A 144,179-nucleotide genomic window follows, 5' to 3' on the forward strand; every position below is an offset into this window, starting at 1 on the left:
GTTCTTCTTCTTCTTTCTTTCTTTCTGGCTTTCTTTCTTTCTTTTGTTATTTCGTTCTTTCTCTTCTTCTTTTTCTTTTATTTTTTCGTTCTTTCTTTCTTTCCTTCCTTCCTTCATTCCTTCTTTCTCTTAAGGAGCCTGAGAAATCCAGCCACTGCAACATCTTTTGTCACATGGTTGCACTCCTTGAATCATTAGTTCAATTTTACATTTTTAAAGAAATCATTCTGGTTCTGAGGGTAGCAGGAGAAACACATTACCAGGGAATACCCCACAAATATGGACTTTAATAAGTCCAAGTAAGGACTGTTTCTCTTATTTACATCTATTACAGCAATACTTGGGACAGGAAAAAGTTCCCCAGTACCAATAATTAGTCCAAATAGCACTGCTCAAATGCAAAGTTAATTACTATTTATTTTATGCTGCTGCTTTCCATTGGCTTGCATCCTGAATCCACTCCCTGATTCCGAGTTAAGAAAGCCAAAGCCAGTGTCCTGATGTAAATGGGTAGATTTTAACAAACAAAATATCCTCTCAAGGCATCCAAGAAAGGCAGCCTCTCTTTACTCCTGCCTTTGACTGAGTTTTTGACTCAAGAGAAGCTTTTGCCCAGTTGGTGACATGGTGTCATCTATTTGGAAAAGTTCTGAGTTTTACAACCTATGTCATCTTTTTCCCACCAAGTACCAGATAAACGTTTCTCTAAACACACTGTGATGAGGAGACCTTGAAAGTTTTCCTGGGTGTGATTAAAAGTCCTACATAAAGTTGGGCTGTAACAAAGCTGTAAATTCTTGATTGATAAAATTATCAGAGTTTATGCTATGACAGTTCATATAACAAATTTTTTCATTTGGTGCTTTTCAAGTGGAAATCACAAACTCTAATCCAGCAGAGCCCACAATGATGGATTGCTGCCTTGGACAGATGAGGCCACACGATGCAGAAGCTGGGCACAAGTTTGGTTTCATCAACCAAGCACAAGGACAAGCAGTGATAGGACAAAGGGGAAGGGGTTTGAGCTGAAAGAGGGTAGATTTGGATTGGGTGTTACAAAGAAATTCTTTCTGTGAGGGTGGTGGGGCCCTGGCACAGGCTGGCCAGAGGAGCTGTGGCTGCCCCATCTCTGGAGTGCCCAAGGCCAGGTTGGATGGGGCTCTGGTCTGGTGGAAGGCATCCCAGCCCATAGCATGGGTTTGGAACAAGACCTTTAAATCCTTCCCAACCCAACCCATTCTATAATTCTGTGACCATCCAAATCTTATTTGTCACCAGCAGAAATTATGAAGATTAACCCATTCCTCAATGGATGGTCAATCCATCAATGATGCTGCCATCAGCACCTCTGAAAGCACCTCTGCTTTCTTTCCACCTCAGTACTGTTCTATCTGTACACCTAAATCCTCAATTTCCACGTACCACTAATTGATTTAATTTCCCCGCTGCTTTTGCAAGTGTGTGTGTTATGTTCTTTCACTATTTCCTCTAAAAAATCTAATTTTCCCTTCTTCAGTTCTATGAATTTTTCCCATGCTAGTGGTTCTGAAAGGAAAACACTTGTTGCAGGCATTAGTTGATCTCAAGATTCATTAAGTCCCAGAGAACTTTCACCCAATACATTTATTCTAAAGGCATAATGGGGAAAATAAGCCTGAGATAACTGAAACATAAAAAGAATTTATAATCTCTTTGTATTTAAGAACATATCCCAGAGATTTTGCTTGTGCTTTCAGTGATATTTTAGGAAATGCTCAGTCTTCTAGTTCTTTGAAAGATACTTTTAAAATTATTTAGGAGATTGAATTTGTTTATTTCTGTGAGAATAGGTCCTTCTCTTTAACTACTTTCCTTAAATTTATCCATTTAAAAAAAACATTCAATATATCCATAAAGAAACATTTACCCTTCTCTAGCAACCATAAAAATAAAAAATGTTTAATAAGTGCAGGCATCTCCTCTTTTGTTTATGGCAGAGTTAACACAGACAAAACTTCCTTCTTAGTTCTGAAATTGCTGTGATTTGTATTTGAACACTGGTTCATCTTAAGGTCCCTTTATATCAGCTGTTCTTCAGCAAAATACACTGAATTATCAGGTTCCTTGGCCATGAGTGACAGTTCAGCTTTGCTTTGTAGGAGTCATAAGAACTTGAAGTAACCAGACACAATCTGCTCTGGCAATGAAATTTCAGCTCCCATTCCTGTTCTGTGTCACTCTGGCTTATCACACACACTTATTTTCTGCTGGCTTCAAACAAGAGTCAGAAATCTTCCTCCTCCTCAAATAGTTCTTGTGTTTCTTTAATTTTGATTCAGTAGTAGTGGTAGCTTGAACACAGCTTTGGGTGATGTCAGAATATTGAGTAACTGTGACTCTGGAAGGATATTTACCTATTCTGGATAAATATGCCCCAGAAATAACTCACTGCAAACACAACTCTATTCTCAGTGACACAGCCAGCTGACAATAAAGCCTCACAAAAAAAAAAAAAAAAAAAAAAAAAAAAAAAAAAAAAAGCCTCTCAATCCCAGGGATGCCCTTATGAGACACCAGCCCAGAAGAAAAGAGCAGGGTTTGGTTTTTTTCTGTTTGGTAAATTTCTGCTTCTTTTCAAATTTTCCAGCACTCATAACCCAGGAAAAAGTAGAAAAATAGTGTGTGTTGGGGAAACAAAAGGCAGTGATTATATGATAATGAGGATGCCAGCTTTGCTCTCCTGGGGTAATGCTGCTGTGCAGCACCTTGTGTATGAGATAAGATGGACATGCATGAGGCATTAGTGGATTTGACCATAAAAAAAATGTAATTTTGAAGCTTTGTCTGAGTTCATTGACTTCTGCAGGCTGTCAGGCTGAATAATTCCTTGTCCCAGGCACTCTGCTCCTCCTGGGTGAGAACTGCAGTATTCCTCCCCAGATGGAGACAGGCAGCCAGCAGGATATTCCCCAGCTGTGCTTGTCCTCGCTGCTGCAGCAATTCCTAAAGGAGATCTGTCCTTCAGAACAATGATAGCAGAAGATTGGAGTCACAGGAAACTTGTCCATCATCTCTGTTTTATCAAATGGAATGTTTCAGGAAGCCTGTTTCTTGTAAAACATTCATGCTCAATAAAGCACTCATGTGTTTCCACTTCCTACAAGTGGGGATGAACACAGTGACAGAATTCTGAGGCTCCAAGCTGACATGCACATAAATCCACACAGTCCTTCAAGTATCCATGCTAGGACACTAGCTAAAAGTGATATTTAACACACAAACTGAATCCATTGCTCCATCTTAATTTGTTTATCTGGCACTTCAGTGGTTCCCTTGGAAAGTTGCATATTTAATATCCCCTGCTTGATTCTACCCATACAGCAGAGAAAAACCTCTCACAGACACCAGCTTCAGCTCATCAGCTCTCACTAAGAAGACATGAGTTTTCCACCCTGGAGATTGTTTCTGCCACAGCTGCTCCATCTGTTCTCATTTCTCACCCTAAAAACAGCTGTGGAGCAACTGCCCTGCACAGCATCTCATTGGCACTGCCTTCCAGCATCTGAAAGGTTTTGGGAACAAAGGCAAATTCTGCTGGGTCCCTTTCTAAACTAAAATGTTTATAAACTCATGGTTGAGAACCACTGTCCCAGAGTAAATTCCCTGTCAGTGTCTTGCTTTATGGAAAAAATACCATCAGATTTTACATTTAGGAGAGAATTAATCTGCTGCCTGGATTGAGTGATAAAAGGAGACCCAAAGGGGAAGTTGCAATAGGCAATGATGACCATAAACCTTTTCTAAAGAATCTAGGCCTCCTCTGGATTATCTTTTGAGATGCAGATACAAAAAAAATGTCATTTTGGAGGTGGACAGTGCCTGCCTTATTGAGAAAAAGTAAGGAGGTCCCATCACTATAAAGTGCTTTTTCTGCTGCAAAACACCAGTGAGATGCCTGATGGCTTCATCTACTCAACCCACTAACCAAACAGTAAGATTTCTTCACCTGATTAGTGAAGCAAATTGTTTAGGCAAATAAATGCAGCAAGAAACTCCCCTCCTCCTGGTGCTGTACTTGTGTGGATAAATAGTTGCCTCTTTAGTGGAAGAAAGTATTTAAAGCAAAGAAAAGCAGTCATGAGATCACAGAAGAATACAATTGCTGAGGTGATTAAAAAAAGACCAACACACTAACTAACAAACTGATGAACGCATAACTAGACAATTAAGATTATAAGAAAGATGGAGAAAATCAGAGAGCTACAGCCTGAACACACTGCACAGGACATGTTTTTTTTTTTTATTTTTAAAGCAAAGCTTCTCTGTAGATTTTCAGTCCCCAACTCCAGTTTTCTGCTGGTGCTTGCTCAGTTCTGGAGAGGTTTCTGTGCTGTGTTTGCCACAAAAAAGCACTGATGACCCAAGGTTCACACCTTCCTTTAATTGTGTGGATCCTAAGCTTTAAAAACCCTCAGAACTCCCTCTGCAAGGTTCATCTCCACTGGCATTGGAGCTTCAGCTTCCAGCCATCACTGCCAGAGCCCTGTGTCCCTTTTGCTGAACAATCAGACCACAGGGTGCCAAGTGCTCTGGAAACATGAAAGGGAGAGATCTATGTGTCAATAAGAAGGCAAATGAGAAGATAAATTTGAGCAGGTAAATAGTGACAGGGATATGGCCCTGCCTAAGTGCACAGATTGAGATGGATTGATCTGTTAACTGTTGCCTCCACAGGAATGGATACTCATGTCCATAAAAAGGCTCTTTTATTAACTATCAACTGGCCATATTTTCCTTATCTTTTCATATATTTATCTTTCAACAACAGTGGAGGAGTAATTTGTAAATACAGCACCAATTTTGCCTTCTGTTTCCATCAAGCATCTGCAGCAATAACCCCAGTGATTAACCAGCATCACTACTAGCACTGTGCTGAATCAAAATGCCACCCAAAGTCATAGAACAAGCTAAAAACCTTTCATCAGTATTACTCTGATCAGCCTTTAATTAGATGGCCCTTGAGACTGGTCAGAACACAGTCTTTCCAATATTATGCAATGTCAGATATTGGATCTTGGCCTGGTTTCAATTAGAGAAATGACCTAATTGCTTAATGGATTAAAATTCTCCCAAACTGTCAGGGTTTGGATATTGGCATCTGATTTGAAGATTATTTGTGGTTATAAATTGCTCTAGGTGACCTCATGTCTGGGTTTTATTTGAATTCTTCCTCAGAAAAGTTGTCAAAAAGAGTAATGTAGATATCTGTCAGCCCATCAGATTTCATGTTCAGAATACAGGAGTTCCCATTTTCACAGGATTTTGTTCTTTGCATTTCCTGTTCTAGATGAGAGCTGAAAGCTGAATTCAGTGACCCAGTTTAATGTCCTTTTAACAACCCCACAAAATATGCATCTCTGACCCCTGGTTTCTCTAATACTCTGAGATTTGTCTCCATTGACTGCCTCTGACAAATGCACCTTCAGAGAGGAAAATTATCAGGAACAGACTGTAATGGACAAGAGGATAGATGACAGCCCTTCACCTTCATCTCTTCCCCATTCTCCAATGTTTTCTCTTCCCAATCCATCCTTCTTCTCTCTACCTTTGTGTCCTCACAGATAAACAACTCACCCTTAAGGGTTTCTTTTCTCTATTTGTCCCAGTTTGACTGCAGCCATACTCAAACTGGATATTTCTGAGACCATCACCTGTATAATCCCATCTTTGATATTACTGATATGGATATCTCTAGGCACTCTTGGCCTTGTAAGGTCCCAAAGATCTCCAGAATTCCCCTCTAATTTGTGCTGAAGTTTGTTTGTCCTTTACTTAACTCCACCTATGAAAGCTGCCCATTCATCATGATGCTCCCTGTAACATTAATAAGATTCTCACTCTGTCATATTTTACAATTTCTCATTGTGTCCAAATTTTCTAGTCTGTTCAGGTAGTGCCAGACTAGAGTTTAGTCATCTGCTTAAATACCTTAATATAAACCATCCTTATGGCTGCATCCATCAGAGAAATAAATTTTAAAATATTTAAAAAAAAAAAAAGAAGAAGAAATAAAAGAAAAATGTGGAAGTAAAGGAAAATATGAGTAAATCCTTGATAATAAAACTGAATGCAGTCCTGCTAAGGTGATAACATGGGGAAGAACAGGAATTGTTTCACACAAGATAAACTTCTGGGGATGTTTCCTGCTGCACCACACTCTGTGGGATGTACAGTCAGTAGTCCTGGATCAGACAATGAGTTTTAGAAGCAGAGATTTTAATGCCAGGAGCACACACAGACAACATAATCTAACCTCACATATCACTCAGTGCACAGCTATTTGCCAAGTTTCTCCCACAGAAAAGCAAGTGGGTGTTTAGCTGCAGCACTGCCTTGTAGGAAAGCTGCACACTTTTTGAAAAGATATCAAGAAATGGAAATTTTATTGATTTCTGTAGTGGTTTAACCACTGGAACAAATCCTCCTTGCTTTATAAAAAGAAGTGCATCACTCTGTTGAACCCATCTGATAAGAAAATTGTTTTTTCTCCATGGCTTAAGTATCCCTATTAAGCCTTTTGTTTTCTGCCCAGCACCATCAAGTCAGTTCTCACCAGCTTTGCAATAGCAAACTGGTATTTACAGGTATTAACTGGTACTCACCTTGAGAGAAACACCTTGTGACTCCTCCCTGCACTTTCTCCATGATTACACATCCTTTATGAGTGCCTGGCAACCCAGAAGTGTTGTGACATCCCAGCATCTGCAGTTTCATAGAACACAGGTAAAATCCTCTAAATCCTCTGTCTACCTCAGCTAAGCAGATTTTTTTGAATAAACCCATGGGTGATGTTATATTTTGACCATTATCTGATTTGGAACACATTTTGTTCCAAATAGCAGCTGATTGTTTTGTTTTGGTTTGGTATTTTTGGTTTTTTGTTTGTTTGTTTAATTGGTTGGTTGGGGTTTTTTTTGGTAAGGCTTTTTTCAGTGTTTTGTTGTTGCTACTTGGTTTGGGGTTTTTGTTTGTTTAGAAATACCATGTCCTGGTTTCAGCTGGGATGGAATTAATTTTCTTCCTAGTGATTAATACAGTGCTGTGGTTTGGATTTAGCATGAGAATAATGTTCAAGAGACACTGCTGGCTGTTGCTGAGCAGTGTTTACACCATGCCAAGGACTTCTCACACTCCTCTGCCAGGGAAAGACTGGGGGTGCACAGGAAAATTGGGAGGGAACAGAACTGGTTCTGCTGATCCCAAGTGAGCCAAGGGATACTCCAGACCATGTGATGACACATTAATCAATAAGACTGGCAGGACTTAGGTGGCAGACACTGCTCAGGAATTGGGCATCAACCAGCAGGTGATGAGCAATTGCATTATACATCACTTATTTTTTATATTCTTTCATCATTATTATAATTTCCTCTTCCTTCCCTGTCCTACTAAACTGTCTTTTTCTCCACCCACAAGTTTCACCCTTTTTTTCCCCACTTCTCTTCCTGTTCCCTCTGTGGGAGGGTGAGTGAGCAGCTCTGTGGTGTTTAGCTGTGTTCCAGATTAAACCACAGCAACCTGCTCCAGTCTCTCCTGGGAAATTGTACTGACCCCTGTGCATCCAGCTAAGATTGTATTTGTGCTGCCCACATGTAGGATTCAGCACTTGATGGTCTTAAATCACTTTTATATGTCCTCTACCTACCCATGGATCAAGACTACACAAGTGTCCTATCCTAATCTTTACTTTCCTCTTAGAAGTCTACTTTTTAAACTACTCACTTCATCAGCAATAGGTTTATAAAGTCTTGTGGAAGTCTACAGCCTTGCTGACACCAGTGTTAAAATAATCTATACAAAGACAATAAATAAATCCAAACATTGAATTAGATGTTCAGCTGTAAAACCATGCTGTGTACTCTTCTTGATTTTAACCTTGAATGGTCCATAAATCTCTCTGGAGACGTGGCTTTCCTTTCATTTTAAGATAGCAAACCATTCCATGTCCTGGGAATGCATATCCCTTTTCATTTGGCAATAAAATCCTGTCCTTGACTAATGGTACCCATGTTAGGAGATCCCATATCCTGTGAATAAAAAAATCTGCTGTTCTGCACCCCACCAATCCACACATCATGTCCAAACTATTATGAGGAGCAAGGTTTTAATTTACTAGCAGCACAAAATTAGGATGGCATTGGGTCAACAGCATTAGAAATCCAGTGGTAGTTGTAGGTCCAGATCCTGTTTTCTCAGCTAGGAGGCAAACTGGGAATCCACTGCCCATTTATTCACCAAGTAGTCTGAATGCCCTTATCATATTAGAATTGAAAATACTCTTACTTCCTCTCAAAAAAAAAAAAAAAAAAAAAAAATTCTTCTGCTTTATTTCTCAAAACCAGAAAGTTAAACCAACAAGTTCATCTCTCATCCATGGCAGGAATATTGGAATAAGATGATTTTTAAGATCCCTTCCAACCCAAACCATTCTGTGATTCTCTGATTCTAGGAATGCATTTGCATCTCACATTGGTCTGCACAGGCAAAGAGTCAAAGTGATTAGAACCCCATGGTTTCACCCTGATGCTATCCATGCACCAGAAAGGCTTCTCCATCTTTTTGTTTGTTTGTTTGTTTGTTTTTTTAACATTTCTCTTTAATCTAGGTGAGTATTAGTCCAGGCTAGCCAGGAATTAAAAAGAGGAATAGAGGCAGTTCATTAGCAGAGGAGTATCAAGTGAGGCTGAACCACTTTATTGCATGAGGCAAGATTTCCAGGTATGGTCAGAGCTTTAGTTTGGGCAGACAAAATCACATCACAGTAGGTATTAATCAGAATCATTTTGTGTGAAGCAAAGCAGTGAGAAGGATGAGCTGTTCTACCAGCATTATCAAGGGAGCTGTGAGCTTTGGCACAAACAGAAAAATTAAGTTCGGAAAAAGACTTTCAAGTTCAAGGTTTAACCAAATACCATAATGCCAGGAATTCCATGTCTAGTCATTTCTTTGAACACTTCTAGGGATGGTGACTCCACCATTTCCTTGGACAGCCTCTTCCAAGGCTTAACCACTCTTTTAGTATAGAAATTTTTCTTAATATCCAACCTGAACCTCTCCTGGCACAGCCTGAGGCCATTTCCTTATGTGTTGCTGCTAGTTACCTGGGAAAAGAGGCTGCACCTCACCTGGTTACAAGTCTTATCAGGGAGTTTTAGAGAAAACATGACCAAGATCCAGATCTGGCCCATGCAGACATGAACCTGAAATGCTGAAATGCTGCCACTCACTCACTGGGGTGATAGAATTCTTAAAATCTCCTTCTTCTGCAGAATTTTGTTCCAGTTCTTCACTTTTTGGAGGCCAGTGTCTCATGGCTTCCCCAGGCCCACATGGCAAAGGGGCAGAAGATTTGTATGGCAATGTTTTGAGGAGAGGTCATTGTCACATTGTGCAGAGAAAAGAAGAAATGAGATCTAAGTCAGCTCCTCTCACACAAGGGAAAGGTTCCATTTAATCCTCACTGTGGTGGTTTCTCCAGCTGGATGGTGGCAGAATTTAAGTAGGAAGTTGATGGGTGTCAGTCTCTTGTGACAGATAACAAGTGACAGAACGAGAGGACAACGCCTCATGTTGAGCCACAGGAGGTTTAAATTGGATATTTGAAAAAATTTCTTCATGGAAATTGTTATCAAGAACTGGAGCAGGCTGCCCAAGGAACAGGTGGAAAGTATTAAAAAACCATGTGGCACTTGAAGACATGGTTTAATGACTAATGTGGTGGTGGTGCTGTATTGATGGTTGGACTTGATGATCTTAAAGGTCTTTTCCAAATTTAATGATTCTATGAACGTTTTTATGAAGCTTCTGCTGCTGTCACTGCACATTGTCTCAGGAGTCAGCATCTCTCAGGACATGAAGTTCCACAATTTGCCCTCACTACAGTGGGACACAATGCACAAGTCTAATTCCACTCTAATGAGGGCTAAATAACAAAACACAGCTGGAGACAGGCAGGGGTGTAGAAATCCCTGTGCCTCAGAGAGCTGCAGGAAGATAAATCTGAGCAAGACCAGACATTCATAATACTCTCAGAAATAAATTTTTCTCCAACCAAGCCATTTCCTTGTCACTCCTTTCCCTCATCCCAGAGACAGATTTGTGGTGTGATAAGTTGGAATCGATGCCATGTTGCTTAGCATCACTCGTTGCCCTGCTCCTGCTCAGAAAAGTGTTATTTCTAGGCTATAAATATTTCTAATGAAGATATAATATTCTGGGTTTCTTCCATTTTCAGCCACTGAGGTCACTAAGAGCTACCCTATTTATCATTCATATTTCATCTGCCAACCCTTTTGTTTACTGACCTTGAAAGAATTTCCCATGAATTCATCAGGAAGGCATGTCCTTTGCTACTTTGGCATTTACTTGCTGTTAATAGGGCAAATGTGTGAAAAGTGCTTCAGAAGAACCCATCCCCTTTCATACATTTCTGGGTCATAATTTTGTTACAAGGCTCCCTGTTTAATCTGTGTTCTGTGTTTTCCATGGACAGAGGTCCTTCATCAAACCAGATAATTTTATTTGCTGAGAGATGCTTTTGTGCAAAACCTGATGCCTAATTTATGAGATAAGCTGGACTGACAACAAAATGACCTTCTCCCTCTATCTGGTTATTAAATTGTTTGTGATCTAATAAAATGCTGGTAATACACTCGGTTTCAGCAGGGCTTTAATTTCCTACCTGACATTTAGATTAAAAAGAGTGTGGATTCAGGGAACAAATTTGTCACAGTCTGAAACAGCCTTGACAAAAGCTGAGCTCTGCTACCCACCAAACACCTCAGAGGGAAGAATGGTGTGCAGCCCATGACTCTGAGAAGGTAAAAGACTCAGCAAGGCAGGATTTCCCTCCTCCTCCACACTCATTTAGCTGCTGGGTGAGTGAGCACAGTGGGGAGGCAGAGGGACACGTCACACAGGGATCTGCCCTGGTCCTGGCTGTCATCTCCACCACTGCTATTCATGAGAATGAATAAAAGCAAATCATATTTCTTCCTGTCACCCACACTAAAAGCAAGTACTCCTGCCTAGCTCTGGAGCAGGGCTTTGTTTGCCAGGCAGAGGACAGTGATGCATGAGCTCTCTCACCCTCCTGTCATTCTCTGGGTATCCTCAGAGATAGCATCATCCCATTATCCAGCCCCTCTGGCTCTGTCAGCACAGCCACACAGGGAAATGCCTGAGCCTGTTCTCCACTGCCTTCTTTGCTTGCTGCTCTCCAGACAAACATGGCTCAGGAATGGAATTAATCTGTTATCTCAGAGCAAGGCACATTTTCATGAAGGAGGAAAATAGGATGTGTCTCCATACCATGATTTTCTGTATAACACCAAGTCTTGCAATATCTCATCAAGTGTAGAAGTATCAGTTCACTACACTTCCCAATACACTGAGCAAGAATTCTCCCTGGAAAATCCAGATTTTCTTACAGAAGTAAAGGTCCAGAATGAACATAACTGGTATTTGAGGATTGTATTATCATGAAATATCATTTGCAGCAGACAGAGCTCTCCACCAGGAAACGGTTCCATGGATCTCTAGCTTATACTGAATCAAGAGATGTTGACATTCTAACAGTCTTAGCTTCTTAAGGAAGTTTAAAAATACAGCCTTTTAGTAAATGGAGAGGAAAATTGAGTGGGAAAAACTGAGAGGGAAGAAGGCTCACTAACACAAAAATACCATAATGTATCTCAATAACTGTGGAAACTTGCCTCAATGAAACCTTAAATTTCTCTGTCTCCTTCAGTCTTCACTCAGCTGTCTATTTTATGTCACTGAATTTGGCAGTGCTTTCTGACAGGAAACAAAATGGGAAAAAGTTTAGGAGCATGGGTGGCAAAGGTATTGTGTAGAAGAAAAGGAAAAGGAAAGGGTTTTCAGAAAGTTTATAAAGCCCTAATTACTGTGGGAACCCACAGTGACATAACTCAGCCAAGAGCTCTTTGAGGTTCATTTCTCATTACAAGATTCTTCTGCTGAGAAATCAGAAAAAAAGGAGGAAAAACCTTTCTAAGGTTTCAGTGCTGGCTTTTATACAGAGATCTTCTCCCTTAAAGTACTCTGGTACCATTTCTCAGGTCTGATTTGAGTGATTGCTATAACTGTATATTTTGCTTTTTGTTTTACATTAAACCTGCTTTCAATCTTGATTGCTTCCAGAATATCTCATTTGTTCAGTCTTATTTATCTGCCAGATCCTCTTATAACATTTTATTTCCCCACCTGCTTTTTGTATGTGACTTTAGCTCATTCAAAATAAAATAAAAAATAATTTTTAAAGGACAGTATGTAGCTGTGGTGGTGCATCCCACTCTCCTCAGACCAAAGTGATCTGAAATCCTCATTAGTCTTTGGCACTGACAAACAGCACCTGGGCTGAGCTTCTCTCAAGCTTATCAAAAACACAGACTGCTCCTAGGAACTTGTGCTGTCTAATGAGCTCTGCTTTTTAATGAACACCCTCAGAAACTTCTTTTTCTTGCCAGAATAACAACCTGAGTGGAACAACATTTTTTTCTTATGGAACTTTGAGAAGTTGCTGACCTGAATTATGGCCAGGATGGAAAATTGCTGTGGCTAAAGCCCCCTCTCTTGCAACCCTATAAACAGAGGTTCAGAGTGGGACCTTTGGAGCTCTCCTGGACCACAGAGGCTGTGGCCAGCATCTCCATCTAAGTGGCCACCTCTAAAGCCAGTGAATTCTTGAGTTTGCTGTATTGGAGGACCAGAGAATGATGATGGATCCTGAGCTGATCCCTCTCACTGCCCAACTCTTCACCCATTGAGAAGATGTAAAAGCAGGAGATGTGAGTCCTTCCCTGACTTTGAGAGGTATTATTCACAGGTTTATACCTTGTACATGCTCCTTTAGCTCTGTGTGCAGTCAGTGTGAATGTGCCACAGCAAATGTACAATGAATGTTGCTCTCATAGATTTCTTGAGCACATTAGATTTGTAAATCAGGCCTGTAAGTGAGTTACTGTTGGTCTTACAGTAAATTCTATAGAATCTTGTGTTAAATTGTTTGATTTAAGCCATCAATTAAGAGTTACTGAGTTTAAGTGCTGCTAAAACCTTTATGACTAAACCTTTAGTCTAAACCCAAGTCTGGGCTTAAGTTTGGCAAAAGAGTCCACTCTGAACCTTATAACTGAATTGGAAATTTTTCCTTATTTCTTTTCCTTGTTCCTTTTTGCCTTTAACCTACCACAAGTGCCAATATCCCCAAAAACATAAAAAACACTTGCTTTGTAGAAAAGTCAGATTTCCACTTTTGTTAGCTCCTGGGTCCCTTGCAATTTTCAAGCTGTCTTCACCAGCTCTCCCTCACACTAATAAGGTGATCAGGGTTATAATACAGATATATTCAGGTGGAAATGTACAGGTTTACAGTCTTTGGACTAGCAGAATTCACAATTTCAACACAGCACCTATGGTGATACTTCAGGATTTTACCTCCCTATTTGACTGGATTTTAATGATTTTTGTTTACCCATCCAAAAGTATTACCCCATCTTCAGGACAGATCTTGCCTGGGCATCTCTGCCAGAGAAAGGATCCACCCAGAAGTTGCCTGCAGTCTTGGGAGACCAGTTTGCCCAGCTGGCCCAGCCTTCAGCAGCATCTTATCCCCTTTTTGGGCTGATATGCACCAAAAGCTCAGTTCCCTCATCCCTGTAATTCAATAATGATGCATCCAGACAGTTCCTCCTGCAATTCCTACCTGGTTGTCTTATCTTAGGACAATCAGAGACTGAAAAGGAAGGGATGGTGTGTGTTTGAGGGCTGGGAGGAGGATGCATGGAAAGACCTGGCTGCCACCATCACACTGGTCTCCTGTCTTGTGCTTAAAATCAAACTTGATTCCACCCATCATGGTACCTATACAGTCATTCCACAGAAATACATCAGTTTGGGATGTGAGCATCCTGAATCTGGCAGGAGTCCACAGATGAATAAAGGAATAGTACCTGAAGCTAGAAAGACAAAGGGGGAAAAGGCTGATTAAAGAAGCGTGCTGAATCCCTTAAAAGCTGTTTTAAGCCTTTAGTTTGGAATTTTTTTTGGCAGTGTCCTTAATCTCAATGGGTCTGGAGGATGAATGGCCCTGCAGGAGGAGAGCCCTGGAGCCATGCAGGTGCTGATGTGCTGCCTCTGCATCTTTTATCAAAAAAGGGACTGAGATGTGCATTTCTGGTGAAGACAAAACATCTCTTGCTTTGTTGCTGCTCCCCTCTGTCTGCACACTGATACCTCTGCCAGGTAATGTGTGAAGCCAAGATTTTAAATGCTCTTATTTCATGTAAGATTGTTTAGGAAGTCTGCCCTTAAATAGAAAGGTATCAAAATAATCCCAAATCAGATCTTCCCAATGACAGAAACGTTCAATGCCTCATCATGATGATCAAAGGATTGCAAGTATAAACACATATAAACATTTTTACAGCTGCTTTTCCTGAATGTGAATTGACACTGTATTTATGCCTTTTATTCAGCTCATGTCAGCACTGGTTCAGCTGAGACAAGAATGATGGAAATATGAAGAATGTGTGTAAGGCTCATATTATGTCAACACAGTGTCTCACCTGCTTTGATAATGCAATAAAAATCAGAGATCAAGGAAACCTAATAGATGGTACAGTAGATGTCTGCAGCTTTATTGCCAGTAAAGGTGAGAAGCAATGGGGATGTTCTCCCCCTTCCCATGGTCAATTATTCCATGTAAGAATAATGAGTGTCCTCACTGTTAGGGCATTTACTGCATGATTCATCTCACCTAAGTTTAGATGCCTGCATTATTGAATCTCTTGCTGAGCTTGTCACCCTTGACTTCTTCTACAGTAAATGGACAGAAATAGGGGCTCTAAGGGTTCCATTCATCTGTCCTGTGACCTGTGTTAGACCTCAGGAAGACAGGACTCTCATCCTCAGCTCAAGGGATTATCTCCATTAGCACTTCCCTATCTGTCAGGAGAACTTGAGTTAATGGGGATGTCAGTATTTAATGATTTGAAGAATATTCTTTCCTAACCAGAGATGTTCTTTGTTCCTCTCTCCATATTGTTGTGACCTCAAGTCCATATCATACATAAAGAACACTGAATTTAGAGGAACAGATGGAGGGAAGGGGTGACCTTCCTTAGGACAAGAGTCACATCCTAGGACTGTCTGGCCCTTTTCCACCTTACAAATCTCCAGTTATTGAAAATGAAGGTACAAAGCCAACATGCTCAGTCTCCCTTGCTTCTTGACATTTTGGTTTTGTGTTGAGTTTTACCTTTAAAATACTTAAATATATAATTTTAGCTTGTTATGAGCACTGGAAGTCCTGCTTCATGTCTTGTGGCATTTGGGGGTTCACACAGTGACTTTTCTAGGACCCAACATTCATAGCAGGATTTCCATTGAGCAGAGGAGGTTGAACACAATAAGCAGCATAGTCCCCTGTGCTATTTTGGTGTGAATAAATTCAAATTTCAGCTCCTAAATTTTACAATTTTGTCCCAGGAACCTGCCAACCAAACTTTCCCAGGCCAGTGGTGCCAGCATTTGCTTGCCCACTTCTTATACTCAGCTCATAAAGTCTCACTGGAAAACATCTCCCCAGCCTTCTTCAAGCCAAGATATACAGCCCTACCAAGCCAAGCATGGCTATCTTTAAAGTCCCCCTATTCTGTGGTTTCTTTGAGGTCAATGAGGAGAACAGCATTATTTCCATAGGAGATGTATTTGGGTGTCAGAGTGCACCACGAATTTATTCTTCTGTCAGCTTTATTCCTTTCAGCCATTAAAGCCTAAGTGGTTTTCACAGGGTTATGGCATGTTTGGCAGTTTGGTGTACTATAAAATATCATTTATTTATGCCCATATTCCTTAAGCAATTCAGATTTATTTGTGTGTTTGCATTTTTCCAGTGGTGGCTACACATTCACAAAGCTGCTTCTTCCCTGGCTTAATCATCTCTTCTCCAAACATTTATTTTCTCTCTATTTTTCATTATTTAATTTATAGGCTTTTTTTGCTTTATTTTTTAATTTAAATTAATGCAATGCTGCTTAAAAGACCTGGGAGTGACAGCCCTGGAGGGAGAATGCTGCTGTTTGTCAGCAGCAAAGGTGCACTGCCAGGAGCTGCAGCCCAGTCTAATCTGGGAGGAACTGCAGAACACATGGAGATGCTCAGATTTAAGATCTGTTACCATTCAGCCATTCATCCCACTAACACCCCTGACAAGATGATTCATTGCTAATGCAATGCTTAAGTACTAATAATTAATGGTAATGATTATGATTTAGCTTCCAGTGACAGAAGAACTCGAGTTTTGTTTTCCTCAGCCTCATTTCTTTCCTTCTCTTTTACACATCAGAATATTTTTCAAGGGTTTTGAGGTTATGGAAATAAAGGTTTGGCCTCCTCACCCCCACAGAGCAGAACAATTTAATGGCTCAGTGGTTGTAGATGTCCAACACTTCTGTGACTGCTGAAGAGCCCTGTCTGTATGAGACCTTCACATTGGGCAGAAGGAATCACATAAAAAAATACAATTATTTCACAGACCAATGGTCCAGCTAGGCAGAATATTTTCAACAAAAGGCAGGAATGGCTGTTTTGATAAAACACACAGTAAACAGGCAAATAACAGGATAATTCTTACCTTCTGGCAGGTGACTCCTGCATGCAGAAGTCACATGGAGATTTCAGTGTTTAACAGCCAGTCACAGATTTATCCCTTATGAGTCTGTTCATTCCCCTTCAAAATGGTTTGAGGTTTTTCTGTATTTTACTGTATTCTGGGGGAAAGAGAGGAATAAAGTCACTGAATGCTGCTTCTCTTTGCTTGGTCTGATTGCTCCACTGCCCAGCCCCAAATTAGAATCACTGAATCATTAAGGTTGGAAAAGAGCTTAAAGGTCATCAGGTCCAACCTTTGACCAAACTCCACCATGCCCACCAAGCCATACCACAAAGAACCCCATCTGCTCAGTGTTTGGGAGTGTTTTGAACACTCCACCACTTGCAATGAGCAAGGCAGTGAATAATTATTTCCTGATATAACTCTTTCCATCCTTTGTAAGTTTATAAAACTTGGTCACATCATTCATTAATCGTGCACTTTCCAGTTGTCTCTTTTCAAATAAGAGGAAAAACCAAGATTCTAAACTTTTACATAATTTTCCATAGAAAAAAATGTCACCTGAGGACCTCCATTTGGGACATATTTTTGGGGATAGAACACTTCCCAGACATCCTAAGCAGCTCTGATGCCATTTGGGAGTGCTCACACTGTGTAATGCCAGTTGTGACACTATTACCAGGTGTCCTGAGAAAAAGAGGAATAAAAAGTCTGTATGCTTGAAGTGTTTCCATTACTGCTTGGGTCAACAAAACCCAGTACCACCAAGTTCAGATTTCTGTGTGTTAAGCTATTTCAAATAGTTGTGGCTTATTTTTTTATTTCTAAATGCAGGAAGACACATTCACATTGCAAGGGGATTTTTTTATACTGAAACATAATTTCCTCTCGGATGTTGAACTAAAACTTGAATTCTACCTCTCTTTTTCTCTTATAAACCTTGCCAGACAGGATCTTAATGTTGCCATTTATAAATTCAAAGATAAACACCTAGAGATTTATCAGGATGGATGTATTTAAGAGTGCAGATGATGAGAGTGAGTGGCATATTTAGCTCTGGTGATCAATCTGCTGGAGGACAGCAGCCTGTGAGCCAAAAAGCAGCTCTCTCAATCTTATGGCAGTGATGCAGTAAAGGCATCCAGGTTCAAATCCTGATGAAGATGCAAATCTGAGACCAGACATGCCTGAAAGGAATTGTTGCTGTCTGAAAAACTGCACAGCAGTTGGGAGGTTTCTGGAAAAGAGTCTCACAAATTTAAAACAGCAAGGAAATTAGTTTTCTCCCTCATGAAATGAATGACTTCCCATGACTTTTCCCTCCTGGCTGAAATGTCAATCCAAATCTCTGAGATGAGAAAACACATACCCAAGGTCTATAAAGAGAAGGTGGAAATCATATGCAAGATATCCTAGTATATTAAAAACCTAACAGGAAACATTTGCAATATCCTGTAGAGAATATCAGAATATAACATCAGTGTGTGTAGCCCAAGCTGCAAAGCCTCATGCAGGGGGCTGGCATCATATCTTCTTGCAGAAAATTCTCCTTTTTATCCCAGGGTTAGAACACAAATACAGGCATGTGGAGATGGAGACCATGCTCTTGAATATTTGCCATTTGAACTCTTAATTCCTGTTATTATGACTTCAAAGCCACCTGCCACCCTAAAGAGAACATGGAAAAATACAATGCACACAGGGTTTGTTTATTCCCTTGGTTTTGAACCATGATGGGTTTTGATTCAGGTTTGGAAACAGTTTAAAAGATGACCAAATTCTGTCTGCTTTAAGCAATCCCAGAGAGGACCTTGGTTTTTTCTATCCCTGTATCTCTCTGGTCCAGAGACTGACCCGATCCCTCCAATTTATCACATTGATGAACATGGTGATTTATTTGCAGCCCACAATATGGATTGCAACATGGAAATGCTTATGGACAGATAAGAGAGTGAGACTGAAAGGGACCTTCTCAGTGAAGCTCTAATTTGTGCAGTAACTGAAACATATCAGGAGTTGTTTGGTTCCTAAATTATAAAAAAGGCTGTGATTGAGTGTGTAATCCCCACATTGGCCAGGGAAGGATCACAGAGTTGCCAGGGCTTTGTTTTTCTGTGTCCAGGGTACCTCCATCAGCACATTTCCCATTTCCTCACCACAGGGACCTGTTTCACCCATCTCCCAGGCTGTAACCCTCACACTGCCCAGCCAGTATCCCCATTTCATCCTAGATTCACCCTCCTGAATCTGGGATGTGAACAGCTTCAACTCCTTAAAGATCAGTTTAACAGCAAATTTCCTGAGTCTTGGTTTTCTGTTTTCCTTTGTTTGTTTGTTTTTGCATACTCTATTCTCCCAAGTCTCTCTCCAGCAGCTCTGAGAATAAAAATCAAAGGGTTGCAGGGTTCAGCTTCCCAAAATTTCACCTTGAGCCAGCTCTTTTTGTCAGAGTACAGAAATGAGAGGCTATTGTGTGCACAAACCTTGGTGAACAGCATGAAACCTGGAGAGGTCTGTTTTGGATACCACTAGTGCAGATGATGTTGTGAAAATATTTTACAGTGCTGGCTGTTAAAAGATTTTCTGAGTGGGGGGTCTCAGCCTTAAGAAAGTGACAGCCAAGTGAAATCCTCAGGGCTTTTATTCCAACAGGGAATGGTGCCATGACCTGTTGTGAGAACTGGAAGAAAAGGATCTCATGGTCCTGAAAACACTTAATCTTTTTCTCCAAAATTCACAAAGACTGAATCTGTCATCATTTGCCCATATTTTGGCAGAATCTATAAAATCTTTCTCCCAGCCCAGCCCAAGCAGCTTTCTGAAATATGATGCTTCCCAATCTCCCAGTGCAGGCTCCATCTCAAGAACCTGAAATTCCTCTTGTTCATTTGCCTGCAAATGGGCAAATGGCTCACTTGGTGAAAAACTCCACAGATGTGGGGAAAATTTATCCAACAGATTTTCACAGTAATGATTTCCCCTCATCACAGAAACAAAGGCACAATTAAGGGACGGGAAACATCCGAATTATTTGCTGATGATGAAAAGAAGAAAATTGGACTCATGTTTTCCAACTTTGAATATGGGAAAATGATGCTGCCCTCCTTTCCCTGGGCCACAAATCTTGGCTGTTGTCATTAGTCTTTTCATTCCTTCTATTGTTCTCTCAAGAAGCTGCAAATTGTCTATTTTCATCAGTTACTGAAACCACAGCAGAGCTGTTGCACTTAGAATAACAAAGGGCTGGGACTATGAAAAGTTCAGCTTTTTTGAGGGGTTGCAGAATGGCACTGAAGTTTAGGGAAATTTCCTCTGGATTTAGCAGCATGGGAGACAAGGTAGTAGGGACTTCCTCCAGGAAAGAAAAAGGCAGGAAAAGCAGGAGAACTTTTCACAGGGACGTCCCCTTTAGAGTGTTTTTCAAATTGTGATTTGAATAAAGAAAATTTCAAGCTTTAGATTTGTCATTGGATTAAGAAGTGATATGCCTGGGCTCAAATTTTGTGTATAATCCATTAGGATCTACTGAAGACAGGAAAGTGAAAATCCAAACAGCATTCCGTCTCCTTTTCCCAAGGATATAAAGCTCTGCTTCTAGCTTTCCATGAAGAAAGCTAACCCAGAAAATCCAAGGATGTACTTTCTGAACCCCAGCACCAAAATACTGCCACTGTGGAGATTTATTCATCACCCATCTGGGATCAATAAACCAGCTGGGACAAAACCATGCCTGCAGAGATCAGACATGGCATTTCTTTGAAATGTTGCTCAGCTGCTCAGGACACAATAAGAAAGGTTCATCTGCCCCTAAATGTCAAGGTCTTGACCAAAGTTTGACATGGCAAATAGCAAGTGCAGTGGTGATTTTTCACTTCTAGTATAACAAATCCTTCCCACTGTTTGTGAGATTCGTGGATATAAGCTCATATCTTCTGCATATCAGAGAGCTTCCAGCAAGTGGAAGAGACCTTCATTGGAAGAGACACATCCATGTCCCCTGGTTCTGATGCCAGCTCTCTACATGGATCCTACAAATCTGAGAGGAACCAACTATTTTATCACTGGGGCAACCATAAGGCTCTTCTGGAAATCCTCTTAATTTGTGTTGCCAGCTGCATGTATTATCAAAACAGGGCCACTGAAATTCAGCACCCAAAAAATTAGAGGAAACATTTTCCTTTAATTATGCAAATCAGACATCTCTCTCTCCAGTTAGCATGGTCCCAGAAACAGAAACATTTTGAAAATTGGCTGTTGAGAATTTGAGAAAAGCTCATAAGACACAGCATTCAGCCTAAGAGAGGAGCCCAAGAAGGTATTTTTAGTTTTATCTCTAGAACAGGGTTGAGTAAGGTTCGAGGATAAACTGGGATAAACTTGCTGCAGTCACTGAACAGGAAAACAGAAACAACATATTGCCTGTCTTCTTCCTAAATTATCATTACATTCTGGGCACAAAATAAAGTAAGAATCTGAGGGTGAATGTGATTGCATAATTAAAGACGACCTCAAAGTGTGATCCCAGTCATGTGTTTTTCTTTGTTTGTTGTATTTGAGATTTTTATTATTTTTTCACACAGTTGTAAATACCTAAAGGCAAAAGTAAAAAAATTGAAAGACCTCAAAAAGTAACCTGGGAGATTTTTTGTCATCATTGGAGTAAGAATCTTATGGAAAATGACTGGAGACAAAGACAAATAGAAGGTGAAGTGATAAGGAGTGAAGACCATCAGGAGACTTTGTAGGGGTCCTTCAAAACCCCCATTAATGGGTTAGAAAACCAGAGCAATGAAGGATTGTAGGGTCTAAGGAAAGCTGACAGGGCAAAGTGCCACAAGGTTAGGTCAAAGAGAAGTAATTTAATGTGGTGGTGAAACTGTACCTTCATATCACAAGGAACTCCAAGACTGTGCCATCTGTCCTGGCTGGAGACCAGAATGTAAAAAGTACTGACAATATGGACAAAGTGAGGGGAGGAGGAGTGTGACCTGGAAATATGAAATCCTATCAGGAGACAAAGGCAGATCCATTTTGCTTTCATTTGGTCAAGAAACAAAAGAACCCTTTCTGATAATGCACTAATGTGCATTGGTCTCAATATGATATATAAATAGACCAGTACAATTATATCAAAAATAATATATAAATCATAATGATGGTAAGATCAGATTAATTCCTTCAACTTAGCAAAATTATAAGAAACAGTGAAATTATCTACTTGATTACTTTCAGGCTGAAAATTTAATTCCTCACAAAATAAAGTTCAGAAAAATGTGCATTTCCTAAACAGCAGGATTTTTTTCACTGAGATTTTTTTTGTAACGGGCAAGATGTTGCTAGGTGGGAAAACAAATGATGATACTTAGATACATAAGAAACGTTGCTCATGAAGGTGCAACAAAGGAAATAATTGTGAGGTTTTCATGTTTTTTTTCCTAGAACATCAGAACCAAAATAATTGATTTATTGTCTTGGATAACTACAACATCATTTTTTTTTATCAGTAGTGAAAGTGAAAAATATAATAAATCAAGGACTGAGATTGGTGATTTTAATGTGGTTGCTGGAAATTGAAAGGGAAATGTCAAGGATGGACAGGGCTAAGGATGTGTCAAACTGTGTGACAGAGTAGGGATGATCTTTTGAGTCACAAGCTTCAAATAATCCAAAAAAAAAAAGAGGTTCCTGTGACTGGGTATGGGAATGACCAAGGGAAGAGGAGCCTGTGAATTCATTTGGAGACTTGTAGAACCCCTGAAGAACAAAGGATGAGTCTATCAGAACCAAACCAGATAATTTTGAAGAGACTTGTGAGAAGGAATTACAAGACACAAAAGTGTCAGGATTTCATGGAGGAAGAGAAGGAATACTACCTCAGCAGCAAATGAATCAAAGAGTCTTTGTGTAAAATTTAGCCCTCATTCTTTGTACATTCCTCTTTTTTATTGTTGTTGTTGCAAAGAAAATAATCTTCCAGGAAGTCATTACATTGATTCTCTGTCACATTAACCCATGCTGGAAAATAACATCCTGCCAAGGGAGACAATAGAAATGAAAGATTTGATTTCTCTCTCTCTCTCTCTCCATTTTTTGATGGAAGCTATTCCAGTTCAGATGTCTTTGCATTATTAATTCCCCCTCATTTATTGGCTTCAGTGTTCTCCACCAAACTTGTTCATACAGATCACAGGATCCAAGGGGCACTAAGGTTGGGAAAGATCTCCAAGGGCATCAAACCCAACCATTAATCCAACATTGGCAGGTCCACCACAAAACCATGTCCCCAAGCACCATGTCTACACATTTTTTGAACACTTCCAGGGATGGTGACAATCTGTTCCAATGCCTGACCGCCCTTCCAGTGAAGAAACTTTTATTTTTTAATATCAAATCTTAATTTCCCCTGGTAATATTGAGGCTGTTTCCTCTTTTCTTTCACTTGTTACTAGGAATAGAGACTGACCCTCACCTGGCTGCAACTTCCTCTCAGGTTGGTTTAGAACCCCCTGAGCCTCCTTTTCTCTGGGCTGAGCCCCTCCAGCTCCCTCAGCCCCTCCTCACTAGACCTGTGCTCCAAATAATGTTGGTATTTTCTGTATTGTGGGCACAGAAACAAATCCTTGTGGTGCAAACACAGCTGTGATGCCTATACAATTCTTTAGAGGCTCTGGAATGAGGAAGATGCTCAGACTCTTGGCCTGTAGTAAGTGAGGTCATTGGAACAGGATATCCATCATGGGTCTTATCCTCAGGTATGGTGGTGCACATCTGCCTGAGGTCTGAACATCAAATCCTTCCCCCCGAGAAGCAACCATTGCTAATACAGACCCAGAAAAGATCTGTTTCTTCAACCAAGATGATAATATCAGCTGCTATTTTTATCTTTGGATGCATATCAGTCATGTCCTCCCTGAAAGTGTTTCCTTCGTGGATCCATTTGTTGTGCTGAATGTCATTTCTCCATCAATCCCCATGCACCTGAACCCAAATCCATGTCTTTGAGCAGCCTGCCCTGTTTCCTGCAGCTCTGCCTCTCCCACTTTCTCTCTGGTGGCTGCACATTACCTGAGGCTGTACTAGTTGAACTCTCTACCAGGAGTTTTCTGTCTGTTCTTTGCTATCAAGGGAACAGGCAATTTAGCAGTACAGCTGTTTGAAAATGCTGTGCTGGGAGAATTTTCAGCTCTAACAGCTCATTGCAGGGCTTGTTTGTTTTTGTTTTTTAATTACTTCTCATTTTGAAATGTGTGCTGCTCGTTATAATCTATCACATGTAAGGATATAATTTATCATGTTGCAAAGTTGAAATTGAAAAGAAAAGAAACCATAGAGTTTCAAAACTTTCTTTTTCCTTGTGGATTTATACTTCTTATTGTAAATATTCGTTGAAGTCTGGAATGATGTTTTTCCTCAAAACAAATCAGCATTCATCATACAAAGGATATTCTGAATTTTTCTCAGCTCTAATAAGTGAATTGAGAAGTCAGTGATGATTCTACGGTTTAAAGGAAGTGGGATGTTTTAATCAGGGGATGGTATTCCTTTGCCAAGCATCATCCTGAGCTGTATTTAGGTGCTGCTGTGAGAGAAAGAATGCTTTTTAAATTTCATTCACAGTCTGTTGCCATTGAAAATCCTGCAATGGAGTGGGCCACTGGATTTCTGCGTGTAACAGGTGACAATTGGTGACAATTTCACCTTTGAAAGAGTGTAAACCAATCTCAACCCATTTTCCTGCTTGGTTCTCTTGTCCTTCCAGGTCAATATCCTCTGTCTATCCTATTCCAGTGTGTATTCTCATTTATTCTTCATTACAAAGCTGGTGAAGGGTCTTGAGAGTAACTCCAATGAGGAGCAGCTGAGGGGTCTGGATTTGTTTAGCCCAGTGAAAAGAAGGCTCAGGGAAGGTCTGGCCACTCTCAAAACTCCCTGACAGGAGGTTGTAGCCAGGTGAGGCTTGGCCTCTTCTCCCAGGCAGCATGGAACAGGATGAGAGGATGTGGCCTCAGGTTTCTCCAGAAGGGGTCATTTTGGGCATCAAGGAGAATTTCTTCACAGAAAGGGTGGTCAGGCATTGGAAGGGGCTGTACAGGGAGGTGGTGGAGTCCCCATCCCTGGAAATGTTGAAGAAATGACTGGACATGGCTCTCACTGAGAAGTTGGAGATCCGACAAAAGTTGGACTCAATGACCCTGGAGGTCTTTTCCAACTTTAATTACTCTGTGATTGCCACTCTTTCCTCCCTTGGCTGGTCAGTGGTTTTCCCTGGATGTGAGCATAGCAAATGAACAGAGTCCTTTCCCTGGGAAGGCCACAGACAGTGACAAACAAGCCCTGGCAGCTCTTCCTGCAGCAGATTGGCACTTCTTTGCTCTGCCACCCTGCACCCAGAGCAGGGCTGACAATGAGCACAGGTTTGCAGTGCAACCCCCTGTCAGAGCCCATCCTCCAGCCTGCAGCCACTCAGAGAACACAAAGCAAAATCACCAGGTTTCACACTGGCACAGCATCCATCCTCCAGGCTGCCAGCCAGGGGACAGATCTGATCACAGGCTGGTGACTGACAGAGGTGACTTCTTAAACCACTGAGGCAAGATTATCCAGGGCTCCTTTGTCAGCTCCCTGCAGCTGCAAGCAGGGAACATTTTGGCAGGCAGCTGCCCTGACTGCTCACTCTGTCTGTCACACACAAACACACATTTGTGCACAAGTGAAGGAATCACTAAGCAGATGTACTCACAACAGCTCCTAAAACCTGTTTTTATCTTGCAGTCACAACAGTCAGCACCATGGAAATCAGGCATTGATCAAAATTATTGAACAATTAAGGCATGATAATGAGCATCTAATACAGCTGCTAATGTAATTACAGTGTCATATCACTTAAAGATGTGCTGCTGGGTGGTGAGGCAGGATGCTGGAATATTAAGGGAATCTTTCACTCCTGTGCTCATTCAATGTATTCCAAAAATGCAGTTAAGTGAACTTGGGGAGGAACAAAAGCAAAAATTGGAGATAAAATTATCACTGGCAGTGCCACCAATTGTCCACACAAGTAGCTTTCCAATGGATAGGTACCAATGTTTTGTTTTGATGCTTTATATCTGAAGAAGGGACAGAAAAAGGGGCAGAATTTTGCACCCAGAAAAAGAAGTTCAAGGGTGTGGGAACAAAAAGAGGAGGAAGCTGAAAATACAAGTCAGAATTTATCACGCATGTGGAGCACAGGAAACAATTTCATTCTTTCCACTGGCCATGATCCCTTGGCTGTGGATAAGGTTTGTAGGATAGTGACAATCCTCTTGTCTTACAAGTGTAAATACTGCTTGAGGGAATATCTGCTCTTGAAGAGGGATTCTCAGGTTTGTGTGCAAAGCATAAGGAAATTGGATTGGTTCTGCTAATCATGCTTGTGCAAAAGTCAGGCACATATGTAGGAGAACGAGCACGTTCAAAGGTGCCTGTGCTTCCTTTGCAAATGAAAAGTCTAACTTCTTTCCATATGTAACATGCCAAACTGAGGAGATAAAAAAAAAATCCCCAAAACTCTGCCTGTCTTGCACTTCCAATGCTGCAAAAGCTAAAAAAGTGTTGAATCTGTTTTTTCCAAATGTGGCTCTAAGTACCTTCAGCATCATCATTTCATGGAGTTGAAATGATGCAATGGAGGGTGACTCAGCATTCAAGCACAGCTCAAGATCATGACTTATTTCTTTTAAATTGTATTTCCATCTTCTCAAGGGAGAATCCCAGAGTTAAGACATGTGAATGGTCAGATTTATCAAGGGACTTTTTTAATAAGTTGATTGTGTCTAAAGTTTAGTCCTTAAATTTTAAAGTGTTTCACCATTCTTTAGTTGTGTAGCACTGCTGGTCCAGTCATGTATGTTGTGGGTGATCTCAACTAATTTTCAGTGTTTAAATCCACCTCAAGTGAAATCCATTTAACTGAAACTTAAGTGTTTACCTGCAGATATACATCAGTGCTTAAATGTTTGTTATACCCAGTGGAGAACTAATCAGTCAGAGCAGCCCATTGCAATCAATAATCTGGAAAAACACTAGGGACAATGTGTCTAAAATATGCATTTGAGGTGATTCCTTCCCTCTGGTCTGCTCTGGTGAGACCCCACCTGCAGTGCTGCAGCTGAAATGTTCTCCAGTACATGAAATGTTCTCCTCTGCATCACTGAGGGAGGTTCAGTGGTGTCAGCAGAAGTGACCTGGTGCTGTGTGAAATGCCCTGAGATTCATTTGGTGGATGTCTGAGGTATAAAAAACATCCACAGGAAATACCCCAGTTCCTGAAGCTTCTGTCCTTGTGGTGCCAGGCTAAAGAGATAAAGAAATACTTATATTCAGGGCAGTATCAGGTTCTTTGGAAGCTGTGATCTTGTGCATGTTTCAGATGCATAAACACAAGTTTTTAGTGCCATTTTTGATGTGTTAGGATATCCCTCCTGGATCCAGTTAGTAGTGCAGAGATCCTATGACAGATCTCCCAGTTTCCCATGGCAGTCTTAGTTGGCACCAGATATCTATGGTGATTAATAGAGTTAATTTAGAGGGAAATTCACCTGGCCAAATACAGGAATTTGCTTTAGGATGAGGTGAATTTGCCTTAAAATCCATTAACACTGCTAATTCTTTCCTCTTTAACCATAAAGGCATCCCATAGTGATCTCATCCCTGCAATCACCTATCCTAAGTGCTATTAATACCCACATTTAATTAAATTCATCATAACTAAACTAATAGGCCTCTCTTTTTTTGTAGACAATTTATTTTTTTTTCTGTTTTATTTTGGTAATCGCCTTGGTTTTGGGAAATGCAGGAATTTTTTTCCCTATAACTGCAGTCCTTACATCTTCTTGTTTCTGGGAATCACAGAGTACAGAAAAAGTAAATTACTTCCTTAGAAGAAGAGATCCGATTTTTTTTTTTTTTTTTTGACAGCTCTTTTCTCACCTCATTATTTCTCCATCACAATAACTAAAGCTGTCAGATTCCTGATGGAAAGCTGCAAGGGAAGCATGTTGCAAGCAGCTGGTCTTCACAGAGCTGTTGATTCCCTGCTCTCCCAACCCTGTTCCCAAAATGTAGAATGCACAAACAAAGCAAAGCAGAAAATACATTTTCTTCCACCAGTGCAGGTTTGCCAAAGTAACAGAATTTCACTGACATGCTCACAAATGTGGGACTAGAAATAAAAAAATAGGTAACTGGACAATGAAGAGTGTGAGAGGGTTTGTTGAGCTGGGATTTGTGTCATGGTTGGGTTATTCTCCTTCCCTCCCTTGGCTTCTGGACATCAGGGATTGCTGGATGTGCTTTGGGATCCACAGATGGAAAGCAGTGTATAGGATTTAGGAATTATGGGATCATTCCCTAGGAATTATGGCTGATGCTGGATCTAGAAAAAGAAGTTATCATAGTATCATGGAATGGCCTGGGTGGGAAGGGACCTGAAAGATCATTTCATTCCACCCCTCCTGCCCTGGGAAGGGATACCTTCCACTGCTGTGTTATAGGTGAGGCACACCCTAAGGCATGGAAAGGTGGTTTGGGAAGAATAAATGTGGGAAAATAGAGGTCTAAAGGGTGAGAAAGGGCAGGCCAATTGCCAATTGGGCTTTCACCTGTTTTCTGCAAAAGCTCTTTTTGTCTCCTTCCCTATGGACCTGGTCATTTTTCTCTAAAAAGCTTAGAGGGCTGGATTCATCACATTACCTGTTCAGTGTTTATATCAAGAAGCAGTAAACCAACACCTTTTAGATCAATTTTTCTTCTTTGAAGAGGAAAAAGAATCAAGGTTTGGTATTGACATGGGAAAAACCATGTAGCTATACAGCTGCTCCTGCTATATAAATTAACTCACTTTTCACACCACTCACTCTTAAGATAAATGATGATTACTTGTTGAGCTTTTTAGCCCCTCCCCTTTCTCCACAATAATATAATTATTACTGTCATTCCTGAAATGTCTTCATAGGAATTGCAGCTTTTACAAAAATAATCACTGAGGTTGTTGACAGTAATTTATATATGTTTAGGCTACCAATAAATCTTGGACTTAAAGGAAGCCTACAGCAAGGACAATCCCCATACCCTGGCAAGCAAAGAATTGATGGAAACCATTTGCATAATTAACATATTATAAGGTATCAGGACATCTCTCCTTGTTGATCTTGGTATTAGTCTGATGTCATTATCAAGGTAGGCATGACAAATAATATTTTATGTCTATGAATGATAATCAGCCCACTGCAGAGTGTGTATCTTTATTGATTTGATTAAAAGCTTTGATCTGGGAAATTACCAATTAATGCTATCTAAATTAGTCTCTGTGGGTTTGGACAGAGCAGCAGGAAAATAATTCTCTCATAAAGCCAGTGATTGGACACAAAAGCAATTTGTTTAATAGTGCTAAATCTGAAAAGAAAATATTCAATTTGGAGGTTTCCTGCAGGTCAGTCCTCAGTTCCTCATTAGTCATTAATGACTGCACTTCAGCCCCACTGTCTGAAATTGCATGTGGATTTTAGAGAGCCTTAATTTAAAAAAGACAGTGGAAAAAAAATTCTTCCTTAAACAGCTGAGAGTCTGTGACAACTGGATCTGCTTCAAAGAGTGAGAACAGAGCAGAGCAATTTTGGAAAGGAGCTTGCTGACCTGGCAAGAAGGAGTTTGAGCTCAGCTTGCTGGGCTAGGGACAGCAACACCCTGAGATAATCAGAAACCATGGATGAGAGAAAGCAAACAAAACACAGGGCAGAAGAGGATGATAATCTCTTTTCAGTACCTGAGCACACCCAGAACAACAACCAAACAGGAGGAATGAGGAGCCCAAGCACAGGTGCAGAGCTATGGCACTGGAATTACAGGGATTTGGAGGAAACTCACAGTGCTGGAGCGAGTGATGGACAGAGCATTTTGTAGGGAGAGGCAGGGAGGATGGCACAACAGGGTTGTTTCTCTCAGCTGGCTCTGCTTGGGAACAAGCTGCAGATGAGTCAGTAGAACATCCTTATGAGGAGAAGCTAAAAGAGCCTTTCAGAATCACAGAACATCTGAGTGAAAAGAGACCCATGGGGATCACTGAGTCCAGCTCCTGGCCCTGCACAGGACAACTCCAAGAGTCACACCAATGCCTGAGAGCATTTTCCAAACTCTTCTTGAACTCTGTCAGGCTTGGGGCTGTGATCACTTCCCTAGGGGTCCCATTCCACTGCTAACCATCCCTTGGGTGAAGAACTTTTTCATAATATCCAACCTAAACCACCTGGACACAACTTCAGGCCATTTCCTCGGGTCCTGTCACTGGTCACTGCACAGAAGAGATCAGTGCCTGCCCTCCTCTTCCCCTCACAGGGAAGCTGTTCCTGCAATGAGGTCTCCCCTCAGTCTCCTCCAGGGTGAACAGACCAAGTGTCCTCAGCTGCTCCTTGTGTGGTTTCACCTCCAGACCCTTCACCATCTTTGTTACCCTCCTTCAGACACACTAATAGCTGAATATTCTTCATATATAGTGATGCCTTTTTTATCTTTTGACCTGTTTAGCAAGAAGAGAAGGCTAAGAGGTAACTAAATCAAATCTCCCCAATATTTAGTGGTGTCAGAGCAAAGGCTCCTTTCAGAGGTGCCCTAGTAAAGGCAATGTTCACACATTTCAGCTGTTTGGAAAAAAAAAATTTAAAAATTCTTCATCACCTGAATGGTTATGTACATGTTTAGGGCTGGAGAGCCTGTGACATCTCAAATACTTTTAGATTTTGCTGCACAGCCAAGGGGAAGGAGGTTTACCTTGGAAATCAGCCCTGTCTTCAGCAGAAGTTTTAATTAGGGAACTCCTGGTACCCTTTCCAACCTAAGTGATTCTTTGATTCCTCACTGGCCTGCAGAGTAACTCAGCAAATAAACATTAGAGTTTGGCTCTTCATTCATAGCAGTTGCATGTCTTGACTGAAAGCTCCCTCAACAAATTTTGCTGCTCAGAATCTTGATACTTGTAGCAGTGAATGAAACACAGTTAACCCAGGAAGTGGAGAAAAATATGTCTAAGTAAAAAGTTTTGCTACAGATCTCCATCTCACCTCTAAAATCCTCCTGTAATTATCCTTAGAACAGGCATTGATTTATATCACAGAATCACAGAATTAACCAGGTTAGAAATGATCTTTGAGATCATCAAATCCAACCTATGACTCATTGGAATCTCCTAATTTTCTACAGTTGTAGTGAAGGTTTTGAAAGATCAAAACAAGACTGTGGAAGTTGAAAGAAAGTAAAATATACCCTGTCCGTGGTGTGGGGGAAAGAAACTAAATGACCTTCAAGGTCCCTTCCAACCCAAACCATTCTATGATTCTATTAAAAAAAACATAAATTTGAGTGTTGTTGTTCTAAATGCAATTCCCTGCCTTCAAGAGTTTATAACCTATTCCTCACTGTAAGATGAATCATTACCCAGATGTTCCTCTTAAGCAGGAAATAAGTAGTCTGATTGTTATTAATTTTCCTTATAATTTCTAGTAATAAAAATTTTCTTTGTAACCTTCAAAGTTTGAGCCTGTTTTGCCTCCCTCCTAATCCTATATCACAGCAGAAAATGAGTAAATAATTCTTGTGGGTGCACTGGCAATTTGGCCAATGCTAAAGCCACAGCATAAATTGGTGCATTGGCCAGGAAATCTCAAATTGGCAAACCAAAACTTTCTCTTCTCCTAGAAGTCACACTGGAAAATGTAATTCACTCCAAAACTTCTGCCAAGAAGGACTCCACATGAACCTAGTATCACAAAGGATTCGCCCTGTTAAACTCAGATCATTGGCATGGCTCAGTGTCCTGCACCAGCTCTTCCCTTAAACTCAGGGAGAGACCAGTGAGGATTTAAGGGTTTGATCTGTTGGTTCTCATGTTTATTGCTACCATTACCAGCATGGAACATGGAAAACAGAATCCAAGCTTTTTATTGCCTGGCTTTAGTTCCTACAAAATTATGTGCATCCCTTTTAGCTGAGAATTTGGTGGATTGGTTTGTGGGGGTGTTTTTTGGAGGAACTTGAAAGTGAGCGCTGTATGAACACGTTCTTGGGACACAGCTGTTTGTTAGCACAAATTACCTCTTGTTCTGACCACCTCCCCCTCCAAAGCACCTACTGAGACAGGGAAGGGAAGATATGAGCTTTGCCATGGCAACCCAACACCTTCTAGTGAAATTAAAACCCAAATGGAAAAGGATGGCAGGCTCGGTGACAAACAAAAACCTCACTTTTCCTTTCAAATGAAGCTGATGGAAGTTTTAGATGTGCCTTGAGATATTAATAACTAGTCAGATCCTTTTCTAGAGACAGTGAGATGAACACAATAATTACAACAGTGGCAGTAAGACTGGTAATAAAATGAGCAACTCTCTTTGAACTTGAAGCTATCATTAGATTGACTGAGGAGATCAGCATTTGGGCTTAAGTCCCTAAAGCAGAGTCTCTGGCTCATACAAAAGTATGAGAGAAATACTGCTCCAGTATTTCAATCTTTTTAAATAGCAGACAAGTTTCCCACTGGGGCACAATTTGTAGAGAAAGGAAGTGCCTCGTTATTTTGTTTTACAGGGTGTCATTCCAGAACCAGAGCCATGCAGGATTATACTTTGCAGAGGAAAAAAGATAAAAATGGTCCTTGCTGCATCAGAGAAGGCAAAAATTAGAGTGGAAAACAAGATGAGCTTAGGTGTGTCTCACTGACTTTGTATCTGTCAATCTGCTGTTTAGACATGAGATATGAGAAAATGTTACTGTCCTGCTTAAGAGAATGTTGTTAAATGACTTGGATTGTGGGGGGTTTGATTTCAAATCCTCATTTGGACACCATCTGAGCTGGTTTTGAGAAGAAAGGCAACCCAGCTACGATCCCCTGGATTTTTTTCTGATTGTTTTCTGTCTCACACATCCTATTTTATACAAACACAGGGAACATACTTAGGACCCAGAGACAAATATATCATGCAATTTTTTTCTTGAGTGGTTTTCTCTCTCTCCCTTAACATATTTGTGAATTTTCATGTGTGCCCATTCTGATAAATTGCTACTTTAAAAAAAAATTTGCGTATGATTACAAAAATTCCTGAGTAGTTCACCCAGTAGTTCCTGTTCTGAAGATTGTATGATCTACATCACGTTCATCAATGGAAGCAACAGCAATTTAGAAAAAAAATGAGTTTATATTTGGGCTTTCTCTTCGCTGACCATCCAGAAACTGAATTTTCATTTCATGCCTCTTCTCTTTAAGGGAGGATCAACAAATCCAAGATATTACAGCCAGATCTCTCTGCAGGTCAGCATCTTGAAATAAATGTGGAGCTCAGATTTTGCTTAATGTGATTTCCTCTAGTGCATGATGGAAACTTTAAGTCAAATCACTCCTTATTACACTCCCCATCTTATGTCAGTGATGCTTGACTTGCTCAATCTTCACACTCAAGAACTCATAAACTTCATTCCACCCTTACCAGCAAGATGGGGCCAACTGCAGAGGAGATGATGTGGGATGAACTTACTGTAACCCCCATCCCCCATTCCCCTGAGCCACTGAGAAGGAGGAGATAGGGAAAATCTGGAGTGAAGCTGAGCACAGGAAGAAGGAAAGGGAAAAGAGTTTTTATGAATTGGTTTTATTTCTCATTTTCCTAGTCTGACCTGAATTATAATAATTTAAATAAATTTCCCCAAGACTAGCCTATGACAGTAATCAGTGAGTGGTCTCTCACTTTCCTTATCTCACCCCACAAACCTTTCATTCTTCCTTCTCCCTCTGTCCAGCTGAGGAGGGAAGTGATGGAGCAGCTTTTTTGAGCACCGTATGTCCAGCTGGAATCAACTCATCACAAAGTCTAATAAAAAATAATATTTCCCAACAAGGATACACTGATCTCACTTGGAAAACGACACCTCTCCTTTTAGTGTAGTCTTAATCTAATAGAGGATAGATTTTAATGAGATGTTAGGAAGAAATATTTTCCTGTGAGGGTGGTGAGGCCCTGGCACAGACTGCCCAGAGAAGCTGTGGCTGCCCCATCCCTGGAAGTGTCCAAGGCCAGGATGGATCAACCTGGGATGGTGTCCCTGCCCATGGCAGGGAGTAGAAATGAGATGATTTTGAAGTCCTTTCCAACCCAAACCATTCTGTGATTCTACTGTTTGTCTCAAAAACATGGAAGTTGCTCACGCCTCCAACCTTCTGGTAAGGCTGTGGCTCAGACAGGGACAAGGAATCTCCAACTGCAGAAAAGACTTTTGCACTCACAGTCCTCCAATTATCCTCATCTGGCTTTGCATTCCAACCACCAGGTTTATGTTTCCTTCAAAAAATATTCACTTTCTGGCTAATTTGAAGGTGAAGATCTCTAGACAGCATTTTGAAACAACAAAGATCTGACTGAAAGGACCAGGTTCTGAAAGAAATAGTTGCAACCTACTGAGAAAGATGCAAACATGTGGGTTTAGAAATCTAATTTATTGTTATTCACCCAAGCACTTCATTTCTTCCTCTAAAGGGAGCTCACACAAAGCTCCTCGAGTGTGTGGGCTGGAACAAAACCTTCAAAAGCCTTAACGAGGTTCTCGGAAAAAGTTGGTTAGGCTGTTTAGTCATAAGATGTTTTCATCGTACACTTTCATTTTCATTTAAATGAAAACATTTTGAAATAAGAAAAGGAAGTTAAAATTCTGTTTGGAAAGGGAAAATGAAACAGTTGGAAATGCACTTTCAGTAAGGAAGAAATGAATTTTTAAAAAAGCAATTCCGAAAGTATCGAACCAAAGTTTTCTCTTTTACAATTTCATTTCCTTGGAAGTTCTATTGAGATGGAATTTATTTGCTCCATTTCCAAACAGTGAAATGGTTGGAAATTATGGAATTCCTGTAAGTGGAATTTCTTTCTTTGTCTAGCTCTGCTTTGAGGGATGAGGAGAAATACAATTTTCTTTGAAATATAACTCAAATGACTTGAAGGTAGGAACCATTCTTGTAAGTGTTGTAATCATTATATTGGTGTCTACACAAAACATTTTTCCTTCTACTTGAATCCTTCTTTTTTTATATCTTCTTTCTATTACAATTTTAGTCACTGGTTTTTTTCCCTTTTTTTATGTCTTCCTCCTATTACAATTTTAGACACTGTTTTTTCCTGTGGCTGTGTTCTGCCTGTCCATGGGCTGAATGTGAAGCCATTAAACTGTTCTATATTCCACAGAAGAATTTTTCAAACTTGAAAAATATTTTATTCAAAGATGACAACAATCCCCTAGATTCCCTACACTAACTACAATAGACTAAAATAATTCATTGAGCTGGGACCTTACTTTTAGCATCTTGATCAAAGAAACTTCCTCTAAGAACATTAAAGATTCAACTATCGAAAATATAAATAAATGGTGTTAAAATGTGCCACATGATTGCAAAGTACAAATCTTGATGGTATTTATTGTGGTATTTACTTGTCATGGCATCTGTAGTGACTGCTTCTCTGGCTGTAAATCTTTCTGTCCTCTAAGATCATAAAAGCCTTGTAGTAGTCCTATTTTTCCACAGATTCAGGTGTGCCTGGAGCAAAACTCAAAAGTAGTGAGTGCCTTTTGGTAATACATTTCATAATAAATCTTAAAAGCCTCTGCTTCACCCTTGCCAGAAAGTATTTTGGGAAAGGTTGCCAAATTGCTGCAATTTGAAGAACATGGCTTCCATTTAATGAAATCTGTGGTTATATTGAAGCACATAATCATGTGGAAAATGCATAAGAATTGCATTTCTGCCTTGGAACAGAAGCCTTAAAACACAGATCAAAAATCAGAAAAAGGGGAAAAAGCAAGAGAAAAGCACTTTGCTTCCCTCCAATCTCCACTTCCATCAGACCAGCAGGGTCACCTTGTATTCTGCTGGAGATCCACACCCTTGCCCTCAGCTGAAGTGCTCGTGTATTTAGACTTTCATTTTTCCTGTTAAAGAGCTCCCATGAGACACTATCTACATGAGAAATGTCTGGCATTTATTATTGTGACACAAGCAACAGTCCACAATCTGTCTGGCAAAACTCCACAGTGAAAATGATTCAAGAGATCAGGACCAGTCTTGGAGTTCTTTTACAGCCCCCAAAGCAGGGGCTACACCCACAGAAACAAAAATTATTTTTGGCTTAAAGTCTTCAGTTCTTGACTGTCACACTGACTTATTCTGAGGAATTAAAAAAACACAGTGTTTATTTTGGGAAAGAAATAAAAGGGCCAACCTATGAAATAATCAGACTTGAGCTGCACATGATTTCATCACAAGTTATTTACCCACAAAAATCATCTCATCTTTGTTCTCTGCCTGCTCCTGAGGTAAGTCCTAGGTGTTAACTATTCATTAAAGGTTAATGTTAGTGGAAAATCTATAGTCTATCACTAGAAGAAATGCAACATTTTAGAGAGTCTTGTAGCCTAAGCAGTGCTAATATCTCCAAATATGCTTAAAGTAAAATCACTGGATCTTGGGCTGAAAAAGAGAAGTCCTACAAAAATTCCAATCTAGACTGTAATAGCATCCCATGTTTAAATATTTGGGTTCTCAAATATCACTAAGAAATTAAGGTCATGAAAAAATTTACCTGCTATAACACCTTCCTGCTCCTGCTGTAGCATTTCCCACAATCCCATGCAAAGCAAAATTTATTTTACCTGAAATATCATGGGATTGAAAATCTAAGCAGAGATGTGCACAAGATTCAGGTGTCAGTTTTCAGGGAGCTCTTCCCATTAGTATCTACTATAACATTATATATTATACATATTATAACATATAATAGTGTATTATATTATATTATATTATATTATATTATATTATATTATATTATATTATATTATATTATATTATATTATATTATATTATATTATATTATATTATATTATATTATATTATATTATATTATATTATATTATATTATAGAAACGGGAAAAACATGGATTGTGTTTTGCTTCCTTAGTTCTCCATTTCTCTTGCTCAATATACAGGTTATAATCTCTAAACAAACACCTGTATGAATGCTATTGAAAACACTGAATGTAAGTTTTGTAAATAGTTAACATTAGACCAAGGGTTGAATCCAAGCCAGTAGGATCACTCAAGCCACAATTTTACCATGGATTATGGAGATAGTTGAGATCCAAGGACATCTGCATGACACCTTTCATCCCTGTCCTCAGAACATGCAGTGAGCATCACTTTCCTCCATTTCTCTCCTCCAAAGAAGAGTTGCAGTGAAGCTTGAGAGGGAAGTAGCAGATTTCCAGATTTTTCTACATTTTATCTCATCCCCTGAAGTCAATTGATGGGCTGGTGGAAGGGTTCAGGTTTCTTCCACTCCACTGCAGCACCATCTTCTTCAATGGCACTGCTGAAATTCCAAGTTCAGACTTGGAATGATACTTGAAAGATGCAAAGGAAGACCAGCATCTTCTTTGCTGTTAGCATGTCCTGAAATGTTTTCCTTTACCTCCTGGACTAAATTATCTTCTCTTTCCTGCTCCATCTTTTAAAACTTAATGACTCAAAAATATATACTGGACATGAGCAATTTAGCTCTAACTGTGATGAGAACCTTTAATTGACTTGAGTGCTCTTTATGAGGGGGATGTATTTGTTTTATACAGATTCCCTGCCTTCAGTCAATGTCTCCTTCCAGCACTCAGTATTTATAGTTGAACCCCTCAAGATTTGGTACAATTAGAGTCACTGCAGGGAAATGATACAGTCACACTTTTTATCAGCCTCTCTTGGGATTAAGCAGGCAGCTGACACCAAACAGACAAAATTTGCATTGCATCAAGCTGCCTTTGAGGAGCTCTGGAGACTAATTTTCTGTTGGCAAACTTCTGAGGCAGAAAACCTCTGCAAAGACAAAAACTGAGGAGAGGATTTTCTTAGCAGTGGTTGAACTGAGCTGGAACAGGTTGGCAGAGAAGTTTGGATCCCCATCCTTGGAAATGCTCAAGGCCAGGTTGGGTGGGGCACGTGGCAGAGGAGTTGGAATGAGATGATATTTAGGGTCCCTTCCAACCCAAACCATCTATGATTCTATGAGCTCACATTTTCTTTCAGGTACCTAAACACAAAGAAAGATTTGGCTGGAATTCTGATGCATGAATTCGTGTGCAGGGGTGAAATGCAGCATGGAGAGGGAACAAACTAGAGGAGAGGATGAGAAGGGACAACATGAGGAAACCCTTGCATTCCTGCTGCTGAGCTACCTGTCCATATCTAACCTCAAAAGGTGTGTCCAAGCTTGGGAGCAGATCCCAGCTCCAAGCACAGCCTGGAGCACCCAATGTCACCAATGTTTTTTTGGGATACTGGGAGCACCACCTTGGGAAAAGCCTCCATTTGTTCACTGGCTCATCCAGCAATTGTGAAATTCTTCCAGGCTGCTTTCAGAGTTTTGGAATTCAGGAAATTGATAAGCCTGTCACTTATCAACACTTTTCCATGAGTTTTCTGCATTTGAGATGAGATTTTCATCAAATGGGACTTGCTGCACCTCTGCTCCATATGGAACTTTGCCCTTTTGGGTGACAAGATCCTGTGAAATGGCACTGACACATCAGCCAGAGCTGGCTGAGATATCCCTAACAGGCAGTGGAAAGGCTGCTGCTGCTTCTAAACTCTTTTCTCAAAAAGAGAAAGTCAGAGTTTGGGCTTACTTAGTTTAAATAACATTAGACATAACAAGGGGTGAGGAAATATCTGTGACTTCTGTCAAGGTCTCTACAATTTTTATACATATATGCTTTTTTTTCTATATCACACTCTTTATGGCAGGGGGATTATTTTTATAAGCTTGTCTAATGCTTTTCTAGAAGTTAGTTTTCTTTAAAAAATATAATGTTTCCCTAGTAAATTCCACTAAAGCTTTGACTTGCAGTGAGAAGAGTTTCCAGCATCAAAACCACTTAGCTCTATTAACAGGGGGAAAAAATAGCTCTTCATGGAATATTAGCACTCCAAAATTTTCTTTTTGCAAAACTGAAATAAATGAAAAAAACAAAAAAAACCAACCAAAAATGGCAGCTGTTTGCAAAAATTTAAGCTCAAAACCATTTGCACTGAGATTGAAAAGCATTGCAGACCACTCAGGCTGTATAAAGATGAATTTTATCACACAGGAGTTCAATCTAGCTTCAAATTTATAGTATTCATGGAAAAAGAACTAAGACATTTTATTTTGTGTGTGAAAAAGGCAAATGAGAGCCCATCTCTGCTTCTGGCATTAAACATTAGCACACATGTGATGATAAATAATGAACAAAACAAGTATCCAAGGTGACTGACTGCAAGTGTAGGTAAGTGAAGGCAGAATAAAACTCAGAGTTCAATCATTTTCCTAAACAACAGCCAAAAAAGAGAAAAGATAATGTAACAAACCCCTCTGGCTGTCAAACCCTGTGAAGGCTATTGTAGGATCATGAGAGTATTTAGCATAGAGAAAGCATAAAAGCCACAGAGAGAGAGAGAGAGAGAGAGAGAGAGAGAGAGAGAGCAGGTATACAAGCATAAAAGTGACGGGTGACAAAATTAATTTTGCTTGGTAAATCACTTTTATAATTGATATAGCCTTTTATTAATTTTTAAAGCTGTGTGTTCATGCTAAAATGAATTTCCTAGGTGTTAAAATTTGTGTTTCATCCCTCATTGTTATGAAATGGGAGTGGGAAGAGCCAATTCAATAAAGTGCTCTTCCTACAGCTTTCCCTCCCAGGCTTCATTTCCCCAGGATGGCAGGGAATGGGACACCTTGCAATAAAAACAAATGTTCTCAAGGTTCTTTTTATCTTGCCTGTTTTATTCCTAATGTTGCTTGATTGCTGCAGAAAAGACACATTTAGTCAAAGGTCACTGAGAAAGCACAAAAGAATAAAACCTCCACATTTGTGAAAATCCCCACTGTGTAAAAGCCTGCTCTGAGCCTTTCCCATCAGTGAAATTTCATTTTCTGGAGGGATTTGAAGTGATGCTAAGCCTTCAGCTGGCTTTTGGCCTTGTGGTGAGCTTTACCCTCTTGAGAAAATGGCTCTGACGTCAATTGAATCCGATGACAGGTTTTAGTCCATTCTTTTTCCTTTTTACTATTACTTTTTGGACATTGTCTTAAAAAATAGAAATCTTCAGATACTCAAAGTCTGATTCACCTGTAGTATTCCCATCACTTTACTTAATCAGTAGAACATTGATGTGTGTGTATATATATATATATAAATGAAAAATAGTAATTTTCTTTCCTTGCATCACAGCAACAGGGAACCTTAAAAGAGATTCATGGAATGGTTTGGGTAGGAATGGGCCTTAAAATCATCTCATTCCAACCCTCTGCAAGCAGGGACACCTTCCACTATTCCAGGTTGCTCCAAGCCTCATCCAGCCTGGCCTTGGACACTCCAGGGATGGGGCAGCCACAGCTTCTCTGGGCACCCTGTGCCAGGGCCTCACCACCCTCACATCTTGTGAAACTCAGATTTTTTTGACCCACTTTTTGCTTCTCCTTCCATCCCACTGACACACAACAGCTTTTTAACTTTGCCAAACCAACAATTTATGGGTCTTAACAGTGAACTGGATCAAGAGATAACATGGCAGCCTCAGTGGAAAAATGAATTCTCACAAATCCCCATTACTCCAACAATGGTCCTCTAATGGTCTGTATGTTGATGAGAAAAAATAAATATATATAAAATATATGTAGATGTAAATTTCATAATCTAATAGATTTTAAAGCACATTAAAAACTGATGAGTAAAATGTGTTATTAGCTCTTTTATCTTCACACTGAAGATGAGGAGAATTAAGCACAGAAATATTTGGGGCAATCTTTATTGACTTGCATTTCCTCAGATCAGACAACTTAATCTAATTATTGTCTTTGACACAAAAATTTAACGTTTTTTCAGAACTGTTCTGTCTCTGCAGATTCTGGTGGTTTTTTGCTTTATTGGAGTCAAAGGTAGAGATTCTTCAAAGTTTTTCATCAAATAAAGATCCAGAAAGGTAATGAAAGAACATATAGAAAGAATTTTCCTGAGGAAATTGAAATACATTTCTACCATGGAATTTTATTTTTACTCGATATAGACTCCAGGACCTTACTTGTGTATTGCAATAATTTTCTTTACAGGTTATCCTTTGAGCCAAAATTCCCAGGGAAAAAAAAATGCTTCTCAATGGATTTAATCTCAACACATTTCTGCTTTCTAGTCCATTTCACACACGTGTGCAGTGTCCCCATCAAATTATTGTGAGTGTCCCTAAAGTCTGGTGGTGTGACACCAAGGACTTTGTCATTTGTGTGTAACAACTACCTCAAAAAATGCTCTGCAAACCCTCACTGGTCCTATCACAAAACAATTTTGTCTGTGATTTGCTAATTTCCTTTAACCCTCTCTTCATCCCATGCAGTGATCCCTCAGGCAGAAGAAAGAGTCCTCAAAACCCTGTTTTTCCCTATATTTTATCCCTAAATCAGTGATTTTACTGTGTGAAAATGTCAGCCAGCAGTAATCTCCTTAACATAGTACAGTCCAACTAAAAACTGAGAAGCTGACTATCAATAAGTAAAACAATTACAGCCTTTTAAAAATGAGATATTTGGTTTTTAAAAAACATACATAGAATAAGAACATACTTGTAAATGTAGTTTACCTATAATCACTTTGGTTTTTTTTCATTATTTTCAGAGTCTGTGTTTTCATTTGGAAAGCTCAATACTGATAAAAGTCACCAGGACAAACAATGCTTGGGAAAATCAATCTTGTGGAAATTTGGATGAGAGCAGGACATCACTGCATGTATTGGATGACCTAAGTGAAATTTTAGATGTCTCAGTAAACTTTATGGATTCAAAAGTGATCTGGGAGTACAATTTTTCACTTTGTTTTCAGTCCACAATTATTACCCGACTCCTATACCTATAGTTGTACTCAGAAAAAATACCTTCCCAACACTTTGCAACAGAAAAAGTTGGTTTCTCCATCCCAAGACCATCCATGAGGGATGTTATCATCCCAAAGGAAAAGATTTTTGATAAAGAGACTTTTTAACAAGGCCTGTAAAGACAAGACAAAAATGTTAAAGTTGACAGAGGGCAGGTTTAAATGAGATATTAGGAATAAATTCTCCCCTGTGAGGATGATGAGACACTGGAAGAGTTTGCCCAGAGAATTTTTGGATGCCTCACCCTGCAGGAGTTCAAGGCCAGGTTGGATGGGGTTTGGAGCAACTTGTTCCAGTGGAAGTTGTTTGAAATCCAGGGGGTTTCAAAGATGGCCTTTAAAAGTGCCTTCCAATCCAAATCATCCCATGATTGTGGGAAAGAGCCCTTGGTTCAACCACGGGGCTGGTTTGCCTCTGCTGAGCTCCTCAGCAGCACTGATGAAAAATAAAACTAAGTTTCCATGGAAACCCTGTCTTGAATTCAGCTAAGTTCATCAAGCCTAACAAGATTTAAAGGAAACACTTCAGGGCTGATGAATTGGTGGTATTTTGTCTGAAACATCTTAGAAATGCACACAGAGGCCTTTATGGTACACACAGGTCTCTCAAGAGTCCAGCCATGGCTTTTGCAAAGCAGAAAGATGCAGTGAATCCCTCACATAAATATTCAGTTTTACCTCCTCTTGCACTTGTCAAAGCTGCTGCTGCCTTTGCAGCTGAGTGAAATCTGGCCTGTTATTTGGCCTCGATGGTAATGCCAAGTCTTTATTTTTATTTAGCTTTTCCAGCAATTCTGTTACACTGAAATCTGCTTGTCTATTCTTAGATATCACCACCACCACCTTGCTGTGATTGCTGGAGATGAAAGTTTATCCTGCAGGTTTATTATGCTTTGAGAAAACAAATTACTTCCTGACACTAGCACGTCTCTCATTTTTAAGACCTTAAATGATTCTCTCATTGACTTCCCAATGTTCATCTTCTCAGCATCTACATGAAGCTGACAGCCATCAGAAATTCAAAGAGATGCTACTTCTGCTGAAGATTGAGACCTGGAAAGTGATATTGTATCTAGCTGTGAGAGAGAACGAATGAGGGGAAATAGTATTCCTAAAAATCTTCACCAGATGCAAGCACACATGTCAGGAAAGGTTCTTCAAATGCAGCTTTTTCACTTCCCAGCTCAGTGCAAAGCATGACATCCAGATAATAAACAGAGAGACATGATGGTGAGAGGAAAAAAAAAAAAAAAAGGAACATGAAATACTGAGATAGAAACTCAGGTTAAAAATAAAATATTGAATAACTAAATAATTTCAAGATTTTTTTTCCAATGTAATAATTGCTTGAAATGCTGAACCTATTCCACATCTCTAGATCATTTTAGGGCCCCTCCCAACCCAAACTATTCCATGATTCTATGATCTTTATGTTTATTTTTAATTCCTCCTGTTTGCAGCACTCCAAGTGTACACAGCTTATTTGCAACTTCTCAAACAGGAAGGCACAGCTCAACATTTTGCTCAGGAATAGTCAAACCAAGAGGACACCTCATCTTGGGAGTCTTTTATATATTAAACTGGCAGCAACATTCAAAATAATCTTCTTATCCTCATTTATCCTGCAGCCCACTTGAATGCACAATAACAGACATGTGAATATTATTTATTGGTAACTGGGACTTTTTGCATGTGGTCCTTGTAGAAATACCACCTTTAAAAATCCCATCCTATCTGCTTTGCTACTGAATTTTTGATATTAATGTAGTGCATAAACAACTCTGTTTTGTAGCACACCTACTTGACTTTCTCAAGCAATGTACCCACTTTTCAGGTATTTCTGAACAGTGGCTCTTTATTTGCAAGCATGAACCAACAGGGTACAGATTCTTTCTGTCCTTTATTTGTGTCCTTTCTGTTAGAAATGAATGAATTTAAAGTGGTCTCTCTTGATTTTCTTTTACAATGGGGGACAGCTGCCTCTTGGTAAATAAGCACTCAGATGCCTTGGAGAACAACTCCAGGAAATGCTGTGCAGTCATGAAAAATACACACCAACATGCAAGGCACCCTTTCAGCCTCCCTCTCTCCCTGTTAACCAACTCCAAATGTACTAAACCATTGAAGAAGAGCATTAAGCTTTGGAATAGATGGGAAGTTTTATGCCTTGTCACTATCTTCAGCTTCCAAAGCTGACAAGTATGGAATAATAAAAAAAACACAACAAAAAACTCAAACCCCCTACACCACTACCACCACCAACAAAACCCCATGAAAACCAAAGAAAAGAAAAAAAGAAAAGCTAATTAAAAATACCCCAGTGGTCTGGTCAGTATTCTTATGTGTAATGCTCAGGGGATGTAGGCAAATAAATGTTTTGTCTTTTCCAGGTGGCTTGCAGTTGAGGTTAGGTAATGAGAATAGCATCATACTTCAGCTGGCAAGCCAGTGTCTGCACTAAATATAGAAGAAAGCAGCCAAAACATAAACATGATTATTCTTTACCTGGCAGTGCAGTATGTGTGCTAAATATAGAAGAAAATGCACAACAAATAAGTAATATGATAACATATATATTCATGTGGATATTTTTGTACTTTAAATCCCACAGCTTGAGTTCCAGCTGCCTTGAGCGGCTGGACATTTTAAACAGAGTTTTGATGGAAATTCTTGTATTTCTACTGTCAAGGGATGTAGCAGATCAAATCCCAAGGAAACATGCATGATAAACTTCACTTGTGAAAGCAAGGACATGAGGAAAAGAGGAAGGGAAAAGTTCTTGGGTCTTTGAGTTAACCAGCTTGGACAGCATACAATCTCTCTTGTTGTTCCTGGAAGAAAAGTAGCTGCAATTTTTGGTTTTGAGTTTCACTCACTCCTACATCCCTTCAAAGTAAGCATTTTTGGGGGAATATTCATTCAGACATTTAAAATGAGTTAATTGTTATATCAAAGCAACCATGGGAAAGCATATGACAAGAGGATTAGCACAAGAGGCATTCAAGGAAATAACTATTTTTTAAACAGTTCCCTGGCAAGATAAAGAAGAATTATCATTGATTTACAGTCTGGATACTGGGAGGGGCAGCACAGTACAAACCCTGAGCTGGGCTAAACAAGGACAGCAGGTCAGTAAGTGTGTTGGGCATGGCAAGCTCAGGGTGGAGGTGCTGCTCCCAGGTGCAGATTTGATGCAATCCAACCATGACAAAGTGCAGGTCTGGGCTGTCCCACCTTTGCAGGCAGACCCAGCATGGCTGAGTCCCTCTGTGCCAGAGAAGGTCAGAGTGCAGGAGAGGAGCCCACAACCCACCTCGTTCTCAGGGACACACACTGAAGGCATTTATTTCCCTCTGCATAACACACAGGACTATCTCCACTATGAGCACACAGACAGTAAATGGTGTTTTGTTTTAGGGGAGAGAGGTGAGATCCTCTTACTCTGTTTCCAGAAAAGAACATCAGAACCCATGTGGCAAACCTCCTGCTTGGCAGCTCCATGTGCCATAACTTAATAGGATGCAAAACACCTGCCTGGCAAGATCAGGATTATTGGAGCTGAGCTCATGCATTGCATGGCTTTTTCTAATGAATCCCTCTTTAGCATACATTTATGCCAGTTGACAAAGTGAAAGAAGCAATTCCTTTAAATATTGAGCATTCATACGTAAATTGCAGCCTAGTGGAATCTTCTCCTATCCAAACGGAATCCTTTATCTATTTCTGTTATATAAGAAAAGCAAATAATTTCTTATCGGTTGACTTTGAAATACAGGCAAGTGTTCAGTAGGAGTATTATGAAGTGTCAGCTTTTCTACAGCATTTGCTTTTCATGCTCTTAATTTCTCATTTCATTATCTCGGCTTATTCTCTTGCCATGTCAGTGTTTTGATTTGATGGCTTCCATGTGACAAGAGCTCTTGCTGTGTGAGAGATACAAATGCAGCTTTAAAAGTGGTACAACTTCCTATTAAGGAAGGCAGAGGCCCTTCTTCAGGAATTTCTTAAAGCTGAAACTGAGACAAGGAATAACCAGGGAAACTTTGATATGCACAGCAGGCTAAGCCCTCCTGCAGTCCCTGCCGTGGATTGCTCTGCAAAACCTTTCTTTGTGTTTGTGATTTGCAGAGGTTTGATCTGTTATTGCCCTGGCAAGGTAGAAGTGGTACATCACACTTTTATCTCTAAATGCTCTCACTTCAGTCAGCAAGATGCTCAACAGCATCTTACAGAAAAAAATATCTTTATTACTTTATGCCTGAAGAAAAGGCAGTAATTTTTCCTTTGCTTTTCCTTGGGGTCCTTATTCCTAGCAGAGAATGAAAAGTACAACCAGGACAGACTGTCTCTGCCAATAATATGGCCGAGTTGAAATAAATAATTCTAGGGATGCATCCAGATTTGTAGTTGTCTTGGTTTGGAGGACAGGTGTCTGTCAATAAAGGCAGAAACTTCTCTTTGAAATGGAGAATGTAAACCCCTCTCCTCCAAATTATTATTGTAATTTTGAAATTAAGGGGCTCTCAGGCAAAGATATGGGAATTAGGAATAACAGTTCTTTACTAGGAAAATTAAAATAGAAATACAGTATTACAAAGAACAATCCCCAAAACACTGACAGAGTCAGAATCCAACCTGACACCCTGTCAGTCAGTCAGGGTGTTGGCAGTTGTCCCATTCAATGGTGGCTGCATCCTCCTGCAGTGGCAGATGTGGTTCAGCTGGAGCAGTGCTCCTGGAGAAGGTGCAGTTTTCCTCTGAAGGTCCAGGAATGATGTGGAAAAGGTCCAGTTTTCCTCTGGAATCCAGTAGAAAGGTGGTAACTTGCTGTTCAAAATCTCAGTTTTTATCTAGGTAGGAAAGGCTTGGCTCCTCCCCTGGCTGGAGCATCTCCCAGTGGGATGATGTAATTTTATCAGTCACACAGTGGGACTCAATGGGCTAGTAGCAGATGATATCTTCCTGAGGGAGGATGGGTTGTGGAAAGATAAAGATGATTGCCCCAGCTGGTTTAAAGATGGCCCATTAGCAGATGGTATGTGCCATGGAGATAAGGAATCACTGCCCCACCTGGCTTCAACAGATGGTGACAGAATACACATTCCTGGCCACATCTTATACTGCAACCCAAGAGAGTAGTGGCCATTGGGAATCTCAGGGCCATGTCTTCTGCTCTCAGGGGCAGTGTGGAAAAAGTAAGGCCTCAGTGGGTCTTGAAAAGTCAGAACAGAGCACAGAACCTTCACAGACCAAGGATGAATGTGGGAGGCTGTGAAGATGCTCTCAGGGCTGGGACACCTCTGCTCTGGAGCCAGGCTGGGAGAGTTGGGGCTGTTCAGCCTGGAGAAGAGAAGGCTCCAGGGAGATCTCAGAGCCCCTTCCAGTCTCTCTTCTCAGCTCCAAGAGTGCTGATGAGCGACTTTGGACAAAGAGCTCAAGTGGCAGGACAAGAGAGAATGATTTTAAACTGATTAAGGGCAGGGTTAGGTTGGATATTAGAAAGGAGGAGGATGGTGAGGATGGTGAGGCCCTGGCACAGGTTGCCCAGATAAACTAGCAGCCTGGAATGGGATGTTCCAGGCTCTGTTGGACAGGTTTGGAGCAACCTGTTCTAGTGGAAGAACCCCCATGGCAGGGGTTGGAAAGTGGATGATTGTTAAGGTCCCTTCCAGCCCAAACCATAGTGTAGTTCTGAGTCTGGTACCTCTGTGTTAGAAAGGAGAGAAGAATGATTAAAAACAGTTGAACTGATCCCAAGTGTGGGATTACAGATCTGGAAGAAGAAAGTCAGCATCTCTGAAGAACTCCACTTGATACAACATCAAGAAATATCTTACTAGAGAAGTATTTGGAGTTCTTCCTCTTGAATAGCAAAATATACATCAAAGATCTAGGCATAACCTTTCTCTCTTCTGGCTTTATCTCCCCAGCACATCACATTTTGGAAAAGAAATGCTGCAAATCTTACAAGGTCTCACTTTAGGAATTCTGCTGCACACAAGTGATGTGAGAAAGAACTTTTCACATGGAGCAAGCAAGACCCTGGAAAGGGAACAGTTCAGTGCAAGTGAAGTGCCTGACCAAATACATTCAGTGGGATCAGGGCAGCCCCCATTTCTACCACAACTGCCTTTGCAGGAATGGGAACACAAGCTTTCATCTCTTCAGAGGAAACTTTAATTAGCATAATGGGAAATTGCTCCACTGGAATGAGCAGAATCGTTTGTGTATATTCCAGCTGTATTTATGCTGTGAGCTGACTCACAACACAGTCAATTCAACTCCAAGATCTCCTCATTTGTCAGTCTAAAGGAGGAAAAGACCAGATTCCCTAAGCAGATGAGAAGGCTGGAAGATTTTCTCTTGCTCTGCAGAGCCATTGTCACTGATGAAGGTTTGGGGCAATAAGAGGCACAAGATGCTACCAAGGCTCAGGGATGGGTTTGAGCAAGGCTGTATCCACCTCTGGTGTTCTCAGCACAAGGAAGGACAGGCACCTGATGGAATGAGTCCAGAGGAGGCCACCAAGATGATCAAAGGGCTGGAACATCTCTGCTATGTGGAAAGACTGAGAGAAATGGGATGAAGAAAAGAGAAGAGAGAAGAGAGGAGAGAGGAGAGAGAAGAGAGAAGAGAGAAGAGAGACGAGAGAAGAGAGAAGAGAGAAGAGAGAGAAGAGAGAGAAGCTCAGAACTCTCAAAAATCACTGCAGTGTTTGATTTTGCCTGTGGTATGAGTCAGAGAAGGTGGTCAGAGAAGATGCTGAGGAGTGACCAGGCTGTGATTCACCTCTTGTAAGAGCAAGTGAGGACAAGGAGCAGCTGAGATGGAGCTTGCAAATCTCCATCTGGACACCTCATATTGCTGTGTACACACTGTGTCCTCGACAGATTCCCAAATTCTCCATTGGCTCATTTCTGAAAAATTATTCTGATAAAGACTGCACATCTTGGTGTGGATCATACTACCATCTGAAGTTGATTCAAAGATACATATTTGAAAAATTATAGTTACATATTTCAGAGTCAAATTATTTCTTTTTTCACAAACTTGTTCTTCCAGTCTCTTTGGCATGGTGAAATGGAGATGTTATGTCATATCCACCTTGAAAGGAAATTTTCATCTTTAGAGGTGGAAAGAGATGGGAAAAGAGTGAATTTAAGTCATATCTTCAGATTAGGTCTCTGGAAGTTAAGCATGTGGCTTGAAAACAGAAGTGTCTTTTGCTTCTATCTTATTTTAATCACTCTGTTTTCATTTTTCCAAACTTAAGACTTATTTTAATTAAAACAACATACTTTCTAATTAGGAAACTGATTAGGTTAATCAACAGCTGTTCAATTCAAGTGGCATCCTGGAAATTAAATTTGTATCTCTTCTGACAGAGCTCAAAAACCACCTCAGTATCTTTAGTTTTCTAAATCAATGTATTTGGGAGTGGATAAATTAGACTCCTTATGATTCTAGGTTAAATTCTTCAGGAATATTGGCTGAAAAAATTATGTGTATGGCTGAGCTCATGTATGCAGATGGAAAATTATATCCTTCCAAACAAGAAGATGTGAAGCTTGTTGATGTGAAACAGGGATTAAAATCCTTTGTCTGATCCAGGGAATTTATTCTGTGTGTTGATCCTTTCTTAACTGTCCCGATTATAAGGACACACAGCCATTTCCACAGGGATGAAAAATTGTTCATTTCTGGTCAATTTGAAATGAAATTGTTTATTTGTTTGTAGGTCAGTCAGTGAACTGAAATATCCCTTTTCCTGTGCAATCCTTGCTCTGCTTAAAACAAAACCAAGGCTGAGTTGGTTTGATTTCACAGAAAATGTCACACTGTAACAAAGCATGGACAATAATCTGAAGTAAGAAGGTAAGAAGTGGATCAGAATGTGACAGAAAAGACATCCAGGTGAAAAATCAAGGAATAATACATAATAAAACCCCTGACACTCAGCACAGACAGTTAAAGGATTGAAGAACAACATAAAAAAAGAAAAAGGGTTTGAAAAATACTTCCCAATTTTTGCAGATTATTTCTTTGTCCTAATGGAAAATAGCTGGAAAAAAAGAAAATAACAACAGGCAGATTTTTTTAAAAAGGAGGAGGAGAGGGCAGGGGAAGGGTTGGGGAAATGGACAGAAATAGACCTTTGAAACACTCTTTCTCTTAAAAAAAAAATGCTGAGCTGGAATATCTGATACCCCATTAGCATTGGGAAACTAATTTCTGAATAACCTCTATTTATATGGCTCACTTATATAACATGCAATTGCAGCACTTGGTTTCTCACACATAGTCTGACTGCTGGGAATTCACATTTTCCTGAAGGCTTGCTGGTCATTGCAAATCTCCACTAATACAGGGTGTTCAATCAGGAACCCTTATTCCCCAGAGAAACTCTTCTGCTCCATACATTTTTAGGGAGCTCAAGGCTCTGGGGGTTATTTCCAGAAGCAGACACACAGGCAGGGTTTCCTCAGTCCACACCAAGAACTTGCTTCTTTGTTTGCTACTAAACCTGAACAAAAATATCTTAAGAAGTGGAGAATTAAAAGCAAATCTATTAAAGTGGTTGTGTTGCTGTGCTTCCAATGATCAATACTTTCCTGTGTTTCCTGGTTTTGACTAAGCTGAAAACTATTTCCAGACTCTGTTTCAGGTTCTGGACATTCTTCTTAGGTTAGAGATGTGCCTGCTACAGATGAGAGCAGCATTGGCTGTAAAACCACTGCTTAATGTCCAACAGTGAATTTCTTTCCCCCAGATTTGTCAGTCTCAAACATATCCTATCAGAAAGGTATGGAGGAGACCTCCTTTGAGGATTTTTTTAGTCAGTACTTGGGTTTTTTTTTCTAGTTCCTGGGAAAATGAGGGCCTTGAGCTTTTCAGATTCACCTGAGATTGCTCCTGACAGCAAACAAACATAAGGAAGATAAGAGATTTATCTTTGCCCCCCTAAAAATAAATCTTTAGGAACATGATAGCAAAGCTGGAAATAAACAGAGGAACATAAAAACCAATAAAAGGTGAAGTGAGATTATATTGTCTCCTTTTCTACCTGCCACTTTGGATTGCCCTGTGGGACACCACTGTGTTGGAAGCCAAGGTCATGATCCCTTCTCCCATCTGACTGTTTCTATTCAGAATTGACAATCTTTCTAAGCATCTTTCCTCCCTGACACTCAAGATTTTTCTATCTATGAATAAGTTCCATTGAAGCTTCTCAGCAGATTTTAAGGATTCCCCAGGCTCTCTTGTAGTTTAGGAAACCTTTTCCTGCTGAAAATTCTCCAGCTACTTCCTGTCTGCCACAAATGCAGATGGAGCACCACTGGTTGAAGCAATGATAGTTTCACTTTGATATGCAGACAGAACATTTGTAGGGCTGATTCATCCTCCCCCAAGGACTTTTATCTCAAGAAGTCAAGGGAAGATCACTTTATTTCTCTCATATTACAAGTGAACACATCATCAAAGTTTAGTTTGTAGTTCACCACCCTAGACACAAGAAGAAATATTTAGGACAGAATGCTCAGACCTCTCTCCCTGCATCTCCCTCCCTCTGCAGGATTATTTTAGGGCTAGGAGCCACGAGGATATCCAAGAAGTTCTCTTCCCTCCTATATCTGCCATGAAACCATCCTACACCCCATGAAGGAGATTTCACCCACTATCACATTCATTTATTAAGTTTCCTAGCAAAAAATGATGATGATGATGATGATGATGATGATGATGATGAGCACTATTAGAATGATGAGATATTTGAACAATCCAAACCTGCTTTGCTGGTGACTCAGACCAAGAAACAAAGGCTCCCAAATTCATTGGCAGTAACCTACCAGCCTCCTTAGGAAAATTACCTTGAGGGGAAGGTGTGAGTTGAGAGAGAAATAATGTCATAGAACCATTTAGGGTGGATCAATTAGTTCAACCATTAGCTCAGCACTGCCAAGGCCATCACTCAACTATGTCCCCAAGTGCCACATCTACTTGTCTTTTTAATCCCTCCAGGGATGGTGACTCCACCACTGTCCTGGGCAGCCTGATCCAGTGCTTGACAGCCCTTTCTGTGAGTAGCTCCTGTCTTATTGCAAAGAGGTGTTTATAATCTGCTCAAATGCAGATAAAATTCATCAACCACCCAGGAATGAAGGAAACCATTGAAGACAAACTTCCAGCATTCTATCATATCATATGGTGGGTACATGTGCAAGGGTGGTAGACAGGACACCTGAATTATGCTCCTGATCTGGCACTGCTCTGAAAAACTCTGTGTCCTTGACTGCATTTCCTAACAAGTGTACAAAATGTGAAAATGCTGTATTAATGTATGGCATGATTAAAATGTTAGATTCCTGTCCTGGTCAGGAGTCTTCTAAATATAAATAAGAAGAATAATCTTTAAATGTCTGTAAGAAAAAAAAAATATTTATATGCTAGGAAAGATTTTAAAATAGGAGAACAGAAACCTTGTTGTTTTTCTGCTCACCATGTAGCAAATCAATGAGGTCAACAGGAACGAGCACCATCCAACAACTCTCATTTATTCCTGTTTTCCCATCTGCCTACACTATAATTACACACCAAAAAAATAACAATAAAAATACATTGATATAGTTACTAACTCAAGCACTCCTAGCTTTGGAAATGCTACAATGGATTTTAACTGTTAGTGAATTATTAATCTGATCTGGCAACTTAATTTAGATCCCACATACATGCTATTATTCATATATTTTTAACCATAAAAATATATTTTTGCTTTCATCTTTGGGAAACTCCATCAGGAAACTTGGTATTTAATGATATTTGTATTATCTGATGAAGGGAGGAAAACAGTGAGACTTTGAATTATATTTTCTCATATTAGGATCTAAAGCTGTACAAACCCTTTCCATTCTGCAAAACATGTTCCCCCATTCCCCAGGCATATAGATTCCACAGGTTCTATGCTGTGAACCACAATTAAAACTCTGCATCTGCAATATTCAGCCTGCTATAGTCCAGAACTCTTAGTCCAGAGAAAATCCTGCTCAGTTTTTGGCAGGAAGACATCCAGAACAGACATCATATTTGAGAATTCATTTAGTGTTAGTCTAATCTCCAAGGACCAGCATTTTGTTCAGATTTAGATTGGTTTTTCAGGGACAAAAAAGCTCTTTTGAAATGCTCACTGGAAGCAAAAGGAATAGAAAATCCCCAGAATTTTTCAGAAATGTGGGAACAACTGAAATATTTCATTAACCTGACTCCTGAAAATGGGCAAACCCACTTTGATTAAGTTTTCTGAAAATAAAAGTTAATAAGACACGATTTGCTAAGGCAACTACTGGGGAGAGGAGAGATGTTGGTCTAGGAATAAGAGATAACCAAATATCAGTATTGAGAATAGAAAATCTCTGCCAACCTTCCCCTCTGGCACCAGTGCTCTGCTGTCAGGATCATGCTTGACACAAGCCAGTAATTAAAACAAACAAGAAGGTTTCAATGGGTAGTGAGTTCATTCCAAAATTCCTTGCTCACTTGTACATTCCCAAAAGTGATGTTATGAAGTCCTGGGGAAAAAAAAAGAGAGAAATGAAAATGGATTTGGAGACTCAGTCACCGCAGCATTAATTCTGTGCAACACAAAACTATCACATCATTCTTACTATTCTTATTCTTATAAGATTGAATGAGATTAAAGGCTAACATCTTTCTGGGTCTTTATCTTCATATCTAGAATTCCAGGAGGGAGCTCAGCTAATCCAGGACATGATAAAAGGGAATATCATACTTAATGATTTCACCATGTAGTAACTAGGATAATATTTCTACCTAGGGAAAAGAACCCACAAACAGAAATAGGCTCAATCTACCCTGGTGCTAAGCTGAAAACATCAGATCCTTATTTTCTGTCATGCTATTCCAAAGCTATTTGTCTTCCCCTCCAGGATTATTGATCCCCATCAGGAACTCAGCACCAGGAGTCTGGACTGCTGGCTTGGCTCAGCATGAGGTGGAGAAAAGTCGAGTCAATATTCACCTTCTCATGCAAATAAAGGTAGAGGTTTCAGGAGAGCTTGTCAAGGACTGTGGAATGTTCTCCACCAAGGAATGAGAATCCTCGAGTGCCTTACAGGGTTCTCAAAGTACAGATCTCTCACATAAATACAGGAGAAAATCAATGGAGCCTGTAAGGAAATTCTGTGCTGCCTATACAATTCTTCTTGGAAAAGGACAATAGAAAGAAGGAGACCAGCACCACAGATATTATTCATACTGAACTATATCCCTTATTACACTCCTAGGGCTTGTACTGATGTTGTCACAACAAAAACATTAAAGCAGCAGAATGGATTTCCAAGGGCTTAACTGCATGAGTCAAACCTTTTACTAACATCATCCTTCTGACTATTTTCTTGCTGTAAACATTATAATCAGAGTTGCACTGGCATTTCCATTTCAGTCTCATTCCCAGCTGCTGGTGAGTTTTCTGATGGCTGTTGACATAATTTAGGGCAACTCTAAATGATAATCCAAGCTGTTCTCACTCTCAACTGGCCTGTAACCTGTACAGGAGTGAGATTATGGGGAATTAGCTTCTCTTAGCCCTAAACATCTCATGATTTTCCCCACCCCTTGGAAAGGTAAAATAATGACCTTAATTTTATCAGCATCTGAATCAGTAATTTTTTCAAGTTCATTTATTCAGTGTGTCACAAAGAGAAATCTGAGGCATGCTACACATTGCACATTTTCTTCCCTTGGCTTGTCTTATCTCTTGCTTGCTGCCAAGCTGTCCAATGCAAATAAACTGTGATTTCAAGGGGAAAGTCAGAGAAGTGTTGTAGAGTTGATGGATATTTACTTTGACTTTGCGACTGGAGGCAGAACACAAAGCAGGGAATATCTGAACAACCTAGAAAGAAATACACAATTGTCATTTCTCCAGTCACTGGTCCAGGTGATCTCATTAACAGAAGCCTGTTTTATCAGTGGAGAATGTTGCCATAATGTCTTGATCAAAGTAAATGCTTCACTGGGTACACACACACAGAGCCAAATATCCCAAACAGCCTGGATATGCTACGGTAGAGCTGGAAGAATTTTACCTTTCTATGTGCTATTAATATCCTTCCATCAGCTAATGCATTTTTCCTTCTGTGCTCAGAGATGTCTCAGCAGGGAGCACAGACTTGCTGAAGCCCCTTAGGGTATTTAAATTTACACAGGTTTAGGGAAGCTGCTTAAAGACACATGGTTTAATTTAGATATGATGACTTAACTAAGGGGAAGACAACAACACAAGGTCAGTGCAGGATACAAGGCAGTACAACACTGGTCAATTCTGCTTTGATACAAATGCCAATTTCCTAAAGGTCTATTTGCTTGTTTCTTCTTTCAGATAGCTATGTTTTAAGAAAATATGAAAATGGAAAAATGTTATGTTTCAGAGTTTTACTTTTGTAAGATAAGTCTAAATGCACTCCAGATTAGTCAATGACAGCTGTTTGAACACTGGGGGAAAGGAAATCCCTCCTGCTCTGAGTCTGACAAGGAGACAGGAACTGGCATTTTCTTGTCAAACTATCCTTTCCCTCCAAGATTTCAAATGGTGCACCTTTATTTTTAATATGGAACAAAACCAAACCTTGATGCCTTCACCCTTTGGTAGAACACCATTTCCATTCTGGGCTGCATCTGGCCCTGCACAGATTAGAGGACAGATGGTTTCTGTGAAATGTTCCTTGCACAGCCATTCTCACAGTCCAGCTGGAAGTCCTGCTCTTCTCCAAGGAGGATCAGAGCTTAGCATCCTCATTCTGTACCCCACATTATTTTCACAAGAACCTTCTAGGAAGATCTGTAAGGAAAATGCTTTCAAGAATTGTCACTGCTGCAAGAGGTGTTGTGTTATCTTCTCCTTCCATACTCACAAACCCATTCTCAAATGTGAGCTTCTGTCCAATGACCTCTTACAACTCCTTCTGTATTTTTTGGTCTCTGACTCCAGGAAATCTCAGCCTTCCCCTACAAGTGGATTTGTGTGATTTTTGTACTCACAGGAATATCTGAAGTCAAGATGTCAGATTGACAATCCAGACAAGAAACTACCTCCTGCGATGTATAAATGATAAAATATGATCAAATGCCATTTCTTTTATTCAGTAATTTGTATTTAGTTTACCATTCTGTCTCCTTTATGTGTCCATTTACTATGATCAGCATTTAATAAAATCTGGCACAGACACAGATGGTTTTGTTTGCATCACTTATTGTTCAGCACCTGAACGAAAATCTTGAATGTAAGAGCATCGGGCAGGGAGCAAAAATAGATCTCATTTTATTTCTCATGTCTTAGAAATCTCTTCATTATTCCTTGTTTCCAGCACTCTCATCCCCAAAGGCTCTCTATTTGTCACCATTCAAATGTTAATTTTATTAGACTATGCTGCACATGGAATTACTCTCAAATAATCCATTGCCTACTTGTTTTGCTCATGTATGATTAGCTTTTGCCTCCAGATTCTCATATAATACTCAATAAAGAGTATTTAATGATTTTCTGGGTGTTAGGGTAAATAATCCTCAAACTCTGCAAGAGACTTGAATATTATGACCATTTCATTAACAAATAGAGAAATGAGACCTGCAGGTTTCATTGCTCTTCTGCCAGTGGATTTGATTCCAGTAAGATCAAGGGGCTTGTGATGGGTTTGCCAATTTCCCAAGATGGGAATTGAGCCAACATTTCCTGGGGCTACATCCTGTGCTAATCCACAAGAACGTTTGTTTTTCATCTCAGTGATTTAACATGGAGGAAAATGTGGCATGGCTCTGTGGCAGACAAAAAGAACAATCCAAACCACAAGTGTCCCAGTGCTGGTACAGCATCAGTGACTCTTGGGCTTGATGGACTTTGAAACAAAATTCAAGTGGGTTTGGATGCTGGTTGAGATGAAACAGTTCTTGAAATTCTGCAAACAATACAGGGAAAAAATGTGCAGAAATAATAGTCCTTTTGCAGGGGTGTGTGTCTAGAAGCACACCCTCTATTTCCCTGGTTCTTTGGGTCACTTGGATTTTTCTAAGAGAAAAAAAAAGAAACATATCTGGAAATGCCTTAACTCTTCCCAGCTGTATCTGACTTCAAAACAAAGCAAAGCTCTCCATTCCTCAGTTCTCTAGAGATACAGAACATATAGTTATAAATCAGAAGGAATCCTTAATCCTTCACATGAGGATACAGCTTTTATATACTAGCAAGGAATTGAGAGCCTGCTCTGACTGACATGAGGGAATAAATCTGCCTCTCAGCATGAGTTACTAGAAAGAGGTTGAGGCATCTAAAGCAGAAGTGTGGTCCTCCACAGAGCTTTGGGCTTCCTCTCCTCCTTCCTCTGCCTCCTGAATTCATTGTCCTGGGGTGGCCTCCTCCCAGATGGGTCCCTCCCTTTGACTCAACCCACAGCTCCTCTGAAGATGCACAGGATGGAAACACCTGAGGATAGAGCCCACAGCATTCACTGCTGCCTTTAGAAGATCCACATCATGGAGCCTCTCCCAAATCCATCCACCAAGCCATCAGTATTCACACTTCTCTGAATGGACACAGTCTGCCCCAGTATGGACACAATTTCTCCCAGCACAAAGGCCAGTGGCACAGCCTGAGAAGGCAGGTGAGCTGCTTCAGCCTCACTCTGCTCATCTGGCCAAAAAACAGCACTTCCAGAGGCCTGGCATCATCTAACCCCATGTAGGAACAAGCCACATCCCTACTAATTGCCTTGTCCTCTAATTAAAAGAAGAACATACAAACATAAAACATATCCTGAGAGACTGGGTCCAATAATCTGTACAAAGAGATGTAAATAAGGAGGTCACTGTCTCCAGTTCTTTTCTTTTGTAGTGTCACAAATTCCATACTAAATGCATTAGATATGATAAAGAATATAACTCCTGCCTATTTCCTGCATTCACAGATATTCCCTGACATTATTTTGGCCATATTATTTTTCTGTTTTCAGTCTTCTCAAGTCCTGTGTCAACAAAGCTCCAGACATTTATAGCTACTCTGTTTAAATCTACATATGGAGTTACGGACTCATAGAACAGCTTGGGTAGAAAGGGACTTTAAAGATCATCTCATTCCAGCCCCCTGCCATGGTAGGAACACCTTTCATTATCCCAGGTTGCTCCAAGATCCAGCTTCTCTGAGAAATCTATTTCAGTCTCTCACCACCCTCAGAGGGAAGAATTTTTTCCTAAAATCCAATATAAATCCTGCCCTCTGCCAGTTTGAAGCCATTCTCCCTTATCCTGTCACTCCAGGCTCTTGTAAATAGTCCCTCTCCATCTTTTTGTGTCTGCTCCTCTCAGGCACCAGAAGATCACAATAAGGTCACCTCTAAACCTTGTCTTTTCCAGGATGAACAATCCCAATTGTCTCAGCCTTTCTTAATAGCACAGCTGCCCCATCCCTCTGATCACTTTGGTGTCCTCCTCTGAACCTCTCCACCTCTCCACATCCTTTCTTTGTTGGGTACTCCAGAGCTGGATGCAGCTCTGCAGGTCACACCAGAGTGCAGTAGAGGAGATTAATCACCTCAGTTATATACTTTGTTTGTTTGTTTGTTTGTTTGCTTAAAATCCATGATTTAAAATAATTATTAAAATCTTGTGATTTCAGGGAGTTCTCCCTACTCATTGGATTGATCTCATCCACCACCATTTTTATCATAATAATCCTGGGGACATCCCCCTCACCTTCTTCCTCTCTAGACTGAAGATTCTCCAACTTTACATTGTCTCACCACGAAGCAACTTCTCCTTTCCATCAACAGTATGATTTGTCCTTCTCTGCATCCTTTTCAGCTGCTGGTTTGGGATTTTTTCTTTAAACTTGAGTTGGTTTCTCTATCTGCATGAAAAAAAAGTGCATTTTCCACAAAAATATTCAAACTTGATTTGACAATACTGAAAGATAGGGAACACACAGCTTCCCTTGCTTGTTTGTTCCAGTGACTAATAGCCCCTACTGCTAAAAAATGCCAGTTATTAGTGTTTGCTTGTCTGTCTTTGCCTGCTGCTCCTCCTTGAAATGTGTTTTTTCTGGTAGGTTGAGGGTAATCTTTACCACCCAGTATTTTGCCTCTGCAAAAGCCTTTTATACCTTGTGCACAAAGCACTTTCCTGGGTTTATTTTTTAACCTCTTTTTCACTCACAAACTGAAACAATTGAGTTCTTTACTTTGATCACTGCCCAGTCTTATATCCAGATTGCAAATCAGCTCTGGCATCACCTCCAGAGCTGGTGTCCTCATTGCCACAGCTGTGGGTGGGGAAATAACATCAGCTTGTCTTTCATGCACCCAGGATCTCATTAGCACCATTTTCCAATTAGCTCTGCAGCCCAGGGAACACTAAATAAGTGGCTCATCCACTGTGCCATGCAGGTGCTTTCCCTTGACTTGTAGGTCAGGATATCCTCTTTGCTGCTAAATGTACAACCATTCCTCCAGCAATTTCAGATGCTGATCTTCTGCAAGGGATGCAAACAAGAAGCTCTAGGCAGCTTGGCAAATTTAGCTCGAACAATCCACTATTTCCCTAATCAGCTGTGTCTAAGAGGCAAGTAATTAAATTATAACGTTGGTAAGGTGCTCCCTTGAGAGGCTGGAGTGAAGGTAGAGGCTGGTTTTCTTTTTAATGGGTGAGCACTCTAAAAGCAGGAGTTTAGGAGGGCTTTCCAGCCTGGTTCTTGTTCTTAGCTCATCCAGTGACTCCCAGGAACAGGATTCCCAGCCCCCCACCAGGTGAAGGTGCAAAACATTCACCTTTTGAGTATGAGCAGATGGATGAGGCACACAGTACATCAATACTGCAGTGTTTTATTATGTGCCTCTATATTAAAAATTCCAGGTACTTATGTAGCTTTAGACATTGTCACATAATAACAGGAAACTGCAACGATTTTGTACCTGAGTGAAAGAATTCAATGCCCAGATTTTGGATTGAATTTCTACTTGTAGTATTTTTTTGTTTTGATCTGGGTTTTTCATGTCTTTGCCTTTCTTTTAACTTGAGCACTGAAAGCAGACGCCTTGAATTGCTGAGAAGATACATCTCTTCTTGTGCCTCTCTCTGTGTTACACAGAAACAAGATTGATGGTAAATTGCCAGTGCTGCTGAACAGAGATGAAGCTTTAGTCTTCATTTGTGTGCATGCTTCTGTACAGGCCCACGCACTACTAACCTTACAGAAGATGAAAGTGCTCTTAATCGGAGCAGAAAACGTGGAGAAAAATATCACACAGTGCAGCCAAGAAGAAAAACTCTCAGTGGCACTCAGTTTAGGAGACATTTGTTTTGTCCTCCTTTGTAGTTTGTTTCATTTGACTTTTTTTGTTGTTGTTGTTGCTGTTGTTCAATTTTCTGCAAGAAAGCAATTAGATTACTAGAAATTGATTGGTCTATCTACAGTTATGTACAGGGAGGTTGGGCTACACTGGGCACATATATCAGAAAACAAACTTTCCTATCATGGTTTCTTACTGAAATCATTTATTAAAGTTCACTTTGGCTTCATTCTGGTCCAATTTTTACCACCACGACATCCAAGCCCGCTCTTCAGCCCCTTCTCCAGCTTTTGCTTTCCCTGGAAAAAGCAAAAAGTGTCAATTCAAGACAGAATGAATGCAAAGTATAATAAATAGCATAAAATCAGACATTGCTATTTCACTCCACAGCTTCAAACAATTTTATAATCAGTGATTTCCACCTCACAATAACCTTGAGAATAAGGAGTATTATTGTCCTTGGACAAATATTTCCCTGAGGATGTGAGCAAAGGATTTTTCATGTAAACCAGCATCACAGTGGGACTATGCTAACTTTTATCTGCTGCGCTTCTGCTATAAAATAAAACTCAGGGGGCCAAACAACCATAAGCAAAAATTACTTTCTTGTAAGATAATCTCATGGAGAGATATACACCATCCTTGTTATGCAGGGTGGGTTGAAGGCTATATCAGAAGTTGCTAATTATAGCAGCCAGCTCCATATTTGTGGTGTTATTCAGCTGCATAAACCTCTTTCCATGCCTAACCCTCTGCTGAAGGGCAGGTTCTCTGCCCTTCCTATGTGCCCCCTGTGACTTCAGATGTCTTTCTCCCAGGGCTGTTTGTCTGAGCAGAATAACTCCCAGTTAACCACCTCCCACCTTTTCAGTGGTTTGCTGAACCCCACCAAACCCTTGTCAGCTCTGCTCAAAGCTTTCTCTGAGGAGCTGTCAGCAAAATGTCCTTTCCCAGCAAGCCCTTGGTTTTATCCAAGGTAACAGAAAGGATTGGCCCAAGAGATTAATGAGCAGGAGTTGGGTAAAAGAAGGAAGAAGAGAAGAAGAGGTTGTAGATGTGAACATGGAATCCATAGAATGTTTGGGTTGGAAGGGACCTTAGAGATAATTTCATTCCACCCTCCTGCCATGGGCAGGGACATTTTCCACCAGACCAGGTGACTCAGAGCCTCATCCTGGCCATGGATACTTCCAGGGCAGGGACATCCAAAATTCCTCCTGGGAAACCTTTCCTACTTAGATAAAAACTGAGATTTTGAGCAGAAAGTTACCATCTTTCCACTGGATTCCAGAGGAAAGCCAGACCATTCCACATCATCCCTGGACCTTCAGAGGAAAACTGCACCTTCTCCAGGAGCACTGCTCCAGCTGAACCACATCTGCCACTGCAGGAGGATGCAGCCACCATTGAATGGGACTGCTGCCACCACCCTGACTGACTGACAGGGTGTCAGGCTGGATTCTGACTCTGTCAGTGTTTTGGGGTTGTTCTTTGTAATACTGTATTTCTATTTTAATTTTCCTAGTAAAGAACTATTAGTCCTAATTCCCCTATCTTTGCCTGAGAGCCCCTTAATTTCAAAATTTTAATAATAATTTGGAGGAGAGGGGTTTACATTTTCCATTTCAAAGAGAAGTTTCTGCCTTTATTGGCAGATACCTGTCCTTCAAACCAGGACAAAGATGTCTCACAAATGTGGCACAAAGACTTTTAAACTGGTCTTTGTACAACACCATGTGCATGAGACATATCCAACAACCAGTGAGGGTGTCAAAGCATCCCTTGGCACAGACTAAATCAAAGCTTGGGTCCACTGTTACATTTTGCCCAGTTTCCATAGGAATTTGAGGCAATCCTTTCCCTGACAAACAATTAGAGAAGACACGAGTGAATCTTTTTCCAGCCTGCTCCTCGCCAAGGCATGAAGTCAATTGCTGCTGCCACAAATCTTGGAAATGGCAGATTTCCTAATCCCAGAGTTTAATTCTTGTCTTTTTTTGATAGGTTTCTGAGCAGGAGGCAAATAAGCTTGATCAGTCTTTCAAGCTGATTGTGCCAGCATCCAACAGGCAGCCTTTATTTCAACATCCAAAGTTTCACACAGCACCACAGGCAGGATAAGGAGGCCACTTCCTGAAGGGATCAAGAAGATTTCTCCCTGTAGATTTAAAACAGGATAAACACACCTCATGGTTTCCAGCAAGGGCTCTCAGAGGGCCAGTATAGGAAACAGTTACCACAGCTATACAAGATTTGTCTGGCCCAATTTTATTGTTGCTGATGCTCTGAGAACAGCATAGGGCAGGAGTCTGGATTTGATAAGAAATGTTTACAGTAGTTGTCATTCCTGCACCCAAGCTTATCTTGGTTTCCAGCCTGGATTATCATAATCCAAACCTTTTTCCTTTTTTAGTTGCTTGCAGTAGTGAAAGGGGAATAAATGGGATTAATCACTGATATTCAGCACCATATTGGAACACATTCAGCCATAATCCCTCAGTGAGTTCAGTCTGAATACCACAAACTCATTATGTGAGAATGTAGTTCACACTTTTGCCTCTTGTTTTCTTTGTGGTGTCCAAAGATCATAGGACACCACGTCCCAACCACCTCTTGACAGAGTAGTTGACTTGACTGTTCCTCCACAAATCTTTGGTTTAAAAACCCTAAACTTGTTTAAAGCATGTAGTGATCCTTTTTTGCACTGCACATGTTATCAGAAAAGGATTACAAATATTCAGACAGCACATCTGGCAGAAAAGAGGAGATGGAAAATCCTGGGAAGGGGCAGCTGCAGCCAGAGAACAATGGTCCTAAAATCTGAGTAAAAGACTGCAACACTTACACTGCTAAAATGTTCAAGAGCAAGCAATGTTCATGAACAAAACAAAAGCAAAACTAAAACCTGATATTTCTTATGAAAGTAGAATTCTTCACTGAAAGGGATTCACAAAGAGATGTCTGTCCTGTGGTTACATTTTTTCTCGTGTCCCATAAAATGAATGCATGGGTTAGAAGTGTCTCTTGATTCTGTTCTGGTTTATGCACATTGAATTCACTTTGCAGTTTTCTTTGGGAAGCACTAGCAAGGGTTCACTTTTTTTATACTTAGCCATCTGTATTCACTAAGTTAGCAAGCAAGTAAAGTGAGAATTATGACACTTTATGCTAAATACATGATACTTGATGGCTCTGCACATGGCATATGGCACTTCACAGGGCTGCACAGGGAGACTTAAAGAAGAAGAAAGGCTAAGAAGAGACATCTGACACAGGATAAGTAAAAGAGCAAAAGTGGAAAATCTTTTCTGGAAATCAGGGAATTAAAAAAAAAAAGTACAAAGAAAAAGAAGTAACTTTTTTGTTTTAAATTCGTTTAAACTCAGAACTTGCTCACACACACAGTGCAGTGGAAGAGTGAATAGATTAAAGGGTTCACATGCTTTATCATTCACAGGGCAGGAAGGACAAAGTCTTGGCCCCAAAAGGATCAGAGACACCTTTAATACACTCAGGAGCTCCTCAAGGATGACAAACCAAATTGCAGAAACAGGCCAGATGTGGGACCAGACCTGCAAAGACACAAATCAACAACTAAACTCAAATAGTGAAGAAGAGTGGAGCAAGGAAAGAACTTCAGCTATGGCTTCACATTGGAAAACACCAATGTGGGGAGAAAGAGCATTTAAAAGAGACTAAGTACACTCACTAGCACCAAGAAATACCTGAACTTTCACTATGTAAGGTTATTGCTGTGAAAAATTATCTGAGATATCTGATTATCTGTGTCAAAAAATCCACAAACAACATGATAAATTCCAGGGAATTTATTTATTAAAGATTTATTTATTTATTATTATTTATTTATATTATTTATTCAGAAATCTGGTCTAGGGAAAGGTGTCCCTGCTCATGGCTGAGGGGTTGGAATGAGATGATCTTTAAGGTCCCTTCTGACCCAAACCATTCTATGATTCTGTATTGAACCCAAATCTCTGGCAGGTGAATTGCTGTAATCCCAAAAGGCCTCAAAAAGTCATTGAATGGAAGAACTATGGAAACAGTATCTTCAGAAGCACTCAATTATTTTCCTTTATTCTCTGGTGCTCTTTGAAATCATTCTGGTGCCTGACCTACTGGTCTGCCTTCCCTACAGTTTCTGCATATCAAAAGAATGTGTTCATCCCAAATTTCCTTCCTTCTTCCTGGAATAAAAACATATAGATAATTTTCTCAAGAATAAAACAGGAGGAATTAGAGGCTGCTTCATCCTGTCTGAGGTGAGGTTGTTCCCACACACAGGAAAACTGCAGCTCAGTGAAGGAGATTTCATCACAGGTAGGAACCAGGGGTGAAAAGGTTCCTTTTCTCCATTTGAACAGGGCAGAATAACCTGAGTTTACCAGCAGACTGCACAGCTTTTCCTTCCTTCTGTTTTTTTAGTACAACCACATTCAAACCATTGAAACAACACTGCAGAAGCAGCAAAATCTCTTGAAAAGTGACTTAAATAAGCTTACCAAAAATAAAAGGCAGTTTTTTACCCCACTGGCTTTCTATCTACACATGTGCTCAGTCCTCTTTCATGTTTATGCATCAACAGATTCCAAAAATAAGCAAGTAAACAAATGGTAGTTCATCCATGGTGTTGAACATATCAGACAACAGGGATATCAAAAAGAAAGCTGTTTCCTCCAGGGTGTCCTGAAAGATTGTCAGGAAATAGGATCCTGTTGGAGAAGCTCTGGGGTAGACTCTGCTTTTCTCAGCTTTCTAAGCAGCTGTACATCAATGAGGAGCTCAGTCACAGGAAAACCTGACTTCAGCACGTGTCAGAGCAGTTCCCTGGGGTTGAAAAACATTAACCAAGGTTTAAATTCTAGAAGGAAGGTTTGTGTGTTATTCCTTGTGCTACCAGAAAGCAAAGGGAGAGGGGAAAATAAATAAATACATAAATAAATAAATAAGCAGACTCTAGGGATTAATTTTGCCAATGGCTTTGCCATTGGCTCTTCCTCAATGGATCAGATTTTTAGACAATTCATGTAAAAGTCATCAGAAGACAAACAACTTCTTAGAAAGATTGGATCTTGACCAAATTGAAGAATTCCAAAGCAGTAAAGAAAGGATTCCTGCTGCTTTATCAGCTCTCTCAGCTCAGTGGAAAGACTTACCTTGTTGGCTTTGGCTTTATTATTTTCATAAAACTCCAGGTCCCATGAACCACTTTGCTATAAAAGAATCCTTATTCTCATTTGAAAGTAAGAAAAAAAAATATTTCTAGTTCTCCTGATTGCAAATAAACCCAGAAATTGAATTCATAACTGCTTAAATATGCAGCAGATAGAAAGAGCAAATGATTGCATTATTTTCCTGGTCTATTTGGAAGAAAGAGCTGAAGTAAATTTCTGATATTTAGCTGTGAAAATGTCACTACATGCACACATATAGACAATAATAATTGAAATTTCAGTATTTACTGAGAAAATTACAGGAAAAGAGTAGAAGAATATTGGAAAAACATCTGCAGTGATAACATCAGACAAAATAATTCCTGCAATATTAGGTCTTAAATACCAGGTATGTCACATGATAAAAGCCAAATAAAAGCAAAGAAACTGGTACAGCAAGTGAAACTAAAAAGTCACACTTGTAGATTTTGCTGCCTATGATCTTTCCATTTTACTTTTCTTTCAGCTCCAGTTAGTGGATTTAATAAGTTCAAGACTTTGGTTTAGGAATTGGAAGACATTAAAGAGTGAAACTTACTTGTTGTCCAGAAATCCTCATAGAAAGTTATCATGTTTAAATTAAATTTTATTGAAGGCAGTAATTTTCTGCACATTGGAAAAGAAAAAGTGGGACAGAGTTGAGCAGATTTTTGGTTTTGATTTTGTTTCAATTAAACAGGTGGAGAGGTCTGAGAATCATGATCAACAAAACAAAACCCTCTGATCAGAAAAAGCCATTATTGGAATTTCAAACTGCATATGACAACATTCAGTCAAATTTTTCTCAAGAAATATTTTTCACATACAAGACAGAACTTAAATAGAGATGGATGCTAGCTCAGAAAAAAAAATCAATAGCATTTTAAAAAATGATAGCTTAGAGTTAGCATAGAAAAAACCTGCCTTATTGATTCAAAGCAGGAATCTGAATTTAAGTTTTCCCCACAAGAGGTAAATGCCCCAACAACTAGAGAATCAATCAGTCTTTTGTGATGAAAAATTGTAACAGCAAAAGTTGCCATCTGTTCAGATGCAAAATTGAAAACAAACTGCGAAGCTTCAACCCTTTAAAAAAAAAAAAAAAAAAAAAGAGTTGCTGTTTTCTGGCCCTGATTTTGGAATTTCAAGTATTATATGGTAGGATGAAGACAAAATTAAATGCATCTATGTAATTGTAAATTTTTATTAACATCCTGAAAACTTTATGGTTGACACGTTCTCTGGTAGGATTCTCAAATTTCAAGAAACAGAAGGGAAAGTTTCTTTGTGGGATTTTTTGTCTCCTCACTGAATTCATCAGGACTGTGATCAAGGCTAATTTTCTTTGCCCCACACTTGCCAAGAGACATTCATTAGCCACTGTGAGCCGCCTCATCTGTTGATTTGATTGGGCTTTACCAGGAGTTTTTCCAGAGTGTTGGACTTTTTTTTATTTAACTGTATCTTAGACTGATGTCTCTTGCTACTCTAAAAATAAAGAATGGTTTCACCTTTACTGAGATGTATCACATTTATTGAAAAAAAGGAAAAACAAAAACATTTAAGCCTTCTGAGTCTATTCTTGGCTGACATTGTTTTGTTAGTTTTATCTGGCAAGGAGCTTAAGGTCTCTGGGAGAAGGGAACATGATTCCAGCTGGAAGCTTAAAGAAGTTTGTTTCTTATTTCCATTAGACTGAAGTTTCATTCTCTGTGACAAAAGAACCCTCTGGTTCTGATTCCTGATATCTCAATGTTATTGTGCTTTCACAGCATGGGTGAATAAACTGTTTTAAACCTTCAGAGAAATTTGAGACTTCTCAAAAGTAGGTGGATATTAATTAAATTCCTCAGGCAATTCTCTTCCTCACTCATCTGGAGTGTTCAGACAGTGTTCTCATCTCTAGAAGGAAATGGTTGCAGAATTGAACTGTGGGTGAAATCCTGATTTATATGCACAGAACCAAGACCAGAACCTAATTGTTTGTAATTTGGAATATTACTGCCTTAGCACTTTACTAAATAAAGGTTAAAGGTTGCATTAGGAGAATTTTTAAAGGACAGACCTGTGATGGGAAGAACCATAGAATGGTTTGGGTTGGAATGGACCTCAAAGGTCATCTTGTTCCAATCCCTGCCATGGGCAGGGACATTTTCCACCAGACCTTCCACCAGAGCCTTTCCCAGATCACCTGAGCAGCTTCTGTGGTGCCAAGAGCAACGGGGACCTTTGGAAAGCACAGCTGCTTCTTGCTCCTCCTCTCTCATCAGCAGCTCTTGTCTGCTGGCATCTCCACACAGGACTGCAGGAAGGGGTGGTTTTGGGCAAATCCCATCTCTGGAAGTGTTCAAAGACAGGTTGGAAATGTTTTGATTAACCTGGTCTAGAGGAAAATGAAGTGTTCAAAGACAGGTTGGAAATGTTTTGATTAACCTGGTCTAGAGGAAGATGAAGTGTTCAAAGACAGGTTGGAAATGTTTTGATTAACCTGGTCTAGAGGAAGAGGAAGGTGTCCCTGCCCATGGCAGGGGTTTGGAGCTAAATGATCTCAAAGATCCCTTACAAATCAAACTGTTTTAGGATTCTATGATAAATTGGGCAGGTGGTCTCAAAAAAAAGGGGAGAGGTTGTTTGTTAAGGACAGTGTGCTAAGAAGGGTGATCACAAAAGGCCAAGCTTGCACGCAGCAGGTTTTTCTGAGATTCACACAACAAAAATTGGAATTCCGTTCAGAAAATCACCTTTGCACTGCTTTGCCCTGTGCAGGAGGCTGTTTCTCCATCCATTGAGGGAACATCATGTCTCTGTTCTCCCTTGACTAACACAGCCTTTGTTACTACCCTCCATCATCTTGCAAATCCTAGGATCAGCCCCAATTTAGCAAGAGCTTTAGCACAGCTACACTGCCCCAAACACCTCGAGTCCAGCAGGGTTCAGCCTGAGCTGAAGATATATTGCCTCAAAAAAGAATTGCTGCAGTATGTTCACTTCTAGAGCATCACTGTATCAGCCTTTAGAGGATAATTGTAAATAAAGCTCAGGAGGATTGATCTGCTCGGCTCAATCAGCTTATTGATTTAAGCTATAAAAAGAAAATAGCACATAAACAGCCCTCTTACATGTGACCCCACCACCAGCCTGTGGTGACTGACAAATCCCAGGTGCAAACAGACCATGAACTTTTAGCTGGTGGTTATTGCATCCATTTGGGTTTATGGGTAACTTCAGAGTTTCCTTTAAATTACACCACCTCTCCCTGCCTGTCTTGAAGACCAGGACAGTTTATCTGCATATGTTCCATGTGGACAACTTATTGGAACCATTTTTAATGGCTTTGTGGTATTCAGGGGAAAATAGAACACACAATTATCACAGAAATCACTGATATCTGCAATAAAAACAGATTCATCAAAGACTGCAGAAATATAATTTTTTAAATAGCAGAAGACAAGGACATAAGCTAATGAGCAGCTTGGTAGTTGCTCAAACCCAAGCACTAAAAACCTCTAGGAGTTTTGCTTGTTGCTGACAGGATAAACCTTTATCACAACAACCACACCACTTAAAAGCAAAGAATAGCCAAAAACAGCTAAAGCAGCACGAGAGACAGCTGGACCCAGGCCTGCATTGCTTAACACAGACCTAATCCTGTCCTTGCAGATTTGTAATTTTGCCAAGAATAAGGTTTTTTTCCTTTCCCCTGGCTCTACTCTGTGACCATGAGCACTGAAGAGACATTGCCCCAGCTCCTCGTAGGGCAAGACTTTTCTTAACCCAAAAGAAGTTCAAAATAGACAGAGGGAACACACCAATCCTACCTGAACCCTGAAGAAGAGAGCTGAGGAAATGGACTTTATCTTCAGAAGATAATGTTTAAACATCACCTGAATATCAGACCTCAAAAATTAGGGGCCATGACATTTTAAAACTGTTATTTTAGCATATATCTAACCCTGCTATGCAGGGAGGGCTCACCTGATACCCTCAGCTCCTTGCTAGGGTCAGTGGATGTCTCCACAGGGAAGATTATTCCCTTCTAAAATCTTTATCAATCTTTGGGTGAAGAAAACATCACGATTTTTATGGAAAAATGTCCTGTGTCCAACATCAGTGAACTGGCTGTGCCTAATCAGCCTTTTTAAGTGAAGAATTTATCTTCCTTTTCCATGTTCTGGTCCAAGCACAGGAGACCCTATAGACTGGATCACACTTCATGTTGGATCACAAAAATCCTTTACACTGTAAGGACAGAAACACAGCTTGTCACTGTATCACTGCTAAATCTGTAGGGCCAGCCCAGGGGTGGTTTTTTAGATAAATATTTGGAACTGAGGTCCCAGCCCCCCTCATCATTTAAGAGATGGTGTCCATTCAGTAGTCAGGATGAGGGATGAACATGAATTTCAGAACCTTTGTGGAATCCCAATCAATCCCAATCAATCCTAAGAAACAATTTGCCAGGACATGCATTTCTGGGACAAGCTGCATCCAATCTCCCATGCAGGAGCTGGACCACTTTATAATCTTCTTTACCTTTGGTCTAGAAAGGTTATCACTTTTTCTGAGGGTTGCAGGGTCATACAGCATGTGGGACACTTAGATGGAATCCAAATTACCTTCTGCCATGACTTTTTCACACCCATGAAGACAGGAGCTGCTGTGACATTGATGACAATTCTCCAATTTGTTGGTCATCAAGCCTGCAGAGAAATTCTTGCCCTGGTTCCCTCACACATGGTCATGCCGTTGTGCAAGCACACAGAGAAAGAGCTGAGGCAGGACCCATCACAGGGCTCAGATCCCCTTTGTCACATTGGGAGCCAGCAGGTGCCGACAATGGTGCTGAGGAAAAATAAATTTATCCTTGGCTCATCCGAAACCCCTCCACCTAGAAGAAGAAATCTTGACTGCAAAGTCAAGATGGACAGAAATGTCACAGGGTGTACCAGGAACTGTTGAGACATTGGGTTTGGGTATCAGGGGCTGTCTGCAAGAGGAAGGGCTGTCAATGTCACCAGAATGTGCATGGGAGAGGAAAGGCTGGCTGCTCCCACTCTGGGCCAGACATCAGAAATTGAATCCCATTCAGTGCTGCTCCTCCTGAGAGGAGCCAGCCAAGCCAAGGATGTTGTGTTTGCCTCTGGCAGCAGGATCCTGCTAAGGGAACTGCTCTGCTGGGCTGAGCAGCTGAGCCTGGGCTCATCCCATACAAAAGCACAAATCTCAGACACAACTGCTCTTCAGATCTATTCCTTCTATTCCTCACCCTCCTCCTCTGGAGGCACAGCAGTGGGGGAATTTGTGGGATAAAAAACCCAGTGTGTCCCAGAAGTATGATGATCTTTGTTTCTTTCAAGGATGGAATGCCTTCCCTGCACACAGTGATCAATATTCTCCACAGTTAACAGGGCAGATTAACAGGTTTACTTCCCTGAATGGAAAATACCAGAGAAGATGATTTAATTGATTTAATGGATTATAATTGCATGGTAATACTTATGTGTGTATACAGTGAGTGCAGTAGACCAAACATAAAAGAAAGATTTATCATCACTAAGATTTCTCTGCTGATCACGAAACGGGGATAGCGTTGAATGTTTTAGTCTGTTCTGTTTCATATTTCAATTTTTTTAAGCTACTGATTTTTTATTTAATTTTGATTTTTCAAATTATGTTTTCATGGATGACAACATTTTCTTTTTTCTTTCAAATAGCAGCTCATAACCAAGGTCACAAAATACAAATGTTAAGGGTTGCTGAGCTTGCTTAGTGCCTGTTGACACACATCCACAGTGTGTATGAGTGTGTATGATGTGTACAAGCACACAACAGTGTGCACCATTAATCCAAGGAGAATTTGGTCAATATTATTCATAAATACTTTACACTGTAATTGAAAAACAACTTGCAATGCACAAAAATACTGCTCATTATAGTGCATCTAGAAAAAAATAGTTTAATAAAAGGGTTTGGTGGCACACTATAAAAAAATCAATTTTTTTTTTTTCTGTAAAGAATCTGTGAAAAAATGTTGACATATTATATAGTTTTTGAAATCCTCATTTTTTTTATGGAAAGGAAAGCCTAAAGCAAGTAAGGATTATCCTAGAAATAAGAGATGAGTCTAGAACAATGCAAAGTTCAGTCTGTTCCATCCCTTTGAGATATGGCAAGGGCCTGCTCTTAGAGCACAATTTATTTTGATTTGATGGACTTTAAAAAAGGAATTTTTAATTGTGAAAATGTGGATAACAATATTGTAGAAATCCATTGTGGAAATATAAAAGAAGTAGGAAAGCAAGTAAGAGCTGGGATTAACCAAGAGCTCCAAGTGTCTGGATTCATCCCCAAACCATTGTTGGACCTAGAGTACAAAAAAAAACCCCAGAATGAGCCAGATGCTAAAATTGCCAGTGGACTATACAAGCAAGTATGGATCTAGAGGAAACATCCAGCCTGTCATAGACTGTGATCAACTATCTTTGTGGATCCCTCAAATCTCAAGACATTCTGATTCTGTACTTCACTTTTCCCATCAGCTACTCAAGTGAAATATTTGTTGAAAAATGGTACTACCAGAAAAAAAAAAAAAAAAAAAAAAAAAAAAAAAAAAAAAAAAAAAGCTGGTTTCTTTATCTGACCAAACAAGCTTCCCAAATCCCTGGGAGCTCATTGAGACAAATTGATCAGAAAACAATTGAGTGTGTAAGGTTTGTCACTGTGAAAGGAACATTATGGGCTGAAACCACACCTTTGGTCAGTAGTTGGAGCACCAAATATTTCTCCACCAGCCATCTTAGTGGTGCCTTTTCAGATTAGTCTAAGTCTCTCTTCTTTAAAATTTGGAAATACATTTTATTTATCCAACAATCAATAATTAAATTAATTCAATTTAATTAAGCTCTTTGCACTGTTGGGGATGTAAAACCAGTCAAAACAACAAATACAATGCACTCTTCTCAGTGTCTTCTGAACATTCCTAGGAAGAGAACTCTGACCTTGCTGGATATCAAATTTCCATAAAAAGGGCATTTCCCCTTCCTCCCTCCTTTGCAATCGGAGAAAAAAGAATATTTATTTCCCTTCATATGCATCAGGATGTGAACACAAGAATCCTTCACCTCTATGCATACATTTCTCTTACTATTTTTAACCTGGTGATAAATTTAAATGAAGTTTGGTGCAGGGATAGGGAGTTCAAAGATACTGTCTTGCATGATTCAAGAAAATAAGCAGCTAGAAAGAGGAAAAAAAATTCCTTATTAACTCCTGCATTGTAGGAAAACAAACTGTGAGCCCAACTCTTGCTATATATTAGAGAGTCCACAGAACAGAGAGCCCTCAAATCTGAAATTTATAGAAAGCCAAGCTCAAATGACAAATGGAGCAACAGGAACAATGAAATAAAATAGTCTTGCAAAGTCTAAGTGCCCTACGTTGCTGGCAGAGCTGCTTTACCTTCACCAAAGTTTTTATCCATCTAAATAACCAATACTTGAAGAGTGTACTGGGCAAACAGAACCTTCCAAGACTGCATTTCCAACCAAGGTGAGTCAAATCAGAGATTATGTTTCTCTCAGGATGTGGCTTCATGTGAAATTCCTACTATTGCTATCAAAAATTAGAACAGAACAAAGAAAAAAAAAATAAATCCTTAACCATGGGGAGTCCAGTGGTGATATATTCACAGCTCATGCTCTGAAAGTATTTTGAAATCATTCCAGCAAAGTGTGGGGGAACCATTGCCTTTTTTTTTTTTTTTTAACAGAGAAATTTCTGTGCTGCAGAAGACAAACTGAGGCAGCTGCCTTTACCAAGCTGGATGAAGAACTAAATGCAGACAGTTCATCCCATTTGTAGATAGCAAAGCAGCCACCCACGGATTAAAGAAATTCTTCACTGCCTCTAATTTTGCCCAGATGCAAGTGGCAGCTCTCAGCAGCATCCCAAGCCAGCCCAGGGCCAGTCTGTGGCTCCCCTGTGCCAAAACTCTCCAGCCCATGGAGAAGAAAGGCTGTCTGATGGGATAGTCTGCAGGGAAATATCCACATCACCTCTGCCACAAAGTGAGGGACAGCAGGTACCTGAGCAAGATAATATTTTGCTATTCTGGTATTCCAGCAATTGTAACCCTTGATGGACAGTTCTCTTCCTTTCTGTCACTGTGAATCACTTGGAGCACAAAATAGCACCCATTTTCTTCAGCTCCAAGGTTTCAGCAGAAGGAAGTGAAGAGGGAGATAGCAAGAAAAAAGGTGTGATTAACTTTTCATTTCTGTAGCAGTTCACCTGGCCATGCTCAAAATCACTGGATTTCATCCTGTGTCATACTGCACATAGCCCAGTTCTGCAAAAATCCCTTTCTCACTCCCAGTGGGGCCTCAGAGAGCTGCTGCCCTGTTGTCCTTGCAAGAAAAAAGCCAAGAATGTTGGCTGTACTTTTAAACTCCTCTCAATATTGTTTTTATGCTTCTGAGACACAGAAGGGAATGACAAGCACTGGGTAATAAAAGCTTTATGTCAGAAAAAAACATGGAGTGAAAATGGTTCCTTTTGTCCGCTGGGATCAGAGAATCAGAGAATGGTTTGGGTTGGAAGGGATCTTCAGGATCATCTAATTCACCCCCTTGTCATGGGCAGGGACACCTTCCACTATCCCAGGATGCTCCAAGCCCCATCCAACCTGGCCTTGGACATTTTCAAGGATGGGGCATCCACAACCTCTCTAGGCAACCTGTGCTGGGGCCTCACTACCCACACAGGGAAGAATTTCTTCCTAAAATCTAATTTAAATCTATTCTCTGCTTGAAGCCATTCCCCTTGTCCTGTCACTCCATGTCCTTGTTCAAAGTCTCTTTTAGCTCTCTTGGAGCATCTTAAAGAACTGAAAAGTGCTCTGAGTCCTGCCTGGCACCTTCTCTTGCTGCCATTGTTCATATCTGGCAGCAGAGGCAGACTGCAAGCAGCAGATAAGGACAGGTCCCTGGGGAATATGGAACTAATCCTGGTGGCTTTGTTCCTGCCTTCACCGTGGCTCTTTCTCTCTCCAAGGGGAAATGTGTGCAGCCAGCAATCCTGTGGGGGAAAGGAAAGAGGATCCTGAGAGAGGAGGTGATGTTTGGGATTCTGCTGTGTCCAAGGGGGCTCCAGCACCACAGACCTGGGGGACAGTGCCTGATCCTCCCTGCAGTCAGCACAGCCACTCTCTGGCTGGCCTCGAGCTAAAACACTGCAGACTTGAAGAGTGAGCTCAGATGGGTTGAGGAATGAAGAATCAACAGAAGACCAGCAAAAATATTGCTTTTATTTGTTTAGATTAGGATGAATAATAGAGGCAAAGCCTCAGAGAGAGAAGTTTTAATTTCTCTTACTCAAGATATTTACAGAAAATTATGTCCTAGTCAAGGCATTTACAGCAAAAGAAATGGAGGCACAGACCTGGGATGTGGCAACTGATCAACCTGACCCAGCCAGAGACAAAATGAGGACAAGAGCCAGGTCTTCTGGCTCCCCTTTGTGATGTTTGAGCCACTAAGGTGGCTCATCCTTCAATGCACCAAGAACAAGGCTCTTTGCAGCCCCTCTGCAGCCCCTTGGCACACCAGTGACAGGGGCAGTGTTTTCACACACAGTACTCCAAGCTCCAATGAGGAGCCAGCAAAAATCCCTGTGTGCTAATCACTACCCTTCCTGTCCTAACAATTACCCTGCCAGCAATTCTGATCCCTAAGGGTCCATCCTGGGGCAGGGATTTTGTATCTGTTTCCTTCCTGCAGCATTCTTTTTGTTATTAATTGCTGATGGCTGAAGGGAAGAGTTAACTCTGAGGATTTGTAGGCATTAATTTTTCATCTGATTATTAATATGCTTGCAGCAGGTGTTGGACATTTTCTATTTTAGTGGTCTCAGAGAATGGCAAAGGATCTAAGAACCACTTATCTTCATTTAAACCTCTGCCTGATGGGGAGAGGGGGAATAGAGAAGAGGTTGGACAGAACTGCAGTATATTTGTAGTGTTCTTTGTTTCTAACTCTGTAATTGTGAAGACTTTATCTCATTTATAATCATGTTCGACTTTATTCCTTTCTCTCCTGCCTCCACCTTGTTTTTCTTTTCATTCTTCTTCCCTTTGCCTAAATGCAGCTGCAATAAATATCTTCAGTGCAAGATATGCATTTAGCAAATATATTTGTAAACATTGTTTATGTGTTATCTCCTTAGTAACTGTTTTCTGTTTCAAAAAGCCTTCATTCAACTCAATGCAGAGCAAAATCTGTGTGCAGTCTGAGCACCCAAGACAGCAAAGAGAACTGTCAGCAGATCCATGGTATGAATTTGCTCTAAAGCCAATGACAAATGTTTAGCAAAAAAACAAAATAAAATATTTGCAGGATATGGCTGGTCTACAGTGGGAAAATCAAGTCATTCTGACTAGCAGAAAATCTAACTTTCAGTGCATAATTCTACATATTCTGAGCAAATGAACTAACCTGTGAGGTCAGTTTTATCTGCCAATCTTTTCTTGGTGATCAAGAGCCAAGCTTGGGGCAGTTGTATAAAGCCAAGGAAGGATGAGGTTGAGTATTGGCAAAAAATTCTGCATCTAAATTGCTGTCAAATATTGGAACTGCTGTACAGAGGAGGGGAGGAGCCACCATTCCTGGAGGCATTTAAAAGATGTGTAGATGTGGCACTGAGGGACAGAGTTTAGTGGTGGCCTGGCAGTGCTGGGTGAGGGGTTGGACTCAATGATCTCAGAGGTCTTTTCCACCCTTAATGATTCTGGGATTCTAACTTTAAATCCCAGGCTTAGGTTTAGACTCTAACCACTCTAGCTGGAAGTATCCTTAGTGTCACCCTAATCAAGTGCTTCTTGTGGATTTTCTAGACATGAAGATAAGTTTTAACCCACTTTTGACAGTCTTTGCAGGAAAGCTCGTGCACCCTGAATTTCTCAGACTCCACACAGTGCTTCCCTCTGTGGGGCTGTTCCTTGGCCATTTGAGTCTCTACTGGAACACAGACACTGAATTAAATCTGCCACAATATTCACTGTAGCAGTTCCTGACAGCAGTGGGACCCTTTTCTTTTGCCTGGCACTAAACAAACTGCTAGGAATGCAAATGACAACCTCCCTTTTCATTTTGCCTTCATTCCTCAGTGTAAGCACTGGATCCAAACATCTGTGCTCCAGGGATATCTGACAGATCTCAGCACTGGGCTTTGCATAACAGGTGAAGCCCTGAAATAGGCCAGCGTGGATCAGTGAGTTGAGCTTCTGTATCTCTGGAAAATCCTTTAAAAAATCTTGCTTTGTGTCCATAAAGTTTGTATATATTTAGTATCTACTTAGAAACGTTCATTCTCCTCGAGCAGGATGGAGATTGATGCCTTTAAAGGCAGCCAGAGCAGCTGGTGAATATGCTGAGTTAAGAGTACCACCAAGAGGCCAGTGAGGAGATGGCTGAGGAGGTTTAGTTGCATTTCACCAAGAGCAGAGAGGCTCCCTTAACACAAAAGGTAAAGGCTGGGAAAGAAAAACTGGGAAATAGATATTTAATAACCAATTGAGCCTCTCTCTGGCATTATTTTGTGGCAGCAAGATTGAAGAATGGCAAGGACACAAGGCCATGCATGCTGTGTAAATACTAAAGCATAAATAATAAAGCAGCAAGCACTGAGAAATGCTTCAGTGAACACCCTGCATGTCAGGGCTTTGCTGCTGCTGCTGCTGCTGCTGCTGCTGCAGCACAAGGGACACAGTCTGGACACACCTAACCCTAAAAAGCCCAGGTCTCCTGTCACATCATCAGTAGAAAATACTCCTTTGCAGGGTAATCAGGTCAGACTTTGTGTTACATCATTGCACAGGGCAGCCACAATTATCTCAATAAACAGCAGCTTTTTTAACCACTGAATTTCCTTTCAAGCAGTGCCTTACAGTGAACATCTCCCCTTTTTTCCACAACAAAAATCAGACCAGCTGAATGTGGCCAGAACAAGAGAAGCCACCAAACTTGAGTATTTCCAAGCCACATACTCAATATGGGTGAGCTCAGCACTGCTCCAAGGATGATGATATGAGGACCAAGATGAGACTGCTCAGCATGTAAGGACAATAGACAGTGGCAGAGCCACTGTTACACACTCAGAGTTAATTAATACCTATTCTGCTAAACCAGTCCCTGGTGCTGCTGCAGCCTGGAGTAGCTCATTATCCTGCACAACTCCAAAGCACTGACACAAGACAGGGACTGTTCCCAGCAGGCAGCTTGGCTGCATCAATCCTGTTTTGGGCAGCAAGACAGTGGTGAGAGTATCAGCCACAGTCCAGCTCTGCTCAGGGAAAGGTTCTAGGTAGGTGTGATTTCTGAGCACCTACAAGAGGCTGAGAAGGAAGAGGAGTTTCCCAGTGAAAGTTTTGGTGACATGACCCAGGGAGTGTGTGCTTGGCACTCTTGGTTCCATGTGAATAAAGTCTATGAACAATTTATACAAAAGGGTGGTTAACCAGCCCATTAAGAGTCTACTCTGCCCTAGAGCAGGGTGATGGAGTAGATAATATTGACTTTCAACCCTCTTTTCTCTGACTGTAAGATGAGACTTTGTGGAAGTGTAAGTCCATTAAAAATAAAGGAGAACAGTCCCCAGATAAGTCTTTTTTGACAATCCTTCCTCTGCTCTACAGTGGAGCTTTTTCAGTTGAATACAAGAAGAAAATACAAAATCACCCTTAGGAAGGACTATGATGCCAGATGTAGGGAATATACAGAATTACTGCTAAAATTCAATACAAAAATTGGGAAATAAACTGATGAAGGAAAGGCATCTGTATTCTGCTTTAAGTGGGCATTGAAGTGTCTCCCTAAGTACACTGGATATGACACCTGAGTTATGTTTGATTGTGCATGTTGTGCACAGAAAGGATCTGATTGATCACAGTATGACTCCAGTGTTACATTGGGATGCCTGCAGGAGAAAAGTCAGATCTCAAAATACTAATCCAGAAATGCAGAATTCAAAAATGGCCAGGTACATGTAGAGGCATGAGCCATATGAGCATTCCTAACTTTATGAGTCTCCAATATAACAGATTTTTTTTTCCTGATTCTAGAAGCTGTTATAGTTCACCTATTCAGAATCATAGAATGGTTTGGACTGGAAGGAATCTTAAATTTCATGCTGTTCCAAGCCCTTGACATGGGCAGGGACACCTTCCACTTGGTCAGGTTGCTCCAAGACCTATCCAGCTGGATTTGGATCCCCTTCCAGGGATGGGGCAGCCACAGCTTCTGTGGACAGCCTCTGCCAGGGCCTCAACTCCCTCACAGGGAAGAATTTCCTAATAACAGTCAAGCTAAATCTACCCTCTTCCAGCTTAAAGCCATTCCCCCTTATCCTATACCCTTGCAATAAGTCCCTCTCCAGAATCAACATTAGGTCATTTCTCCCTCCCTTCACTGTAGGCAAATGAATTACTGTGGCTAAATGAATTAAAGGCATCCAACAGAGAACAAGTGGCTGATATTTTGCTCACACTTCCAGTCCCAGTAACTGTAGCCAAAGGCACTTGGTATCACTCTAGATTTGGCCTGACATCTCCAGCTTGAGAATTACACTGTGTGCTTCCTTCACAACTTTCTAAACTCATGATACACCTCTAAAATTTGACACTCAGAAAATCTGTGTCCCAGGAATCCACCTGGAGGGAAGGATGGATGTTTGGAACACAGGCTTGCTGGTCATGGCCCCCTGACTTTGTCCTGATGGAGGAACAGGTCTGGCAGGGTCAGACACACAGCTCTGTGACAGGGATAAGGCAAGGAACAACATCTGGAATCAGTCTGTGAGGGAAGAGTTTCTGCTCATCCCAGCTCTCCTTACCCCAAAAAAGCCAACAGCAAAGTTCCTACTAACTTCCAAAGGGTCTGAACTCAGCTCTGGTAGCAGAGACAGAATTCAGGAAATCCCATGTCCCCTGTCCTACCTTGGGGGCCAGTGCCTGATGGTGTTTGGGATACACTGGACTTTGTGCATTTGCTGCTCCAACAGCTTTGAGGTGTACATCATGCAGCTCCTCAGCCCATATTGAAGAAAAATTCCTGTGATGGTGAAAAATAAAGAGCCAGAGGAACCCTGGGGACAACAGCTCTGTTTCCTTGCTCAGCATGCCATTTCAGAGACCTTGGAATTCCTTGAGAGCTGAAAGAATTAAAGCAGGAGAATTGAAATGTGCCTCTGTTGGGCGCCAAGACACGGAACGCTTTTGCTGCCTTGTATTTTTCATCCTCTGTGGCTGTTTCAAAAATCTCTTTAAATATTAAAGACAACAATATTTATTTTAGTGATATAATGTGTGCAGTGCAGCGAGATTTCCATTTGTGTGTTTAGCACAAAAACCAGTTTGAAGTCTTTTATATAAAAGTATTTTTAGACTGAAAAAACAAAGAATGCTGATGGTTTTTAGTAACTCAGCTTTCTGGGGTTTTTTATGGTTTCTGCCATGTGGATCTTCTCCAGGCCTAGATTTAACTGGTCACTTTTCCAGACTCCATAGGTGTAGAACTAGTCCAGTAGTTCGGTTTCACTGTCCTTCTATCCCAGTGCCCTGTCCCTAGGAGTTGAACTCAAAGATTGGGACAACAGTGGTGTAAAAAAGACATTCACAGTTCATAGAGGAGAAATCAACTGACACTCTCAAAAGTCCCACTCTGATCTCTTCTAAATTTAAGTTCAATACTTAGCTGAAGATATCCTTACGTTTTTCCACAAATTTGCCAAGGTGTTAAACTAACATTATTGTTTTAGATACAGATAATATTAAATTATCCAATTCTATCTCAGACCAGGTCCCAATTATGAATTTTGTTGATATTCCACTTCATTATGTTTCACATCCTTGCAGTATGGATTTACACCAAGGTCCATACAGGCCTTAAAAATAAAGCCAAGCAACAGCTCCAGGCTGTGATGCCAGATGAATACAAGAAAAATATCATTGGAATAAAATATTTGCTTTTGTCTTTTTTCCTTAAAAATTGATGGCAAAACTTTTAAAGATTAATTCACCACAACTTTCCACTGGAAGGGAAGGAAAGTGATTATTGATATTGTCTGTCCCTTGATCTGCTGAGGCACTTCCTCCTGCATTAGAAAGAACAAACCTAAAAGATCTGCAAGATAATTAATACTTTTCCCTTGCTCCAGAAGGCTTTTGGCTCTCTTTGACTATTCAAGTACTCACTGATACAGTGAATGAATTACAAAAAGCTTTGGTCTAGAATACTTCTCTTCATTCCAAACTTTCTCTTTTGGAACTGCCCCACCATCTGCTCATAAGGATCATCTCTTTTGGCAGAAGAGAAATATGGGGATCAGCAACCAAAAAGGATTGTGCTGCTTGGGGTCTTGTGTCCTTGTTGTGGATATTGTGACACACTTCCCTTGTAACAGAAGAGCAGCAATATATTTATCTTTATAAACCAGAGATTTAGCAGAGTTTGATAGTAAATGGGACAGTGGTTTAACAAGATTGGGTAGCTATGTATTCTTGATTTTTTATTGCACAGAGTACAAGGTCAGACAAAACTGTGAGGGACACTCTCACATTGGGTCATGAGATCCAGAGGGGACTCCCTTATGTTCTAAACAGGGTCAGTTGTTTATGTCTGAAGCATTAGTTCTGCATAATCAGTCCTCCACATCACCTAGCTAAGATTTCAACATTTCACTGTTTATATTTCGAACTCACTGAGTATCTCACAAAATAAGGATTCTCCAGTCTGGAGGAGTAACCTTGAGAACAGTCCCTACTCAAGGGAAAGTGATGATGTGCACCCTGCTGATGTGCAGGAGAGCTCAAAAAGCTCTGAGCTGTCCACTATTTATGGAGGAAAATAACTGATTTACAGTGATATTTGCACACTGACTACAGAGTTTAGCTTCTCCCACACTTGGCTTGAGCCAGAGCTTGACCAGCACAATGTCTGGAGGGGTGAGGGTGCATTGCCAATCCTTGGCCATTGTGATGTTATCTGTCTCCCTCAAAGCAAAGCTGAGTTGGATCCATCACAACCAGACACATCCCTAATATCCATCACTGCTGGTTATCACTGGAGTGTGGCTATGGGAAATAAAGGCTGTGGAAGAAGTCAGAATACTCTCTTCTTCCCTCTCAGGACTATACAGATGAAGATCTGATGCTCTCCTAGAGTAAAAGGGATATGGATTCTGTTGGCAGAAAATGGCTGGAGAGACAAAAACAAAGTTAGGGAAAACATATTCATTTCCTATATTTCGATGCTGGACTAGATGACCTTGAAAGTTTCTTCTAACCAAAACTATTTTACAATTCTGAAATAAAAGCTCCTATGGTAGCATGGAAGGTTCAAACACTCGAGTGAGTTAATGCAGGTAAAAGGTTTCTGTGCATCAGCTGACCTGAGGTAGCTGCCCCTCTGTGTACTTTCATCTCGCAGTAAATCTGAGTTAATTTGAGTCACAGCAGCCCTCTTTCTTTAAAAGAATGTGAATGATTCAAATAACTTCACATTTGCTACAGGCAAGAATTTGTGCATGGGCTGTTGCCACGGAAACCTGCTCACAGATCTCAGCACAAAGGAAGTATGGTTGCTGTTTCATTAATTACTGTATTAAAGCAAGTCACCATCTGAGATCAATGCCTATGGCACTCAGTACACAGTGAGAAATACTCTTTGTCCCAAAAAAAAAAAAAAGTTCTGATCAAAAGAGGGAGCTTCTTTGCAGAAAAAAAAAAAATAATGTTTATTTTACAAAGTTAAGAATTGAACCAGAGTCACATAAATCAAAGTCAAGCCACATTGCCTGTGGATCAGCCAAGTTATTGCCAAGGAAGTCCAAGGCTGGAGGTCCATGGGGACTTGGCTGACAGTGACAGGGGCATCAAGGGCTGCCAGCATGAATCTGAAAATTGAGCCACGAGATGTTTCTGGGCTTTGTAGGTTTTGTTTTTGTACAGAACTGAGCTCTGCAACTGCAGTAGCAAATACAGTCTAATAACCAACCAATTTCCTATAATGGCACTTCATATTTCAGCCTCTATTCATTTTCTTCTCATTGCAGCCAGGAGGTAATGGCAGTGTTTGCTCTTCTCAGCAGAGATGCACCCTGGCACATCGTGCATCTGAGAACAAAGCACAAAATTGAAGTTGGTAGAGTGTAATGAGTGACATTTTCATGGCAAAATGAGGGTTAGCCATCATTCCATTATCTAAGAGCTATCATGTCAGTGATTTCAGAGAAATGGGGTTTGGACCTGAGAAATCTGCTCTCCCCCACTTGTGATGAGAGGTCTAAAAGGCTGCTTGCACCCTGTCAGTGCTGCTGGGAGCCAAGCTGATGCTTTCCCAAACGTGGCTTTCAGGTGAACTTAGGATGTTGTATGAATTCACAAGCCTCAAAACCTGCTTTCCTTCCATAAGAGACTGGCAAAGAGACTTTTTTTGAGTCAGGATCTTCATCTACTGCTCAAGAGTGTCCTGTAAAAATCTGTGATGGATAAAAAGATCCCACTGAGAATTTGCTAAAACTGAGAAATCCAGAGTTATTGTGTAGAGAATCATGAAGTGGCACTTGTCAGTCAGGAGGAGGAGTGCCAGGAGATCCTTTTACTCCTCTCTCAGTGTCAGTTGAGATTACAAATTCCTCTACACTGATCTACAAACAATAAATACAAGTTTTCTATTGTCTCAGCAGCACTCTGGGAAGTACTTCTGGAGTCCTTCAATGAATGAGAGAAAATCACCAACATTAATGCCCATGAATCAAGAGCCTACATGAGGCCAGCTCCTGGTTCAGAAACTAAGAGGAAATCTGTATCTCAGATTCTTAAAGTTTCCTCTGAAACATCCACTGCTCCCTGACATGAGGGATAGGGCACAGCACAAACTACCACTGCCTTACACCCAGTCTGGTACTTCTCACACTCTGATGTTTCCTAGCAAAATAAAGAAAAAAGAGCACTGAGAAAAGTCTGACAAATTAAGTCCAGACTTGAAGAGGTGAAACTGTGTCAGCACAGAGTTCCTGAGCACCTGAGCTGTCCAACCTGGCTATCAGCTAATTACCCCTGCAAGTGTGCCTGGCCAAGCTCCTGGAGAGGGTCTGTCTAAGAATGTCACTGAAATATGTGAAGGGTGAGAGAGTCACATTCCTACATCTATAAAACTCACCCTCAAGTCTGGATGGAACCAGGTTTTAAAGACCAAGTGGTTCAAATTGCTGGGGGAAATAGATCAGAAAGGAATCCTCAAAGAGAAACTCCAGGAAGGAGAGGGAGATGATGATGGTGGACTCCAGTTTGCACTGACAGGAGGGAGAGAGTCTCTGGGATGGCTCAGAGAAGCAGTATTTCCCTAGGAAAATTATCAACTACAGACAGTTTTTTTAAAAAGTGATTGTCACTTGCTTTTGATCTTAAACCAAATGTTTCAGATTTCTTTTCTACCTTTTTCTGCATATTTCCATACACTTGTTTTATTTCTCCAGTCACATTGCTGTCTCTTGGGTCTTTCCTTCCCACTTTTGCACCTTTCCTTCTTGTTTTTGCAAGTCCATCTCTGGACTCCATTAACATTTCTGATTATCTAATTTATATCATCACTTTTTAATACTTAAAACTTATGTGAATTATTGTAGCAGCCCTGAATGAAAACAATCTATTAGCACAAAAGAATTTCCTTTGGACAGTTAAAACAGAAGTAAGCTGTAATTTTCTCACTGTTAGGCAGCTAGCTTCCTGAAGTAAAAAAAGGTTGCACCACAATTCTAATTTAGCTTCTTCCTTCTTTCTTAAGGGATTTGTATGGCTGCTTTTTCTCCCTGAGTACCCCACAGCTCCTAATATACCTATTTTCACAGTTCTTTCATGCACTCTGTCTGTTTTATAAAATTCATATTGTCCTATTTCTTGTAAATCCATGGAGTATCATTTCAGCCATTAGAGGAACAGAGCAGAATATAATCTGTTGTGCTTATCCTCAAGACCATAATTTAGGTAAAAATATCAAGGGAAAATGTGTAGTTCTCAATAGTGATCATTTCTAAGTGAGTGAAACTGGCGCCTGCAGCATTCCCTGTCTCTGTACTACAGACAAAAACAAACTTCAGAGTCTAGTGGCAATTTAGGTATTCCTTTACCAGCTGCTGTGTCTGGGGAGTGAAGAGAAAAGACAGGTAGACCACAAAGAGTTGGCTAAATTGAAGAAAGATGTTTTTTCTCAGTGCACTGCAAGGATTTCTTTGTTCTCTAGAGCAGGAGCAGAGCTTCTGGGCCTTGCAGCACAACCTGGCAATCAAGGGAAGAAAAGCCCTCTTGTGAATGTTTAGCCAGATATCATGAAAAGTCATCTGGCTTTTCCAGGTGAATTCATGTCTTCATCCCCTTCTAAATCAAACCTCAGTGTATTCATTATGAAAGATGTGACTGACTGATTGCAGTGGTCTGCAGTGCTGGTTCCTTCACCTGAGGAAGGCAGACAGCAAAAGAGCAGGTTCAACAGAGTGACATCCCCCTGATCCTAACACTGACACAACTTCTGATCAACTGAGTAGAACACAACTCCACCCAGTATTTCAACTGTCTCTTTATTGACTAGAATAGGAGCCCTGGCAATTTAGAATGATGTAATGTACACAGTGGAAGCAACTGAATTTGGGGAACATAAATGCAAGTCCATAGACATTTTTGTGTACATGGAATAATGCAGCACCATTCAGACACAGATGGGGCTGTTCAAAAGGGAGATTACAGCAAGTGGAAACACAGAGACAACCATCTGTGGGAAAAGCAACAGCTTTAAAGGCAGCTTGGAATTTCAGCAAGATGCACGAGCCAGAACTGGCACAAAAGTCTCCCATCTATCCATCCATGCATCCATGTATCCATCCATCCATCCACCCATCCATCATCCATCCATCCATCCATCCATCCATCCACCCATCCATCATCCATCCATCCATCCATCTGTCCATCCATCCATCCATCCATCATCCATCCATCCATCATCCATCCATCCATCATCCATCCATCCATCCATCCATCCATCCATCCATCCATCATCCATCCATCCATCCACCCATCCATCCATCCATCCATCCATCATCCATCCATCCATCCATCCATCCATCCATCCATCCATCCATCCATCCATCATCCATCCATCCATCCATCCATCCATCCATCCATCCATCCATCCACCCATCCATCCACCCATCCATCATCCATCCATCCATCCATCCATCCATCCATCCATCCATCCATCCATCCATCCATCTCAATAACTTGCTGGATGAGGTTTTCAGGGCCAATGGAAAAGAGTTTTTTGTTTTGGTTTTTGGTTTTTTTTCCACTTGACCCAAAGTAAGCTGAAACAAATTCCCTGTGAAAATCTATTTTTCACTCAATAGCACCTTGTTGTCCCTGAGGTAGACAAGTCAAGTCTTGTTTCATACAATCCTTACTATAAACACAGGAGCTTGCACTGAGACAGAGAAGACAAAGGGAAGAATAAAGACTCATTTGGGCACAAAAGTCTCTGTTACAGTAATGCCACCTAAAGTCAAGGCTCTGCTGTGTAGGGACTGTTTAAAATATAACAGAACATCATAATCTGAAACTTTATATCTGTAAATGAAACAGGGGTCCAAACACAAGGGTCTGTATCTAAATATTGTAGGGATGGAGGGAGATGTGGGGTAATAGGATGGGTGAGGACAAACTGCAGAAAGAGACCACCAATACTGACAATCTAAAGGGATATCCAAAGTTCTCAGCAAAAGAAAGAATTATTTCAAAAATTCCTTGTATGCCATTAGTGAAGAAGATAATAGTGGCATTGACTTTTCCTAATACTGCTTTAAAAAAAAACCCAAGATAATAAAGAAACAATTTTTATTGGGAAAGTCACAAAGAATAATATAAATAGTAGGGGAATATATTATATAATGAATTGTCATTAGACAAATGAACTTACAGAGAAGAAAAACCTGATAAATAACTTGTATTTACATCCACATATAGAATTCATAGACAGACCCAAATATATATATATATATATATATATATATATATATATATATATATATATCTTTGCTTACCTTTCTGACAAAAACTCTACAGACTGCAATTGCTAAAAGATACTGTGAAAAGAAATTGGTCATAAATGGATATAAATTCTGACATGAGATATTACCAGGTTTATCTAAAGGTGGTAATAACAGCTTACACCCCATTTGCATATTCTCAGCTTTCCTGCTGACTTGTCAAGCAGATACAGGAAGCATCAAATCACTAATTTGAGGGATAAAATAGCAAAAGCTAAATAGGGAGGGAGGGATGAATAAGAAAAGACACAGAGGAGATGAATGCCTCACAAAAACCTAACATTTGAGTAGTTACCTGGAGTTCTGGTGTCCTTGAACTTGCTGACAGTTTCCCAGGCACTGCAAATTGTTTACCTGCTACTGTTCAAAATAGAACATCATAATCTGAAATTTTATATCCATAAATAAAACAGGGATTCAAACACAGGGGTTTGTATCTAAATATTGTAGGGGTGGAGAGAGATGTGGGGTAATAGGATGGGTGAGGACAAACTGCAGAGAGAGACCACCAAGACTGACAATCTAAAGGGATGTCCAAAGTTCTTAGCAAAAGAAAGCAAAATTAAATTTTTAATTTTTATTTTTTAATTTTAAAAAAATTAAGATTTTAGTAAAAAAAATTCAATAGTTACCTGCAGCTCTGCTGTCCTTGAACTTGCTGACAGTTTCACAGGCACTGCAAATTGTTTTCCTGCCACTGTGCTTTGCTGGATCCAAAGAGAAATGAGGCCATGGCCATGTTCAGGTGGGAGACTCTGTGAGGAGGTTTTCACAGAGGATGTGACATCCTGGGTGCAGCATTGTGCTGGGTGGACCCTAGCTGAGTACCAGGCGCTCACCAAAGCTTCTCTCTCCCCTCTTCAGGTGGACAGGGAAAGGAAATCAGGGTAAAGGCAGGGAAGGATCCCTCAGGAACTGTGAGCATGGGCAAAACAGACTCCACTGAGAGAAATCAGTTTGATTTATTATCAGTCAGACCAGAGGAGTATAATCCAACCTTAAAAATGCCTTTCCCCACTCCTCCCTTCATCCCAGGCTCAGCTTCACTCCAGATTTCTCTACCTTTCCTTATTTCAGTGGCATAGAGGAAGGGAAAGGGACATTATGGTCAGTTCATCCCTTTGTCTCTGCCTAGCTTCCTCCTCAAAGGCAGAACTTGTCACTGTCTCTCTCTGCTCCAATGTGAGCTCCTTCCCAGCTCTCCATGAACTTCTCCAACATGAGCCCTCTCCATGGGCTTCAGTTCTTCACAAACTGCTCCAATGAGGGCTCCTCCCATGGGGTCAGTCCTTCAGGAACACAGATCCAGCACAAATTCACAAGTTCTGTCAGCAAACCTGGCATGGGCTCCTTTTTCCACAGCCCACATCATCACTTCAGACAAAAGGGAATCTTCTGCAAGCTTCTCACAGAAGACACCGAAGTATCCACCCCTCAACCAAAACCATGGCTTACAGTTCTAAATCAGTTCATGGACACACTGGGCAAAGGATGTGCAGTGAAGGGAAAGACAAGACCAGAGGCTGTCATGTCCACCTTCAAAACTGGCAAGAAGGAGGATGGAGGGAATTACAAAATGATCTGAATTATTTCCTGGGAAAATTACAGATCAAAGCGTCATATAATTTATTTCTAGGCACCTAAAGGACAAGATCATCACATGCTGCTGAGGAGTGAAAGAATTGGGATGGTTATCCTGGAGAAATTAGGAGTTTGGAGGACTTAAAAGCAGAATGTCAGTACTTAGAGGGACAAAGCTGTGATTCCAGTTAAGAGAGGCTGAATTTCTCAAATCTATTTATCTCCTAAATTTTACTTTTTTGCAGTCCTCTGTAAGACTTCTAGGACAGACCTAGAGAAGAGCTGTGACTCAGTAAAACTCAGGGTTAGGGCCCATTTTCCCAGCAGTAGGGCCCAGCATCCCCACCTCAGAGAAATGAGGAAAGGGAAGATATAAACAAGGCAGTGACAGTACTTGGTGGTCGAAGAGAAAATGTCCTAAGGTCTCCCCTTTCTCAAGATGCAATGGCATTTATTCCAAACTACACTTGTTGAAAGAAGAAATTCTAGTTTTAGGCTAAAAATAAATATGTTCTGCTTGTCCCTGTTGCCCAAGGGTTTCTCTCAGTTTTGAGTCTCTGGTCTTGCCTTCTGTCTCAACAGCAAGGGGATAAAGTGTCACCAGACCTTGGCAGATTCATACACATTGCATGGTGTCAGAAGAACAGACCTGCTAAAGAATAAGTGCTCCTGATAGCCTATTGACTTTGATTAGGAAACACACATTAACATCTTTCTTCATTTAAGCCTCACTTGTAGAAGGGAGCCTCCTTAAGTGTTCTGTTGTCTGGGATATTAGACCAGGAATTAAAAATGACAGGATGGACAATTTGGCAGCAAGTGCTTAATTAGGCAATAAATTAGAGTCTCTGAGAGCACAAGAATCTGTGGCACCTCTCTCCTTTTGAAAATAAATCATAATGTTTGTCCAATGTACAACACCCCCTTATTATACACTACAGATGGAGCTCCATGCCCCGTGCTGTTGGTTTTGCTAAAGCCATATTAACAAGGAGAAAACAGGAGTTTATTAACACCATAAGTATTTTCTGCTGATGGATCTGGGGGACCTTCCAACATGCATCCTGTTCCAGGATTAAGTTATGACCCTTCCCCCAGGCTTACAGACCCAAACTCAGCCATTTCATGTTGTATCTTCCCTGACTTTACCGTATATTTATGATTTTAGCACCTCTTTTTCAGAAGGATGAAGAACTGGAAAATGTCTCTCAGGTTCCTGAAAATCCAGTGGGTGGGATGTCAAATGTCAGATCATATGCTGATATTAGATATCAAATTCTTTGGTGGCTCACTGAATTACAGGAGGGGAGGAAGCCAGAAGTTTGTAGTTCACAGCCATGCACAGTCTTGGTTTGTAGCTGAGTTCTGTGTCCTGCTCCCAGTCCTCACACTGCCATGCTGGAATGGGGACAATGTCATGATCCTTGGACAAAAGCATAGGATGACACAGATGTGGTGGCAGGAGAAGAGAAAGGGCAATTCATTGAGCTCCATGGAAAGCAATAGACAATGGAAAGCTTAACAACCTGATTTATCTTTCTCTGATTCATGCACAGTCAAATTTTCAGGTCATTGAATTCTCTTTCAAAATTTTCACCTTCCCATCTAATCCTTCCTTCCTCCCTCCCTCCCTCCCTCCCTCCATTTTTCTTCTCCCCTTTCTTTTAATAGTTTGATCTTTTTGTTTTAATAATTTGTTTTCTTCTGAATTAAACACTATGAAGACTCATTTGCACAACACAAAAATAAAGTTTCTCATTGTTTTGGAAAAGGTTACCTAACCCAAACAAAACTATCTGCTGGATAGTTTCAGAAAGAGTTTTTCTGTTCTTTTGAAACTCTGTGTAGTAAGGTAGAGTGTTATGTCTGCCCCAGACTTCTGCATACTCAAGATGAAGCTTCACATTGGGTAATTCCCCCACCAGTCTGTCTGTAATAAGCATTGCCTTATCCCATGAACCTTATTTAATCTCCCAGAGGAAATTGCAGGCAAGGGATATATAAAATCAAAGTGGTACAGAAACTGTTTTGACTATCGTTTCTGATAAATAAGAAGAACTTAGAAGGAAAAGTGGTGCCAAAGGCAAGAAAGGAGCCAATGACAACCAGAGTCCATCTTTTATATGGAGGGACTGGGCCAATGCTCAAAACTCTCTGCAGCATAGTCACAAAGGTTTTTTTTACACTCTTTTGCCTTTGTGAATGAGTTCTGCTGTGTGTGGCTGCTGAAAGGTTGTTATAACTCCTGACCACACAAAGCCACTGCTCATCTGTGGACCATTTTCCTCATCTCCTTTTGCCTGGCTGGTGTGTCTGAACTCACCATGCTAAGCCTGAGCTCCTTGGGCAGAGCAGGTTTTAATTGATGGGTTTGAAATGGGAGTTTAGAAAAATAGTCTGTCAAAATGAACAACACTCACTCCATGGTTACAGCATCCATCAGTCTATGGATCCAGCTCCACATCTATCACTTTGGAGAATAGAAAAGAGAGAATCTGGAAACACATCAAAAAACCTCCTGCCACTCAAATCATGGTGGATTAATCAGGTTGGCAGAGATTCTGCACATCTCCCTGCTACAGCCACACTTGTGAGGTAATTCCCAGACAAAAATGTACTGTCAAGAATAACACCAACAAAATAACTCAGTAATTAATGTATTTACAGTTTCTTGTGCTGTTCCTTTAGCAGGCTGCAGTTTCCATGGCTTTGCATTATTTATGCTGATGGTTAAAAGGATGTTTAGTGGTGTAAGTGACACACTCCTGGGACAGTGGATCTATTGCACACCACTTGTGTGTGCAACAACACAGACACAAACTTATTTTCCTAATCAGTCAGCTTGCAGGCCCCTCAAATCAGAAATGACATGGGGAGGGGAGCAAGGATCAGATGCTCACCTTTCAGTAAAAGCAACAGCAAGCATCCAATTTAAATAGTAAATGGTGGATAAAAAATAAAATAAAATAAAAACAACAGCAAATCAACACATAGTCCTTCACATGGTTCATCTGTGAAACTTCTAGTCATAGGCAATAAATAAATGTTGGAAATACTTTACTAATCTACAGAACAGATCCCCCCATGCAATAACATTATTGCAGAACCAAGCATGTGAAGGAAGAAAGGGTGATAAGAAGATGGAGATATATATATATATGTTTTGGTCAATACCCCAGAGGCACACAGAGAAAAGAGGATGAACATAAAATCCAGGCAGGTGCACCCAATGCAATTAAGGCATCTGGTCATGCAAATATTACAAGCCCTTATTGTACATTACAAGCCTTGTTACTGCATTTTGGACCAGAAGGAAGGGGAAAGATGGTAATTTGTGTTTCATCTATAAAAATAAAGTGTCATGTTGTTGGACCAGCCAGGCCCAGCTGCACGCTCGGTCAGTGCCAAGATGAATATCTGCCTCCTTCATGGATATTAACTTTCAGCTGAACCTTTATCTGTGAATTATAGAACCCCTTTATCTGTGAATTATAGAACCCCTTTATCTGTGAATTACAGACCTTGCTGTGGACCAGGGCAGGAGTGGGGCTGGTGAGGGCAGCACACAAAAACATGGCTTGCAATTAAGGGGTTAGCAACCAAAGGGGAAGGACTTGGAATTATCCAGCTCTATAAACTGATAACCTGGACAGGACAGAGGTGGAAATAATTGATGCACTTGTGCATTTCAGAATGGAGAAAGTCTGGAAAAGGTCTGGAGGACAAGTCTGATGAGGAGCAACTGAGGGAGCTGGGAGGGCTCAGCCTGTAGAAAATGAGTCTTTGAGGGGACCTTATTGCTCTCTACAAGTCCCTGAAAGGAGGTTTTAGCCAGGTAATCAGTTTTTTCTCTCAAATAACAGGTAATGGGATAAGAGGAAATGATTTATCCTTCTTATCCAACAACAGAAGGTTTCAACTTTAGGATATTAGAAGGCTATTAGAAAAAAATTCTTCTCTTGATATCAGGATAAATTTCTTCCCTGAAAGTGTGGTCAGACATTGGAACAGGCTGACCAGGGAAGTGGTGGAACCACCAAAATATGTGAATGTGGCACTTGGGGAATGGTTTAGTGGTGGACTTGGCAATGCTGGAATCAATGCTCTTAGAGGTTTTTCATCCTTAATGATTCTCTGGTTCTATGGTGCAAGCTGAAGATTACAATAAAAAGAGAATTGTCTGGTTTTCAGCTGTTAGCAGCAAGCATTGAATCTGTCATTCAGCAATCCTTTTGATGGAACAAGAGTTGTTACAATAAGAAAAATAATGAAATGTTGTTTTCAAGCTGATGTTTAGGGATAAGAAATGTTTTGTTTTGTTTCTCAACAAAATCTAAATGAAATGACATATTCTTGTGCCAGAAAGAACAAGATGTTCCTTTTGATCAAAATTGGAATATGGCATTTTATTTTCAGATTATTTTTAACTATTTTCCTTTCTTTCTAAGAGAAAATAGTCAATTCCTAAGTGAAAACATTTTTGGCTAAAAAGTGAAAATAAAGATTCTTTCAGGAGCTGTGAAAATTACATGTATTATCTATTTTGCTCCTTACACATTTTGAATGCTATGTTTGCTGAAGTGAGTCTGTTTACTAATAATTATGGTCTCCACAAAAGGTGTGGGGGGTTTTGAGGATTTACTTTTTACCAAGAGAAATAAGTTGCTTTCTTTTCTCCTGGTTAATCAGTGAACAACTTTAGAATCCTTGTTTTGCCTTCTATGCCTTAATTTCTCTCATCTATAAGAGTGGAAATTGTATTTACTTATCTGTTGGGGGGGCCTTGGAGGTGATAAACTGTGCATGAGTGATTTAAACATCAAAAGTATCATGTAAAAAGCTGCTCAAGCATTCTGGGGATCCTTCCAGCAGGTTTCTGAATGAAGAGTAGGCCAATAAAGTCAGACCACCCTCTCCTAACAAAAAGCAATTGTGTCAGTAGTTGCATCACATAATCTGCTATGTACAATAAATTCAACTTAACCCTCTGTCCAAGCTATTGCCTCCATTCACAAGATCAAATGGAATTCATAATTTCCTTTATTCCTGTGCAGTGCTTGGAAAAGGAAGTTCCTGGGATTCAAAGGAAGCCAGTTGCATTCTGCTGCAGTAATTCTCAACAAATCTACCACAGAAATCATTTCAGCTCTGCACATGCTGAGGAAAACAATTATATCATTTCAGTGATTTATTAACCCAACGAGCAGAAGTAGCACAGCAAGGCTGAGTGTCTATTGCCATGGATCTGGGAATTATGTTTTAATTAACCAATTTCTCTAATACATTGTCTAAGCTTCCTACAGGGGAATTGAAAAAAAAAAAAAAAAAAAAAAAAAAACCCAAGCAGCTGCAAGGCTGAAAGACTCTCTAGACATTTGGTGTCCTTGTTGTGTTTTGGTCTGGCTTAGTGAACGCCCCTGGTGACAAATGCATATTGATGAAGCAAAGATTTGGCTAATTGACACATTAAAGGAAAACTTAATATATTCTGCTGGTGGCAGGGGGAAATATTAAACTTGCTCACAGTCAATTGCTATAAAATATTAAACACAAAAATGGAAATAAAAGGAGAAGAGAATAAGGATTATCTTCAAGTGAATCAGATCTCTGGAATGGGCCAGGATAGCCACTTGGAGCCTGGGAGTTATGAAAGACACCACAAAATCTGGAATATATAAGAATTTTCTACATATGATTGCCAGTAATTATCAACTAAACTTTAATCCCTACACACAAATGATAAAATAAATCTGCCTGTTCTATACGTGGCACATAATTTATTGTATGAACCTACTGTTGATTTGTCTTTGCCTACTAATTAAGCTTCACCATTTCAACTCCAAACTCCTCTGCACACTCTGCTCCTGTAGCTGTCTCTGCAACAGGTCCAGAGTGAGTCCTCATCTTTGCTTTATACTGCAGCAGAACTTCTCCATAACATAAAGAACAGCCAGATGTCTGCTAGTTTCTAAATATTTAAATTATATTCACAAGGGTATATATTTCAAGGGAGGCTCAAGTTGGATATTAGGAACATTTTCTTCACTTGAAAGAGTTTTTAAACAGACTGCCCAGGGAAGTGGTGGAGTCACCAACCTGGAAGTATTAAAAAAATGAGTAGATGTGGCACTTCACAACATGGCATGACATTGTACAGTCAAAGACTGGACTTGATGTCTTGGAGGTATTTTCCAATTTTAATGATTCTGTGTTTCCATGATTCTATGCTATTGCATCTCTTTTGCCTTTTAAGACACTTTTTTCCAAGCAACACAGAAGGGATCTTGAAAATCACTTTTAAATACATCCAAGTGTGGGCTTTGAATAAATCCATCCAAAGCTTTGGGTACTTGGACCCTAAAAACATGAAGCAAATTTTGTGTCTCTCTGAGACTTAGAGCTGAGTAAATCATAGAGCCTGGAATGGTGTCTGCCAAAGACTTGGTGGAAAATACCATAGGAGGTGCTTTCCACAAAATTTTGAAATATTAGAAGGTAACATTAACTTAAAGCATTGACTTCTGAGTTTTTCTCCTTTATTATGGCAAGTTTGATGCAAACTGGGTAGATAAGGAGGAATGGTATTAAAATGGGAGTGGGTTAAATTAGGTAGTAGAAATAAATTCTTTGCTGTGAGAGTGGTGAGGGCCTGGCACAAGTTGCCCAGAGAAGCTTTGGATGTTCCATCCCTGGAAGTGTTCAAGTCCAGGTTGGATGGGGCTTGGAGCAACCTGGGATAGTGGAAGGTGACCCTGCCCATGACAGGGGGATGGAAGAAGATAATGCTGAAGGAATCCCTTCCAACTCAAGCCATCCTGTGATTCCTGATTTTTCTGGCCTTTTCCTGATGTCCAGGACAGACATTTGTCAGAGGTTTGTTTGCAGTATGTGTTCCAGACACGAGATGTCACTGCATGATGCAGAGAGCTGCACAGATGGTCCAGAGTGTGGTAAAAACATTGAAAGAAGGTGGAGCCCGAGCTGTGTGGACAAAAGTTTTCTGCTGTCTTCACTGACACTTCTTTTAGAAACCTATTTTGTTGTAGAAATATGATTACATCATATTTCACATCATATATGATTATATAATATATCACAACAGTTAGCAACAGTGAGCCAAAGTATGACCAATGAACTCATCTTAAAACTGCACTTAACCATTCCTCCATATTTTATGAATATAATGGGAGGTTTGTGCTCAGCAAAATGCTGGAACATAAATCCTGTATTTTAATCTGACGTATTGCTTTCTGAATTAATTGCAAAGATGCCACTGTAAATTATAGAAATTGATGAAGCTGGTATTTTTAGCTTAATAATTTTCCATTGGGAAATTGCATTTACCTCTAATCACAATCATCATGCTCAAATAACAGTATTGTTATTAATAATTACAAAAACAACAAAATATCAATTTAAAATATTAACCAGGAAGCAAATACATATCACATAAAAATGAAGATTGATTAATAATTACAGTACAAGCAGCCAGGAGAAGAATTATTACAAATTATTTTTCAAGCAAGTTCTTCATCAGCAAGCAGAGCTACGGAGGAAGGAATAATTGCAGGCATCATCCCAAGTGACAACTGCCCTTTCCACCCTGGAACTGGACTGAGCTCAGCTTCCTCCCAGCTGTGTCCACACAGGGACCAGGGACAGGATGAGTTATGGAGCCTAAAAAGACATCTGCTGCAGAAATGGTCCTTTTAGACACCCACAAGGGAGGAAAAAGGGAGAGATTTAATTTTCACTGCAATTTTGGCAGTGTTTTCTCAAGGCAGTTGAGTATTTTGTGTGTTCCCACACATGGTCCTGACTCTGAGCTTTGGACATATGAATCTGAGTTCCTGATTTTCCTGACTGTCTTGCTGTATTGGTGGGGAGATGGTTTTTTTCCTCTTTTTTTCTGTCTTTTCTATTTCCAGTTGTGTGTTCAGTCTGTGGGAAGTTAAAACAGCTCCCTGGGGTTACCCACCTTGGAGAATACAGATAAATTCAAGGGATTAGTGACCTTATATTCAAAAACACTGAAGGGAGAAAATGTGACTGTGCCACATCCTCTACTGGATCTTAGATTTGAGGAAAGACATCCAGACACCCTGGTTAGTCTTACCTACCCAGCCAATAACAGCTGAATAAACTACCTTCTGTAAGTGTGAATGGGCAACTTGCCCTTCCTGGTTATGCAAAATGCAAAAGATAAAATGCCCCTCATCTTCAAAACAAACTGAGCAGCATCTCCCAGGAAGAATCATCAACCCTCTGAACAGCCACAGTGTTAGGAAGGGACTAAGAAGGATTTTCTTACAGTCTGGTGAACGTCTCTACAGAACTGAACAAGTACATTTCCTTGATTTTTTCCTTTTTTTTCCTGTAGAGGTAAAAATGAAGGGAGGTACTGTGCACCAGCCAGGGAGCTCTGTGTGCAAAATGAGCTCTCTGAGAGAGGCAAAGCTCCAGCGCTTACTCACACAAGTCTGAAACCCTTGATGCATAAGCATGAAAAGTGACTTTCTTCTCCACACAGCCAGAGGATGTAATTCTGCCCTAACTAGAACCTGGCACAGCAAATTAGTTCCTGCCTCGACATGGGCCTTCAACATTTCACAAGTACGAGAAAAAAAAAAATTTGCTTTAATCTGTATTTCCTCCCATCCACAATTCTTGGTAAACTAAGCTACTGCACATTTTTTCCTACTCATCTCACACTATCCAGGCTCCCTCTCACCTTTTCACCATCACAGTTTTAACTGAAGGAGTAAGTTAAAGTGGAGTTTCAGCATGCTCAGTGTTAAGTTTGGAGTAGCATTTTGATCCCAAAGAAGCAGAACAGTCGTGCCAGTGTTTAGTGGGCATGAGGATGACAGGAGTTTGTGATATTTGTGCTTGGAGCCATGCACAGATAGAAAGAGAAATTCCAGTGCATCCCACCCCAGCTGAGATGAGCATTTGCAGGGCATGTGTTCCATAGAAATAATAGAGAATGGCTTGGGTTGGAAGGGACATTCAAGATCATCTATTGCCAACCCCCTGCCAAGGGCAGGGACACCTTCCACTGTCCCAGGCTGCTCAGAGCCCTGTCCAGCCCTGAACACTCCCAAGGATGGGGCATCCACAGCTTCCCTGGGCAACCTGTGCCAGGACCTCACCACCCTCACAGGGAACAATTTCCTCCCAGTATTGATTCCAAACCTGTCCTCAGTTTAAAGCCATTTCCCCTTTTCCTGTCACTCCAGGCTCTTGTCCAAAGTCCCTCTCCAGCTCTCTAAGCCCTTTTAAGTGCTGAAAGGGATTCTAAGGTCTCCCCAGAGCCTTTTCTTTCCCAGGCTGAACAACCCCAACTCTCTGAGTCTTTTTTCATGGGAGAGGTGTTCTATCTCTCTAATCCTCATGGTTTCCTCAAGACTTGCTCCAACAAAATGCTCTTACAGTGAAAATATTTATTTTTTTTTTTTTTTATCCATCCCCTTTCCTTACTATTTTTTAAAGACTAAGTCATTCAGTTCAAGGACAATGTTCTGTCATGACAATGCCTTCCTAGAAAACACTTGGTTTGAAAACACAAATTACTTGAAAGCAATGGCAAACAAGAATTCCATCAGGCAGTAATCTTTGAAGAACAACCACACTCTAAATTGGTTGATTTTGAAATAAACTTACAATCCTCATGCTCAGATCAAATCGTGCTGATTTCATTTTTATCTTTCTTTGAAAGAAGAAAAAGACAAGAAAAGTCTGTAAAAATGCATTCAGGTGCAATATAGACTCAAATGTTTAACATTAATTGGGCTTTGCAGAAGTTTTAATACTTCTGAGAGCCAGGTCCCTGCTCACTCTCACTCTGTGTGCCTCTCTCTCCCTCTGAGCACATATGAGAAATTAGTACAAAGATGAGGCACCTTGACATCCTAATACACTTCAAAAAATATCATTCCAGTGATTTCCCCAGCAGATGATATGCAATTCCAGAAGGATTCAGAGGCTAAGTTCCTTTGTAATGAGCTTTTTCAGCTGAAAACTTGGCATTCTAACAAATTCTAATTCAATAGTTTAAAAGATATGTGTGAACAGGATAGAGAAGCCTCATAGCAAAGACACCTGCCAGGAACCCTTTCAGTGGCCAGCAGAGTGACTCTGAGTGTGTTGATGGATGGATGGATGTAAGCAAAATCATTTTAGACCACACTGCATTATAAACCAGCTTCCACTGAGCTACTGCATAAATCACCTCAGAAACTGGGTTTCAGCCCAGGCTATGGAAGCAATTCAGAATCAACCTGTCAGAAGGATCCCTCCCTCTCCCATGCAGAGATGGATGTGAAAGGAACCACGACTGATGAGTGCAAACCCTGCATAAGTCACTGTGTGGCAAGAGGCAAGCGTGTGTCAGCAGGGAATGGTCGTGTTCAGAACCTCTTGTGTGTCACCAGCACCTCTGGAGGATGGCTGGATTCCATCAGATCTATGGAAAACATTCATTTTCCAATAGGAAAAAAAAAAAAGAAATTGCTCTGGTCATAAAATGCAATATTCCTGCACAAATATGAGATGCTCTCTCTTTGTCAGTCCCGACAGCTACTGGGGTGACTTAACTTTGTAATTCACTGAAAAGCAGATGAAATTTTCTTTCAGTCTGGAGTGTAACCAGGCTGCTCCATATTCATTCCACATTTATGGCTGGTTTGCTTTGTCTGCTTTTCATCTTCCAACGCTCATTTCATGTTAATGCTCATTTCATGCCTGACATCTTGGACTGGGAGAAAGTTGGTGCTGCCATATTGGGACAGACTGGTAAATATATCCACAAATTCTAGCTACAACCTGGTTCACCCACCAGAGATTTTCCTCTCATTCACTTGCATTTGAGTTATATAATCAAATAATTATATAATGGACTAAGGTACCTTTTTTTTGTTTTAAATGTCTTTTCAGGGAATCAAATCAATCCATTTTCTACTTACAGAACAACAGAAGTAAGAAAAATTCCTGCCCAGAGGAGCTTAAAGATAAAATGCATTAAGGAGAGAAGACTGATGGGGTTTTTTTTCTAATTCCATAGATGGGGAAAAGGCCCACAGAAGTGTTAAGGGATAGGTCAAAAGGTGCACAAAGCTGAGAACTGTGGTCAGTCTTGCTGAGCTGAGTTCTCCATACCACCCAAAAGAAGAGGAATGATTTCTCCATTTCTCGTCTTCAAACTGATACCAAAATAAAAAAAAAACTAATAATAATAAAGAAAAACATTGTTTTTAAAAAAAACCATTGTTTTGCTAGTGAAATAAGTGCACTATTTCCTACCTTTTGGTTTTTTTATTAGTTTTTATTTTTAGGATAGGATTCAAATACAACTGGTATTTTCCTCAGAAATTTCAACCAACCTCTGAATTAGCCGAATGAAAAAATAGACAGAAGTGAACATCAGTTTTTCACAACAGATTTTTAAAGGTTCTGACACTTCTTTCATTTTTCATTGTAACAATGGAGGCACTGGGGTGCCAGTAGATAAATACTCCAGTGTGCTGGTTTCACATGGAAGGGGGAAAGGATGGATTCCCCTCAGGCTAAGGGGACAGTGACTACACTAAAATTCCTTTAAACTGTGAAATATATTTGGGGAGGTTTGGATGCTTGAGAAGAAGACTTTTAGCCTCGAGGAAATGGAGCTCTCTCTCTCTGTTCTAAGGACAGAGACATTTGATAGAGAAGGAGATGAAGAGAATTTTGTTTTTCAGCAGCCTGCCTTTAAAAGTAGTACCCCATGTGTGCATCATAACCCATAACACGGCTCTGGAAGGACTGTGAAAAATGGGAGGAGAGTCATAATCTGCAATATTTTCCTTGGCGGATGTAGATTGTAAAGGCTAAGACACCCCCTAAGTCATAACTAAAAAATTACCTTTTTTCTCTTAAGTGAACTGAACTGATTATTTGGGTGGATAACTGATTGAAGTGTTTTCTGTATAATGTTAAGGGATGTAGAATAAGGGGAGGAGGGAACAATCTAGGAATCTTATTCTGAAATTTTTTTTGTGTTATTAATAAATTTCTGCTTATACCCTTTTAAGTTTTGAGCCTGTTATGTCTCTACTCCTAAATCCTATCTCTAAAAGAAATTAAATATATTAAAATTGGCAAACCCAAGTCACACCATGACATCCTCCTAATTTTTCTGCAGATCACAAAAACAGTAGGAGGCATGCACAGAAACAGGAATCATTCCAAATGGAAATGTTCTCCTTGCCCACTGAATCTGAATTTCTTCAGTTTTGCCCAAAAAGAAATATTTTGTACATTGCAACTCCTAAATTAGAGTCCTAGGTTCAGTTTATTAAAGAAGAACCTATATATGCAAAATTCTGGGCACCTGATGTTTGCATTACTTCTGTGTCTTCAGTCCTGCATGTCTTGATGAGAAAGATGATTTAGCTATTGGTACCAATTCTCTTTTATAAGGAACATTTCAACACAAAGCTTTAACACATAATCTTAAAAGCTTGAGAACTGATTCTGCAGGGTCAACTGTAAGGAGCCATTTCAAAAGGGTGCAAAAAGGTCAGCTTCTGTCTCAGGGCTTGGTTTCAATGAATTTTGTGACCTCAGTTAAATCTCTCCAACACGAAATGCCTTTCTTGCTGCCTTGCTGAGTGGGGTTAGCAGCACACACCATAACCTTCACTGAGAGATTGTGAGGACAGGTCCATGAATCTCTTGGAAAAGAGAGTGGTGAGAGCAACTAAAAGATGCTGTAAAACCACAAGCCAGTGAGTCAGATTATTCCCAAAGATCTGCTAGTCCTGCAGTGCTGACCTTTTCAGAGCCACTGCTTCCCCCCACAGCCTTCCCTGCACTGTCCTGCCCTTGAGGTCTTTCACCACCACCTACCACGTTCCCTTGATGGAGATTTGGCTGCCTGGTACCACAGCTGAGCTTGGTTTCTCCCCAGACTGAGCTGTTCACTGCAGGCAGCAGACACAAATCAAAGATGCTCAGCAGCAGAAACAAACCTGGACCTGGTGGCAGCAAAAGTTTGGGGTTGTGCCCCAGGAAGGGAGTAAGAAGTGGAAAACTACTGACAAGTCCTAAAGGGTTCAGCATGTGATGTCCACCAGCAGAAACAGTACCAGGGCAATTTCCACTGTGATTCTACATTCTTTTTGTAATTTTTGTCTCCATTGGCAATTGTGACATGCTCTTGCACATCTCCAGAAGACTGAAATGGAGAGAACTCCCAGCTGAACCTCTCACACCATGACAAAGTCCCTCCCTCACTGACTTGACTGGTTTTCTCTGTGTTGTGCTTCCAGAGGGAAGCAAATATCTTGTGTTCTGGTCTCTGACCCTTGGCTGTGTATCTTTGCTCTAGGTTTTGTGAAGTTCCATTTGTCATCCCTCCAAAAGAGAAGATCCTTTAATCAGAGAATACAATATCCAGAGTTGGAAGGGACACAGGAGGATCACTGAGTCCAATGCCTGCCAATACTGTTGGCTTCCAGATCTAGCAGGACAGAAATTGCAACCTGCTTTACAGAGACAAAACTCATTATACACAGGAAAAGTCTCATTTTGTTACTCTGTTTTTCCAATAAGAAGTCACTCTGCTCTCTCTGGGTAGAAAAGAACTTCCCAACCAGTGACAGATCCAAGTTGCAACAGTGAGAGCTTTTAAACAGTGTCATTCACTTTTCAGGCCTGCAGCAGAGCAATATGTGTATAGCTATACATAAAGATAAACATATTTGGGTATAGATCAATATCACAGAATCACAGAATCATAGAATAAAAGAACAGTTTGGGTTGGAACAGACCTTCAAGATCATCTCCTTCCAGCCCCCCTACCATGGGCAGGGACACCTCCCACTATCCCAGGTTGCTCCAAGCCCTCTGCAGCCTTGGACACTTCCAGGGATGGGGCATCCACAGTTTCTCTGGGTAACCTGTGCCAAGGCCTCACCACCTTCACACGGAAAAATTTCCTCCTAATATCTAATCCAACCCTACTCTGTTTCAATTTGAAACCATTCTCTATCTGTCTCCAATTCCCTTTGCACTTCCCTCCACAATGAAGGGTATCTCCAGCTCTCCAAAGTGGGTCAAGGACAATTCTCTGTCTGTCTCTCTGTCTAAATCAGGATTAAAATTAAAGCCTCAGAGATGCCTTTTGGATAACCTGTGTAAGTCCCACTGGACAATGCCAAGTAGAGAAGCTGCCTGACAAAGTGAGGAGACTCACACAGTGTCTGATCTTCAGGAGCTGGACAGTAAATTGAAATAAATGAGATCTCAGCTCCTGGAGTCACAGAGATATTTGTTATACTCCAAGAAGCTCACTGGTACTGCCTGGAGACTACCTGTGAATGACCAGGCTTTGACATCTTGGTTTGGAGTGAAACATTCTTGATTATGGATTTTTTTTACCATAATACTGAGTTATTTCAGCTGAGATTAAGGCCTGGGAGATCAATAGACAGACAGACAAGGTGATGTTGGAGTAATTTTAAAGAGAAATTGTCTAAAGCATCATATGTATTTGAGAGCTTAATCCCCCTCTCCAAAAAACATTTGAGGCTTTGTCTAGGGGACCATAATGCTTCAAACATCTGCTCTTTATTGCCCATTATGAGCTCCAAGTTGGGATCCTGAACTTCACACACACAAATTGCTGCTGGGATTATCACATGGGCATTCCATGGGCCCCAGGCAGTGATGGTTTTCAGGGTGCAGCATTCCCTGTGGGTTTCCCTCATTCCAGGCAGCAGATGTGGCAGTAACCCTCTACCTGTCCCTGGCCTTGAAACTCACACATGTCCTGCCACCTCAGTGCCACAGCTGAGACAGGCATTGGTTCTACCCCTGCTGTGTCTGAAGTGCTGCTGTTCTCCCCCTCTCAGCCTCCTCCTGAGCAAAGATTTCCCAAACTGTGGCTGGGAAGAGGGATAGAACAGGGCAGGGGAAGGGGGAATTTGGAGACAAGGGCTGACACCCACAAGTTTCCCATTTCTCTCAGTCTCTTTTCTGCTATCAGTGGAAATGTGACCTGTCTGGTGTGTGGTGCTGCCTCATTTTTGCAGCATTTTGTCCTTCTCTTGACTTGCATTTTGCTGAGTTCCCTCTCAAACCAATTGTGTGTCATCCACATATGTTGGGAAATATGGGCACAGCGGAAAAAACTAATAATTTCTGTTAATTCTGCTAAGTGAGACACAAGGACAGCTTGTTAATGAATGATTAATTGAGATGTAACTTAATAAATCCTCATCTGATCTTGCTTGGATTGACAGCCATTTCTGAATTTTCTTTAGGAAGCCCACACCTCAAAATGTATGTGGCAAACTTTCTGTAGCCATTAAATCGACTGAGTTCAAACATATGAGAAATGAAAATACAAAACTACAAGAAATAAGAGCTCTAAATTATAATTGGCTGAGAATAACCACTCATAAATCTGAGTGCTTGAATTTCTACCCCCATAAAATTTCACAGGTTCTATCCCTTGCTCCTGGTGACAGCAGGTGAAAGTCTGAACAGTTATAATTTTGAAAAAGAGTAGCTAAAGATCATCTCACTGACCTTGTATGAGAACAGAGAGGGTAGAGTTAAGGCACTTGTGACAGCTTAATTAGAAATGCAGGTATTATTCACATATTTGATGTATCTCTTAATTACTGGCATGGGAGTAAAACAAAAATTTGTTATTTTTGTAACTTTCCAGATCTAGAGAGTGGAACAAATTATTTCAGTTTCCTACTCTATTACAGATTTAGGGATGCCCTTGCTTACATCATTTAGACCAGGACTATCTGCTAAATATTGATGTCTGCACCTGACTTAGCTGCACTGAATCTCTTTGCAGACAAGGAACTGTGAGCCATCTCCCAGCAAGGAGCACAGTATCAAATGGTTTTTCATGGAATCCATCCCTCTATCAACTTGGTGCCTCCTCTGGACTTTCCCCAACAGCTCCATGCTCTTCCTGTGATGGGACTCCAGAGCTGGGTGCAGTTCTAGAGTGGGGGTCTCACCAGAGCAGAGGGGCAGAATTCCCCCTCACCTGCTGCTCACACTGCTTTGGAAGCAGTCCAGGACACGTTTGGCTTTCTGGACTGCAAGTTTACAATTGCTGAGTCATGTCCAGCCTCACGTCCACTAGCATCCCCTATTCCTTCTTGGCAGAGATGCTCTTGATCTGTTCATCCCTCAGCCTGGATTGACACCAGGACTTGCCCCAGCCCAGCATTTGGCCATGTTAAACCTCATGAGATTCCCATGGGTCTATTTCTTGAGCTTGTCCAGATCTCTCAGGTGCCAACAGTATCACTCACCTTTTCACCAGAAGCAGATAACCAAAATGGATCAGGTAAATAGGACCTTGGAGTCTTTCCCTCACTAGTGATTAGAAAGAGAGTGTGATAAGGCTCCATTTTCACATTGTATCCGTGCTAAAGCAGATGAACCAAACCCATTGGTCCCACATTTACCCACTTGAGGAGAAGGGACAATTGGTCATCCAGTGTGACAAGCTGTGCTGGTTTCACATGGAAGGGAGGAGGGGTGGAGCTGCCTGAGGGAAAGCAGGGGAACATAAGAGCTGTCCTGTCTCTGGGGGTTTCCCCTGTGAGCTGCGGGGACCAATCTGAGAGCTGACTTGTGATGGACAGCTTGGGGAACCAATTAAAAAGTTATTTTGCCTTCACAAATCATTGGATAAAGTCAACTAGCTCTCTTTAGGTTTCCAGCCTCTCCGGAGGTGAGGTGGCTCTGGCCAGACCCTGGCCCCTGCCCTGGCCATGGTGGCCCCTGGCTCGGTTTGGCTCAGCTCAGCTCAGCTCAGCTCAGCTCCCCTCTCCACATGGCATGGTTGAACAGGGGGATCAGGGAGCCACCAAATGCTCTCCCTTCCACCCCCACCCCGTTCTGAGAGAAGAGGCCTCCAGCTGCCCACATGGATTCTTCACGTTTTGGTGTAATTTTAACTCTTTTAATGCCTGGATAAGATTGTCCATCTCCTGAGCTCCCCTGAATGAGAAGAAATAAAGCATGGAGTCTACAGAAGTCAGCAGAATAAAGTTCCTGATGGAAAGAGATTGAAAAGATGCAACTGATGAGTAGCTGAAAACCTTTTTTGTGGGCTGAGGGGATGGTGACTACACTAAAATTCCTTCAAACTGTGAAATACACTTGGGTTGGTTTGGGTGCTTGAGAAGAAGACTTTTTCCCTCGGGGTAATGGAGCTCTCTGGTTTGGGACTGGAATATGGAACAGAGACATTTGATAGAGAAGGAGATGAAGAGAATTTTTACAGCATCCTGTATCTAAAAGTAGTACCCCATGTGTGTATCATAACCCATAGCACAGCTCTGGAAGGACTGTGGGAATGGAGGAAATCATAGTTTGTAGGTCCGGGCGGATGCAAATTGTGAGACTGGAAACATCCCCTAAGCCTAAACCAGAAAAAGGGACTTTTCTCTCTAGAGTGAACTGAAATGATTATTTGAGTAAATAACTGACTGAGGTGTTTTCTGTATGTTGTTAAGAATGTGAAATGAAGGGAGGGGGAGAAGGAAATAATCTAGAAATCTTACTCTGAATTCTTTTTGTGTTATTAATAAATTTCTTCTTATACCATTTTAAGTTTTGAGCCTGCCTTGTCTCTACTCCTAAATCCTATCTCTAAAAGAAATTAAATATATTAAAATTGGCAAACCCAAGTCACACCATGACACAAGCCCACTGTGCTTTCCCATGAGACACAGCTCTCTCAGGTGCCATATGGCTGGATATTGCTTCTGTTCCAGTGGTGTGGTGGTCTGTGAAAAACAGGAGGGACATGGGAAAATATCTTGGCAAAAAGACTAATAACATCCCTTGTCCATAGCTGAAGAGTTCCTAGGAAAAAAATATGAGCAATTTTTCACGTGGGCAGATAATGATAGGACAAAGAGATTTAGATTAGATATTAGGAAAAAATCTTTGCTATAAGCATGGTGAGGCACTGGAAGAGATTGCCAAGAGAGGCTGTGGACTCCACACTCCTGGAAGTGTTTAAGGCTGGGCTGGATGGGGATCTGAGCACCTGGTCTAGTGGCAGTTCTCCCTGTCAATGCAGGGGGTGGAACAGGATGATCTTGAAGGTCCTTTCCAACCCAAATCATTCTGTGGTTCTATGAATCTTTAAAAAAAATATATGCCCAGAAAGAAATACAAATTTCCCTCAGGGATGTTTGGAGTGCATTGTTATTAATGATTTACAATTCCTACTGCACTGTAATGCTTCTCTTTTAATTGGGACTAAAAGAATCACATTTATGTCCTCAATGTCACTTAAACATGAATCCAAGGCTATGCTCAAATGGATCCATCCATGCCCTCGAGACAGCAAACAGGCACATAGCTCAACAATGAAATGAGGAATGTCACTCCTATCTCCTGCTGGCAGCTGATATTGGCACTGTGTTAAACTTTGGGCAGACTCAGAGGTGGGATTAGAGGGAAAGCCATACAAGGAGTACCTGAAATCTCTTGTTCTGTTCAGCCTGAAGAAGAGGAGACTGAGAGGAAACCTCACTGGGGTCTTCAACATCCTCATAAGGGGATGAAGAGGGGCAGGCACTGATCTCTTCTCTGAGGTGACAGTGACAGAACCCGAGGGAAAGCCTTGAAGTTGTGTCCAGGAGGTTTAGGTTGGATATTACAAAAAGGTTCTTCCCCCAGAGGGTGGTTGGGCACTGGAACAGTTTCCCAGGCAGGTGGTCACAGCATCAAGACTGGCAGAGCTCAATAAGTGTCTGGACAATGCTCTCAAGCACAGGGTGGGGTTGTTGGGGTGTCCTGTGCAGGACAGTGGTCCCCAGATGTCCCTTACACTGCCACAGAAAACACCTGGGCATGTGGGGAAACATCCTCCTCTTGACTTATCAGGACCTTCAGCAATTCCATTATAGCATCAAGCAAAACTCTTCAGACACAGCAAAAGGGAAATAAAGGGGAGGAACTCCCTGCCCTGATAAAAAAATATCATTTGTGCATTTCAAGAACATGTTCTGGGACTCATAATGCAAAAATAGTGGAAGTAGGAAATTTAGGGGACAGGTCAGTTTTCAAAGGCAATGAGTGCCTCATCAATCATTCCACATTTCCATTTTCTTTTTACTTCATGGCATCACCAGTCATTTAAAAAATATTCATAAATGTCACTAATGGATTATTGCTGCATCCTGAAAAAAAAAAAAAAACCAAAAAACTCATTTATTTATGCAGGAAATGTCTATTAAATTGAGATAGATATTGAAATTAATAAGTACCCAGTAAAATGTAAAGTGCACAATTGATTTTAGATCCTCTGCTATATGCACAGCATGTAATTACCAGTAGTAAATCTAAAATGAAAATATAGAAGCTTATGAGATGCTTCAGTGCAGTTGTTCATTTAGATCCACATAAATTCAGGGGACACACATTAAAAGTGCCAGCACTAGTATGAAAGGACTAAGCTATAACTGCAACCTTCATGGAAGAACAACAAGAAAATTCCTTCAATAGCAGAAAAAATATTTAAAAAAATATATAATTCTCATCTGAGAAGGTCACAGTCTTGTGTTGTTGTTGATGATGGGGGTAAAAATGAATATATAAATAACACATCTGGCAAGACACAAAATAAAAAGTCAAAGGTTAAGTTTTCTTTATTTTCAGAAAATAAAGGAAATTGGTACATTGTAGTGCATCTACAACAAGTAACAGCCAAATTCATCTGGTACTTTTTACTGCAAATGATAGTTTTGAAATGCAGTTTAATATGAGTTTTGCAATGCAGTTTAATGTTTTGCTTGCAAGTCTGGTAGGAGGCTTCAGTGATTCATGCAAAACTGCAGTTTGTTGTGCTCTGGTTCCTTTTTTACCCTGCACTTATCACCCTGATATCTGAATTCACTCACATTCTCCACCATTTTTGTAGGCAAAGTCTTCAGTCTCACAGTCTGCTTTTCTAAGCACAACATGGGCTTCTATCAGTGCTCTTTAATTTCTCTTCTCATCTGCCAATATTTTGGGAGGGTCTGTGTTGCATAAGATCAGGCCTGTCCATAATACTGTTATTATATCAGACATTAGAGATGAGTCTGTACAGGAAACAGAAATTTTATAAACTTTGAAGTCAAGAAAGATTATCTTAAAAATCTTGGGGAGTTAAAATTTATGCCAGGATCAGGTGAGATTTTCCTGGCACCCCTGCCCACAGAAGGCAGGGAGACACATTTCACCTCCTGAGGTCTTTAAACCACAGGCTGGTAAAAATCTTCAGCAAAGCTGACCTTAAACATCTGCCAGATGTTGGAGGAGTTTGGCTTGGAATCCACATCCAGAGTGACCTGCCGAGATCCAATGGATGGAATTCAGGCCTTACACACACGTGTAATGTCATTGTAGAGGCTGTAAAGGATTAATTCTTCTTTCAGCTGTTAACAGCTGTTAATTGCTGTCCTGTCTGTACATCCATATCTTCCACTTTCACAGCCTGAGGTATCACCACATTTTCTATGGAAAGGCTAGGAAAAAAGTATCCAAGAGCTCTAGAGTCACTGGCATCTTCACCCAACAGTAGGTTTTAACCATTAGCTGAGGAGATAATTCCCATTCCATTGGCCTGTGTTTAATGGGAGAGGGTACACAGAGCGTATCTAATGGCATTTGGCTGCCACACTGCACAGCTGAGGTTGTCTCTTAGAAAGAGGCTTTCTCTCACTGGTTTCTGGGTTAGAGCAAACACATTGATTTAGAGTGGATTATTCATCCGAGAACATAAAAGGAATTAGAATCTCCAAGAACCACAGTGGTTCCAGTGTTTGAATGGGAACAAAAAACCTTACACTCTGTATCTGCCCTTCATGGAGAGATAATTCAGACACTTAAAATATGAATAATAGGCTTGGTGTCTATGAATGCAGGCTTCTGAATATTTTTAACGAGCTCTGGCCACAGACATTTTATGATCAATGAAATATAAAGTAAGCAACAAGGATCAGCTATTCTTTACTAAGCTACAGTATTTCTCACTCCAAAATTATCTTTGTGGATGGCTGGCCTCTGAGTGGTGATAAGCAGATATGTCAGAAGAAAGAGTTTATATAAAGAGGTGCATATATAAAATTTTCTTTAATCCTCCTGAGTAAACCATGGTCATTCAACAACTATCTCTGAAAAGATGGTAAGAAAAACAATTTTAGAAGGGAGTTATATGTTAAGAGGGTGCCTTTGAAGGATATGGGCAGAGCCACCGAGGCCAGGAGATTGGAGTCTATCTGTGGTTTGTGTGTTGAAACATTGACCAGAATAGTTGAGTCCCGAACTGAAGGACATCCATAAAAACAACTCTATGAACAGAGATTGTGGTGGTGAAAAGAAGGTCAGATGGACTCCATGTATTTCTCAATAAAAATTCTCATTTTTATTGAGAAAAAAATATCCTTAATTGTTCACAATAATTGCATCTTCCTGACTGCTCCACAGCATGTGCAGGATGAGGCACCTGTGAGGCAGCATGAACAACCCATGAGGAGACAAGGGAAAATAAGGAATTCTGTCTTCTTACATATATCCCCATCATTTGTCCTGGCTGGACATGATGCATCACTGAGTTCTGCCAGACTTCCAGGGAAAACATCAGTCTGGGCATCTCTAATGGGCTCTTAGGAATCATGCAGGAATTTAATTACCCCTGAAATCTCTATACCTGACTCAAAGTTGGTTGAAATCCAACAACATTTTTAAAAGATGTTCAGTGAGACAAAATAGGGAACTTGGATAAAAAAGGACAATATCAAAACTAATTTTGTGTGACATCTCCACTGTTCAGCTATCTCAGTAAAAACTTCAGTTATATATGGTCTTCTCAAGTATTACAAAAATTCAGGAATACTTGGGCAGGTGGGGAAGCAAATCTTCCTTACTACTCACAGAGAATTGGAGAATTTAAGATTTGACTTCCATGTAATTTTTAGCCAGTCTTTTCCCTAGATCTTCTACAGTATAAAATATAAATTTGAACCTGGAATTAGGATCTCAGAAGATGGTCAGCAGACTAAATCATGATGGGGATGAAAGACACATTATCATCATACTGGTGACAGAGCTCCCACTTCCAAACCCCACTACAACCACCCAATTTCATACTCTGGCCTTATATAAAACCACACTTTTGTGCAAATTCATTTATTCCCCTTACATCTCCTTGTGTGTCTCAGTCTCAGTCTTCAGTTTTCTCTATTTTTTCAGAGCACTAGGGTCAGATAATTAGGACCTGAAGAATTAGTGCATAACAATCCATTTTATCCTGTTGATTCATAGCAAACCTGTGGCACTCAAATTACATTCTGCCAAGCAGACCTGTGCTGTAGGGGCTGGATAATGAAAGCATACAGGTGTATGCCACCAGCATCCCCACTGATTTGCAAATTGGTCCCCAAGAGACATCTTGGCAAATATTCCCCCAGCATCTGAGGGCTTTGCCTGATAGCAGCTAAAACAAGCTAAAAAGGAAATGCTAATTTCTATATCCTGCACTGGTTTTAATTGAAGTCTGCCTGTTCTAAAGCCAGGGGGATGATAACAGTTAATGTATTCTACACCTGAGAGGCAAGGCACCTTTTTCTGTGCATCTAAAAGACTGGAATTATGATCCTGAGAGGATTATAAATTATAGCATTTTCTCTTGCCCAGGGTAGCAGAGTTTTCCAGGCCTCTTCAGTGTAATTTCATAAGGATTTGCTGTTTTAAACCAGAAAAAGCACGAAAGAGAAAATGACTGGGGTGAGCCAAGAATGTCTCTGAAAAGGACTGACAGTTTCTGCATGGTTTCTTTCAGAAGCAAAGTTTATATTCCATGCTCTCTGTGTGTCTCTGCTGATCTTTCCCCTTTTTGGACAGAATTCATCCAATCTGATACAGAGGGAAAGTTATCAAATTGTCAGAAGTTTAATATCAACTAGGATCTGTGATATGAGCTCATCACCTCTCAGACACATGGATCCTACACAAGAAAGAGTTGTCATAAAGGCTCCTAAAGCTTCAGAAGTTGTAGCTTCATGTTAAATATCTGAGAATGCAAAAACAGGAGCTCCCCCCTGTTGTCAGATAATCAAATCAAGGATTCCTTAATTCCACCACCCAGAGCTCAATTTGTTCTAAGGGCATCACAATTAGTCACAACAAAAATCATCTTCAGGGCAAGTCACCAGAAGGAAACCATAAAGAGATATAAAATAAGCTTGTTATTAAAGCATCAGATGATAAGTGAAGATTCTGCTCTACAAAATATCCTTAGCTTGACAGGTTTGCAGTCCAAATAGTGGAAAGGTGGTGGAAGAGAAGACTGAGGCATGTAAAGATGTAAAGAATCCAGCAAGACACTGTTTTTAAGCTGTCATCTGATTAATAAATCCCCACAAAACAAAATAAAAAACCCAGAGGCAGTGCCCTAGAAACTCTCACTCTGGTTCTCCTGCAAATCAATTTTGTACTGTCAGTCCATGGCCATGGGGTGACAAAGGACAATAAACCTGTGTTCAAACACTAAATACATTTGTAGTCTATGGCAGGAGTCACCTCACCCAGCTTTAGATGACTTCAGGGTAAACTTCTCCATAAGTCACCCCAGGCTTCTTGGAATTAATTAAGAACAAGTTAATAAGATGGAGGATCTTAGAGTGAAAAAATGTACCCATCTATTTCATAGTGAATAGAAAATAGAAATAGAAACACATCTGGAAATCCACTATATTGGAGAAACTAGTGTAATCAAATTTATCCCACTCCTGCATCTGTCTGTTCCAGAAGGACATGTGGGCCTGTGCACCTGCAAGATCAAGAAACAATTCCTTTTCTTTGCCTGTCAGCTCTTGCTGACAAGACTTGGCCATTTCACAAGTGCTCTTTGTGTCAGTTCTGAAGGTAGAAATTCTGCTCTGTGTTGCCACACCCCTGAACTCCCTCCCTGGGTCTTTTATGGCAGCCTGAGGAGTTTTCTTATGCTTTGTCTCCTTCTCTTTGTCATTCAGTATCAGAAAGGTATTTAGTCAGATCAGCAAAGAGATCCATCACGTGAAGCATCCTCCTGGCAGGCAAAGCCATTACATTTATTCTCCTAATGCAGCTAAGCAGTCATTAATATCTGTAATTACTATTTAAATGCAGACTGACTGATTCCTCTGTGTTCATATCATCTGCCGACTGCTCTGAAAATCAGAGTCTTGAAATAATACTGACTTTATCTCATTCCCTTCTATCAAAAACTGTTCTGAGCATGGACAGTGCTTCCATTGATCCTATCCTTACACAGGGCTCATTACGGACATGGATTTGTGGATGTGAGGAAATTCTTTTCATAGTCACAATTGTGTCTGGATATTATGGAGGAACAGCTTTAAAATGACAGTGGGTTTAGATTGGATATTAGGAAGAAATTCTTCCCTGTGAGGGTGGTGAGGCCCTGGCACAGATTCCCAGAGAAGCTGTGGCTGCTCCATCCCTGGCAGTGTCCCAGGCCAGGCTGGATGGGGCTTGGAGCAACCTGGGACAGTGCAAAGTGTCCCTGCCCATGGCAGGGGGTGGGAACTAGAGGAGCTTTAAGGTCACTACCAACCCAAAAATTCTATGATTTTTTTAATGCATGTCAAATACTGCCCTCTCCTCACAAGATTCGGGAGTCCAGATCCTAACTTATAAGTTTACTTATATTTGTGTGGCCAGAATTCTCATGAACAAAACATACAAAATTTGGATGAGTTTTAGATATGTCCATGGTTTTGTTTATGCTTCTGAAAATCTGATTGGATAGGAATTGTCTCTAGCAGAGAAAAGATAAGGGAAAGCTGCTCCTTTACATTAGATTCTCCAGTATATTGGATATTGGAACTGAAGGTTTTAATGAGTCTTTTCTCTTTTCTTTTCTTTTCTTTTCTTTTCTTTTCTTTTCTTTTCTTTTCTTTTCTTTTCTTTTCTTTTCTTTTCTTTTCTTTTCTTTTCTTTTCTTTTCTTTTCTTTTCCTTCTTTCTTTCTTTTTTCTTTCTTTCTCTTGCTTATCTTTTCTTTCTTTTCTTTTCCCTTCCTTCCTTCCTTCCTTCCTTCCTTCCTTCCTTCCTTCCTTCCTTCCTTCCTTCCTTCCTTCCTTCCTTCCTTCCTTCCTTCCTTCCTTCCTTCCTTCCTTCCTTCCTTCCTTCCTTCCTTCCTTCCTTCCTTCCTTCCTTCCTTCCTTCCTTCCTTCCCTTCCTTCCTTCCTTCCTTCCTTCCTTCCCTTCCTTCCTTCCTTCCTTCCTTCCTTCCTTCCTTCCTTCCTTCCTTCCTTCCTTCCTTCCTTCCTTTCCTTACTTCCTTCCTTCCTTCCTTTCCTTCCTTCCTTCCTTCCTTCCTTCCTTCCTTCCTCCTTCCTTCCTTCCTTCCTTCCTTCCTTCCTTCCTTCCTTCCTTCCTTCCTTCCTTCCTTCCTTCCTTCCTTCCTTCCTTCCTTCCTTCCTTCCTTCCTTCCTTCCTTCCTTCCTTCCTTCCTTCCTTCCTTCCTTCCTTCCTTCCTTCCTTCCTTCCTTCCTTCCTTCCTTCCTTCCTTCCTTCCTTCCTTCCTTCCTTCCTTCCTTCCTTCCTTCCTTCCACAGAGTAGGAAATACTTTGCCTTAACTCTGCCCTCAAGTTCTCTCTTTCTCTTTGAGAACATCCTTTTAAACCAACTTCTTCAAATCAACCTCCTGGCTTTTCTCAGAGTAGAGAATCCCTCTGTGTGTTTTCTGGATAATTGTTCCATTATTACCCTGTTTTCCCATGGAAATGAAGCCTAGGTGGTCTCACTCCCACTGTTTATTTCTGTACGTGCACTGCCAATAACTTCTGACCTCATTAAACAAAATGATAGAAAAGCCTGAAGCCTCATAGATAATTACATCTCATGAAGGCAGAAGACAGATCTTACAGGCACTGCCACTGCAGGAAAATAAACAAGCATAAATCTTGGCATAGATGGGAAAATCCACATGGGACAGAGCCTTTTACAAGTGCCCTGAGCACAAGAAAATCTTCAGTCATGGTTTAAACCTTGCTTAAAGCCAAAGCCAATCTACCACAAGACACACATCCTCAGGCAAAGGAATTTAATTTATTCCCAAAATCCTTAAGTAAATTTTGGGTTCATTCTCTGCAATATCTTAATTAGGTTTGTATGGGAGCTAAAAGGCAGTAACAAAGCTTGGGCCAACAAACAATGCACTAAGTTTTTTTTAGCTGATTTAATTCTGAATCTAGAAAGTATTTATAATTTCTTGGTAGTTATTTGTTTGTTTATGTGACTCAAACTCACACAGTGATTCTTTCTCCAAATAACCTCAAATCTCTGGCTAGTCACTTACTTTTAAAGTTAACAAGATTAGTGTACTCAGGTCTTAGCCAGAGTTTTGTAGATTTCCACCAGCCACCCCTCCCAGTCTCCATAGAGACATCTGCTAAATCTCTCCTTGCTGTGCTCCTCCTCTCCCTCTCTTTGAGCCAGGACTATCTTTCCATTTGTCACTAGGATGGCAACAAAGAAAATTGCACCAAATTCTCATTGAAGCCTCCACATGAGGTTACCTCTTGCTTAGGAATTTGGAAATTACTGGAAAGTGAGTTTTCTCAGGAAAATTGCATTTTTCTGGTCATTTAACTTTTCTTGCTGCTGACCTGTCAAAGGCAAAACAAGGGGCTGGACAGACCTATGGTGCTTTGATGGTCTTTGTATTTAATTTCTGCACCATCTGAGGATGGAAGGATTTTCTGTGGAATCCTTTGTGGAACTCAGTCCCAGACCTTAACAGGATTTTTTTTTTTTTCCACTGCTTGCTGCAGATAAGAATTCTCTAAGGTGAGCAGTGGAAAAGCAAAGCTTGTTGTGCTATTTCCTATTGAAAAGAGACAGTAATTGTTGAATAATGTGTTCTCCCATTTTCCTTGTCATGTAAGATTTCCATGGTCTTTTTTTTTCCTTTTTTGGAGGACTTGCACTGCTGATTATTGCACAATTATTACCCATAAAAGATTGCCCAGTTTCTTTGATACAGTGCAAATCACTGCATTTTTTTCCCCATTCACCTTCTTTGATTCATTTTTTTCCTTGCTCAGTTTAAGGATCAGCTATTCTTTCTCCTGTTGGGATTTGCTTTTCTCACCTATGAATTACTGGCTTTATTTATGTGGTAGTGTCAAAGGGTTCACAAATACAGAGCTTGTTAAGATTTGTGAGTGTGTGTGTCCCTTTTCTTTAGGTGAGGACAATAAAGATGATTATTAATGGTGCTCCCCCAGAGCAGGGCTCTAATCTGGCACAGCTTCCTTCAAAGGGAACAGCAGACTGCAGAGAACAAGAGAAACTACACACACCCCTACTCAGTGACCTTTCTTTCTTCTGCAAAAACCACCAGTTCAAGAAAAATCTCCACAGTCATAAATCACCATCACTCACCACTGTTTGCAAAGAGCTGGATGATGTTGGTACATTTGTCATGGTTTAAGGGATTTTGACATGTTGTTCTCCTCTGAATGTTAAAAGTTCTTTTCTTTGTGGTTGTTTCCTTCCACCCCACGCCCACGTTGCAGGAGGTTGCTCAGAAAAGTGACAAAATCAATTGTCAGGGGGGGAGAGGAGGCACGTTGTCCATGCTCCTTGAAGATGAAAACATTGAAGGAATTTGACCTTGACTGAAGGAGCTTCCGTGGAGGATTAGGAAAATAACAGCTCACTAAACAGATGCCAGGTCATAATCACCACTAATGGCCACTTCATGCGTCATTCAGGCACCTCACAACAAAAAATGTTTTCTTTTGACAAAGCTGTTGGCAACCACACATGGAAAAAAAAAAAAAATTAAGGTTTTACCCATTATTTTTTCAGCTTTTTTTTTTTTACAGACTGAGTTACTTAACTTGACTGTAAGTAAATAACCCACTGAAGACAGGCAAGCAGTCCAAAAGTGAGAAAAATGTTTATATACTATGAAACTATCTGTGGATAGTAAGATTTATAACTAGAAGGGATAAAAAATAGAGATTTCTGCAGTACTAAGCAGTTTTTATGGGTTTTTTCTGCCTCAGTGTGGGACTTAAAACACAAGAAATACTGGTTTAAAAACTGAAATCCTGAGAAGTGCAAGTCATAATTGTTCATTTGATTATTCTGTTTTTTAATATTAAAAAAATCTTTGCTGTCAGGTATAAACATTTTGGTTAGGTTTTTATTCATTAAATTGAAATTAAATACTTATTTTTTATTTGACCTGAACCTATTTACAACCTTCTCCTGTTAAACTGAATGGTAATTCATGAGTCCCTGTCACTAAATGTATTTATGGAATATTGGGCTCCAGAAATTGCTCCAGCAGCCATTTAAAAATTTCTCCAGGAGCAGAGAGAAAAATATTGGCCTATTCTTCTACAGAGTCATCCTGCAAGGGGCACTTTGCATGTGGATCTCACAGCTCTGGCAGTCAGGATGATTTTAGAATAATTCAGCTGGGGCAAAGAGAGGATTACCATGGAGTGGGATGTGGAATGGTCTCAGCTTGGTTGTTTCAACTTCAAATCTCACACCAAGGTTACCAGCATCCAGTGCTGTCCAAAGCATGGAAATTTCAGGAGATCTTTGTGTGGAGCTTTTATAACTCAATAAGATCTGGTCATCACAGCCAAAGGTGTTTAAGCAAGTCTTTGACCTTCAACTCCAGTGAAGTTCTTGCCCATGGCAGAAGAGTGGAAGAACTTAGATGATCTTTAAGGTCCCTTCCAACCCAAACCATTCTATAATACTATTTTTTATGTGAAACAGCTTCATTTATTTCAAAAACATCTGAGAATTAAGGACAGTGTCAACTCCATCAAGGTTTCTTTATATGGAGACAAATGGTTTAAATTAATTATTAATTAATTAACACCTTTTTTACTATTGCTTTCTGTCTGCACTCTGCTGCCACAAAAGCACAGAAAAAATAATTGGAAAAAAAATCCTCTGGTTTAATAGGGAATACCTGTTTTGAAGATTTATAATCTATAATTTAACTATTATTTATTTATAATCTATAATTTATTTCTATAATCTGTCATTTCACAGCATTTTCCTGTGTTGAGACAGTTTATTACAAACCCCTCGACCTGCCACCTTTGAAAAACAAACTGATTCACCACAAAACAATCAGAGAACAGTTTTTCAGCTTTGCTTGGCATCACTCTCTTCTCACATCACAATTACTTTAGATGAAAATTTCTGCATGGAGATTGATAAATAAACGATACCTGGCTGAAATATTCACAGTGGAGCCTGTCTAAGCACAGAGTCCTCAGGGGAAAGTCAGGATGAAATATAGCTGTACTATTTACAACGGTGATGCAGTGAGTTTTTTAAGGTCTGAAGTACATCTGTGAGAGAGATCAGAGGTGGAGAAGGTTTATCTCTCTCATTCAGCTCAGCTCCACACAGTTGGCAAGGGCTGAGCAGGCTCAGGGGGGTCAGGACTAGAGGTGGATGCTCAGGTCCATGCCCAAGTTAAATCATTTCCATGAGCCATCTTTTCTTCTTTTTTTTTTAGTTTTTTTTTTTTTTATTCTTTTTTCTGCTCCTTCTCCATTCTGCCCTAGAAAAACTTCCAGTGGAGTGAGATAACAAAATAAAGGCATATTTCTGCATTATGAAAAGTACTATCTTCTCTTAAGATAACTTAGGGCAGACAGATAAAGGCCAGAATTACATCAGCAGTGCAGCCAAAGCCTCAGAGCCACCATTTGTGTTGATCAGGAAAAACCAAGGGGTGAAGCTGAACCACTCACAGAAACTGTCTCCAAGCAAGAGTATGAACAAGGTATTTCCACGAGGTCTGAAAACTCAGAATTCACAAAATGAGGCTCAAAGCCACCTTCAGTCAATGCCAGCTCTGCAGACAGAAACATTTCTGAGAGCAGACAGACAAATTTAAAGGACTGTGAATTTATTCACTCATTAAGATCTGGACTAAAGAGATGCATAAGTCTGGAAAATAGCAACAGTTTGAAAGAAAGAAAATATATTAAAATATCATCAGGCAAAAGCAACATCACCACTGTAACAAGAAACACAAGATGAAATAGATAATGAAACTGAGAAATCATTAAGCAGTGTGAAAACAGATCCACTGTATAAAAATAAATTCTAAGCATTATAGACAATAATTATTGCTCTTCTCTAATGCCCTGACTTGACCTTCTTGCTATTGTCAAGCTCAAAAAAAAGTCCAAGACCAAAATCCACATATTGATTGAGTTGCCTGAGTGAACAGAAAATATTCATATCAAGGAAATAAGGTGAAATCAATGGCATACTGAGAAGCAAAGACAATAGAAGCTATCAAAATCCAAGCACCAATTTGGTTTTGGAAAGAAAAATAATTTTGAATTTGCATAATCTTGAACTAGAATGACTATATCTTAGAGAAATTGGTTAAATTTGCCTGCAAATTTTCCTGTTTCTACTGTAACAATTGTGGTAAAAGGCCAAGTAAAGTATTTCTTGGGTAATTTATTGAAAGGACTTAATTTCATATCTGCAAACTGCATTTAACAGCTTTTGATTTTTTCAAATTTCTTTGCAACTCACAATGATTTGATCCAAACATGGACTAATAGGTTCTGGCAGACTTCTCAGAAACCAGTAATGGCCTTGAATTTTGTAAATTTACTTATTTCATTGTGCATTTGGTCAACACACATTCTGTGGCAGTGCTTATGGTGACCATGAAGCTTGCAAGTTTGCTTTGCAAATAAATCCTATCTAGATGGACATGCATAAAATGTGAGATGAGCCAGGGGAGGCACAGCAGGTGCTCATATCTCTGTGTAATCTAATTCCTGCAATTGATTCATTATGTTAAAAAATAAATATGGAAACTTCTCTCTCCTTGGTGTGCTGCCCAGGATGCAGAGGAACAAAAATCTGCCTCAGTGCCTACTCCAAACACAAGAAGAGTGAAAATGCAGTCACAAATATGATAAGAAGTGACCTCAATCAGCTGCTGGACATTTTTGTATAGGTCTAGGTAAAAAAGAGCATCTTCAGGAGGATTTCAAGACCAGTTCAGGGTTTTTTTTTTTGGTTGTTTGCTGATAGCACCTTCATATGAGCAAAGAAACTGCACAGGAACTGTTGAAAATTAGGCAAGGAGGGAAGGAAAGCCATCAGCAGGGCCCAGCAGATTATGGACTGGACATAGCCAGTTTCTTTTGTCCACACACTGGATAAAGCCAGCTTCTTTCTGGCTTTCCTGATTAATGTTGTGCAAAATCTTTATTTTTCTACTCTCATTACTCCAATGCAAGGCAGTGCAAGCACCCCAGCAGAGCCTGCAGGAGGTGAGGTGTGCAAGGAATGCTCAACATGTCTGTTAGTGACCTGAGACCAGGTCACTCAGGGCACAGGGTGATGAACAAACCCCTGGACTCACTTTATTCTTCTCCAGTTGGAAAATACCACGTCTTGTCCACCCAGGCCTGAATGTAAGAGTCCTGGTGGTCAGCAAAGGGTAACAGAGCAGGGGGGTGTGATGGAGTCACAGCATCAGAAATTCATTATGACTGACATTATCATTATCCTGTGTCAATATCCCATCACTAATTGTGGTCCCTATTCCTGCAGACTCACCAGCTGTAGAAACCCAGACCAAGACAATGGCCAAGCCCTTCCCCAAACAACTTAACATACAAGACAGAAAAGGTGGATGTAGCAGGATCACAGAGTCATGGAATGGTTTGGGTTGGAAGGAACCTTGAAGATCATCTCATTCCAAACCCTCCCATGGGCAGGAACACCTTCCACTAGAGCAGGCTGCTCAAAGACCCATCCAGCCTGACCTTGGACACTTCCAGGGATGGGGCATCCACAGAATCAATGGGCAACCTTTCCAGTGCCTCACCATCCTCACAGTAAAGAATTTCTTCCTAATATCCATAGAGGTGAGGAAGGAATATCCCTGGCTTGTCCAAATTCACTTATCAGTAGCCTAATTGCCATCATCCAATTGTGTATCAAAAGGCATTAGAAAAGAAGAGGAAGGTGGCTCCATGGTTATTTTGCAGAGATCTCCCTCCAAGGCTGAGACATTTGCAAGAATATACAAAGCTGCCTTCAAGGAACCTAAAAATCTGTCAGCAACAGCATCATTGACCTCATGGTTGCAAGGGAAGAAGTTCCTGACAGCCTGATGGGTTTCAACAGTCTTTACAGGTTTTGGAAACAAACTTTAGGCTCATTCTTATAGAGGAAGCACTGGATGTTATAAGGACAATGATTTAATTGCCACAGTGTCTCTTTGATCCAATGGGGATAATGTGATTTTCCTCAGAGCGATGTTGTGAGTGGAAAACCCAGACACTAACAACCAGAACATGGATTTTGGGAAAAAATACCTTTTCTTAAAGCATGATTAAGAATGGGGTCAGACTCCAAGGAAGTAGTGGAGCCACCATCCCTGGACATGTTCAAACACTGAGGAGATGTGGCATTTTGCAATATTACGGGCATGTTGTTATTCAGTTAAAGGTTGAACTTGATGATCTTGGATGTCTTTTCCAACCTTAATGATTTTATTATTTTGCAGTATTTTACTTGGAAATCTGATCTCCTACATATATGAAGTTGGGTAGGCCCTTTGGGGGTGGACACTGTAAGGTGGTGACCTTACAACTCAGGAAAAAAAACGCCTGGAGAAACACAGCACCACTTGGAAGGACAAAATAACGGAGGAGGGAAAGGGGAGAAGACTTTGGAGCTGATAGTATGAGTGGAAAGGGCTGAGAGGTGCAGCTATAAATGGCTCTCTAACTACTGAACAGTTTAGTTTTACAAGCACAGAGTCCTCTGCTGTTATTACCCAGCATGGAGTATGTGACGGAGTAAACGTTCAGTAAAGATTTGGCAGCCCGGCCTCTCTCACAAAAAATATGACAGGGTCACAGGTTTCTTTGCTTTGTTTCAATAATTGGATTTTCTGGGCTCTGAGTGCTCTCTTCTGAGGTGTTAGAAGGGGTGGAGGAGGCAGGATGACAATTTCAAAGGAGCCATCATTTCTGTGCCCGTGGAAATCCAGATCTGCATCTCACAAGGAAAGCTCAAAGGCATTTCACAACTTGCACAATTCCATGCCCAACAGGAGCTAATCTCAGGAGCACCACCAAACTTTGTGTTTGGAGGGTTATTTTTATTTTAATTTGTCTCCTGAGGCAGCCTCATTTGAGCTGAGTTTTTAAGGACAAAGCGGAGGACTTTAAAAGCGTCTTTAAGCCCACAACTGCAATACCTGCTACTACCTAAATCTCAAGTATTTAATGGTTCCTAAAAAATATATTGCCTTGTTAATGCCTGCAGCAAAGCACACAGTTTATGGGGAATGAGCAGTAATGCCCCTTTAGCCATCTGGCCAGCAAGAATACAATGGGGTGTTTGATAACAGCCATTTTCATGTCTGCAGGAGATGGCTGCAATAAAAAGAACAAACAAGCACATTTACAGGGGGCTGCAGTGGGCCACTGAGCCAGACAAGGAACCATAAGAAATTTAATGTAAATCTCTGTGGTCCAATCACAGACAACTCCATTGCTCCCAAAGTCAAATGGAGCTTGATGCATTCGGTTTTGCAGATGGATATTCCCACCCTTAATGAAAGTGCCTGAAAAACCTTGAGGGTCTCTGCCACTATAATTTTCACTTATTGAGGCAATTCCTGGAAGATTTTTAAATTGAAAAAAAAGCTACCAGAAGCCATGGAAATAGGACCAAAGCAGCATGTATGGTGGAACTGATCACCCTGCACTTAATCCATGGTCCTACATATTTCATGGAAAGACTTCAGTGAATTTTGAAGACATAATCACCCAGTCAAAATAAAGCTATTGCAGGGCATAGGTGGGTTGGAGCAACCAACAGATCTAGAAAGGATCTGAACCTTCAGCACAGTAAGATTTGATATGTAAAATATCTTTATTGTGATGGTGCCCAGGGAGGTTTGGACTCCCCATCACTGGAAGTGTCCAAGGCCAGGCTTAATTGAACTTGGAGCAACCTGGTCTGGTGGAAGGTATCCCTGCCCAGGGCAGAGGTTTGGAACTGGATGATCTTTAGGATCCTATCCAGCCCAAATTATTACATGATTCTATGATCTGTGAATACACAGAAGGTCTTCAGCACAGTGATGGGGCTGGAGTTGAAATTTCAGCAGGATCAGCTCTAACCTTTCTATCACTTTGTGTATTATGAATGTCACAATTCCTATCCAAGTCACGTTTCACAAAACCACTTTATTTCAAGGCATACTGAACTGCTGTCTCCTTCCCTGAGCATGAAAATCACATAATATGATTTCATTCCTCTGCCTGTTTGTGCACCGGTCACACAAAAAGTTGGGAAACTACAACCAGGCTTTTAAACACACAAATATAAACTGCTATTAAGGGTACATCACATTTCCTTTCTCAGTGCCTGGATCATAAAATGTAATAGCTCTACAGTCTTTCCAGCACTCAAAGTAAAGTTTTTCCCTTAAGCCCTAAAGGGAAGAAGAAATTGATGTCACTAATCTAAGCTATCTAAAAATTAGCCATGTAATCTAACATAGTCATCTATGCCTTAGCTGATGCAAGGAATGGAGCATCTTCAGAGCACAATTCATAAAATCCTAAACCAGCATGAGAATCAGCTCTGGGGGGGAAAGCCTAAATGGAGCTGTTTTCATGTGTATGGGTCACAAATCTTATTTCATTCTAGAGGGGTCTGTGGCACATTTAGTCCCCCAGCCATGGGCAATACAGGGTGTTCCACACAGCCTTCAGAAGGGTGTGATCTCCTCTCATTGTGTCATATTTCCAAGCCTATTTGTCACCACAGGGCACCTGAAAGGCACCAGATATCCATGTTTGGGGAACTGAATAATTCACCAATTTTCTAGTCAGCAGAATAGCTTTTCCTACTTCATTAACTGCATTAACACTATGCCCATTGTTTATAATGAGATTTCAGATTCCTTGTTTGTCATCACTCACATGTGGAAACCTAAACTGCAGTTATTTAATCTGGGGACTGAACCCTTACCTAAAATTCCTGATGTGAGTGGGTCTGGATGTGGAAGTCCATTTCTCTTTTTGCTGAGCATAAAGAGATCCCAGAAAAAGTACTTTGATTCAACTCCTAATTTCTTAACAGCTAAATCATAGCAGGTATAAATTTGAATAAAGATGCTCATGGTTTTGATGTTCATGTTTGGAAGTAGAGGATCTTTAATTTCCTTTCCAAACCAAACCATTCTGTGATTCTAGGAAGATTTTGGCTTCAAATAACAGAACAAATTCTAATAAGGACAGTGATATAATAAAATATTCTGCTGTTTCAAAACCAATTTTTTATTTCTTATAGCTGTTTAGTTCTCTGTCAACAACTTCCAGCTGGTAATCTCATAGCATTTCATCCATGGGATTTGATGAAAATCTCCAAAAAAAAATTTTTTTTTTTCACATAAAGACAGAAGCTTCACCACAAGCAGAATCTACCACAGGACAGATGAGCAGGAGTCCAAAATTTACAGCTTCAGATGCCAACATTGTAAATCGTAGAAGCAACATAAAGAGTGGAATTGGATATGCAGCTGAGTGCAACAGTATGGCATCAGCATAAATCAGAACATAAACATTATGAAACAAAATATTGCTGCTATGCTGCTTGAAATAAGTTGTGGATTTCACTCAGCTTATGCTTGAAACAGTAAGTGCAGCAGAAATGACAAGTATAGAAAACAATAAAAAGGTGAATTGAAGCTCTAACTTATTTTCTTTTTTTTTAAATATAATTTTCCAGGAACAAAACCTGGCTGCCTATAAAGCAATTGGATCCCCTGACCCTAGAACAAATTACATTTAGTTCAAGTTATGGTTATGTGGGAAGAATATTTGTGACTAAAACTGTTTGTCTTGGAACAGATGTTGAGTTAACCAAAAAAAATTACTAATTTTAAGGTCAAGACAATCTTTCACTCTTTAAGGTCAAGACAATCTTTCACTATTGAATAGAGTAATCTACTACTGAGTTTCAATTTTGGCATACCAAGCTCACTAGTTTGATTTATCTCTTATTTACAAACAGAAACATAATATTTGGCCACTGACTTCTCGTGCAGCATCATTCCAATATCTGCTGACCAATTGAAATCTAAACCCATTATTGAAGTTTGGGGGTTTTTTTTTTTCAAACTCAGGCTGCTGGTTAACAGCATTTTGCACCTGCAGTAAAAAATAAATTTTATCACCTTTTCCAAATAAAAGTGCCTCCACAAATATTTATTTGTATCTTCCACTATAAGGTGCATCTTAGAAACCAGGAGCTACCAACACTTGTGTTAGTTTTGAGCTCCTGGGGGATAAATTTCCTGTATTGGGAAACTATGTTTTTATCTCTGCTGCACTGAATTGTTCAGTTTGGACATATTCTGAGACATAAAATCCAGTGTCTCCTTCAGGACACAATTTGGGAAAGACATCAGCTCCTGAAAGTTTATGTTTTTAGACAGTCTCTCAGCCTACTCTAGTCCTGATATCTCACAGTCCATTATAGCTCAGATTATCTCCTGCATCACTGTAATAGGTCTATATTTCATAAAACACAAAGTTTGATTTCTGCAGTGATTGATAGCACTATTTATTGTGCATTTGTGAGATGACTCTTCTTGAGCTTTAGTGCTGTAATCAGAATGAAGGAATGCTTCTGGTTGAAAATATTATCTGCCAATAAATGCACATTTAGGATGGCCCAGAATAATAAGTTTAGCAGCAGAGTAATTTACAGAAGTGGCAATAAATAGAAAATGACAAAAAATTTAAAATTTCAATTTTTTTTTCTGGAAACCCAACTTGGTCAAATTTCCCAGGACTTAAGAGAGCATTAAATGGGGTAAGGACAAAAAAAAAAAAGAAAAAAACCAAACCAAAAACAACAACAACAAATAGTGATAGATTTGGATGTTCATGCAACAATCTTTTTTGATGTCTATATTGAAAAAAAAAGAAATAATTGTTAAAAAAATTTTCACTCTCTCTGCCCTTCCCATTATTCAATAGGCCACCATAAGAAATCTCAGCACAAGGAGGATTTCAGCCCACTACTGGTGTCTGGATGGACATGGTCTCTTGTTGATATCAACTGCTTTTTTATAAAGTATTTTTATAATCTCTAGAATATATATTTTGGCTCTAGATACTTCAGATCTTTCACCAAGAAATAACTCTTCCAACCCCTTGAGCAGCTCAATTTAACTGCAGGTTTATCAGTCAGAAAATTATTTCAAGGAAGTTTGGTAGATCAGAGCAGTTCCACTGTGCAGAGGTGCCTGAATGGAGAAATTTGAAATCCAGATTAATAGGTCTTAATTAATGGCAGCTTAAGTCTGAGAAAAATTGATCATTTGTACATCATTTGCTCTTCCTGGGGTTATTATCTTACATCATGTCTGCATTAAGTACTTAACTGGTTCATTATTTCATCAACACACTCAGTTCCAGCCATTACCAGCAAATGTGGTCAATTCATGGAAGAGATCTTTAAGTAGAACAGTTGGACAATTCCTAGTCTGTAAATCTTTTCAAACATGTATTTGTCCTGGTTTAGGGCAAATCTGGGAGTGTTTCAAATAAATGAGACCATCTAGCTGATTAGTCTAATAATTAGCATCTTAGAGACATTCTGCAGCTCCCCAGTATTCTAGAAGTACAGCTGAAATAAGAATTTCTCTTTCCCAAGCATTTATGTCAGTTCTTTGACCAGTATCAAATACACTGAGTGGAACTGGATGGTTTTGAGCCTGCCCAAAAACACTGCAGATAACAGGCATACATTTTATCTTAAATGAAATGAATTTTGTGTGCAGATCACAGCATCTGAATTTACTCCTCAGCAGTGCTGTGAAGGTGGGCTGCTTACACTGTACTCAGGAACTGCTCCTTAACACATAGAAGATATTCATCCTTGAAGAAATCAGCACTCTACCATGAAAACTACATGAAATGAAAAAAATGGAACACTCAGCCCAGTAACAGAGAGAGACAGGCAGAAACCCCACATGAGGGAAGGAGGCATCTATCTTCAGGTGTCCAAAGGAAGGTTCCTGTGTGGTTGTGATCCACCTGCATAAATGCAAAGATCTGGAGTCACTATGTCCCACCTGGAGCACTGCACCCAGCTCTGGGGCTCTCAACACAAGAACCTGTTTGAGAAAATCCATAGGAGGCCATGAAGATGGTCTGGGAGCTGGAGCACTTCTGGTATGAGAGAGGCTGGACAGCTGGGGATGCTAAGACTGGAGAATAAAAGGCTCCAGGGAGACCTCAGAGCTTATGAAAGAGCTGGACAGAGACTTTCTCTAAAGGTAAGTGGTGATAGAACAAGGGGGAATGAACTCAAGCAGACAGAAAGTAGATTTAGATTAGGTATTAGGAAAAAAATTTTTACAATAAGCATGACTGAAACCCCCTGGTCCAAGCCCAGACTGTCTGATCAGTGGTTTCCCTGGGAAACAGCTCTTGTGACTTTATGGAGAGAGAGTTCTTTTTTGGAAAAAGAACTTTAATGAAGTGAAAATAACCAACAAGAAGGCATGCACTGTACCAGGAACAAACTGGAAAAACACCGTGTTCAGGCTAAAGCAGGGATATTTATACACTGGGGTACAGGGAGGGGGAGTTAAGGCAGGGTCTGAGGGAGACATCCAATTGGGAAGAGCAATTAAGAATATTATAATTTCTGCAGTGAAAAGTAACCAATAGTAACAAAGAAGAGTGAGAACTTTCTAGTAACAATTTACATAACTGAACAGGGGGATCTTGGGAGTGAGACTTTCACTCAGCATGACTGCAAAGGTTTTCCCACAGCCTTAGGCTGAGGATTTTTTTGGTGCATTGCCAAGTCAGTTTCAGCATATGGCTGCGGCTCGAGGTGCTGAGGGAAGCTGTAAACCTGTGGATCCAATTCCAGGGAGTATTCCGAGCCAGGTTGGAAGGAGCATGTAGCAAGCTGGTTTAATAGAAAGTATTTTTGCCCAGGATATAACTCTGAATATTTCTTTTAATCCCTGCCAGTCTGAGTCTGTGATTCTGTTTGACTTGTAATAAGGTACATCAAAACTCTGATGTTGTACTGGCAGACATCTCATAGGACACAAGAGGCAGAAACTCTCCTGAAGTATCCAGTGTCCAGAAAGGAGATAATAAAGATAACTGGTACAAGATGCTCACAGGGGTAGCTGAGGCCTGTATTTGTTATCTGAACTTTGTTTGTAGTTAGTGGAGCTCTGAAGCTGCCCCAGTTGCTCATGGGCAAGGGATATGACATTGATTTGGGGCTGGCAGTCAAAACATTGGAGAAAGGGAAAGTCAGGCTTTTCTGGAGTTACCTGCAATAGCACAAGCAACACATATTTCATCACCTGAATCCTGCTCTTGTCTTTGATTTTACAGTGCACAAAAGATACAAAGAGTTTTCCAATTCTCCAAAAACAAATCCCTCCTAGAAAGAACAAATATTTCTTAAGCAAGCCCTGGGAAGCACCAGGCTCAGAAGTTACTAATGGATCCAGAAAATGAAAGTATTTGAAACGTGGCAGAAAAAAAGGAGCAGTTGCCAAATTGGCATTTGTCCACACAAACAAGCAGCACTTTCATCCATTCCTGTGTATGTCAGCTGCACCAAGACACAGAAACAGGCAGGGGTTCCTTTCCAAGAGATTTCCATAGTAAGTCACAGATGGCTATGACTTCAAAGAACCTGCTGAGCACCTGAGGCAGCGAGCTCTACGCCTGAAGCTTGATAATGAGGTTTCTACAAAGATACAATTTTAAGTGTTCAAGCTGAAGACAGCATAGACATTAAAAAAATAATAAACCTGAATTGGACCACTGCCAAGAGCTGCTCCAAAAGTGACTCTAACTGTTCCATTTAGTCTAATGATAAATAGGATGGTTAATGGAAGCACTGTACACAAAACTGTACTGCTCAGGTAATTATGTTGATTGAAACAAGTGCTTCTACTCTGAAAGCAAAATTCTCCTGGAATTAAACTGAACCTCAACAAGAACAAGATCTCTGTGGAGATGCAGTCATAAAAACAAGTTTGTGTACTATTTTCCAGTGGTTCTCCTAATGAGTCACTTGCTAGAGTCCACTGGTCACAAAGATGATCATTTTAATGATGATTCATAGAATTTGGGTACACACTGCAAACACCAAGTGCTGCACCAGTTGCTATGGCAGAAAAATGTGTGTGGTTTGTTCTTCAAATAGCAGAGTAAATAATTGCATGACAGCTTGTTCCTCCTCCAGAGGGTCTCCCAGTGTTGGAAATGGTCTGCAGGGAGCTCACCACATTCAACATTTCCACCCCCTGTTTTTTCCTGAGCTTGTGGATAAAACCCTTAAATGCTTATTTTCCTATGGAAAGCTCATTTTTTAGCTTTTTTTCCAAGCACTGGAGACTTGGAGCTTGATTCTGGTCTCTGTTACCTTGGTGCAAATCAGGAGTAAATCTGTTTTTTTCAGGATAACAGTGTTATCAGACTCTCCAGCTACAGAAAAGAGCAGGCAAAAAGCAAATCCTCTTTCTTCACACAGGGAAATGAGGAACAAGTTGGTATTTAAGACAGGTAAAAAATACTCAGTTTTAACAGGGTTGGATTTAGTCCTGCCCCCCTGGAAAAGAACATACACACTCTAGAAAAATCTGTGATTTTTAACCTGGGTGTTTTCTAAATCTAAATTTTTGATATATTTTTAAATTGAAAGTAGTGAAATAAGACCATCATCCCTACAGCACCAGGAAGGAAACAGCACATAATCAAAAAGAATTTTGAAAAGTATATGAGAATTTGAATTCCTGGTAGCTACCCCTTCCAAGCACCCAAAATTAGCAGCGAGAAAAGGAATAAAAAAATCACATATAGAGCTGAAAATCTATTTTAAAGGGGAGGATGTTGAAGGGAAAAAGCAGCAATGTGGGTTAATCTGATGGAGGTGGGCTTTCTCATCACCAGGGATTGATAAACCTGCTAAGGAAGGTAGCTCTGCCTGACAGTTCACTTTGCTGAGGTTCTTAAGCATCTGCTTTATCTGAAGGATCTTTATTCTAAGTAAATGTTGCTTCTCCATAGGGCAGCTATTTGCTTACAGATTGCAGTGCTCATTGTCCCAAAAGAAGTAGAACAGTGAGGCTGAAAGCTAAATCAGACTTGATGCAGCTATAATTAGTATTAGGGAACTGCAAAAGGGAAAACCTTTCCAAGGAGTAAGATACAGATGATGCCAACCCCCTTCACGTGATGGGTTGGAGCCCAGAACCAGAAATAAAGGATCACTGAATGGGACAAGGGAGAGTAAAAATCCATCTCTGTGAAAAAAATGTCATGGCAGTGTCTTAAACTCTTGAGGTGGATCCCCTGAGGTATACAAGCTTTTAGCAGGTTGTTAAATCTCTGTAAAACTCATGTTCACTGGCCATCAATCATCATACAATTAGTGGAGTGCAGCTGAGATTTTCTCCTGCCTGCTGGGTGCCCAGCTCCTCGGGAAGATCAGAATCTGGACAGCTGTGCTGGTTTGGGCTGGTGTAGGGTTAATTTTTTTCACAGTAGGTAGTATGGTGTAAGGTTAATTTTTTCACGGTAGGTATATGGAGCTGTGTTAAGGATTTTTATTTTGTTTTTGAGCAGAGCTTGCAGAGCTCTCTCTCTCTCTCACCCCACCAGTGAGTGGGCTGGGGGTGCACAAGGAGTTGGGAGGGGACACAGCCAGGACAGCTGACCCTGAGAGACTCAAGGGATGCTCCAGACCACACTGCACCGTGTTTGACAATAAATCTGGGGGAGAAGCAGGATGGGGGACATGTTTGGAATTATGGAGTTTGTCTCCCAAATCACTGCTATGTCAGATGGAGTCTGGCTTTGCTGGTGTTGACTGAACTCCTGCCTGCCCAGGGGAAACAGTGAATTAATTCCTTGTTTTCCTTTGCATGCCTTTGCTTTTGCTTTACCTATTAAACTGCCTTTATGCCAACCTGTGAGTTTTCCAGTTTTCATCCAATTCTTTTCCCCGTCCCTCCAGCAGGGAATGAGCGAGTGGCTGTGTGGGGCTGCACTGCTGCCTGGGGTTAATCTACAACAGCCCTTTTTGGCACCCAGCACAGGACTTGGAGGGTTCCAGATAGCAGCAGACTTGATTGGCATATGCTGTTGGAGCTGTTATTGCTGTTCAGCTGTTAATTGACAGCTCCTGTGCTTGTCATGGGACTCGTTTGCCTGTCTTTCCCAGCCCAGTGCTTGTTAGTGGCTGCTCTTTTCTTCCTCTGCTCGCTGTGTTGCTGCTCTGCTCCTCATCTGAATGTGCTGGGAATGCTCTGATAACAGCAGCAGGGATGTGTCTGCCCTGGCAGATGCCAGGGAGTCACTGCTGCTGCTGTGCTGCTTCCCTGGACAGGCTGGAACTCCACTGTGAGCTTGAGTTGGAGGGATAGTGACCTGTGGATGAGTCCACATGGGAGCAGAACACCCCAAAATGTCTGTGGCCATGAATCAGCCCAGCCAGACCAGGTACATCTAGATGTGGTTGTGACTGTGCTGCAGGTGTCCATCTGAAGGGTTTGGGGCCCCAAGCTAAGTCCATGCTCCATCACATAGACCTTGAAGCATCAGTGGCTGTGCACAAGGTCAGACTGGCAGGAGAGCAGAAAGAAATGAAAAATAGGAAAAATATCTATTGGTATCCCTGTGCTATGAGTAAAAAAGAAAATACAATTGGATTCTGCATTGTTTTCGTAAACACTAATGATTAGAAGGCTGGATCTCACAGGTTTTGGAGATATTTTTGGAGCACATACAAAAATGTAGGATAAGTACTCTACCAGGGTTTGCACTGAGCTTGGCAGTGAGCTCTACATGGGTAGGACATAGAGAGTTTTCAGACCTGTCACTGGTTTTGCATCCTAACAAACACTGAGGACAGGATGTGTGAAATTGACAGTTCCCAAATCTGGGAAAGAGACCACACTGCAACAATGATGATGAAAGTAAAGAACCATCTGCTGCTATAGCTTGGGCAGCAAAAATGTTTTCACAGCTCTGAAGGGGAGGAGGAGGAGGCAGAGCCCTGATAGGAACCTGAAACACCACAGTGAGAATGTACACAGAGAGGCAGGAAAGGCTGCAGATGTGGCAGTGCTTCATTTGGCATCCGCTGAGACATCACTGTAAGGAATTAAAAAATGTCAGAAGCTGATGCCTGCAATCCCAGAAAGGAAACAACAGCAGCTTTTCAGCCTCATCATAACATGGGCTCCCCACCAGCTGAGTACAGAGTACCAGCCAGTACAGAGACACCATTCAGACAGTGCACAGCACATGGCTGAGACCCATTGGGCAGAAAGAGCCAAAATGAAGCTCCAGCTGGTAAATGAAGTAGACTGAATGTTCAAGATCTTGCTCTTTGCATCTCTGAGCTCTTCAGCAGCCTGTCAGAGCCCAAAAGACCCAAGGAAAAGCAGGAAGCAGAAGCCACAGGAAGGTGAAGATCATTGCCACCACAAAACTGTTGAGTTCAGCATCTCCACAGGTTTTTAGACAGCAGCAGCTACTCATAAAAGTGAAAATTGGTTCTCTCTCAACACCAGGCCAGAAGGGAACCTTTTGTGAAGAAGAGGTACTTGGCCAAGGAAGAATTGAGCTTTGTAGCAAACACACAGGCAGCCACGCTATGTTCATATTTGCTTAGGTCTGTTGTTGATCAGAGTAGCACAAGTTGTGTCATCTCTGGAAATAATAACAGGATAATAGCATCTTCATAAAAATATAAATTTTTAACCTGTCTCTGAACCTCATGGAAATACTCCAACCATTGCCCTGAGTTAGAATATAATAATTGCTCTAACTGTGTGGTCACCAAGCTTTACTTAGTCATGTTTTGAAATAAATGACAACAGAGAGGACAGCTGAAAGAATCTCCAGTTTCTTCATCCTCTTGAAGAAGTAATACAATTGCTAAGTTTGGAAAATATCTCTGAGATTATCACCAAGTCCAGCTTCAACCCAGCACCCCACTATGTATCACCCTGACTTCTGTCCTTAAGTGCCACATCCACAGTTTTTGAAAACTTCCAGGTGTGGTGACTCCACTGCTTCCCTGAACATCCTGTTCCAGTGCCCCATTTGCAGAAATAACACAGGTGGGGCACACTATTGAAAAAAACACTGAGATGGCTTGATCATTTAAAGTCCCCAAAGCTGAACAAAAATTCTGTAGAGTTTTCAGGGCCTAAACTTTGAGTTGGGTGCTAAGAGCAGATGAAATTATTGGCTTCTTTTGGTGTCTTTATTTCCACCAAACCTACAGGGACACCAGACAGCTGACTTAGAAAAAGCTCTCAGCTTTTAGGCAGCTAAAATTGGATGGTATAATCACCTAACACACTCCCCAGCCATTTTATATATCCAGTCCTGCTGACAGCTGGGTCTGCTCTAAAGCACCACAGAAAAATGATACTGCAGATCCTTGAAGAAAATAATGTCCCAGATAGTGATGGAAAGGAACACCATCTGTAACTCTGAATCTCAATTTTGTTCTCATTAGATCTTCATTATATCAGCCATCATTGTTGTGCAGAGACCTGAATCTATCCCCTCTATATTCACCTGCAAGCTATTTCCTTTAATTGCTGTGCACACAGAAAATCAAATGTATTCTAACAACGCTGATTCATTGGCTCAGCTGTTAAATGCAATTTGTGCTTCTCTCTATACAGTTTATTTATCTATTTCCCATTCCTGCACCATCTGAATGCCTCCCAATCTTTACTGAAGTTAACCTTGCAAATATTTCCCTAGCTCCACAGGGCATATGTGGAAGAATAGCCAAGATCTATTCCCTGAAGCATTCTCCTTAAATGTTTAACTTCCACTGAAAATACAAGTTTACAGGCCAGCATCCTAGGGATATAAAAAACAGCATGGACTAGCATCTGTCATACCAAGAGATGAACTCTTGGCATGGAAATGTCTCATGGGGAAGCTCTGAAGTCAAATAAATAAATTGGGGATTTAGTCTGAATTGGACTTTGCCTAACTTAGCTGCTTATGTGACTGCCCTACTGTCACTAGATAGAATTCTTTGGTTGCTTCATTAGAGGAGTGGAAAGAATATAATGAACCTCTAATTGTGCTGCTGGGGAAAGAAAAAATATTGTTGATAGTCACTGCTGAATACATGTTGATTTCCTGGCACGTAGGAAAACATTTTGCCAGGATAAGGCAGTGTGTTGTGCAAATCTTAGCAAGAGATTTTATGTTACACAGTGTGGCAATAATATCTTGTCCTTATGTAAGATTATTTGTCAGATGAATTTGAAGAGCCCCTGGGAAGCCCTGTGAGTATTACTTTTTTTTTTTTTCCTTCTTTCAGAAATGTCTTCTATATTTGTCACCTTCCCTGTTCTCAACATATCCTATTTTTAGGCTGCCTCAGCCATAAAGTACAGCAATGCAGCATTGCATTTCCATATTCAATTAGAAAGATTTGGTGACACAGATTCCCAGAATTCAACATTCAGCCATCAATTTTCCCCATCTTTCTCTCCCCACAAAATTAGAGAATCCTGGAATATCCTGAGTTGGAAGGAACCCACAAGAATCATCAAAGTCCAGCTCCTATTACAGGTTTGGCTAAAAATCATGAGTCTTTAAATGAATGATAAACATATTTAGTGTTTGGGCAGCTTGTGAGCAGCTGTCTAAACCAGAGTTTCTTAGTGTGTTGTGTGAGCAGAGGAACCAGCAGAGCACTGTTTATACAGGTCCTGTTTTGAGTTGCAAGGATTGGGCTCTTCTGACAGGCTCCACTTGAGGAGGGACAGTCATGGAATCTCTCTGCTCAGTCTAACAGCTCAATAGCATCTCTATTCTTCACCTATTTTAATAAAATAATAGGAAATTTATATCTTTGAAACCTCTGTCAATCCATCAGCTGTCATACAGACACAGAAGTCACCTGGGTGAGCAGACAAAGCACACAGAGGAGACCTGATCCAAACATTTTTAATTTCTGGGCTTTGCCATTTAAAATTAATCTATGACAACTGCAAACCCCAGTGGTTCTGAGAGTTATGAATCAAGTGATGTCAAGTTTTTGGGGTTAGTTTTGACTCCAGAATCTTCCTAGGGTGAAAATGTGAAGTGGCTCTCTGGGAATTTCAGAAGTAGCTGTAAGTGCATAACTGTATACATTTTTAAAGATATATCCCCTTAAAAATTTGCTAATAGTTCAAAATAGCACAGCCTCTTGTTTTGATGTGCAAAGCTTTCAGGTTGTCAAGGGGAGGAAGCTGCAGGTACCTGTAAACATAATAAAAAATGGCTTAAATGGAGCTTATTCAAGGAAAAAATGGCTTAAATGGAGTTTATTCAAGATAGGTGAAGTGTGGAACAAATTTCCCAAAGTTCTTTCAATCAGACCAGCAAATGCATGGTACAAATGCACCAGATGGTGGAGCAACTGTAGGAAACAAAATTATTGAGCTTATATCCCAGTTGGAGGGAACTAGACATATTTAGAAGGATGGTTTTCAAGAAGCACAAGTTGTAGTTTAGCTTGAAAGAGTTTCAGGGTTGGCTATAGAAGGTGTTGAGTTCTCTGTTCCTCCTCATTTTAGCACTTAAATATTCCTGTTCAAACCCAACTGGGATATGAAGGTGGCAGGGAGTTTTTCTGCTGACTTTTGCATAACAAAAGGAAAGTAAAAGCGTATCTGATAAAGGCAAAGGAAAAATAAAATGTAGGAGGAAATAAAAGCTTTCTCAGACAATGAACCACTTGCCACAGTGGAACAGACTCTCACAAGGCCCCACTAAAGTAAGAACTGGCCACATGCAAACCCTGGTGAAATTCCTTTGTCACGGATAAGGAAAACAGCCAAAGTTTTTGAGATGAAAACCAAAAATTAAAAAAAAAAAAAACCAAACACTTTAGCCTAAATAAAAGCTTTCAGGCTTCAAGTCTTAAACTAGACCCTAGCTACTCAGAAAAAACTCTGTGCCTGACCACAGAAATCTTCTATCACACCTAATGAGGATTTTTTTCTTTCTTTGCAGCTGGACTAAAATGTTCTTGCTAGATCCTAAATTTGATCCAGGGTGACAATTAAAAATCATCCTCATCAGAGAAACCTATGACCTGCTAACTGACTCATAATCCAGATCAGAAAAGAACCAAGGTATAAACCACACCAAGACAGACATACTGAGTTTTCATCTAGAGTCCCACACTTTTTATTTTCTCTGAAATATCTTCACATTAATTAAAGCCTTGTCTCTTTTTATCTTTCTGCCACAAAGCATGATCTGTTCCAATTTGCCTCAACATGATGCTGTCAGCAAAAAGAAAAGGATTTCCTTATAGGAAATGTCAGCAGAATTATGTATCTCTCAGGGGAATTAGAATAGAGAGGCAAGTCTTGGCAGGGGAGAGGGAACAGCCACCTCTGCTATCCCTGATGTCCATGCAACCTGCAGGTGCCATCTCTCTTATCTCTGTTGGTGACAAATGAAGTCAAACACTTTCTCCAATGATGTGCAGAGTCACGTGGGATGAATCCTACCAGGAGCAGTTCTGGCTGTTCTGGTGAATTTCTGTGTCACAAAAAGAATGTGGACACCGTGGAAGTGAATGAGCTGCAGCCCAGCCTGCAAAACTCTCTAAAAAATTAACTCCTTGTTAAATCAAACAAAGAATCATAGAACCATGGAGGATTTGGGGTTGGCATAGACCTTACAGATTACCTCATTCCAACCCCCTGCCATAAGCAGGGACAGCTTCCACTATCCCGGTTGCTCCAAGCCCCATCCAACCTGGCCTGGAACATTTCCAGGGATGGGGCATCCACAACTTCTCTGGCAGCCTGTGCCAGTGCCTCACCACCTCCACAGTAAATTTCTTTATAAGATCTCTAAGTAATTTATGAGACTGTTTATATCCTCTGCCTACAATGTAAGTGCCTGCATATAACATCATTCTTGTGTCTCTTCAGACTTCTAAAAATTCAGATTAAAAATCCCTTCCTTCCACCTCTTGTTAAGCAATTATATCCTTTCAACAATATCTCATTCACATTTATCTTAATTTGTGCCTGAATAAGCACTTGAATAAATAAAACCTCTTTTGGACACTTGAACCTCCCCTCTCTCAATTGTGACTGTGTTTGCTCAAAGGAGCTCTCACAAAGTTTTTTGACCTATTTGTGGCCCCATATTTTATCTCAGCAAGTTTCTAAAATTTACCCTTTATTTTCAATCTGCTTTCCCTGCTTAACAAACAAACCAATGCTCTCACCTCACTCACTCTTTACCTTTCTAGATTTTATTCATGGTGCTTTTTTTATATCAGTGAGGGTCCTACCTCCCTGCTGGTCTTTATTTACTGGCAGCAGCAGCATTGCTTCTGTTAAAATTGTCTCTGTGCAAGGGCCAGATCCTGTTATATGTCAAGGTGGATTTTTTTGAGATTTCTCCCCAAGTCTACATATCTGAAATCTGAAAATATCCTTGCCCCCATAGAGTGATGAGATTTAAGTTTTGTTCAACATGAAAGCAGATCATTCTCCTTCCAGCAAAGCTGAAGAAAAATAATAGTGGCTGATTCTGCTTTTGTGATGAGCTGGTTTCCAGACAAAAGCCAAAACCAGAAACTGTATTTTCAAGCAAGAATTTTGTAAGTGGGGGGAGAGGTAAGGAATACATTCACTAATATGACTAAAAGTGTTTTCTCATTTGTTCATGGAATCAGAGTGGTTTTGCTTGGAAGGGATCTTAAAAACCATCTCGTTCTGGTCCTCCCTGACACAGGCAGGGACACCTTCCACTATCCCAGGTTGCTCCAAGCCCTGTCCAACCTGCTTTGGACATTTCCAGGGATGGAGCAGCCACAGCTTCTCTGGGATAGAGTCCTTCTGGGTTACTAACAGCATCTGCTAGGACAATGATTTCTATGTTTAGGCACCAGAATTATGACAGGGTAACAGAAAACATAAAATCATCCTTGCTAACAGCACATCCTCTTGCTGTGGTCAGTTGTCTGAAGACAGAATACAGACATGACTTCAACATAATATTCTGGGCAGTGGGATGAGCACAGCTTGCTGTGGTCCTACAGCCTGTTAATGTCACCTCTACTATTTTCTGGGACACTGTTCAGCAGTAGATGCTGAGCACAGAGGCAGAACAGAAAGAAAATCCCCTGCCCTGTAAAGACTTAAATTCTCACCAGAGGCATGACATTTTTTACAAGAAATCTAGTCATAAAGCCAAGCCATGTGTTGGTTCTATGTTTATCAGCTTTCATCCCCTCTTTCTTTTTAAACAGCTTCAGGCTGATTTATCAGCACCTCTGTCAGCCTTTTGTTCCAAATTGCCCTTTCCTCCTCCGCTGACTACAGAGGAAAACTCATCTCCTAAGGCTAAAGCTAACCTTTGCCAACTAAAACTGGTTATAAAGAGAAAAAGCCATGATATGGATAAGTTGATATGTTTTTAATTCATCTCTGGCTACTTCAATTAGCTGCTCTCAGTACAGCCTGTATGTACAGGGAGCTACATCACTGGCAGAATTCTTGCTGCTGCTGTATGGAGATAACAGACACTGGTTATTTTTTTTATTTTTTGCATTGTTCTTTCTGATAATTCTATATAGCAAATTCAGAAACACTAAAAGCAAGTCTCTGCTTCTGCAAACTCCCTGGGTTCAAAGTGTTTTAGGCTGATCAGATATTCATGAGAGCAGTGCCAGACTGTTTTATGCTCCTCCAAATCATTTGAACTCAATTTACAGAGCGTGGATGTGTGAGAGAGAAAAGATTAGTCCAATCTTGCACCATTAGCAGCTTGAAAGATCTGAGAGAGCTGCGTGTTGGGGGATGATTTGTCTTAGTTTTGAAATACCCTGTGTGTCAGGGCTCCTCCAAGGTGGTGCAAGGAGATGAGCCAAAGGTTAGGGAGGAACACAGAAGAAGTCAGAGGGGAATGGAGGAATCCCCCTGCTGGACATCACTCCTTCACTCCTACAGAATTCACATCCTCTGGAAATGTGTTTGTTACAAGTTGGTTTGTTCTTGATCTCTGATTAAAAGGGGAAATTTCAGTAGAAAACAGTTCTTCACAGGCTTTAAACTTGAAACCAGAAGGATTTAAATGCAAAGAAAGTTCAGAAGACTTTCCCTTGGTATGGGAATTTAATTTTCAATCTGTCATGATATGAGAAGTCACATCAGAGCATTATTAACAGCCAGAACCAAATGCATTTCCTGGTACTGGTTAACAATGTGATTCCCACACTGCCTAAAATAAAAATTCATAAGATCTATCTTCATGTACTACAACTGCTAAATGGTTTAATGAGAAATACCCAGTATTGGAAAGAAAATTTCCTCCTAGGAATGACATGGAAAATGGTCAGTGGGATAACCAGCCACCACCACAAATGTGGTAGCAGCCAGGACAGGTCACTGATTTGATGGACTACGACAGCCACACTCAGAACTGTACAAAAATTGACTTGTATCCACCTTCTTCTGCAGGAATTCCAGCCTGGCAGCATCCTACCCTTGATTTATATGAAATGCACTGCTTCTCAAACTCTGCTTCTTCAAGCACTATTTATAGCATGCAATTTAAGGAGACAGGGAGTGAAGGGAGAAGGGAAAGGTAGGAAAGCTATTTGCAAATGAGTCATTCCCCAGGAATGCTTTGACAGGCTGTCAGCAGAGATCTGATAAAGACATCCAGTTAAAATACCCCACTGTGGTTCCAGGTGAAGGAAGATTGACGTTCTGGCGTGTGCACAAGGCAAACTCCACCCAGGAGATGTTTAAACTCTGTGGGAAGCTTTCATACAGCCTGAATGATTCCAAAGTCATTTTGCCTTTTAGCAAATAATGAACATACACAAGAAGTAAGTTAAAAAAGAGAGAAACCTACTTGGAATAATAATCTCTCCCACCAGCATATCACATCAGGCATGGTTAGAAATGAAGTGTTTTCTCCAGTACTGCTCTTCAGTCTTCACAGCACAAGCTGTCCAATCATTAAATATTCCCATCAGAAGAAATCCAGCACTTCCCATGAAAACCTCCTGATACAGAGCCTACACTGGCCTCTGCTTTACTCCTACTGGGTATTCATGATGGTCTCTTGACTCATTTCTTCCCTGACTTAATATTTTACAGATATTTGCAGTGTTATTGCATTCTTCCTTAGCTGGCATTTAAACCACAGACCACTGCAGGAAAACCCATCAAATTTTCCAGCTGTGTCCCCTTGTAAATGCCAGTAACAAAACATCCTGACAACAACAGTTTTGTCACCTGCCCTGACCTGTTTGTTGTGCCTCAGTTTCCCCATCTTTCAGCAGTGTGCTGAAGACAGAGCTAGTATGGACAAACTGCGTTCCTGTATCCCTGTGAACTTGGCAAATGGATTGGTAAATATGTCCTGGTCCTGTTTAACTTACTGAAATAGGTTTATTTCCTGTCCCACCCTGGTCCCTGGTGCCCTTTGTGACTCAAGGGACCAACTCCCCCACGTCTGTGTTCTCTTCAGGGATATGTCTATGTGTTATTTCAGAGTTTGCTTTGACCTCTTGAGCAGCCAGTTCACCTACTAAGTCCTCTGAAAAACGCAGAATCATGCAATGGTTTGGCACCTTAAAATAACACCTAGTTCTGCTCCCTTGCCATGGTCAGGGACACATCAAACTATCCCAGGCTGCTCTGAGTCCTATCCACCCTGGCTTTGGACACTTCCAGGGATGGGGCAATGGTTCCCAAGCCTCATCACCCTCACAGTAAAGAATTTCTTTCTAATATCTGATCTAAACCTGTCCTGTAATGATTTAAATCCTTTCCCCTTTTCCTATCTCTCCATGTCCTTGTAAAAAGTCCCTCTCCAGCTTTCCAGTAAGTTCCCTTTAGGCACTGAAAGGTTCTGTATGTTCTCCCTGAAGCCCTCATTTCTCCAGTCTGAGGAAGAAATTTAAGCAGTGAAGCACAGCTTCTGGCAAAGTTCAGAGTAGCCAGTTTTCTTCCTAAAACTCTCTTTGTTCTAAACAAACATATGGAGAACAGATTTAACCATCTGCCTTTTTTTCTTTTTGAGTGAAAATACACTAAAAGCAACAAGGACAAGCTTTCCGAAAGGAAACAGGTGTTAAACTTGTGGTCTAGAGGTTTCTGTGCACACTCACTCTTAATAATCCTGTTAGGAAAAGAGACAGGAGCTCACCTTCTTGCCAGAGCTGCAGGACCCAAATTCAGAAAAAAAAAGCAGTGCACAAAGCCTTGCACTTCTCAGCATCTCTGCAGGGGTTATCTGAAGTTTTCCTCTTCCAATTTCTGGTTCTTTAAACCAACTGTTTCGAGGAAATGCCAGAGTGGAGTGCCAGGGATATTAAAGATCTGTCCCAGGATGAAATAACCAGCAGTGGCCACACTAATGGCATTGATGTGTTACAAGCCCAGGGCACATCTCACTGCCACATGTGGCTGTCCTGGACACCCCACAGCATCCCAAGCAGCCCTGGACACCCCTGCTCACATCCCACATTGCTGAAGGTGAAGTTGGTTCTCAGCACCACAAACATCCAGCCAGGATTTGTCTCACTTCAAGGAAACTCAATTATGCACAGTGGCATTTAAGCAGCTCACAGGAGGCAGAGATTTTTCCAAATCAACAGAGGAACAATGATTTATTGTACCAAAACTGCAACAAACTTCAGACCATCTCATTGTTAATGAGTGTATAATACACACTTATGCAGGACACATAAAAGGAATTCATCAGCCCTCCCTTGACTCTGCTGAATGGTTCAGTAACCTTGGGTTGAATTTACAATCTGTCATTGCCTTTCAAAATGCCATACACAAGAGGAGGACAGAGCCTGGGGAATTGAAGAAGAGAGGAGAAAAACAAACAAACCAACAAAACAGCCAAATTTGATCACATTTGAGCTTTTGTTGCTGTTTGAAAAATTAATTTTAATTCTCCACACTTGAATTGGCCTAACTTAAAGGGAAATGGTCATAATGTGAAATTACTCTCAGGCTACTTGAAATGGTTTGATGGATGCAGAAATGCCAAGTGAAAAAATAGATTGTGTGCTTAAGCCTGCTTTCCTTGATAGGCCAAACTAAATGAATTAAAAGTAGTGCCAGAATGCAGTTACACTTAACAGCACACTGTTTAGGATTTAAATTATAATTAGATGCATTAACCTCCTTATAAATTTCCTGCATTGTTCTTTTCCATTAACCTTATTCTTCTATTTTTTTTCTGCTAACCCTGCTAAAAAAAAATAAAAATAAATAAAAATACGAACAAAAACCAAACAGAAAAAAAGGAAGATTCTAAATCCTGTATACAATTTTCTCTTATGCCCAACATTTCCTGAGTTCTGTTGAAGCTGTCTTTAGGAAAAAATGTAAAGGTTTGTGGTATCTACTATGGGCCAGATGACAGGTCCCACCTCACTTTCTGGAGAAGATTCTGGAAATGTGTGATAGTAATTGAAACTCCCCATGGACAGACTGAGTTTCTGGGATTTCTAGGAGCTCAGATTGTTCTGTGTCCCCATCCCCACACAGGTTCTGGTGTCCATCTGCATGAAATCAGTGTGCAAAGGCTGAGGTGGGATGGGTTGTGCTCTGGTCCCCAGTGTGTCCCTGCATTCCACAGGCATTCCATGTGTTCATCCTCTCCTTCCTCCAGGTGTATTTTCCTTTCACAGCACCAAAGCACTGCTTGCATTTGTAGCAGTAGAGGACACCAAAGAGACCAATTCAGCAGATACTTGAAGAGAAGCCTGTTCAATGAGTTAATGTTCTTATGCTCTTATATGCAATTTACAGATGTCCTTGTTGTCCATTGTGAGTGGCTGTTATTCTGTAAAAATTCATGTAAACCCTCAAGTTCCTCTATCTAGATGTCACAGTTGTCTAGATTTTTCAGTGCCCTCTGACTGAACTTTTGTGATTTGTATTCACACCTTTGAGGTCTGGCAGAATCATCTGCTTTGCTTTCAATATTAGTCATCTAAGGACAGATTTTATCCAAGAAAATATATGTCAGGAACCCTTGTGATAGAAGAGCTCTTTGGCTGCCCATCTCCTTTGGATCCAGGAGTGTTTCATAGATAAAAATATGTACATATTTCTAGAGATGCAGATTTCTCTTTCTATATATAAATATAGAGAGTACAAATATGTGTGATATTACGCAGAGATTCACTTTACATGCATATATTTATATATGTATATACAGTGTGTAAATATACATTATGAATACATATAAATTGAATATATTTGTCTTTGAATATAGACATTTAAGTGTGTGTAAAGACTAAAATATTCTTTAACAAGAAATAGAGATATGAATAATTTAATGTTAAAGGGAATGGAAAATGACTGTCATATGGAAGTTTGGGATCCCTGACTTCAGAAAACTTATCAATAAGCCCCAAGGTGTTTGGGATGGGGCAAGTTAATTAGGACCATCAGGCACCAAAATGAGAGGGAATGAGAACGTTGGAATATGCAAATAGATAACATGGAATAATACTTTAAAGTGAACTCAGTACTTGTTTTGTCCATTATTCTAAAGATTTCTTTTTGTCTGTCTTATCTTTTTCCTTTCTTTTCAAACCTTTTTAGGTTTGTCTTGGATAAACAGGAATTTTATAAATTGAATAACAGAGGCTGGGAAAGTAGCATGACACATCATAACCCTCACCAGAATCCAATAAAATGGAGAAAATACGAAGATTGGATCAGATGAAAATTTATAAGCAAAATCATTATGTGGAAGGAAGTAAACTGTAATATTCCTTTGTAATCCTGAGCCAGGAAGGAAGAAAGTTTACTGCAATATATTGCTGGAACACCTGGGGCATTACCAAGAGCTTGTGAGATTTGTGAAGTGAAAAATACTGCATCAAATGAGGTGGCTATCACCTCTTTTGTCAGCATGTACCAACATGCCCACAATGTATTAGGAAACAGAGGCCCAGGAAAGTTCTACAGCTGTGACAAATTGTAGAAAAAAAATCTGTTTATACAGATATGAATCAAGGCTGAATGTGAGGGCACAGGAACAAAACAGCAGCAGAAGAAGAGGTGCCAAATGGTGTTTGCTGCTGACACCCAGGCAGCAGGTCATTGAGACTCCAGCACAAAACTCTCTGCAATTTCTCCTGACAAGCAGCTCTGGAGTAGAGACAGTGACTGAATCCTGATAACTCAAAAAGGGTCATGGTAAAAGAGATTAATCACTTTCAGCTCCTTATTGGCACAATGAGACATGTCCCAAACCAACAGCATTCACTTAAGAAGAAGCTGTGAAATGTGGGGAGGGTCTCAAAAGTTGATTTCCTTGTCCTTCACTCACTGCAAACAGTCCTGGACAGATTCCCTGGAAACAGGTGCCTTAATGCCTGAATTATGGGCAGGCTGTTTAAAATAAAAGCCTCTTAGTGCTCGTGAGTGTGATTAGTTGTGTTTTATGTAAATTAATCCGTCTTTGTGTGAAGTATCCCATTAAACTACACTGCTGCTGGAGTGCTGTGCTATCATTTTCTACAGGACTCTCTCAGGAACCTTTACCTCTAACAGTGTGTGCTGGTGGGAAGAGAGAAAAAAATTAAATTGGACAAAGACTGAAAGCAGTTAAAAATGAAGAAACAAAAGCAGGTTGTATTTTTTTATATAGGGCACTATATCGACTGAAACAGAGAATGAATTCTCTGAAATGTTCCTGATCTGACCCCTCTTTGGAATATGGTGATGCCCAAGAGAAGTATTTGTCTGAGAGCTCAGTTTCCTGCACTACTTGACTACATAATGTCTCCTGGCACTTACCTGCTGCCTTCCTATTCACAGTCAAAGTGTATCACAGTCAAAACATCTCAATCACAAATATAAGAATCACAGACTGGATAATCTGATTTTGTTTTGCATGTTTGGATAATTTCCTGTTCCATTGATGTTTCTGTGAAAATAATCACGTGCAGAATCACAGAATGGTTTGAGTTCAATAGATTTTAAAGATCATCTCATTCCAACTCCCCTGCCAAGGGCAGGGA

The sequence above is a fragment of the Erithacus rubecula genome, assembly GCF_903797595.1.
Source record: "Erithacus rubecula genome assembly, chromosome: 3".
NCBI classification, from domain to species: domain Eukaryota; kingdom Metazoa; phylum Chordata; class Aves; order Passeriformes; family Muscicapidae; genus Erithacus; species Erithacus rubecula.